General features: G+C 42.8%; 6 protein-coding genes across 14 annotated transcripts; 4 read left to right on the plus strand and 2 right to left on the minus strand.

The window, feature by feature from the left end:
* Positions 1 to 713: 713 nt before the first annotated feature.
* Positions 714 to 34955, plus strand: TRIM67 (tripartite motif containing 67; the record flags this gene model as incomplete). Of its 2 annotated transcripts, none has more annotated exons than XM_082047919.1 (10): positions 714 to 1613; positions 7541 to 7636; positions 12223 to 12345; positions 13656 to 13766; positions 15949 to 16108; positions 22677 to 22822; positions 25777 to 25915; positions 26991 to 27294; positions 33173 to 33335; positions 34890 to 34955. In XM_082047919.1, the coding sequence occupies 10 exons, from the start codon at positions 714 to 716 to the stop codon at positions 34953 to 34955; spliced, it is 2208 nt and encodes a 735-aa protein (XP_081904045.1). The 2 variants fall into 2 exon arrangements, with proteins under 2 accessions (XP_081904045.1, XP_081904044.1); XM_082047918.1 differs by having other exon boundaries at positions 15949 to 16102; positions 22665 to 22822.
* A 9187-nt stretch (positions 34956 to 44142) lies between these two features.
* Positions 44143 to 51377, minus strand: FSAF1 (40S small subunit processome assembly factor 1). Its single transcript, XM_082049193.1, has 7 exons — positions 51243 to 51377; positions 50765 to 51054; positions 48170 to 48226; positions 47018 to 47113; positions 46232 to 46318; positions 45153 to 45202; positions 44143 to 44486 (listed from the first exon to the last, which is right to left on the minus strand). The coding sequence occupies exons 1-7, from the start codon at positions 51301 to 51303 to the stop codon at positions 44357 to 44359; spliced, it is 771 nt and encodes a 256-aa protein (XP_081905319.1). The 5' UTR covers positions 51304 to 51377; the 3' UTR covers positions 44143 to 44356.
* Positions 51366 to 74209, plus strand: GNPAT (glyceronephosphate O-acyltransferase; the record flags this gene model as incomplete). 2 transcript variants are annotated; one of them, XM_082049182.1, is made up of 16 exons in its annotated part: positions 51366 to 51611; positions 55122 to 55313; positions 57740 to 57916; positions 58757 to 58886; positions 61322 to 61449; positions 61913 to 61988; positions 62588 to 62739; positions 62830 to 62960; positions 63636 to 63859; positions 66367 to 66612; positions 67349 to 67428; positions 69873 to 70013; positions 70904 to 71003; positions 71097 to 71190; positions 72496 to 72557; positions 73591 to 74209. In XM_082049182.1, 16 exons carry the CDS (start codon positions 51366 to 51368, stop codon positions 73632 to 73634), a joined length of 2223 nt encoding a protein of 740 aa, XP_081905308.1. In that variant the 3' UTR covers positions 73635 to 74209. The 2 variants fall into 2 exon arrangements, with proteins under 2 accessions (XP_081905308.1, XP_081905309.1); XM_082049183.1 differs by having other exon boundaries at positions 55125 to 55313.
* A 125-nt stretch (positions 74210 to 74334) lies between these two features.
* PDCD2 (programmed cell death 2) lies at positions 74335 to 80082 on the plus strand. 2 transcript variants are annotated; one of them, XM_082049185.1, is made up of 6 exons: positions 74335 to 74688; positions 74767 to 75024; positions 76370 to 76507; positions 77556 to 77671; positions 78914 to 79030; positions 79669 to 80082. In XM_082049185.1, the coding sequence occupies exons 1-6, from the start codon at positions 74391 to 74393 to the stop codon at positions 79828 to 79830; spliced, it is 1089 nt and encodes a 362-aa protein (XP_081905311.1). In that variant the 5' UTR covers positions 74335 to 74390; the 3' UTR covers positions 79831 to 80082. The 2 variants fall into 2 exon arrangements, with proteins under 2 accessions (XP_081905311.1, XP_081905310.1); XM_082049184.1 differs by having other exon boundaries at positions 74339 to 74688; positions 76322 to 76507.
* A 1901-nt stretch (positions 80083 to 81983) lies between these two features.
* Positions 81984 to 92668, minus strand: TBP (TATA-box binding protein). 6 transcript variants are annotated; one of them, XM_082049189.1, is made up of 8 exons: positions 92308 to 92668; positions 89784 to 89955; positions 88839 to 89173; positions 87341 to 87428; positions 85225 to 85316; positions 83978 to 84145; positions 83582 to 83676; positions 81984 to 82654 (listed from the first exon to the last, which is right to left on the minus strand). In XM_082049189.1, exons 2-8 carry the CDS (start codon positions 89835 to 89837, stop codon positions 82575 to 82577), a joined length of 912 nt encoding a protein of 303 aa, XP_081905315.1. In that variant the 5' UTR covers positions 89838 to 89955; positions 92308 to 92668; the 3' UTR covers positions 81984 to 82574. The 6 variants fall into 6 exon arrangements, with proteins under 6 accessions (XP_081905315.1, XP_081905312.1, XP_081905317.1 ...); XM_082049186.1 differs by having other exon boundaries at positions 89784 to 90018; XM_082049191.1 differs by lacking the exon at positions 92308 to 92668 and adding an exon at positions 91778 to 92171.
* Positions 92669 to 92779: 111 nt separating this feature from the next.
* Positions 92780 to 100149, plus strand: PSMB1 (proteasome 20S subunit beta 1). Its single transcript, XM_082049194.1, has 6 exons — positions 92780 to 92938; positions 93950 to 94057; positions 96361 to 96442; positions 96886 to 97015; positions 98597 to 98703; positions 99869 to 100149. Exons 1-6 carry the CDS (start codon positions 92838 to 92840, stop codon positions 100052 to 100054), a joined length of 714 nt encoding a protein of 237 aa, XP_081905320.1. The 5' UTR covers positions 92780 to 92837; the 3' UTR covers positions 100055 to 100149.
* The last annotated feature ends 42404 nt before the right edge of the window (positions 100150 to 142553 follow it).

Below are 142553 nucleotides of genomic sequence, written 5' to 3' on the forward strand. Positions count from 1 at the left end.
TTTTTCATTCTTCCCTCTAACAGACCCTGACGTTTAGGGCATATCAGTTGTGCTCCAGCATGGTGAGAGCCGTGTGAAGGAGAGGCACCCTCTTAGTTTGTTGGCAAGCGTCCTCCTTTCTCCTTTCCGCGGGGAGGGGAGAAAGGGCTACTAGGGACAACAAAACCCCGCCTGCGTTCAGCTCGCTACCCAAACAATGGCTTTATTTAAACATATAAAGATATCGTTGGATAGAGATCCTTTAAAAAATGTTTTCGCTGTCCCCAGCCGTGGAGAGAGCGATCACTTATTTGCTGGAAAGGGCTCCTCCCGCCTCTTCCTACTCCTGCCCTCCCTCCTCCCCCCGCCTCCCTTCCCCATATATTATTACTCTATGCCTCCAACGCCAGAAGAGCCTCACGGCGGTTCCCGCCCGAGCCGCGGCCGGGACTGAGCCCCTCGCCCGCCCCAAGCAGCTCCAGCGCCGGGAGGCTCCTCCGGCCGCGGCCCCGGCCCCGGTGCTGCCCGGCCCCGCCGCGCGGAGCTGTCTACCCCGGCGGGTGCTGAACCGCCCGGCGCGGCGGCCGCGGCCGGAGCCCTCCCGGCCCCGCCGCGGCGCCCGAGGGGAGGTAGGCTGCGAGGGGCGTCGCGGGGGATGGGGAGAGCCGGCGGCGACCCTGCGCCGCCCGCCTGAGCCCGCCCGCGCCCCGCACGCACAAAGCGGCGCCGCGGCCATGGAAGAGGAGCTGAAGTGCCCGGTGTGCGGCTCGCTCTTCCGGGAGCCCATCATCCTGCCCTGCTCGCACAATGTCTGCCTGCCCTGCGCCCGCACCATCGCCGTGCAGACCCCGGAGAGCGAGCAGCACCTGCCGCCCCTGCTCCACCCGCGAGGCCCCGCGCCCCCCGCAGCCGCCGCCGCCGCGCCGGGGCCGGGAGCGGCCGCGGGCCCCGCCGCCTGCCCGGACTCGGAGTGCGCGGCCGGCGGCGGGGACCACGCGGACAAGCTGAGCCTGCACAGCGAGACCGACAGCGGCTACGGCTCCTACACCCCCAGCCTGAAGTCCCCAAACGGCGTGCGGGTGCTGCCGCTGGTCCCGGCGCCCCCGGGAGCGGCGGCGGCTCCGCGGGGCGCCGGCCCCGCCAGCTCCTCCCTCACCTGCCCGCAGTGCCACCGGAGCGCCTCCCTGGACCAGCGGGGCCTCCGCGGCTTCCAGCGCAACCGGCTGCTGGAGGCCATCGTGCAGCGCTACCAGCAGGGCCGCGCCGCCGCCGCCGCCAAGTGCCAGCTCTGCGACCGCAGCCCGCCCGAGCCGGCCGCCGTGCTGTGCGAGCAGTGCGAGGTGCTGTACTGCTCCGCCTGCCAGCTCCGCTGCCACCCGGCCCGCGGGCCCTTCGCCAAGCACCGCCTGACGCCGCCGCCCGGACAGCCGGGCGCCCCCGGCGGCGACGGCAGCGGTGGCGGGAAGGGGGCGGGCGGCGGCCGCAAGGTGCCGACGTGCGCCGAGCACGACCTGGAGAACTACAGCATGTACTGCGTGAGCTGCCGCAGCCCCGTCTGCTACCAGTGCCTGGAGGAGGGCAAGCACAGCAAGCACGACGTGAAGGCCCTGGGCGCCATGTGGAAGCAGCACAAGGTGAGTCCCGTTGGCCGGCCAGGAGGAGCTGGGGCAATGCCGGGTCCTGGGATTTGTTCATCCCAGTCCCCTGACATCGGGTCGGAGTTTGTGAGACATAAGGCCACTTCACGTCCAGCATCCTCCCAGACTTTTTTCTCTTGGCTTGGTGCTCTTAGGTCTCTGGTCTTTCCTGACTACTCAGTGACGCTGCAGCCTCTGCTCAGGGTTAAAAAACCCACAGATTCCCTCCCATGTTGGACTCACCTTATCTCAGTCAGCAAGTCTCAGCCTCAACCAGGCCTCAGTTACTTGGGATTAGTGAGTCTGTGGCACTAACTTATTTACTTTCCACAGGATCCTTGGCCATCCTGTCCTCTCGCAGAAGGCAGCAACTGCCTGTGAGGAGACAGGATTATCATTCCTTCCTTTCACCTTGGACTCAGGGGGAGCTGCTACAGCCATTTCCTACCAAGTGTCAATGCGGGAGAGTGGCCTAGAGCCACCTGAATGTTTTAGAGAGGAAAGCATGATAAGGAGGATCACAGGACATGATGTTGTCTCCTAGGCCTCAAAGAGGTCTCTCCTCCTACACAGTTCCCAAAGAGGCCAGGAGGAATCACTGGCGGGACCTTCATGATGAGTAAGGAATTGTAGAATAGATGGGGTCTGGGGACAAGTAAAACTTTTTCTGATTCACATGATGTCATGGTCTGTCCAATTCATGCTTCCCTGCAAGTGATGATCCTTAGTCCTCCTTGGAGCCCCCATGGGAAGTCTTCAGAGCCAGCTGTTTTACAGCACAGGCGATTTGCAGAGTTCTAGTAGAGCTGCTGGGTCACTTGGCCACACTCTCCTTCTTAAAAATAAGACTTTGCAACCATTTGAATAAAGAGCAAGACACCACCTTAGAAGTAGAAAAAGTATATGAAGTTAGCTCATTCTTGCTAAGAAAGGTGAACCCTGGACAAATTATGAGTTTAAACGTATAAATGTACAGAGGGGACTTCCATTACCTGAGTACTGAGAGCAGTGCTTTGGAGCTTCCTGCTGTACTGGGGAGAAGGGACTTCCGCCACCGTGCAAAAAGTGCTTGGCCAGCTCTGCTGGCCACAGGATTCCCTTCTTCTCACACCATGCTACAGTTAGCAGTAAAGGGAGAGGACAAAATCAACATTGGCCTCTTCATCCCTGGAATGGATGAAGACATTTGGCAAGGTAAAAACCCCACTTTTGATATTAAGATTAAAAAGAGATGCCCCTCGGGGTCATCTGCATAGTTTGTCCATGTGAGAAAGACAAACTTCTTCAGTGCATGTTTCAGTTTGAATGATCCCTGCCAAGGGCTCAGCCGTTTCATTGCTAAGGTGACAGGTGTTTGTGCAGAGAAGTTCTCCTGGCCCAAAATGAGCAGATTACAAATTCACAGCTGTTGCTGCTTATGTCAATGGCAGAATCCACTTCTGAGCAGAATTATTTTAACAAGCAGGGGCTGAGTTCACTGTGTGAGTGTGGCTGATGTTTTGGCATGTGAGAGACCAGCTTGTGCTGTATTATAGAGTTCCTTGGGTTAAAACTATTTGATGCCTTTTTGAACAATGTGATAAACTCTGGTGTTATTGAGGTGCACAATTAGTCATTTTCTTTCTTTCCTACTGTCAAACATTGTCAAAAGAAAGAACAATACCCTGGTGGTTTGTATTTTACTGCATTTTTTTTCTGGGAATATCACCGAATGTGATTTTTCTCTTGATTTACAGACTCAATTAATATGAATGTTCTAGTGAAAGAAAAAAAATACTCAAAATCAACTAATTTGGGGACTCTAAGATTGTGCCCGTGTGAATATTATTTTTCCTAGAACAATGCGCTTGACAGAAGAAAAATATGATGGAACCATATAGCCAGAGAGCCTAAATCATCAGATCACATTCATTCAGCTAAATTGTTTTGGAATTAGATTATTTCTGCTTAGAAATAGTTCTCAGATACAGCAATTTCTACAAGTTTATTACCTATAGTTACTTTGGCCAAACCATAAATTACTTACATTGAGTAGTGTGCCAACTGTAATTCAAGCTTTGTGTGTTCTCTCCAGGTGCTCCAGGTGTAGCTGGTAGAGGCAGCTGGAAGGGCTTGTCCATAAGCGTCCTTAGCCCAGTAAATTTGACAGATTGACAGTTGTTTACCATCAGCTGATAAGCACTTGCTTAACTCCTTCTAAGGCCAGTGGCTGGTATTCTTCATCTAAGAAAGGCTGCCAGAGCTATTTCCCTGCCTCTCAAGACACAGTTTCATCCCACAACCACAAACTTCAAATGTTTTTTCTGCTGACTGTAGAGTTGCTTTTCCAGACCACTTCTGGATCAGCCTTTTGTTCAAACTGTTTGACTACTCCTTTGTCTGGGCCTTGTGTAGGGGTTTAGTGGCAAATTGCAGAATATATGAACTTGTCCATACAGTGCAATGTAAAGTGCATTTGCCCACAGCTGTGCTGCTGGCATGAAAGCTGTACTAGAGTGGTTGGCCTGTGTTAATGGTGCAGGTTTCCCCTTTACTCTGCTGTACATAACATCTACAGAGGAATTAAAATGGTGTAGAATAACATCAGGGCCCAAATGGCATAGATCAGTGTAAATGTATTGACTTTGTTGGACTTCATAGTATTCACTTGCGTGAACTGTGCATCTGGACTAGCAGTTCAAGGTTTTTAAGTAAAACCGTATTTTTAAAGTCTACTGCCAAAGTTAAGTCCTTGTAGGTCTCCATCGCGAGAACAGTGTCACTGTTGCCAGATTTAAGTTGGTAGGCCTTTTAACCTACCAATAGGAGGAATGAGAGTGGACACATTTCAACTCTGGCCATTTGCAATGGTTATATATATATACCAAAATACTGGAAAAAGCCACAGCTGGAGATGTCTGTAAAGGGCAGGCAGGCAGTTGAAAGCAAGTGTTGGATTCCAAAAGTCTGGCTAAAAGAGTTGTGTTCCCAAAAACATGAGGGCTGTTTCAGGATTCAGCACGAGGGTAAGCTTATCTAATCAATAGTTAATCTGCTGCTAAAGAGAGATGGAGAGAAAACAAGTTAAATGAGTGTGAATTGTTCAGTTGAAAAAGGATGTTGGCATTATCTGGTTCATTTTCTAAAATCAAAGGAAGCATTGGTTTTCCATGCCCATCTCGGTTTAATTACTCACCCTCATTATCCCTCTGTTCCTGTGTTTGATAGAAGTAGAAACTTGGTGTCCATCTCCAGCATCCACATTTTTGGTTGCAAGACCAGTGATTAAAGATTACACCAGGTAGAATACTGTTGGACATGAATTATAAACTGTTGCAGTCAACAGAGCTTGTAACATTTCAGTAAATATTTCTGCAGCACAAAAGATTGCTCTGAGTGTACAGGGCATTTTTTATAGCTTGGTTGGTCTACTGAGGGCTTAGTCATGTAACTCCATTTGATTTAGCATGACTAAATTCCACTGCTTTGTAAAGTATCTTTTACAAATGCTTGGAAAACCAAGGCTATTATCTCTAAGTGGGTTTCACAAATGGAGATCTGGTCTTCTCCTTGGCATCATGCTGCAGTTGTGTTAATGCAGCCACAGGTTTTAATAAACATGATGATTTGCCTATGAGCCCTTTGAACAATGACATCACTTAGTTTCTACTGCAGCTCTTTGCAATGGGAGCTGGTCGCCAGGTGTGACTGTGCTAATTGCAGTCGTAGGTATGCTGGTTACAATTTGTCTGCAAGTGATTCAGTTTTCTATAGCTGCTGTGATGCCCACATACAGCTTTTGGTTCTTCTTATCTGGTGAAATGCACTGTGAAATGGCTTGAGAGCTAAGTCAGATGTTGGAAAAGTGGAAGTTGTGCTTTTGTACTTTTGTTAGGACCAATCATTGATTTTCATTTGATAAAAAGGAGCCCTTGCCTCCCTGCTACAATTTGGTCAGGGCCGTGAAGAGCATACCATTCTTTTGCCACCTATGTCTTTCTCGCTTGCTGCCCAGCCACTTGGTCATATGCTGCTTCTACCTTGTCCTGTGTCAGCTTGACAAACCAAAGGCTCAAATGTGTCTTGTGGATGGAGAAGAAAGTGCAGTCAAAAAAGGATGAGGTTTTAACTCTGGCAACCACAGTCAGCCTGTGGAGAGCTGATCTGAAGTCCCGACAGGCTGTTCTGACAGAAAACAGGGACCCTTTCAAGGACTTAGAGCTTGGTTCTGTGACTTCAAATACCGTTCATATAAAATATAAATTTTTGTGAAGTGTCAGGAATTTGTGTAAGATAATTTTTGATATTCAAATATTAAGATACATACACAGCAATGTACCTTTGCTACAAATGAGTTTTAGTATTTTATATTATTTTATATTGTTTTATATTCTTTTATATTATTTTCCAATTTAGCACTAGTGCTGAAAGGGAAAGTTTGTGTGAATATGAGGGAAACACAGTAGGATTGCTTTGCAGTTCCGCCCCAGCTCCCAGTCAGGGTTTGTACGCACTCGGCACAGAGCTGCACGGGGCTGGGCAGTGCCTCTGCCTGGGCGCTGGGCTGTGGGGTGACCAGGGCAGCTGCCAGGCTCTGGTGGCTCCTGTCCTGCACCAGTGAGCCAGCACAAGGGGAGGATGAGTAGGAGACAGTCAGGCAGGAGGTAAGCTCCAAACTTTGATATCCTGAAGAAGGGAGCTGTGTGCCCTTTTCAGGGATGGAGTGATTTACTTTGCTCCAGGAACAAGAGTGAAGCAGAGAATGAGTGGTGACTTAATTTCAATTGGGTCTCCTCTCAGAGGCTTGTAACCTTTGTGCCTTCCTACATATGGGGCTCTGTCTCAAGACACATTCTAGTCCCAAGGAAACAGAAAGCAGCAACCTTCTGAAAGCCTGACGTTAGCGAAGATACTTCATCTTCCCTTTCCTGATGTCAGTTGCCATATCCATTTGGTGAGGATGGGCATTGGCAATCTGGTAGTTGCCCAGTCCGCCTGAGGAGTAGACCCATGAAGAGAGTGTCTGACCTGCAGGACACTCCCGATGAGACCTCTCTAGTCACTCTGCATTATGTCTGCATGGAGAAGTAGTGCTGGATCTGAGCTTGCCATGGGCTGACAAGCAGAGCAATATGTGTTCTGGAATCCCAGCTGGGCTTCCAGGGAAGCTGCACTGGGGCTGCTCCGGTCAGACTGTGGTCGTTCTGGGTCTGCTGGGGGCAGAACCACCATTTCCTTCCCATCCCGGAAGTGAGTTGACGAGCTTCTGTTTTGGTTTAGAAATCTCAGGTGCCAGCTGAAGAAAGGGGAGGTTAGATCTTCAGTGTGGACTTACCAAAGACGTGTTCCATATGTCTCACCAGTCAAAAGTTAGAGGAAAAGTTTGCTCCAACTTTTCCAGAAATATTCACCCTTTTTTTGGATTGGAGCATGGGAAACTGGAGCCCCAAAGGGACATTACTACGAAGTCTGAAAATGCGGATTTGTCTTTGAAGTCCTAGTGTATCTCAAGTTTGGTAGGATCTACCACACTTAAAAAGAATTCAGGCTTTGACGAAAAATAAAATTGCCATTTTGGAAAGCACTTTGGGATTTTTCAGCATGACAGATGCTACTGTCTAAGACTATTATCTCCTTATATATGTAGGTAGCTCTCTTATTAAAAGGTATTTGACTTACTGAGTCACTGCAATAAAGTGGAATGTGCAGACACAATACCTGACTGTCCCCACATGCGTATTTCACCTTTATTAAATCTTATTACAATTAAAATCTTAACTATTATTTTCTAGCACAAACACTTGGTGCATGTAAGAATACATGCAACAGCAAATAAGCCTTTCAGCACATTATTAATCATCAAACCCAAGGATTAGTAAGAAACACATTTGCATTTTATCTCTCATTTTTCCTTTTTTTTTTTTCCCTCCTTTTTTCTCTTTCAGGCACAGCTGTCTCAGGCTTTAAATGGTGTTTCAGATAAAGCAAAGGAAGCTAAAGAATTTTTGGTTCAGCTGAAAAATTTATTGCAGCAGATCCAGGTAACTGTAGAATATTAGCTGTTTTGATAATACAGTAATCAATAGAACTGAGTGAATAATTTATTTGATGACTTTGTCTCCTGTGCTGTTCTCCTCTTTCCCGGAATCATCTAACCTTTCTTGAATGGATTTGCTAGGCAAAATTATTCATCAAATAATGCCTGCAAGCCCCTCTTAGCTTCTAGATTGCTTGCTGTTTATTGCAAGAAGCTGATACTCAATACTGGACATCTGAGCTGTGTTGATTAGTATTTGATTGAATCCATCGGTCATGCTTCTGGGCTCCTTCCTGACTGTGATTGCTTAAATTGGGCATTTAGGATAAGTCCTCATTTTAACACATTCAAAATTTACTGCTTGTTTTTCATCTTACATTTTCTAAAAATGTACTTGTTTCTGCACAAAATCCAGTCAACCTGTTTATTAGAGTATTTTTAGGAAGTCAAAAAAAAGAAGAAAGAAATTCTGCTAAATCAATGTGGTCATTTATTGAAGCAGAAGATATTTTCATGCCTATAATTGCCCAGCTTTAATAGCCATAAAAGGGCTCAGAGTGAGTGCAGTAATTGAGGGCACAAACCCCAAACATAACAAGTCCCATTTTCGACCAAATTTAGACTGATCATTGCTGGAGGTCTGATGATCCTCAAGGTCCTTCTCACCCTGCAGAGTGTGGCCGTAGTTTGAGCTTCACAGCGCCCAGGAGGGGACACGGGTCCACAGCAGCAGTGCTATGTGGCATTGGGTTTTCTATGGGAGATACTTCATCTGCTCTGTGATACGCCCGCTCTGCTGCTTGCCCATCTTTCATCAACAAGCAAGTCCTGTTCCTGTTACTAACAGAAAGCCACAGCAGAAGTTAAAAAATCTGTATTTGGTTTAGAATTCAATCATTAAAATTCCACTTCACACTCCAAATGAATTTGTGCCCCAAATGCTGCCCAGGCTCTCAGGTTGCCACAGCGAAGCAGAGCTACCCACCCTCACAGTCCTTTGCGACCAGGTGGGGAAGGGAACAAACCAAGACTGGGAAACTGGTAAAAAACAAAAAAAAAAGAAAAAAAAGAAGGACATCTAACTGAAAGAAATCAGTGCGAAGCCACCAACTGGCACCTGTCACATGCCATGTTTTAGGCACAACGTGAGGTTTCTCTCAGCTGACTTAACCTATTTAAAAATTATGTAGCTCATCTAACCTAGTCATTTCAGCTTCTTTCATTGTCCAAGGAGAAGGACAGGTCCCTCTAGAGAGGAGTTCTTCCTGTGGGTATGAACAGCTATTTTAGGATGAGATAACTCATCCGAAACAGTAGACTATCACCAGTCTTTTCTTGAGTCACCTAGCTCCATTAAAAGTGTATTTTTCCCTCCTGAAACCTAAAGGTAGCCTATTATGACTATTATGACTATGCTGGAAGATCCTTTAATGTGTTTTATTAAAATAACTGCCAAATTGCTTTGCATAAGGGAACTGCTACAATTAGATCAAAAGACAGAGCCATTTCATTGATACTGCTCATTGCTTAAAATGCTAGAGGATAACTCAGAAGAGGAAATTGTACCCAGCAATCGCCCTCTAGCATTTAGGCATGTCTGGGCTCAAAGCTAAGTCTGGCCCCCACATGTTGAGCCAGTTTCCAGCATGAGTCTGAGTGAGAACACCAGATTTCAGCAAACCAAAACAGCAGGACTAATCAGCTGCATATGTATTCCTAAGTAAAACAAAGCTGGGGCACAGCTCTGAGATGATCACCCAAACACTTTAACCCTTAATGAGCTCCCTGGCATCATTTTCTCCCATGACAAATTACACTCTTCCCAGGTGATGCTCAAGCAGCATTTGATGATGGCACATACAAGGGAACACTCCTGGTAGGCAGGTTTGGTACAGCCACACTATTTGAGGGAAAAGGGTTTACATGTGTGTGTTGGGTTTGTGTGGCAAGGTTTTGGTAGCAATGGGACCACAGGGGTGGCTTCTGTGAGAAGCTGCTAGAAGCTTCCTCTGTGTCTGATAGAGCCAATGCCAGCTGGCTCCAAGTTGGATCTGCCTCTGGCCAAGGCTTGGCTCATCAGCGATGGTGGTAGCACCTCTGGGATAACATATTGAAAAAGGGGGAAAAAAGCCTGCACAGCTGCAGCTGGAGCAAGGAGTGAGAACATGTAAGAGAAACAACTCTGCTGACACCAAGGTCAGTGAAGAAGGAGCGCAGGAGCTGCTCCAGGCACCAGAGCAGATTCCTCTGCAGCTCATGGTGCAGACCATGGTGAGACCAGCTGTCCCCCTGCAGCCCATGGAGGTCCATGGTGGAGCAGAGATCCACCTGCAGCCCATGGGGGACCCCATGCTGGAGCAGGTGGATGCTGGAAGGAAGCTGTGACCCCCTGGGAAGCCCATGCTGGAGCAGGCTTCTGGCAGGACCTGTGACCCCATGGAGACAGCAGAGTGACAGAACAGCTTTGGTAGGCACCCAGCATCCAGCCAGAGTCAACCCACCACAGTGTGTTGTGAGCTGATGTGCACCTTTGGTGTCTGGAACAAAAAAAGAGTTCTTGGACTGTTATTTGGAGGGGAATAGATGTAGCCACTGTGCATAGATTTATAACCAGGACCATGCATCTCAGAGCAGGTTATTTCTAGTAGAAGTCTTATGATGATTGCCACACACAAACACACAGATATTTATCCCTCAGCAAAAATGTCTTTAAAATGTGTGTATACACAAAGGAGTGAGCAATATGTACATGCAAACCAGAGACCCATCTGCACTCTTCATCTCCTGTCTGAGTTTGCTGGAGCTACCAGGAGCTGTGCTTTTATCTTGCCTGGGGCAGTTTGCAAATTCATAATCTGCTTTTCCCTGCTTTGCAGATCTCGTTTCCCCCTCTTTTCTCCTTCTCTTCTCCTTTCTGAGGTTACTTTTAAATCTCTTGGTCTCTTCAGAAGCTGCCTTTTTCTCATTGCCCCTGTTGTTTCCTTGCTCCTCCTTGTTACTGTCATTATCTGATTTTCACATTTTCCCATCTGCTGTAACAATTTCATCCTTTCTCACTTGAAAGAGGCATATCGCCAAACACCCCATTTGATGTGTGAACAGAAAATGAGAAGATAAATGATGCACTACAGCCATTGACTGATTCAGGCTCTGTATGCAAAACAGCACTTCAAGAGTAGCTGGATGGAAGCAAGCTTAAGAGGGAGTTGGGTGTGATAGAAGCAGAGGAGGGAGAGATGCAAACAGGAAGAGGCTAAGACAAACCTGTGAACAGTAACTGAGCCGTCTGGTGTCTCTCCTCCCACCCATCTTGCTGGCAGGTCTAGGACTGTGGTGGGGTCCTCTCAGGGAAAAGTGACCCTGCATCCCTCAGCTGGAGAACAGGCTGCATGGGTCACAGTGGGAGAAGGGAATACAGTGCTGAAAATTTTGCTGTCAAAAGAGTGAAGATAAAGCAATGAACAGAAAAGCAGAGGAAAGCATAACCAAAAGAGCTAAGAGATAGTAATGAGTTAGGGGCATGTGTTGGCTTTCCATAGAGGTGCTTCTCCTTCAGCACATGTTTAAAATCTCTCACAGTTAATGCTTCTTTTTATCTTATTTGGGTATTTGGGAGGAAATCCGCTAGGACAACTGAACATCTCCTGGAAAGAGGAGCTTGAACACTTTCTTCTTCTTCTTCTAATCTCAAGAGCAGAAGAAACAAAGGAGAACCTCCCTTTGAAAGGGTGCCACAGTATCATTTCTATGGCCAGAGAAAACCATCCCCAGGAGGAGGGACAGCTCAGGACCTTGTAGTACCATCTACTCAGATTTCTACATCTGCAGTGGGATTGTGTGGTAGCATGGTTTGTTCATCATTGGTAGGACAGGGGTTTGTAATACCCAGGCCCAGTGCAAGGCTCAGTGGGGGCAAGTTTTTTATACCTCAGATACTGGACTTTTGCCTAGCAGATAGTTTTACTACAATGTGAATAAAAAACTGCAAGGCTAATGGTTGGACTTAATGTTCTTAGAGGACTTTTCCAACCAAAAAGATTCTATGATTCTATGTTTTTAGGTTTTAAAGCTTATCAAAGACATGTTTCCACTGCCAAGCACTAGCTATTTTTTAAAAAGTACTTGAAACAATACACAAAATCTCAGGGCTTTGTACCTGATTAATTTCCTTCTAATAAGCCTGTAGACTAGTTTCTGGTCAATAATTCTCATCTAATTCTCATGGTGTAGAGACAGTGATTTCCAAGTTGTTGAAGTGAGATAATTAAAAGAGGGAGGGCAGAACCATCTTTCATATATCTATGCAGTGTGTATGTTAGGTTTAGATTTTTACATTATGTTGTACTACATCTGTTGTCCAGAAAGTGCCGGTAAATCAGGATTTAAGTAAGCCCATTTTGTAGCATAGCACCTTACTGTTTTGTTTTATAGCATATAGCTATTGCAGCTATAATGAAATCAGAAAGGCAACAGAGATGCCCAAGTCTTGAAAGGAAATATTTTCTGAATGGAAACCCAGGTAAGAATGAACAATAGTTTAAGGTGTAATTTATGCTTTCTTTGATGAGTATGACTCTTGCCTTCTTCTAGGAGAACGGGTTGGACTATGAAGCCTGTCTTGTTGCTCAGTGTGATGCCTTGGTTGATGCATTAACGCGACAAAAGGCAAAACTGCTCACAAAGGTGACCAAAGAACGGGAGCACAAGCTGAAGGTGAGCACAACTCTCATCAGCTGAGCACGGCTGCTGATCCCTGGCGTTACTGTGCATTTTGTCCAGTCCCTGGCCCTTTACACTGTGAAAATCCCTAGTGACCAAATCCTGAAGTCCTTCACAAGGTTCCAGTTCAGCAGTTTGGTGGAAATATGCTTATGTGATTAAAATGAGGCATATACTTCAGCAGTTGGTTGACTCAGGCCATCAGTTTTTATTTATCTGATGGTTTTGGTCTCTCTTTTGAGAGCTGCTCACCAGTGAAACCTGTGTGTGGTTTGTGTTCTGGGACCTTCCAAATGCAAGAAAGCCTTTCTCCCCAAGTAATATTTTGGGTGTTGGTGTTTCTTGAAAGCTTTGAAATTCAGGCAAGCTACCTCCAGAGATCCATATGCTTACTCAAAGGATAGTAAAGAAATGCATTACGGGGGTGGGAGAGGAAAGCTATAAATGGTTGGACAAACTGGCAGTCAAGAAATGTTTAGATACATTTCTTGAAACGTTGAACTGCATGTGTGATTTTGAGGTATTACAGTGCCAGTAACATTAATAGTCTTTAAGACAGAAGGAAAAATTAAAGTGAAAAATCTAACATGACAAACAATGAATAAAATCTACCCAAGATCAGCATTTATAAACCCCCATGCTTAACAAGAACCAACACTTAGGTCATACTACTAACTGCACAGGTAGTCCTGCAGTTTACTTATTAGGCTGTTGTTCCTCAGGAGTTGTGCTATCAAACACAGTGCTGTTAGGCCTAGTCTACAGCCATGTGGCAGCAGAATCAAGTCCAAAATCGTGAGAGATGAGATGCAGCTTTTTAATTTCTTAATTCAAGCAATGCATTCTTAAGCCGAGAAGGAGCAATGGTGAGTTGTGAAGAGAATGATAGAGTATGATTTTTAAGAAACCACTCCTGCAGTTTTCCTCTGTAATACATGGCATTTAAGTCAAGGATTTTTTTAAAAGCTCAGACTTTGATGAAAGTGTGACTGTAAATGTGAATACTGTAAATGTAGAAACATGTTCTGTGCTTTTTCTGCCCTGAGCAAGCCTAATCTTTGAGCAATTAATCTGCTCTGAATATTGAGATTCCCTGTGCACAGTATTTTGCCAAGCTAATTATCGGTATTTACAATACAGAGCAAGTGAGTGGAGCTGATGGAGATACGGCAATGGCCATATGGCAGCTAAATTAAGCATAGCTTTAACACAGTCTTCCATTCGTTGTCTATTCTGAAATAATAATATACAATTCACTGTAAGTTGAGGCAGTTGTCAGAACTGTACTGATACTTGTTTTCCAGGTTGTTTGGGACCAGATAAATCACTGCACACTGAAGCTACGCCAGTCAACAGGGCTTATGGAGTACTGCCTAGAAGTTATCAAAGAAAATGATCCTTCTGGGTTTTTACAGGTATTTTCCTTTCCAATGCTGTGGGGTAGGGGGGAAAGAAAATAATTTAAAGCCGAATCTAAAATGTGACTGCTTTGCTAATTAGCCTCTTCCACCTCTGAGGCGGGTTCACCTTCACTCCTGTTAGTACTGTCTGAAAGCTCAGATAGCCTGGTGGTTGCCCAGGTGTCCCAGCAAAGGGATGCCTTCAAACAGCTGCACTCTGACTGAGGCATGGAGTTGGCTGTCACACCACTTCCCTGACTGGTGATGTTTTTCCTCTTGCCAGCCTTTTCTTCTGGGCCAAAAGAGAGACTCTATGCAGCTCATGGTAAACTTCTATTTTATTCTCACCTGAGAAAGCCAACACAGGGCCTCAGGGAGTGCTCTTCTCTCTTTGGAAAAGTTCATGACTCATCAGAGTAGCACTTCTCCCCTTTGCTTTACTCTTTCCCATGTGAAAAGGCTCTTTCAACATCTTCCATATGAGGAAATCCAGCCTTAAGGGCCAGTGTGTAGCTTTGCTTCACTGGGGTTGTTGCAATTCATAGGGCTACAAGACCTGTCATGTAGCTGGAGGATCCAGGTACCCCCTCTTTGCAAAATATGGCCTAGCTAAAAATTGCCTTAATTTCCTGGCCATTTTTCATAGCTGCTAGAGTAGTGAAAGTGTCTACTGATTAGATAAAACATAACAGCTTGATTATCAAATTAATTATTTTGCCTAATTAATTCTACTGTTCTATTAATTATTTTATTTTGGTCTATTAGTTTTGTTGCTTTATTAGTTGCCTGAGAAGAAAGGCACGTCAAACAAAGTGATCTGCACGTGTCTGTCAGCTGAACAGGGCCCACTGCACACATGAATGCATGAATGTCAGGCAGGCTGTCACAGCATCCCTAAAAAACAGGATGAGAATTAGCCAACTTAAACCTATTAGCACTCCAGATTGGTTGCTGCTGTCACGTCTGGTCTCAAGCAAGAGTGGGGAATGTGTGGTATATATTAATCGTGAGACTCCACAGTTTTTAGCAGGCTGGCAGTTGGATACTTCTGGACAAATGAAACCTTTAGGTCTTATCTACATGCAGGCTAGATACATGCTTCGTTTTCATTTCAGCTTATATTTCCTGTAACTTTTATGGCTTCATTCTTTGCAGTCACCTTTTCTAAAAAATACTTTTGTTTTTATGTTTTTCTGGTTTATCTAATGATGCCTTCAAGGCAACCAGTAGACACTGAGGCACTGCATTACTTAGAGCAACTACTCCTGCAGCCAGGATATTGAAACACAGCCAAGGAATCCAGCGTCCCAATAAGTGACTCAGAGGCTTTTGAAGGCTGTAAGATGCTCCTGCACTTATTGCACAGACTGATTAAGAGCTGTTTGTGCAGGGGCTCAGGCAGAAGTGTCTTCCAGTAACAGTAATGAGAAAAGGTATCTGAACTCTTTCGATAAAGAAAAACTATCTCTGCCCTATCCAGAAGAAAATTCTGCTTTCTGTGACTTACAGGAAGCTCACTGGGAGGGAGTCCAGATGTCCAGATGGCAGCTTTACTGAACTCAAGGGCAGTTGAGTTCATCAATTTCCGTAGAGCCAGGATTTTACTTCCACAAGAATCTGTTGGCGATCATCTTATTCTGACTTTGGGCCTAATGGTCTGTGGGCTGAGCTAGAGCAAAGCTTTAAAAATGAAATTCATTTTTTATGTAATGATAGAAAATACATCACTTTCCTCAGAAATCCAGCTGACAACTCATCACCCTGACTCTGGGAAATATACACTTTTCTTCCCATTTGTCTTTTTTATTCCTTTCAGCTTTCATCCACTGAATCATCTCTGCTGAATGGAGAGACTCTCTAACATTTAAGCCTCTGTACAACTGCTTTTTAAATGGGAGAGCAAAACTAGACCATGCAAATCAGAGAACAGAGTGGCATTCAGAAGCTTGATATGTAACATAATCTTAACAGGCTTAATAAATGTGATTTTTACTTTCGTACCCTAAGATGAGATTTGTTTTGAAAAGATGAGATGGAAGGATGCAACATAAATGGAACTCACCCCAAAATGACCAGATCCCATCTCAGCTGTCATGCTGTTGTATTCCTGCTTTCATTGTGCTGTATCTCACAGGCATTCTGTCACTTCTAATGTGTGCAGCTGCTGTCTTGTTATAAGCCTGATATTCTCTTTCAGATTTCAGATGCTTTAATCAAGCGTGTTCAGGTATCTCAGGAACAGTGGGTCAAAGGAGCCTTGGAGCCAAAAGTGTCTGCTGAGTTTGACTTGACTCTGGATAGTGAACCTTTACTGCAGTCGATTCACCAGCTGGATTTTATTCAGATGAAATGTAGGGGTGAGCTTTTGTGATTTCCTTTTTTCTGTTTTTCGTGCATGTGCTGAAACAGCGCTGGGAAGAAGGGGGACACAGAGGGAGGAAAGACGAATGGCTTGAAGTTGCTGGGTAGTCTTGAAAAGTTTTCAAGCAATTCAGGTTACTGGGCATTTTCTAGAATGGTGTGCTCACCTTGCATGCAGCAACCTGAGCAGGTTCAGACAGAGATACCAGGTGCAGTTAAAGATTTGAAAAGGTAAATTCTTCAGAGCAGCACTGTCATTTGCTTTGCAAATTAAAAAACCATTAGCTGCATGAAACTTTATGCCATTTTACAGCACTTCTAGATTTAACACAGTTAATTCAAAATACCAGTTACCCCTATTGTGTCAGGAACAACTGAAGTAGTAAATAAAGATTCCCCTCCTCACACACACGTTTGAATAGGGAAAGAACCCCTTTGGCTTATATTTGAACTGTGCTGCAAACAGTTCCTAGCTTGCAAAGAGGCAAAAGGAAGTAGAGATTCACACGGGGAAAGTAATTCAATGGCTGTACCCTCTCTTGATTCCAGGTATATGAATGGTCCTGAGGGACACAGAAAAAGGGAGTGAAGGTTAAGAAAAATATTTAAAAGCAGAAGCTGATGAACAGTAGATGCCATTAGCTAAAAAAAATATTAACAATCATGTGCTCATAATGTGCTTGGTTTATATGGAACAGGATGAGAACTGCATCAGAATTAGGTAGATCCATAGACCAGCTAGATTTGAAGGCCATTGTGGTCCCTGGGAATGATGCCATAAGCTTTCCTCAGTGCTGATTCAAGCCTTAATTATGCATGTGGGTGACAGGGTAGAGGCTGCCAGAAGTCAATGAATGAGTTAAGGGTAATTGTGCCGTGGCACCAGATGTGCTTTTTTTTGACTCCAAGCAAGCATAAAGATTTCTGTTCAGTTTATCTGTCCTCTCTGGGCCCAATTCTGAATTTAAGAGACTCAAGATGAAGTAATTAGGGTGGATAATTTGGCAGGTAAATATGTGGAGAAACAATGAATAAACAGCTAAAGGCCAAAGTCTGCTCCCCAAGGATGGTTTTGTCATGAATGGGCTATGTTAAAGTTACTCAAAAAAACTGTGAAATGCTCCTTTGAAATGTTAACAGCCAGGAAAGTGGAGTCGCGAGAAACAGTATCACTGATAAAACTTCTCCAAATACTGTCTGCACTTGGCTTTTAAAATCAATTTTTATTCAATGCAGGCCATATTTATTGTTAAATATATTTAGTATTAATCTTCCACCACTCTCCTTCCCAAACATATAAAGAATTCGGTTAAACTATCCACTCAGATTGCTAATTAACCACAGGCCACTTGAGGTGACAGCAGCTTAGGTATTTGGCTTTTGGACATTCATCTGCCTTTAAACTTGAAGACTTACCACACTTTAATTGAGCCAGATTCACTGGAGCTTTATGAAAGATTGTGCTGTCTGCCGATGCTCTCATCATATGATCTCAGTGAAGCTCTGGTACTGAGCTAGACATGGTCAGAGGAGCAGAGAAGAGGACAGGACTGCTTCTGCCCAAATCTGTGCAGAGCTTACAAACACCCTTGGGCTTCGCTCCCCAGAGGCACCTTACCAGCCCTCAGGAAGGGCTTTTGCTTGAGCTGTCTTGGCCTTGACTAGGGAGTATATGCTGTGTGTCCTCTCAGGTTGGTCAGCAAACTGTTGTGACCATGCACACACTATGCAAAGAATGATGGAAATGGCATTTACCTTGGTCACCATTCCTGAAGGTGCATACAAGATGGCATTACTCCCACTCGAACCTCTGTGTGCTCAAGCAGAACAAGCTGGTCCCAGGCTAACATACAGAGGTATTGAGGGTTGTTTAGTATATTGAGGTGTTTTGATATTTTTCAGTTTCTGACAGCAAATCTATCTGCATTTGAACTGCTCAGTCTGACACTTTGGCTTTTTTTTTCCTGAAATTTTACTTCTATGACCTCAGCCAGCTTTGCATTATCTTCTCATGCATACTGGTCTTGCATCTAGAAATATAGGTACTGCAGAGTAAGCAACTCAGTATTTCAGCAGTGAGCACCCAGACTTAGTGGGAACAATATTTTGCTGACTTTGAGGAGAAGCTGGTGTTGTAGGGTGATGTTTTGCTTTTTATCACCATCAGGACTTGTTTATTTCTGAGCTTCTAATTTCACAAAGAGAAGGCTACGTGTCTCTTCACATCTGCTCCTCTTTCTCCAATCCTACCTGTCCTAGCAGACCAACAAGTCATCAGTCTTTGCCAAATTTTGGTATTGAGGAGAATGTTGCTAACTCACTATACAGGTTGATCTGACAAGAGTTTTGAAGACATCAGAAATGATCTGTAAAGGGAGTTTTGGGGAAACCTAGGAGCACAGGGGCAGCATGGCCTTTCCAGCAGCAAGTTGTGTAGTTCCAAAAGCTTTGCAATGTAAAGTCTGTACTACTGTTATTGATGTTTAGTGCATGACTGAAATTCTAATTTTTCATTCAACCTCAGTGAGCTTGCATGGGTCATTTAGCGTGAAAGCTTGCTTGCAAGTAAACATTGATTCACTGTGTTAGACAAAGAAGAATTAAAATGAGAACAAATCACATTACATTTGCTTTGATGACTTGTTCATGTAACTTACTGGTGGACTCTGTATGAGCCCATATCTAAAGCTAATCTCAATAAATAAAGAACAGGGGGTGTTTTTTCTTTTTACAGAAAGAAAAAGCAATTTATACCAAATTAAATGTGCAGAAATGTGATAGGTGCAGAAGTAATGCTTGTGCAGTGATATTTGCCAGAGGGTCTCACTGATAGCCCTTTGGTGGGAGTCCCACACTCCCCAGGTTAGCTGACCTGCTGACACACATGCACAGTTCTAGTATTTGCTGGCATTTTGAAATTTCCTAGATCCATTACCTCTCTCAGTCTTTTCTTCTCTCTATTGCTTTTTCTGAGCACCTTGGCACAAAATTCCTGAACTCTTAGATGACCGACTCAATGTGTACATCATGTTTCCTCAGTTCAAGCTATGGACATAGGCAAATATGTGTTGCAGGTTTGTTTTGTTCAGTTAGCTGGAGCTGTCATGTGATCTTGGTTTGTTGTAAAATGGAGACTGGGACCAAAACAGGGAAAAATACAGCTACCCTCTACTTTTCTGTAGTACCTCTGAATATTCACTTACATGGTCCTTCTCTGTGTCAGGAGTGACTCCTTCCCTATTCTGCAGACCAGTCCATGAAGATGCCCCAGACACATATCCTGCCACAAATCTTCTCTGCTTCTCTAACCATGGCCTTCACAGCCCTGATAATGAAATAGTAACCTGTTTCATCATAGGCTTTATCCTTGGGTCAGTCTTTGCATCATGGACCCAGGTCTTTCCCTGTGGTCTTTCCTTTGCTCTCAGTAACACTGTAGTTCACTTGCTACAGCAGTCACTCAGGCTATTACAGGGCTGTCCTGCAGTTTTGGAGGAGGTCAAAGTTTTCATGCTTCTGAGGGGCCCATCCTTTCACTGCATTTAGTCCTATAAAAATTAATCCGGGGCAGTGGAGTCCATCATTGTAGAACTTGCTTGTCAAGAGGGCAAATAACAGACAACATCTTAAAGCAGTCCTGCTCTACCCTGAGAGGAGATCAGCTGTGAGATGCATTGCGTTATGTGTTTTTGAAACTGCTGAGTTCATATGAGACATCAGGATCACATTGTTTAGCTAAGTGTGACCTGCACTTTTAAAATAGCAGGACATCATTCAGGCTCATTAATAGATCTTGCTGTGCCAATGCAGTGTCATTCCTCCCTTTATATTTTTATTCTTTTCCTTCAAAAACTCTCTAGAGGACTTTAAGTTGATCAAGAAGTGGGACAGCACTGTAATTTAACATCTGAGTCTTCTTTTTTTTTGATAGTTAGCCTGTATTTTTCTTTTCTTAGTCCTGTCCCATTGCTCTTCACTATGAAGTATATCCCAGTGTCCCAATTATTCAACTCACTTTGCACTTTCCTATGACTTTGACAAGTGTTCACCTTTTCTCCTCCCAGAGAGAATCCGAGGTCAAGACAAATCTCTGCCCATCTGCATCCAGTGAGTGCCATCCAGCAAAGCTGCACAGGGGGCTTCTTACGTTTCCGGTAGCTACTGTAGGTTGTGCTGTTTAGGCCACAGGCTGGCCCAAAGGGAGTAGGAGGCTGGTAAGGATTACTCACAGAAACTTAAATGTCCAGTGACACAGTAAAGAAGCCCAATCACTTCCCCTTAATATGTGTGACTTTTATATGCAGGGCCAAAATTCACACTGCCCCTGTGAAGCAGGAACAAGAACTCCTTATCATATGAAAACATATTCTAATTCTAGACAGCATTCCTGTTTCTCTAATTAAAAGGGACTCATAAAACACTTACCTTCCCCCCAAAATTCTGCTCTTTTTTTCAGCGTTGTGCATTACATGAACAGTCCCTGAAAGCCTCCCATCAGTGTTCCTAAGAGATTTTTGCAGGGAGTTGGAAACATTAGTAGTTTATTCAGAGATGAGGGAGTGTTGTTTGTTTTGTAGTTCATAAACTTCAGGAATTAAGTTTTCATCCACCTTTGCCAGGGGAGGTCTCAGAAGTAGGAAGGACCTAGCAAATGACGCTTGAGAGGGTTAACAGGTTAGCTACAGTGTCAGGAGTGTGGACAGTTGGTGCAGCCCTGTCTTCTCCCAGACTCATCTCACTGAAAATACAGAGGCTAACAAACACAAACAAAACCCCAAACTTAAAATGGCTCACTTAAAAATCCTATTACCTCTGAATTCCTTGTTTTCAGGTTTTTGACTCTTGTAATATCACATTTCTCTTACTTTTCCAGACAGTGACTCCTAGAGAAAAGTCTGAACTTTCCATGTGAAAAAACAACCAGCTTTTTATTTATGACACCCTCTGAATCATCCTTAAATATCAAGCAAGAAGAACAAGCCTTTTTTTTTTCTCTTTTCACAGAAAAACCTTCAAGAGCTAATTTATAAAGCTCTTTTGTTTCAGACCACAGTCATTCTTCTGGGCTACCAACCATCTGCATTCACTGTGGTGATGGGTAATGCCAGCAGAAAACCATTGTAGCTTCTGCACTGTTTATCACAAGTATGATGCTGACTTTTGTGTCACTTCCAAAGTGGGGGTGAAGCCTTAGTCCTGTCACACAATAGCATCCGTTTTCCCGCAGACTGCTCGTTAAAAAAAACGTGAACAGTCCTCTTTTATCCAGAGAGGTAAAACAAGACAAAAGGAACAGCTCAAGGGCTAAGCTCTCACGCAGACAAAAGGAAGAAAATAAACTAGAGGCTGAAAGCAGAGTAGATAAAAGAAGAGCAAACTGACATTGTTAAGAGCTAGGTCAACAAATGCTCAGAGCACTCAGCTCCCTGCAAGACACGTTTGAGCTCTGCAGAAATGAACCTGAATGGTGAAATTTAGCCTTGGGCAGAAGACCGGGCAGGGTCTCTGCATCACTTACATCCCACTTAACCTGTGCCATTTCAGTGGTGCGTAAGATACACGTCAGATCTCTCCAGAAGACCTAATTTTCACTTTATAATTTCCAGCAGAGGGTGAATGTTGAGAGTTTAGTTGTGTTTGGAGAAGTTGTGGTGGAGGCCTCTTTCCTACAGAGGCATACCTGAATGTTTCACTCTGTTTATTTTTATTTTTAAGATGCTGCTCTGGTCAACAGTCTCTCGGTGTTTCTCCTGGGCAAGTCACTATACAGGCATGTTGGCAGATAACTTTGCACCCATAATTTCTGAAAGGAGAGGGGCACAAGCAGTCTCCTGTGGTACAGAAGTTCCTTTTGTTACCTGAAGCAAGGGATTTAGATAAAATTTGGAGATGGAACAATTTTCTTCAACAGTTTCTTTTAAGGTGGCTGCCATAAAGATAACATATCCAGGGTGGTTTTGATGAAAAACTGGGGGCGCAGAAGGAGTTTTGATTAGGTTAAAAAAACAAATATTCTGTTGTGAAGAATTGTTTTGCTGCTGTCTGTGGAGCTCAAACTCTATCTTGCTCCTGCGCTGGGAGGAGTGGCTCCTCTGCTGGTTAATAATCCAATTGTTGGTTTAATGAGCTGGGCCTCCTGGCAGCACTGTGTCTCCCATGCTGCTCCTGGCCCAAGACACCCCCTGTCACCGCTACTCCATCGCTCCTTTTGGGGACGGCGAGGGCGAAGTGCTCCAGGTTGAGAAAAAACTGTTCCAGCTAGCGACCCCTGGGAAGGAAATGAGTTGTGAGGTCCCCAGACTGTGGTTCTTGTGAGGCACCAGAAGCATGTCTAGATATGTTTCTGTTTATACATTTCAGCCAAATGATTTGTCTAACCAGGTAAAGACATTTTGTCATGTCATTTTTACTGCCCTTTGTTTCATAGAAGGGAACGGACTCTCTTCCTAGCGAATATTGCCTCCTCTGCCAGGGGAGAGGGGTGAGCGGCCGTCACGCTGCCGGCAGCGCAGGCTGACGGGGCAGGGCAGAGTTACACTAATCTGTACCCAGTTCCTGTTACAGTGCCACCCGTCCCATTACTGCAGCTGGAGAAGTGTTGCACCAGAAACAACAGTGTGACATTGGCCTGGAGGATGCCACCTTTGACCCACAACCCGGTGGAGGGTTATATCTTGGAACTTGATGATGGAGATGGTGGCCAATTCCGAGTGAGAATTTCATTCAGCATTTATTTATGTTTCTTTGTATATGAGTTTCCTCAGGATGTGGATTTGTGTCTGTCTGAGGTTGGGGAGAAGGGGTAGGGAAGATGGGGGTTGTCAAAACATTCCTGCTTCCGCCTTGTGGATGTAGAAAGCCCCAGGTTCAGATACTGCTTATTAGAAGGACCCCCAGCTTGGGTAGGAAGTTTGGTTGATGTTATTTCTGGGCCTCTGGCAAAGAGTCCCTTGCTGAGATGAAACATAGAATTTCAAGTCACTACTACATATCCTGGGTGGTCCTCCTGGTGCATTCCACAGTAGAAAATCCCATACTAGCCTACAGCAGCTGAAAGTGGTTCTTTCCACAAACCAGAGATTTCTTTGAAGCTCTGACTCTCATCTGTCCATAGCACGCCGTTTCAACAGCTGAGATTCTTGGTCTGAAATGCAACACAAGTTTTCCTGTTTTGCTCTGTAAAAATGGGATCCTGCATAAAAATACGGGATTTATAAATCTTTTCTCTGAGAGTAGATGGGACCAGGCTGGTGGAAGCTTTCCACAGACACGCTGCAAATGGGTTGGTAAGTACGGGAAAGCATCCTGAGTGCTGTCTTTCCAGATCTTCAGGGTGATGGTACAACTGCCTGCAGGTGCAGGGTACTTACAGGCTCCCATCACTTTTTGCCACATCCCAATAACAAACTAGAGAAATTCAATCAGCTTTCTGCCAGCCATACCCTGCTGGAAGCTGTGGCCCCTCCTTCTCTGGTGAGCTTCCTGCTCCTGTTGCCCCAGGACTGGGTTGGACCAGTGCATCCCTGGGTGGGCTAGTGCCTTGAAAGCATCTGGAGATGATTGTGGAGTACAGCTGCTGCCTTCACAAATGGGAAATTTTGCCAAAAACATGTGATGGTATTTCTTCAGGAGCTGCAAATTGCCTTCTCCCTGGAAACCTAAAGGTTTCTCAAGCTGAAAATGGCCTGGCATAGGTCCACCAAAGGAACTGCCTCCCTGTGTCAAACCTCTACACACATAGACAGCAAAGGCACCTGATTTGGACATCCCTCTTTAGAAGAGGCAGAAGTATTGGCAGGGCATTTTGAAGGGGGCACCGTGTCTCTGAAAAGTCTCCTCAGTTCCTTGGTCCGAGTATCACTTCACATGGGTTTGAAGAGGTTGGTCTCCCTACTGAAAGTGTGAAAAGGTGCCTTTGTGAATGACTGATAGAGTTAATATTAGTAGGTAAGAGTGTTATCAGTGCATGATGAATGAAGAGTTAGGAACAACGTGTTATGAATTCCAGTGTCTTGGATAAACATTTTCAAGTGTTATTCTCATGTAAATAAATACTTGTGAATAACCAAGATTTCAGGCTGGTACATATCCAAGCACATTTGTATGTGGGCTTTTGTAACTGGCAAAGGTTTTAGGACTGCCAGTGCTGCCACATCAAGATTTTGGATTGAAAAAGATACAAAACCATCTCAACCTTTAGAAATCTAAAGTGACAGCTTCTCAGGGAACACTTTTCTTGCTGTGGTAGAAACACCCTCAGTTTTACCCACTAAAAGATAAACTGCAGGCTTCTCAGCAATGCCATTTCGATGAGAGTTTGCTGACCCTTTTCATGAAGGATTACATATCTGAAAGCAGTGACACTGCACTTTATAAGTATTCGATTAGTGGATTTAAAGAACAGTTTTTGTCTCACATCATAGCAGAGTGCATCAATCTCAGTAAACACAAGCAGTGAACAGGGGTAAAATATGGAATGGGTTAGAAAATGTAGGAGTTGTCCTACAAGTACAGATTTTTGCACAGACAGTGTGTGTTATAACATGGAGATAAATTAAAACTCTTCTTTCTCTCCATGAAAGACCATCAGCTAACTCAGGACCCAAGAGATATTGCTGTTTGTAGCAGCTGCCACGGTAGCAAAGTGGACAAACACATGGACCGCTGTAAACTTAAGTAACCCCTTTCTTATTCATCATGTGCTTAATTCACTTTCAGTTCATATCAAAGAGCCTTAACCAACAGGACTACTCTTATGCATATACTTAAGTGTCTTAACTGAACTGGGACCTGAAGTGTCTCCTTAGTCACGGCCTTAAGCTCTTTCTGGCCTTTGCTACTATAGATCTATGGATTTCACAGAATTGGAGAAATCGGAGGTGCAAAGGAATCGTGGCTTTCAACCCACTGCCAAGGCAGGGGTTTTTTTCATTTTCTGTTGCTTTGTTCAGTTTTCCAACAAACATGAGGTTTCTAGGCTTCTTTCAGATAGACAGACTGTGTAATCTGACTGATCATCTTCATTAGTCTGTCTAGATATTTCTACTCCTGAAATATTTCACATTACACAAGTACTTGCTGCTAAATAAATCTTTACAGACTTTTGTGATGTCTCTGTTGTCTAGTTGCTGTTTCCTCATGTGATGCATGTGATCCTAATTTTTAGGCAATCAGTTTCTTCTGGCTCTGTGTTTGCAGTTTTCAAAATTATATTATAATACAGACATGAGACAACCTTTCCAACAGAATAAAACTATGCTTGTCTTTTTTATGCTCCCATGCCCCCCTTTTTTGGTCCTACATAAATATAAGAATGCCCACAGTGGGTCAGACACTGGGACTGTTATGTAAAACAATGTTTTGGAGTAGGTGTTTAGGAAAAGAGGATTAAAAAAAAACCAAAAAACACCTTTCTGTGTTGCCTTTTATTGCCGTACCCTTCCAGCTTCATCTTCACCTTAGTGTCTCCGTTGCTAACCATCCTTGATGTCTCTACTGATGTGGCTGCCCATGTTATAACAGCATAACTTCTACATCCTGGGAAGCAATGAGAAGCTGTTCACTTGTGGCTTATATTTAGAAGTCTTAACATGTGCTCACAAGGCACAGAGATACAGTTAAACTATGTCCCTCTTTCTCTCTCCCTTTTTTTTGGAATGTTTAGGAAGTGTATGTTGGCAAGGAGACTCTCTGCACCATCGATGGCCTTCATTTCAACAGTACCTACAATGCAAGAGTCAAAGCTTTCAACTCCTCAGGAGTTGGCCCTTACAGCAAGACAGTTATTTTACAGACATCCGATGGTGAGTTGTTTCTTTCCCGGTTTCTAAGTGAAAAACTGTAGGTCTCAGTGGCACAACACTTGCATCCCTTTATACCTGCTAATAACTTTGGCACTTACTGGCATGGAGATTTTGGATCATCTGAGCAGAGAGTACATAGACTGAGTGTGCACAGGGACTGAGTGCTCCTTCTATCACTTTTGGGGATTTTCCATTGTCAGTAACATTTCAGGTTTCAAATCATGCAATTTTATTTGGCTGTAGAAGTCTGGGCTCTAACTAAAATTCTTATTTGCTTTAGTATACAGAAGCAGTTATGTAACACACGGGATATTTTTGTGCCATTCTGTCTCCACTTCTCCATATACCTTTGGAATTTGCCTGTTTCTTCACTACAGCTTCAATTTCACAGCAAGGTTTAGTAAAACAGAGATGGGAATTCATGCTTGTTCCTCTATAATTATACTTGACATCCATACAGGCATTACAAGAAGTTCATCTTCGTTAATGATATTGTAATGAAGCAGGAAGTGGATGCTGTTATCACTTCCACTTTTATGCTGTATTGCCAAAATAGGCCAATATAAAATATTTACACTTTAAGAGCTTTTTCTGTGTGGTGGTTTTGCTTTTTTTTTTCTTTTTTTTTTTTTTTTTCTTTCTTTTCCCACTTTGATAAACTAGTGAAGTCAGTCCTAACCAGCACGGACACAGTGGAACTCCATTTCCATTAAAGGCCATCCTGAACCAATTCATGGATGTGAGCAGTTTCCATATCATGGAGAAGCCTTTGTGTCCTCAATGACTTTCTTGTTACTGTGTGAGAGCAGAAAGTCACTGCCCTTAGCAGCGTACATTCAGAGGAACAAGCACAGATAGTATGAGGCACTTCTGAGCTGAAAAACAGCAGGGTACTGGTGCAAAGTAATCTTGTGTAGCTGCCTACGGTAATGAGGAAAGATTGTCTTTATTACCTGGAAGTGCAGTGGGGTCTTCAGGAAGGCAGAATCTCATTCTCCCAATTGTAGTAAAGCAGACGACACTTGAACACAGCCTGTTCTGCCATAGTCCTGCCTTTCTTTTTTCCTTTCCACAGTGGCGTGGTTCACCTTTGACCCCTCCTCAGCTCACAGAGACATAGTGCTGTCGAATGACAACCAGACTGCCACCTGCAACAGCTATGATGACCGGGTTGTTCTTGGCACAGCAGCCTTCTCCAAGGGTGTGCATTACTGGGAACTGCACGTGGACCGGTATGACAACCATCCGGATCCAGCCTTCGGCATTGCCAGGATTAACGTTGTCAAGGACATGATGCTAGGCAAGGATGACAAGGCCTGGGCCATGTACGTGGACAACAACCGCAGCTGGTTCATGCATTGCAATTCTCACACCAATCGGTAAGCACCGCCTGCATGCTTTTCTCATTACTGCTGGCTTTTTCTGTGTTGCAGCACCTGAAGGGGTCTCAGGAAGCCTTCTAGCCCACCTCCCTGCTAAATATAGTTCTCTTATTCCTTGTTAAAAATCACTAGTGACAGCAATTGCACCTTAGCAATCTGTGTTGGTGTTTGTTATCCTCACTGTTAGCAGTTTTTTCCAGAGATCTAGCCTAAATCCCCTCTGCTGTGGTGTAAGCCCATTATTGCACATCCCACCCACAGTGCCAGCAGACAGGAGTGCAGTGCACTGGGATGCAGGATTTCTCTCTCATTGCCGGAGGAGTGCAGGGAGAAAGGTGGTTGATTCTCTTCCTTGGGAGGAATCTGGGCTGCAGGGTTGCACAATAATTAGGCAAAGCACTGGTGATCGCCTGTTCAAAATGCGGCTGTTTACTGCCAGTCCTAAAAGCTGATTAAAGGTAATGCTGGAGGTCACACCTAGGGTGATCTGGATGCAAGGGACTGTTTGGCAGTGAGGGCTAAGTGACAGATGCCATCCAACTGAGCCATTGTACTGAAGAGCTTTGAAAAGTGTCTCAATCAGTACAACCAGCTTACACAAAGGAGGATTTCAGGGAGCCCCTGAGCCATCGTCACCAAATTCCTCTTGCTCCCACTACTCAGAGGCTCTTTGTGCTCTATGCAATAGAGTGGTGGGGAGATATCTTCTAACTGAAGCTACCTCCAGGGCCAGATCACACAGAGACATCGTGCGTCAGCCGAGATCCAGTGTTGCACTGACACGGTTGCACGGCTTCTAGCGCTCATGGTATTTACCTCTGCCTAGTGCTGCCTGTGTTTCCTTGACGTGTAGAGGAGACAAGGTCAGCTTCGCTTGAAGCTTCTTGGGGTTTTGCCAGAGCAGAACTGCATTGCTCTCTCTCCGTGTCCCATGGAGAAGGTCAGCCCTAGCTGAAGGTCAGCTGGGTACTACAGGAACCGGGACCTGTGAGAAGGTCTCTGCTGAGGAGTGTGATTCAGGATCCTAAGTCCCTTGCTTATTTTGGAAAATGGTATATTTGTATACCTATTCTATCATGACAACAGATTGATGTATGAATAAAGCGACTGACCAAGGATAGATAGCAGGTCTGAGGCAGAGCAAGAATCGATTTTGGTTTAGGTTTCTACTGACTGTCCTAGCAGGTCTTCCACACTCACTAACTCAGATATTGTTTCTGTTATACCAAATGATTAAAAGAAAGGCTTGCAGTGATTTTTAAAATGCTGAAATGCCCTATTATGTCCTCAAAGAGATAAGTTCATGCCAACATTCACTGTACTCTAAAACTGGTTGTAATGTCTCCTGTTGAATAGTCATTTATACTCTAAAGCATACTTGTACTTTAAGTATACTACAATTACTGGGATTTTTGTTTGAAGCATAGTTTGATTTTGCAGTTCATTACAGACAGGGGAAAGAACCTTGTAGCTGGATCCAAAGCTATCTGAACTCAACTGCAATATTTTCTTTAGCTCCAGAGGCCTTAAATGATGTCCTAAGTCAGTATAGAGTAAAATAACACCAGTATAATAAATATATCAAAAGTTTCTCTGTCCCTTTAATATCTTGATTTGATTTAGGGTGGAAGTAATGTTAAGCTGTATTAATTTTAATGCTCTGTGAAACAGCTTATGTTTTCTGGAAAAAAGCTGGCAACGGTTCTGTGCGCTACTGTCCCAGAAACCTATTTTAAGGATTTGGTCCTCAGCAAGCAATAGAAGAGCGAAGCAAACCCTTTCTTTCTGGGAAGCCAAATGGAAAACACTTCAGATTTCCAATCATCTTGTTTAAGCAGGAGGACAAGGTGATTTCTGTTGGTGATAGTTTCCTGGGTTTTAGCAGATAAAACACAAAGGCTTTGCAGGCACATCCAAGGCATGGATAGACCCATTGAGTATCTCTTCAAATGAAGCACACTCGCGAAGGGCATGTAATCTCATGAAATCATATGCGCTTCAATGAAATTAGGTCTAGGCATTATATTTTTAACCGTGACAGTCAAGTAGGTCAGTTTTTTAACTCATTAGCTGTAATAGTCTTGTGGAAACAGTTATTGCTCCCTAGTTGTTTTTTCTCACTGGAGACATGGGGATGATAGCATAGTGTCAAAGTCCAAAGGAAATTTATGGTCACCTTTTAGCCTCTCAGATGTTATTGTGGTGGAGGCTATGTCTTAGTAATCATTTTATCCTTCATAATCTTAAAGAGAAGAAATTAGGGCAATAAATAAATGACTAGCTTCAGGGGTGAGCTGAGGTAGAGCTTGGAAGACTTGTTCATGGGACCTGTCATGTTTGGAGTACTTTCCTGTTCTTTTCACTCACAGCATGCAAAATTGGACCTGTCTACATCCTTAAAAACTAGCATCACTTCTGTAATGCTGGGAGAAGAGGCACGAACAGAAGACTCTCATGCTATCAAAAACAGAGAGGATCTTTGAGAACAGGTTGAACAAACATCAGTTAAGAAAACACTTTAGGGCAGAGATATAGCTTTGTAAGGTACCTTTCAGCTTCGTTGCTCCTGGAAACAATCACTTCACACTAGAGATGCTGTGTGCCCATTGCTAAGAGTCACTGGCATTCATTGCAATAGATCCGTTCCTTGGCAAAGTTCCCAAGAGCAGGAGTGCCTGGTGGTATAAGCGATACTCTAGTCACTACATGGTTGTGTAAAGAGACAGAAATCACACTGACAAGTTTTATACTGAAAGACAGTGGGAAGTCAAGAGAATTTAGAGTGTAGTCTTAAAGCCCCTTGCGATCAGGAGAGTCTCTTCACTGACTTCAGAGATCTCTAGACCACGTTTTCATCATACAAAAATGTTATCATTGACTGCAAAATACTGTCCTTGACAATGGACATGGTAAAGTTGTTAAATTACTGTAGAGTTCATGATTAAACAACTGTTGACAGATAGTTAAACTAATTATTTATTTTATTAAAGTGTTCATAAATTGTTAAGCTTTACTTTTCAATAATAGTGAAACTTATTACTGTATTAAATTCCTTTAGCCAATCCATGTAGTCTTTCTGTGCACATTGTCCAAGCTGCTGCTGAACTCATCTTAGAATAACAGGCTCCACTGTCACAGGCAACAGCATTTTTCATGGTAGCCAAATTCTCCTATCTGTACTCTGACCTTCTGGGCTTCCGCACAGCACTTCCACAATCAGGACTTAACTGTTGTGCCCAGAAATAAAAATATGCAGGACTGTGAGAGAAGAGGTGTGAAGATTGGGATTTACTTGAAATAATGAAAGAGTGGCACATATCTTCAATAATGGATTATCATTTAATGAATCCTAAGTATATATTGAAGAAGTCTTGTAAAAAACAGTTGTATTTTCCTTTTACGTGGCCTGCAGATTATTAGGGACTTATGGCATAACTGTCATTAAGTGGTTCAGAAAAGGCACTACAGTAAAGCAGCAGCTCTTTTACATGCTGCCGCAGAAGTGTAGCAGGAGAGAGCACCATCAATTTGAGTCCCTTGAGCTAGATGGTGTTTTTATTGCAAGGAAGGATTTCATTAGAAAAATTATCTTGTAATACTGCCTAAATGATGTACGGAAGAGCAAGGAAATACCTTGCTTAAGTTTGATCATGAAACTTTGACTCTCCCACCTCTCCTGCTAAAGGAAGTGGCCAGGACAGAAAACACTGGGTTCTTCAAAGTACAGTTCCCAAGGAAATCACAGGATGCTCTGGAAGAGCAGCTGTTCGGCCTCAGAAGAAGTCCAGCTCCCTGGTGGCATCATGGCAAAGTGTCCTCTGCTCACCTCTGCCCTGCCTTGGCCCTGCCAGAGCTGGTTGTCACTGAGGTGGGTGGTGGCTGAGGAAGGAGGCAACCCACCTGCTGAAGTCCTGCCAGACTTGTGGCAGCAAGGATAGGAGAGGGTCCCCATCCCTCTGCTCTGGCTCCGAGCCCCTGTTCTCCTGGAGAGGCCACAGCTGGGTCTGGCACTTGCCTGGGCTGGGCTCTGTAAGCGGCACCCATCCCCTCTTCAGCCCGGCTGTCCCCGGGGGCTGCAGAGGAGTCACTCAAGGTCACTGTGCAGCACACAGCTAATTAGCTCACAAGAAACAAATTAGCTTATCGTATAGGAAAGGGCAGAATAATCTCAAAAAGGCAATGTTGCTGTTTCTGTTTCCCTGGGAGAATCAAGGTCATTTAAAAGGACGTCATAGAAATCTATTTTAAAACACTGCAGGATATAAACCGTGGTGTCCTACAATCAAAGCTGTTCCTAAACAGAGAAAAAGATAATATATTTGTAAATAGCTCTAGATCATAGTACTGTTGCTTCCCACAGTCACATCATAAGTTTTATGATGGGGTGCTTTTAATAAAAACAGGCTAGATTCTGAGATACTGAAAACAGGTAAGCATATTTTTGTTGGAAAAGAATTTACTTTATGGTTTTGGAGAGGAGTTCAAAGAGAAACCTCTTAATGCCTACAGGACCAGAAAGCAAATAAAGGGAACCTGAGAACTGTGTAGTTTGAAATCTAATACATCTGAGAGCCCAATTCATGATTCTCAGCTATACTGTTATTGCTTGAAGAGTTTTAAATGGAGAAGTCAGAATAATATTCTATACTATTATGCCACAGATAGAATTTCCTTTACCTTCAGAGCAAATACCATGCGCCACAGTTAGTCTAAAGGAAACAAGTTTATGACATCTAGTGGACAAGGTGAAAATTTCTTACCCTGCACAATATTCTTCCTAATCATATTTTGATCCCTCCCCCTTTATTTTTAATGTTTTGCCTACCTATTGTGATAAATTCTATGTTAAAATTGCATTAATCTTGTGAATGTTGTGTGCCTGAGGGTAGTGCGTGGGACAAAAGACAGCTGCTTCCTTTCCTACTGCAAACAATTCAAAATCTGATTTACGCTGAACAAATTGTGTCAGGCTGTAAATCCATCACAGAGGCCTGCGATAGTAGCAGAGTAGCAGTGCCTGTGGCCAATCTGCATATCCAGTAGATTTTTTTCTCAGTGCTTTTTAAAGTAATACTGGGTTTGACTAACCCCCAAATCAAAGTGCATTAATGTCAAATCACTCAAGCATGTAATGGCTGGCTGGGTCTGTCCTAGCAAGCTCTGATACCACGGTAGCTCTCAGCAGCTGCTCCTGACACAACCAATTGTCACTGGTAGTAATAACTGTGCCTGCACACTTGAAACAGCTCCCAGGCCTGTAGCTGATCACCTTGTCAGTCAGGGAGCTACATTTATCCCTAACCACCCCCACTTTCTCTTCCTCCCCAAACCCAGTATCTGTTGTACCTGTGCTGGCTCCCTGGTCTCTGGAAAGCTGAGTCCCCTTAGGGGATGTCAAGGTGACTACTTGAACTGGAAATCTGAGTCTCGAACTGTTAGCAGGTGTAATGATTAGCAAGGAATACCTAGGTAAACAGCTTTCTGCTTTTTCATTCCCTGCTGCGCATCCCTGCACCATAGCAGGGATGCTCTGAGGAGCCGAGTCTCCAGGACTCTTGTTCCACACGTTGAGTACTGACCTGACGTGCTCACCTCCCCGTCCCTCATCAGCTGCAGGAACCTATTAGCTCTGGACCCTATTTTCAGCTCTTAGATTGCAGCTGGAGGAGAGATGGACCTAATTTCTCTTTAGGATCCACCCATTAAGCTCCCATGAATCTGGTACGTATGGTTCAGATAAAGGTGTGGATCAGTCATTGCCAGATGCTGTGGGGATAACAATTTCACTGTGCTGCTCCACTCTCCTGTTGCTCAGTAGGGCTGCCATGTCTTAGAGAGAGCAGCGGCAACAGCATGCGATCCCTTTGTACCTTAGGACTGAAGGAGGAGTTTCTAAAGGTGCCACTGTTGGTGTTCTCCTGGACCTGAACAAGCACAACCTGACCTTTTACATAAATGGGCAGCAGCAAGGGCCTCCAGCATTTGAAAACATCGAGGGTGTCTTCATGCCTGCATTGAGTCTCAATCGAAATGTCCAGGTAAGTCTTCTGCAGTTCAGTCCAACTTACCCTGCTTATCTGAAGGAGAATGTGTGCTACCAGCCATTGCTGCTGGGCCTGGTAATGTCACCTGTAGGTGATCAGTAGGGACAGGGGCTCTTTCCTTCTCAGACTGACACCTAAGATATTAAGACTTTTTTGAAAACTGCATTATACCTTCTGCCTTCCCTCACAGATGTGAGGAATAATGCTGTGTAAATAAGTAAAAGTACCTATACTATATTCCTATACTATATACCTATACTAATTCCTGCAATTATTTTACTGGAGCGCTCCACTTAGAAAGCAGCGGTGCTAAGGCTTCCTCTGGCAGTTTGACTAAAATAATGAGAATCCTAACTCCTTTTAGATCTTGTGTTTGGATATCATTAACAGTGGCAAGAGACAGAAATGTGAGCAGCACAGCCGTAAGTACAGCAAAGACAACATAGGTCAGAGAATTAGTGCAACAGAGAAGACGCAGTCAGTACAGCATTCCTGCTCTTTCTGAATTTTGGAGATTGCTCTCTGTTCTCGAGAGGCTCTCCTCTTGGGGGAACCCTCTTTAAATATAATGCTTTTTTACTTCAAGACCACTGCATATGGCTAGAAACAGGACATAGTGTAAGAGAGAACCCATGGAAACACCCAGGAACCTGAGGACTTCCAATCCCTAACATTCTGTGATTCTGTGATTCTGTGTGTGACTAAAGGAGGTCAGCTTAGGTCAGGCAGCACCAATGCAGCCAGGGTGGAACATTCATAATCTAAAACACCCAAACTGAAACCAGAAGCCTTGCATGGACTTAATAGTACACGAATATTTAGCATTAGTTACTGGTGGCATCCAAATCTTTCAAGTTTCATAGCTTTATTGTATTTGATTCACCAACATAGAAGAGACAGGTACTTCTCTGGGCACCTCACTGCTATATTCAACAGATTTTTACTCACAACCTACCTTCAATTTTAGCTACCTACATCCCTTAAGTACCTGGCTTACATTTCTTAAGACAGAGCGTTACCAACAAGTGGGCAGGGGGAACTCAGAAATTATGCTTGTGTTTGCTGTTGAATTTTGGTCTGGTACATCTGTGCAGGGATCCTGACTTTGTGGAGAAGTCAGGTTACAGAAGGAGCAATAAAATGTCTTGTGCTCTGTCCTGCCAGGACAGCAAAAATAAAAGGTTTTTCTTACATTTAGTACCTGGACTTCACTGTGTGATCCCTGTCCTGAACTGCTCGGGCTTCCTCACACAAAGGCACCATCCACCTTGTGTATAGCAAGCAGCACTGCTGGACACCTACAGCTGGTGGCTGGATTTGGGAAGAGATGTAGACACCTGGCTTCTAGACCCCAAGATATTCAGGGAGAAGGAGACTTGTTCATTTCAGGGTCTCAGTATCCTCTCTGTTAATACTCTTGATGACTTAGACCTGGACCTGAAGTCTCACAGCCCTTCCTCTGTCATTTACTTGCTCTTGGCCTTCAGTAATTATTTCTGCTGAGGATGTCCCAGTTTTGACTCTACATGTTGTTTCTTCTTTGTGCAGGTGACCCTGCAGACAGGACTGGAGGTGCCACAATGTGTAAAACAGCCCAAGTTGCCCAACAACTAAGGAAGCCCCTGCCTGTCCCTGCGCTGGATTCTGTAAGCTTTCTCGGCGTGATTTGGCACTTTTTAGTAAGTCAGTAAAAAAACATTCTCTTCCATGACTTAAAACACTGTACAACATGTTGCTCACCAAGTAATCTGCTAGTCACAGCTAACCCACTCCATTTTTAATTTTACAGCCATAGCAAGCATACCCACTGAACTGGACTTGATTGCAGATGGGTACCTGAACATATCTACACTGCACTGCATACATATGTACACACACGTGCACACACTCACACACGTACATTTATAAAACAAAAGGTTAAATGAGTGTATTTTTTTTCTCTCATGGCTGGATTTGTGCTTGAAAGATATTAGGGATGCTAGAAAAAATGAGTAAAACATGGCTGTTGGAGCAATTTACCAGGAGGTGAACTGGATTTCCTTGTCACCTGAAGTCCTTCAATTGAGACAGCATATGTGTTGACAACTGAAATGGAGGCTGTGTGCTCAGTTAAAGAATTCTTGGTTGTTCATTACATTCAGGGGCTCAAATGACCATTAATTATTCCTTCTGGTTCTAGACTGCAGTAAGCTATGGGATAACATTCCCCTAGAATTCAGTGGCAGAACTTACCTTGTTATCTTCAATGAGAATAACGTTGGTTTCTAACACTGCCACATTTATTATTCATTTAAGCTAGAATCATGATATGTGCAGAACTCAGATATGAAAAGCAGAGAGAAAAACAACCTTGGCACATTTTAGTAGTTCTTATTTAGGTGTGGTTGTGGAGGCTATCACATACGGAAGACCTGATTGTAGTTATGAGCACAATTCTTGCAAAACAGTGCAGGGGAGATCCCTTTTAATTGAATATTTAAGTACAGTACATGCAAAGCAACCCATTTAGAAAAATGCTGCTTTCCAGCCTTGAGCCTGGTAAGTCCTGGGCAGCTGTAGTTCCAATGTAGCTTTGAGATCAGAAGCCTTAATTTTCTATCAGACTACTGTGAGCTAACTAATGTCTTGATCCTAATGAAGCACTTGAGTGAGAAATTCATAGCATTAACATGAAATCCATCCTTAAGAATTTTTCTGGATTGGGACATAAATCTTTTGTGAGACTTACGCGTGTCTGGCACCTCCCATGAAAACAAGCAGCCGTTTCAGGTGCTGTCCATGACAACTGGAGTCTGGCTGACGGGGAACTTCCCATAGCTGTGGCACAGTCACCTGTGTGCTGTTGTCGGGAAACACCTTGATTTGTGTGTGTGCTTCTTTTCCTCTGAACCCAGTTAATGTATGCTAGTGTGTGTGTGTATAACAGTAATGCAGTAAGAACACAATGCAGCAGACTGCGTGAGCTCATGACATCTCAGACTCTGCCACTCTAAACCTACCTAAGTGTGGTGCTATCAAATAAGAAAAGCCTAAACTCCTACATCCCATCGATGTACTACTTCCTTTTTATGAATCCTGCTGCTTATACAAATTTTCCTCTCGAAGCACACACATACACACGCACACATTGTTACAAGACATGTAATTATTAAACCTGAAAACAAATATTCTAACTAAAATTCAGCTTACTGCCTTGCATTAAACCACAGCCACAGGACAGACAGCTCAGACCTGCTCTCGGGCAGCCTCCTGGCCCCTCAAGCATCCTGCTGCTGCTCCACTTCTGCTCTCTGGCTGGAGCCCATCGCTCAGGTAGTGCTGAGGGATGGCAAGGCTTCCCCATGACAGAGCAGCCAGGATCCTCCCTGGGGTCATCCCACCTCACAGCCATTGTGGGGAGCTGCCGAAATAGTCCTGGGCTCTTGCAAAGACAAAAAGCAGTCTGCCATCATGCTGCCTGTAACCAACCAAGCATCCTGTAGCTCACCTCTCCTGCAGAACAGCACTGCACCTTGAGTGATGTCAAGACTGAAACAGGAAGCAAAACCGACGACGGGAAAAATTAATGTAAGTGGGAAAGCAACAGTACTTTCTTCAAAGTCTGGAATGGATTGTGTTAGTAAGCTTGTAGACATTGGAATAACTGTGCTATGCTCATCGTGGTTTCTTAAAGAATAGCAGAGACCAGCTGTGTTATAATTTTGGTTTAACTTAATACCATATGAACTCATGCAGGATTTTCTAATTAGTGGGTCTGTTTTAACCTACCTCAGCTAGAATGCTACTGGACCCCAAATTTCCTCTTGAGTGTGCTCATTGTAAAGTTGTCTCCTATGAAGCTAACAGCTGTAATCATAGCATTGGCTTTGAGTATCACCAGTCAGAGCAGTGTATGGAAATACTGTACATAAGTTGCACATAGTTTTTTTATATTGGGAAACATCTCATTATAGTTTTAATACAGAAGGCACTCCATGTTCACTTTAAAAGGACATTGTTTGTTTTGAGACTGAACCTTTGTCTTTACTCCCAGCTTCTGTGAAGGAAACTCAAATGAATTTACATCTTTCCAATCTTCAGCCATTGCCAGATGCTTAAAGTTAATTTTGAATGGGTTTTAGAAGTGTTTGAGGTACCTGGTTTTGGTTTTCATAGTTGCTTTGGTATCGGTTCCTGATGTGTTATACCTTGGGGAGAACGCAGTGAGTGGTACAGGTTACTAAGTTCTCATGGAAATAAGGACAGGAGCTAGGGACATAATTCAGAACTGTAGAGAAGCTTGTTTGTTATCCTCTACACATTCTAATATTCATAAATGTGGGGTACAGACTACCTACCACTACAGTCTCCTTTTAACCTAGTGGAAATGCAAATTAAAAAAAGGGAATATAGTTAGAAGTAGGTATCTGGCTTTAGTAAGACTAATTTAGCCTAGGTCAAAAACTAAACAAAGTGGTTGTATGTGTTAGTTGTGTACACATTCAAGGACTTGGATTTGGCATGGCCTTTAGCAATAAACCAATTACTCCAATAGAGTGTAGTCTCATGTCTTCAACTGGATACCTTTCGGTAGTTTGATTAACAGAAATAATGATTAAGTAGTTAGAATTATTCTAGGAAACTATTTACTGCACACATGACTATTTATGTGGAGCATCCAGATGGCCATGGGAGCCACCTGAACATAGGCAGAGCAGAATTTTCCCTTTGCAGAACAGCATCACATGGGGACAAGTGGGGCACTTCTACCTCTCTGCTCAGTCTGGAGGTAGCTTGCCTCTCTCCAGCTAACTTCCCTGAGGTCTGGCTAGTTATAAACCCAGCAGTTCACATGTTCTTCACCTGCAGCATCTCTTGCGCCAGTTTGCATTTCCTCCAAATCCTTTGTTTAGGAGGAAGCCAGCCTTTAGTAGTTCAGTCCTTGCAGAAACTGTATTGCTGACTGTCCAGGGAGAACCCAGGGGGCTGAAAAGTAGCATAGAGACTGCTTTGGATGTCTCTTGATGCCTTTGATTCCTCAATTCCTGGACCCACACAGCTCTGCCTTTCATAGGGCTCTTTGCTCTTAGATGCCAGGCTGTTCCTCATCAGGACAAGAGCAGAGGCTTTTGCACTGGGATGAATCTCATCCACTGTGGTGCAGAGTCCACACAAGGTAGCTATAAATTGACTTGGCGTTTAAAAAAACTCAAACCCTCCTTTATTAAATGTAACAAAGCTTGACTTCTGCATATGCCAGTTTGTAACCTCTGCACTGCTGCTAAATAAATACAGCAGGCAAACTTTCTGTCTTGCAGAACAACAAAGGACTCCTAGCTTTTATCTACCCCTGTAAAGACCAACCTTAGCCTTTGTCTTCCTGGCTCTTTCCTCTGCTATTTCCCTGTTTAGTGGGACCAAACAGAAGCAGCGTGCCATCAGGAGCACCGTCAGACTTCCCATGGCCAAGGCATGCAACACTACACAATTTCCACTCCCTTCTTTTCCCTCATCAACTCAAAAAGAACACACAGGAAGACCTCTAAGACCCAATGTCAATATGAGCACAGGCCTAGCTGACAGTCTCTTACTACTTCTGCTGTGGAAAGGTATGTGCTATACAATAAATGTCAGTGAGGACAGCAGCATACCGTGGTGCAACATGAATTTGGAAAGCAATTTGGCTTCTAAAACAGAAAAGGCAGGCAAACAGCACTGTGACCTCCCACACTTGCCTATACATTTAAGATACATAGAGGAAAATCTATTGGACTGAACAAAATAATAATATAAAAGCATGAGCTTACATATATCAGAGTTTATGAGGAAAAGTGTTAAATGTAATTTATTATATGCATAATGTTTCATCACATTGTAAATAATGTCATTATAGCGTATTGCTGTAGTTTGTTCTTGGCTGGTGATAGAGTTCCGTCATAGTGCTGTGTAAGCTTGTTTTTTATTTTTGTTTTTTCGAAGTGTAGTTAGTAAAGATGGCAGAGAGCACCCCATACTCTTGTTTCCTAGTCGTTCTAGGGAAAGTAGAAGTGAGATGCAGATCTTCTTTCTTACATAATAGTATTTCTTAAACAAGGAAAGAGAGAGAAGATATCAAGGCTAAACTGCCACTACCACTGTATGAAAAACCCTGTGTTCGTGATTGCTAACTAGAGGTGGTGCATTTTGGATCACAATTCAGATAAACCATTCCTGCAAGAAGGGATGCACAGTACCAGCAAGCTGGTAGCTGCAGCTTTCTGGTGTTACCTAGTACATCCTTTGCTTGCAAACAGAAAGAGTTGTTAGACCTAGTCTCAGGCCTTACCAGCTTTGCAGCATTCTGTTTGAACAGCAAAGTTAACAATTCAACTTTGAACCAGGCAAGATAATATGCAAACCCCAAGCATCTTGGCTAGATCAACTTTGGAAGGGAGATTATAGTTTCAAGTCCTTCCACAGGTTACGGTAACAAATCAAACACATTGCAAATGTAAAGGGAACTTGTCACTGAAAATTATCAAACAAAAATGGAGAGTCTTTTTATTTTATTTTTAAAAAGTGAGCTGCTTCTAGTTTTTACTGACAACATTTCTGGTGATTCCTCTGCCCAACACTACTTGAACACTGCACACACACAACGGCTGGAGCGGCAGCCTGAAGCACAAATCCATCACAAATAAGACGCACTTGGTCTCCTTACACGCAGAAGCCCACGTGCAAGGCACACAGACTGATACGCGGGGCTCCTGCACCTTTGCACAATATAGGAGATAGATGTGCGTTTCACTGAGAGAGGTACTCAGCAACATTTCCCTTCTGTTAAAAGACCTTTTGTTACATTTGTTATTGCAAACAAATCCAAGAAGAATTAATCACAAAATTATTTTTTATGCCAATTGGAGAATTTATAATGTTTTCTTGTGAAGCAAGATTCCTGGATCATGATTGCATTCCTTCATCATCCACCTCCCTTAAATGTTGTCAATAAAAACACTAACCTTTCTAGGTAGCATGGTGAGAAGACATTATGTGATGAATATTAAAATAAATGCATGAGGTAAACCTGCTGTTATTTCTGATTGTTATATGAAGCATGAATAACACTAATTAAAATGTTGGCAACAAAAAAGTGCAAAGGAATATGAAAACAGTGTTCACTTCTGGTTAAATGAAAGACAAGAAGTTGTTTCTGTGTTTTCTTAACCACAACATCTGTTTCTTTATCATCATTTCCCATAGCTTATATGAATTTGGAGCTGGTGAAATATACATCTCTGCTGTATGTGTCTATCACCAGACCAAGAGGAAAATATAAACTTTTTATAATTTTGTACCTGTAGCAAAAGTTTGTATTTTTTGAATTAGAAACAAACTGCTTTTTGTCTTTTGGTCCAACTAAAACTTTGTGTATTATTACTACTATTATTATTACCCTTTTGGAAAACCTGACACGAGTTTATTCTGGTTTACAGTTTCTAAATAAATTCTTAAAACATTGCCAACAAATTCAGCTTCAGTACCCTATTTGTTCTTACAAATTATTACAAAAAATATTATGTCATAATGTAGATGAGGCGCTTGTGCAGGACACACACCTGTTGGTACCTGCCTGCGCTGTTACCATAATCAAGAATAATGCGGTAGCTGGAGAAAGCCAAGAGTCCTCCCTCAGAGTGACCATCTGTGCTGCAACTACAGCCATGCCCTGGATTCCGTGACATGGAACACCTCTCTTAGTGCCGCTCTGTCAGCTCTGCCATGTGTTGGTTTATAGAGTACCTGGGGATGTGCTATCTGGCTCCAACCCATCTTAGACACTTGGGGTGACTTCTTAGTCTCCAGAAAATTTTGACACTGGAGTGAGCAGAGCCTGAAAATAACTATGACACTAGTAGGATGCCATTGGAAAGGCCGTTGGGTAAGTGTAGAAGTCCAACTGGGCAGAAAAGACAAAATTTTGTGAGATGGTTTAAAATGACATACTGTCTCAGAGCTGCACACTGCTACCAAGCAGATGCCTTGAAAGGCACCAAGCAATGCTGAAAAGGTAGCACACACAGCTCCTGTAAAAAGGCACCCTTTGAAGTTCTGTGACCTTCATAAATGCCTGTTAATAAAGCAGAATAAAGCATGGAGACACAATGACAGCAGCACCAGGGTAAGAAACAAAAACTTGACCTAAAGGAACAGTCAGGAGACAGTACAGACACGAGTGTGGAGGCACCATCCATCAGGGTTTTTTTTCCAGCTCCGTTCCCCCCCGCCAAGAGACAACAACTTGGCATCAGCTCCTTCATGGCAAAGGGTTTGACTGAGAGGAAGGATAATAACAATGGCTTTAGCATATGGGGTGACAGGAATAAAGCTTATTGTCACAGGCAAAAGGCATGAGAGAGAACAGATAAGGAAAAATCCTTCCATTCTTCCTTTCTCCCTCATTCCTCTAATAGACTGCAGGCAAAGGGCAAAATAAGATGGTCCCTGCTCTCCCTCACCCACAACCAACCAACCACTGTATTATTCAGTCAACACTGGCTTTCATGTACCAGGACATGCTCCAAAAGCAACACAGCCTGCTGCCTGAACATACATTTACATACTCTGTTAACTAAAAACACATTCCAGTTCAGAGAAACACTGGGTGCATAAAAGGATCTCAAGAGTTGTTTACCAAATATCAGTTGTTACCATTTTTGTTAATGCATATAGTAAGAAAATGGGACGAAAGGTACAATGTTTATCTGAGAACAGCTTCCCATAAGCATGTAGTATGGCCAAATTATATCACCTTGGGGATTGCTGTTAAAAAGCAGCCTATCATCATATAACAGAAACATTTTGCAATGCCCACACAGCACTGTTAAATGTGTGAGAAAATCCAAAATTCTGTATGACTTTTACTTCCCCCACCCCGAAGTTTTCACGTTCCACTGTCAGCTTGGCCTTTCAATTTTCAACTTTTCATTTTAAGAACTGAATTTCTTTAATGTCTTCTTTAACAGAACTTACACAGTTTGAGACCAGGACTGCAAAAATTAGACACTCCATTCTGACCAGGTTTCACTCCTAAATAGCTTTTGGTAGCTGTGGACGTGGAAAGTGAACCCTTTGAATTACCTAAGTTGATTCAGGACGTAAACTCACACGACATCTTATACTGAAAGCCAGATGAACTAGAACTGAGCTCAAGGATTAATTAGGAATTAAAAAGTACAGGTTATCCCACAACATCCAAAGCCTATGTGTCGTCTCAGCAAGTCGATATTCTGTACTCAATCTTGCTTAAGTAATTACACATTCACATGTAATTATGATTTGTTGTTTCTCTATATTCAGTAACCAGAAAGGGTTGTTAATTCTGGTTTGAATCTGCAAACAATACTCAATAAGAAGAAATCCAATTATGCAATGACAAATTGTGATAGCAGTATTTAGCAACCGAGCTCTGTGTGCCCCTCCCCGTCCCACACGGCTCCAGAAACACTCCCTTCAGCTTCTCACCTGCCTCTCGTTCCCTCTTCTTGGGCCCCTCTGTGCTGGCACAGCACTTCTCCAGGACCTGAAAGTATGGTGGAAAGTATGGGGGAAGGAGTGCATGATAAATCATCCTTTCCTATGGTGTGGCTCTCCCCACCCCAGAATGTGTCATCCTGAGAAGGGGGCAGCCTCCAATGCTGTTTGGGAGCGGACAGTGCTGTTGTTTTCTTGCCAGCTGCCAGGTGACGTGGACCCTGTCACTTGCTCGGGGTTAGAGATGACCTTAGTGAGGCTGCTGGGTGACAGCCAGGAAGCGTGATTCCCCGCTGCAGGGGTATGCCAAATTTCACCAATATATCCAGAAGAAGTTTCTCCAGGAAGGGCTGTTTGCCTTCTCGTATGCCCCTGCTTCACCGCCAGAGCTGTTCAAACAAGTTCCAGATAACCTTACATATAAACACCACCACACTGAACTTCTTCCTCTGTTGTTCAACAGTTAACCTATTTTTGTCCCCCCCTCCCAAATATTCAAGTTTCTTCAGTTTGAGGTAGAACAGAGAGAACATTTTGAAAGGTTACTAACAATTACCATTTCTAATGTAAAGACACAACCTTAAAAATAAACAAACAAAAGTTTTAGCTACAGAGAACAAATCTGTTATTTGAGAAACATCAAATTGCTGAAATCTAAGTAGCACTAAAATTTCTGTTTTGACAAAGATTTCCTAAGAAAAGTCTTATGAGGCAGGGGAACACTGATCAAAACCAACATGAGCTAACCATGAACAACTAGTAGCTCTAGGGTGCCTATGCCTCATTAGGCTCAGGTCTCAAGTCTTAAATATTTTTGGCTTTGGTGTTGGGTATTTCTAAAAAAACAAAAACAAACAAAAGACACACACACAAAACAAGCACACAAAACTAAATCAACCAACCCACCAAACCACCATTTGAAACAGTGCTTAAAATACTTTTGAGTTCTCTGCAGAGATACAACAATTCTTACCTGCAACAAAACTTTAGAAAATCTCATTTTCATTCCAAAGTAGGTAATTTTGAAACCTTATGATGTTTTGCTGGACAGGTAAACTGTTGTGCAGTTCCACTGTTCACTAACAATTCATACAGATCCTGGGCATGCATCTGTTTCTGTAAGCATTGAAGAATATTTACGTCAGGTTCAGTGCAAGTAGCATACTGCTTTTTTGATATTCCTTCCAGATGAAAGAGCAATATATTTTAATCCATTAATGGATTAAATTAACATTTTACTCATAGCCAATAAGCTGATTCCAGAAAGTGAAATGCTTTCTTAGTACTTATTGACTAATAAAAATAGCCTATGTAACCTTCTTAATAAAAAGTCTTAGTTTTATTTATAAAATGGTAAATTCTCATATTCTTCCCAAGGGAGAACGGAAGATACGAAATCCTGCAACAAAAAAATAAGGTAAAAGAATTAGGACATGGTGGGAGGGTGAGAGGCTCTGTAAGCCTGTTTTGGTGGCAATGTGAATTCTATCTTATGCATCTTGTCCATTTCACTGTGTATCAAAAGTTCATTTGATAACTTTAGATGCTTTAATTTTCTTTATGTCATGGCTTTGCAGAATCAAGGTCCCATCTCTGAACTTTCCGACTTGTCCTGCAGGCCAAATGCTAGGCACCAATTTCTTCCTTTTGGTCTTCCTGAAATAGGAAAAAAAAAAAAAAAAAAATAAGAGAAACACCATAAACTCACGAAAATACTCAATATGGTGAAAAAGTCACCTATTTATGCAATCAGTATTTGGTATTATAGAATATCAAATCATAGCGAGTAATGACCCCAGAACATTTGTTACCTGCAGAGTCATTCAAAATTGACAGCGCATTACAGAATTAATTAATTTAAAACAAAACCCAAAGACTTTCAGATAGAGAACAAAGATAAAGAATACGTTTCAGTGAACCTGCTACACTATAATTAAGAATGCCACTTCACCCTTCAAGCGTCTGTATACTGTAGCTTGTGTTTTGCAAAAAAAAAAAAAATGTATCTCAAGGCTCTGAGTGACATATCCCAGATCCACACACAGGATTTCCATCTATCTCACCTCCACCTGCAGTCTTAGACACGTCGGGGCAGAACTGATCCATTTTCAGTTAAGTTGTGCAACTAAAATCTCTAAAACTGCTAAACACAGCACAAGGTCACCCTTTTGTGACCAACAGTTCTTCTGCAGTTGAAGAAGTTCCTTCCACTGTGACCTGCAATGTTTTCTGGTATAGGACTGTGCACAGTTATGTTGGGGCAATATGCTGGGTACACTATACAAAAGCAAGTTAACTTTAACGATGTTGAAAACAGCTCACCTCTCCTTCTGGTCTTTCTTCTTCTTCTTAAGAGAATCACCTTTGTGTTCCTGTTTTTAAAGATACACATTTAAATGGAAAAGGAACAGAGCATCTTGGCTAAACCATCTGCACAGGAAACACAGGGCAGCATTTGCTCCATGGAGCAACAGGCATGTGAAGCAGGTTGGGAGAACTTCTGACAAGCCACAAGATGCAACATGTTAGGGAGGCACTGCAGAGCACGGTGCCCAGAGCCCTTCCTGTCACCTCACGGGACGTATAGCCCTCTTGTCACCAACACGCTGCCCCCGCTACGCAAGGAGGCACAAATCCAGCTGCACAAAGAGACAGGCTTGTCTCTCGGGCACGTGACAGATCCTTGGGTCAACAGATAAGACTTAGGACCAGGCAGGTGTGCCTGGTCTGCTGACTGAGTGCACCTGTCGAATGACAGGGTTTGCCCGTGTCTGGTCATGCACTGGATGCGCTCTGAGCCACCTGACAGAGGAGGAGAAGCACATCCCCTGGGACAGAGGGTGGCAGGGAACAGGCTGACAGTGCAATTTACCCGCCCTGCAACTTGCTCCCACCTACATGAGATGGTTCCATGGCGAAGCACGGAATAGGCTTGGAGCCAGGTGGGCTGTGCTAGAGGATGCATGCAACAGAAACCTCACCCTAGCTTTAAACAATGAGCAAGATCCTAGATGGAATCGTGCTGATATAAATCCAGCAGAAGATCCAGCCCTCTGTGGTCAGACAACATGCAACAAACTTTAATTGAACGCTACTTTTTTTCCCTTAAGAGGCAAGGGAAAAAAAACAAACAAACCCTACTGATTTTGTGTCATCTGTCTATCAGCCTCAAAGCATGAGGCAGTGAAACCCACCACTACACAAACCTAAGTCTGTGCACTTCATACTGCACACAAACAGTTTTTACTGATGACATTAGTCCTACTGGAGCCAAGAACCCACTCCATGGGGAGCAGCATGCGTCAAGCTCGGGCATTCCTCCTGCACCCGAGGCATCATCTGTCAGGCTCTCGGGCTAGTTCTCATGTGCTGCCTTTTTATATGGAAAATGTCACACAAACCTTTCCCTTATCTTCATCCTTCGCTTTTTTTTTCTCTTTCATTTTCTCTTGGTAAGTCTTGTAGTTCACGTGTTCCTTCTTGGGGGGCTGCAATAGATTGGGAGGGATACCACTGATGAAATTTTCAAATAGGTTCAAAAAAACATTCACAGACCTGCAAGGAAAATATTTTTCAGGTGGCGGTGGGGAAACATTAGGAATGTTTAATTTCTTTTGAGTGAGAGGAAGAGACTTAAGGGATGTAAGGTAGACACACAGAAACCATATTGGACAGCAGAGAGGGATGTTTATGCTCTATATCAGTCCTACAAGGCTTCCACATACCCAATGATCTAGAAAAAAAACCCATACCCCTCCCCACCTCCTAAAACAAGACTAGATTTTTTTTTTACACCACTGATGATAAACAAAAGTGAAAAGTTTTCTCCATCTTTAACTCACTGGGAGACTTAAGCTTTAATAAGCAAGACTCCCTCTCCAACTATTTAGTTTTGAATGGCCTGATTAAAAATTAGTAAATGTTGTTTTCTACCCCAAGCAGTCATATTTCATCTAGACAACATCTCTGTTAACACAAATATACTATTTTTCCAAACATATACAGAAAAAAAAAGAGAAGATAGAACAGACATTGTAAAAGTAAGGATGAAGTGGGAGAAGGATCAGGGTGGGGGATCTTGTATTTTAAGAGAGTAGTGCAACCCCCCCCACACCACAGTGTTTTTTACCACCTTCCTGTGCTATAAAATCAGAGTGACCACTAAGCACAAAACAAGTGACAATCACCTTGGCTCCCAGCATGATAGCACGCTCCTGTTCCCATATGCGTTGCTCCTGCTTCTTGTAGCCAGTGATTCCGAACTTGTGCACTTCCAAACGAGCCTAAAACATTACAGAAAATTGCAAGCATTTCATAATTTGTTCAACCTGTTGTAAAATAACACTTGACAGACCACAACATAGTGGTCATACTCCCAAAGAAACCCTGAGTATTACCCAAAATCAAAGTGCCATAAAATAAAACTGAGTTTGGAGCTATACTGCAGAACAGTTAACATCTAACCTCTGGATAGTGAGGACCATCATGGGGGCAGTTTTTTATTCTCATTTTATATAAAACAACACATGGAATGGATCTCCTCTATATAAAAATGAATCGCATTGTCCTGCACAAAGAAGAACAATGAAATGTGCTATCTTCAGTGCCCAACATTTACAACCCCATTCCTTGGCTACAGAACACTTAAATGGGGAGAAACACAGATGGGCAGATAGTGAAACGGCCTGGCTACCTACATATGTATAGTTGACACTATACAAGAATACCTTGGCAAAACCAGTAGTGAATTTATAATATTTTTTAAAGGCAGCATCTCCAGTGAGAGATTTCACTGGATCGCAGCACATCCCTGAGAAGAGATCAGGCATATGAAACAACTTGGACAGATCTGTAAATGAATCAGTATTTAAGAAGGCCAGTGCTACTTATGCTTATATAAGAACAGACGAGAACAAAAAGACAAATGCAAAAAGCTCATCTGCTGTTTCAAAACCGGATGTCAGTATGCTTTTTTCCCCCTCCCACATAAAATCACAAATTCAAGATAAATACTATGTGTCTGAAAGAGCTATGCTGTGCACTACAGGTACTCCCATAGCTTTGCACAGCTGATATACAGCGATGCTCCTCAAATTCTCATTAAAAGGTCAGAAAAAGAAAGGTCACAGAGTGTAGCATGCCTCCCTTGAAACAGAGCAGCTGACAACAGCCAGTACGCTCATCATTTAGCCAAAAATACCTATTAGGAAATGCTCACCTACAACAGATAACCTTTTCTAGAAGTATTTCTCACCGCTTCCACTGTAGCTTTCCCAAGCATATAAATACACACACCTGCACACTAAAATATTGAGATTCAATAGGTCCTGCTGACTTACTTTTTCAAAGTTAAATTCTTGTTTGTTTGCACTTTTCTCTTCATCCACTGTTTTGGTCTATAAACAAAACAAAACATTTTAAATTAATATAACAAGTAATACCGGTTTAAATGCTGATTCTGATAGTTTTTTGGAAAGTAAGAAAACGCAAAATGGATTGTAGGGAAGAGCATACAGATTTACACCAGTATCTTCCAGCTTTATTACCTGGATTCATTAAAACACATGGTATCAATGGCATTTTTAATATGTAGATAGGACAGGGTCTTACTGCAACAACCTTGCACAATTTATAGGGTACCATCATAGGACAGAGCCTTTAGCTTTGGCATTTTCTTTGGATCATCTGCTACATCTTGAAAAAAGTTTCGTAACTCAGAAAAATATTAATAGCTGCAATTAATTTTTATACCTTCAAGTATAATTAAATTTTATAGGAGAAAAATTGCCACATGTGAGATATGCATCATCCATATTTCCATTTCCAAGTCAGTACCAAACTGCTAATGCAGGATAGGACATGAACTTTAAGTCGTTTTGTTTGAGACAAAGAGCAGAGTGGTAATAATGCACATACTGATATCTTGTGGCAACACACAGAACAAGCTTAATTCATATCTGCATGGACACGTATCAATGCACATATCCAGCTTAATAATGCAAGCTCCAAAGGAAGCACTGCCAGCAAATGGCAGGCCCCACTTAAACGCTCTTAAAGCTGTTTAAAGAAACTGCTTGTTCAAAATGCAATCAGTGAAAAGTACATCTTTTCTACTCTGCAAGTGATAGAGACCTTCCATCAGCAGTTCTCAATTTGGAGGGGAACTCTCCAGGGGACACAGACTGTATCCTAGGAAGAAAAACAAGCATAAAATCCCCAGGGAGAACTCCATGTCTGCTTGCTACAACAATGTCCCAAATGGGACGCTTCAGAGCAGTAACAACTCCCAGGACTGTTTTAGTTTGTGTCCATTTCCCGAATTGGGGGAGTGGGTGCTGAAGCACCTCTCTGAGCAGACGCTCTGCCCGCTCCCAAGCACGGGCAGGGAAGCTGCAATCATGCTCAAGAGTAGCATCCACTCGTCTTTCCCCATCTGCTCTCCAGGGCACGATCCTCTCTGAGGAACCAGGAGTCACACATTTGCACTAAAGTTGAACCTAAATGCTTTTAACACATTTTCTTTTCACTCTCCAGGATGTTAAGTCACAGGTTCAGGTCCCAGGGTTACATCAGGGCTACCCTCTGCATCCACCAGAAACAAATGCAAACTTGTCTCGACGCTGCAAAAGCTTCTATAAAACATTGTCCATTTCAACCACAAAAAAGTCAGTTATTGTCAGAGCATTTACTAACAAGACTAACACTGGTCTTTTTGGGCAGAAAAATTTAAGTTGTAAAAAGCATATGAAAATAAATATCTAAGGCAATTTTTCAGAGGAAAACATGCCAGAAAAAAGCACAAAAGTTTATGGATTCAGCCAACTGCTTGGTCAGTTTCTTGAACTTCCCAATTCCAAGCACTCAAACCCCAAATACCAGTACGTGTGTACCAGACGTGTTGGCCCATCGAAACTTATTTTAGAATTGGACTTCTGATGTTATGGCCATAAACATGACTCAAAACAACCAGAGAAGCTATAAAATCTATAGACCAGTCAACCAGCAAGGGACCTTCTGCTCGACAGGGAAGGCAGCTCAGCTTCCAGCCGAGCCTGCCCAGGCCTCTGTGTTGAAGCAACTCAGCTGCAGTTTTTGGTAGCAGGAGAGAATTTAGCACCAGCAGACCAAACCATTGGACTGAAATCTAATGCCTTACCCCATCAACCACCCAACAATGACCCTCCAAGATGCATGTTGCTTGTGAACAGCCAAATGTTGCCATGATGCCAGAGAAGCTTTGGCACCTCACATTCACACCTACTGCCATGAATAGAGCAGCACACTGAAGGCTCAGACAAAATAGCTGAGGCTTTGCTTCTTGATTCATTCACTTCTTGCTGTCGCAGCAGGCCTATCTGCAGATCAGTTTATTTCATTGGGATACATCTATTTCAAATATATGACCCATATCAAGAGGTCTTCTGAAATTAAAAAAAAAAAAAGTCTTCAAGGCCTGCCCCTGGCAGCAGCCCTGTTGGGAATCAGCAGGACTAGACGCCATCAAGCTGAGCACGCGAGATCACCGAAGAATCCTGAATTTATGGGCAGCTGTATTAGCAAGAGGGAAGAACCTGGGCACGGGAGGGGGAGAATTACAGGAGGTATCTCACAGTTTATGGTGGCAGACCCGGGACCCAGAAAGAAAACCCCAACAATGCAGAGGGGTTTGTTTGGTTTTAACTGTCACCAGAAAGGGGCATCCCAATCCAGTACCTGCTCAACGTCAGGTCTCTGGTGTGGCTTTGAAATATGCCTGTGCTTTAAAGAGCCAATAAGATGTTCATCGTTATTGATGCCGCGCCGAGGGAGCGCACCAAGCTACAGGAAAGTCCCTGCTGGGTGCCCGCAGCACCCACGCCTGAAGGAGAGAGCGAGACTGGGGCAGAGGGACCCCCGGCAGCCCTCCCACCGACCCAACCACCGCCCGGCCCTACCTGGGCACCGCCGGGGGGCGCTGTCGAGAGGCTGGACCGCCCCTTGCTCTTCCTCCCGCGAAACACCACGACCTCCACGGCCGGCGGCGCGGCGGGGGGCGGTGGAAGGGCGGCGGCGGAGCCCAGCTCGGCCCGCAGCTCCCCGAAGAAGTCGCGGGCTCCACGCCGCCCGCCCGCTGCCCCGCCGGCACTGCCCTCCGCCGGCTGCGCTGCCCGGCTCTGCTCCTGCTCTGCCGCCCCGGTGCTCGCCTTGCTGTCCTTCGCGGCGCGCCGAGGGCTGTGCTCCTCACCTGCGTGCCGGAACATATGTCCCGGGTCAGCTGTGCGCGACCGCCACCGCTCCGCTTCAGAGTGAACACCCCCGGCACCCTCCCCTCCCGGGGAAGCCCACGGTGCCGCCGGGCTCGGCTCGGCGCAGCGGCCGGCCCAGCCTCACTCCGCCCCGCCGGCAGCCCGCGGCGCGGCCCCGCTCACCCACCCAGGTCGTAGAGGGTGCCGAGCACCGCCTCCAGCCGGCGGCACGGCTCCCGCGACCCCATGGCTGTCGCGGGCCGGCGGGCAGAAGGACGTTTGACCCCGAGCGGCTTCCGTCACTACCAAGATGGCGCCGCCCATCGCGCGGTCCCCCCGCCCTCCGCCGCGCCCGCTGCAGCGCGCTGGGCAGACAAGCCGGGGCCGTGCGGGGCCATGGGCGCCGCGGGAGGCGGCTGCGGGCGTGCGGCCACCGCGGCGGGGTAGGCCGGGCGAGCGCGGCGCGGGGCGGCGCGGCGGAGCTCGCAGGACCATGGCAGCGGCGGCGGCGGCAGCGGCGCCCGGGCGGGCGCGGCGAGGGGCGCCCATGTACTCGGTAGGCAGCGGTGGCGGGGGGGAGCGGAGTGCGGTGCCGCGGGGGAAAGGGGGTTTGCCCGCCTCGCTGCCCTTCACTTAGAAGCGAAGTGATGGCGCTTGGTGCAACCCCTTTTCTCCTCGGTTTGGGGGCCGCACTCCGGAGGGGTTTCCGGGGCTTCAGTTGGGCGCGGTGCGTCGCGCACAAGCGCCCCGGACCTGCACCCGGTCTGCGAGGCTCGGGTGGGGACGCGGCCTCTCCCGGGTCCCAGCGGGGGCGGTCGCGGCCAAACGGGAACAGGGCGACTCTCCTCACAAGTTCACCTTCCCCAACCGCCGCGGGCCCCCCACCCGCTTCTCCTACCCGGCTGCTTCCCCTGTACCTGCCGCGTCAGTCACGACAATCAGAGGTCCCGGGTGACGCTTCTCCCCTCACACCTTCGGAAGGGAGGGAAGCGGACGGTACTCCTCTTCGGAGAGGTTTTTTGTCCGACAGCCCGGCACCCGGGCCTGTCGGAGAGGCTGGCGGGGGCGGCAGGTGTCTGAGTGCGGGGCGCTTCGCCGGGCGGCCCCGGGCTGCCGTGCGGGACAGAAACCTGCCAGTGACCATGAATTCAGTGCGGGAAAATTGTCATCGAGATGGAGTGACTGATGAGGGTTTCTCCGTGGTATGTGTTGAAAATGACTTCGCTGACCTTGTTCTTTCCCTGTAGCTTCTATGCCAGCCTCTGACAAGGAAATTTGGTGTGGGGTGCTAAAGCCCCCTCTCTACTTACACTTGGAAGAGGGGGCTGGGGAGAGAGGGAAACAGCTCCTGTTTTTTGCAGAGATTCCCAAACTTCTCTTCTGTGTCTCCTTGGCTGTGCACTGATATCCCAAGAGTATCATGAGCACCCTCGTTTTATTGCTTTCAGAGATTGTCTGGAAGCAGAGGAGTTCCAGGCTCCCACTGTTTTGCTTTTGTACTTCACCAGTGTCAGAGTAACAACGCACATAACTGAATTTTCTCATGTCAAGATTACCAACAGCATGTTTTCTAAACGTGCTCTCTACCAATCGGCAGTTGAAGGTGGAACAACAGCTTGGCTGTAATGTATAAAATCAACACTATTCTTCTCTAGTGCTTGGTAAAGTGTGTGTATTGGCTCCCTTCATGCTATTCCAGAACAGGGCACGAAAATAACTATTGCCATGGAGAGAAATCAGTTGCGCATCAAATCTGGTGAAGTCAGCTGAGCAGCGGTGGCAGAGAGGTGACTTTTCAGTTGGCTGTGCCCTTTGCAAGACTCTGCTGCCCAGAGCTGTGCTGGTGAATGGCTGTAGCAGTGTGGTGACTGCTCACCAGGCAAATGACACCCAAGCTGGGTGCTGGGTTTCTTTGGGTTTTGTGTAGTCGCACATTGCAGGATTTAAACTTTGGTCGTTGACGTAAACGTTGCTTAGATTTTCTGAGCAATGACTTGGCACATACTGATCTAAGTAGGTATATACTTAGAGCCAACTAATATATTCTGATGCTATTCTCAGGTATCTTTTTTGCTATTACAGAGCATAAGGGATTTTTTTCTGTTTTATTTTTAATCAAGGGCATTGATATATGGTGTTAATGGCAACAGATGGCTAATGCAAACTATTTCCAGTCTTCTTAAAAGTTCCTAGCTTACTTGGCTCTTGCAAAACACCAACTAGTTGAAAGCTGTGGAACAAGAAAGACTGAAAACTGTAATACTAAATCATACAGGAAAAAAAAACCCAAACAACTTAAAAATTTTGCATTAATACAGGTCTGGGTTTAATACCTTTTATGGGTTTGTTTTAAACGTCCCTGGAGAATTTTTTCTGCAGTTACTGTGGGACAACTCTCTAAACTGCAGTAGTGGAAGGAAAAGTTAGATGAGCTACCAAATGCTACTGTAGTAGAAGGATGGTATCCAAATTTGACTATACTGTGTGGGGAAAAGAATATGAGAGGGTCAAACATTACAGTAGGATTTGTGTTCTCTGATAAAAAGAAATTGGCTCTTGATGCAGTTGAGGCTTTGAAGGATATTTTGTGGTTCTTAAGTGGAGATATTATTGATTTGAGTTGTTTTTTGTTTGTTTTGCCAAATTATCTTGTCTTGATGAATGGACACGAACTAAATGTTTGCTCTCTACTTCCTTTAAATGTCAACTGCTTTGATAGCATCGGATGTGGCTGTGGTCAGCTGGCAGTGAAACATGACTCCCTCTCCCAAGGTTGAAAACCCAGCTGCCACTGCTGGGCATTTTGCTTATCTGTTGCTGGTGCTCTCCTGCCTGTTTGCTGGCCCAGCTCTCCTTTCAGTGACAGAAAAGTTCACTGTAAGAGCCCATGAAACAACGTGGTTTATCTTTCATTATCAAACTGGTTCTGCACAGGTTGTATTTAGGGAGAGGCAGCAGAATGAATGACAGGGATGCCTGTGCTACCATTCAAGTGGTGCTGTAGAGGAAAACATAGCCATTTCTATTTTTAGCATCTTCTTCTAATCAATATGCTTGATCATAGTCAATACTTTTATATCCGTGTTTTGCAGAGACTTGCTCCAGTTGCCGTGCTTGTCTAGTGGCTATGTCTGCTGTTTTGAAGTTTAGAGAAATACAGTTTGAGTTTTGGAGGAGCTGAGAGGTCGTTCATACTAACCGTGGTATTATAGGAGATGATAGGAGACATCTCTCTCCAGCACAAGAGATGCCCACTGACTCAAGAGCAAGAATTTTGTCACTGACATTTCTGCAGCAGGACAGATCCACAACTAGTTCTTGATGTGCTGTTTGTTTTCCTGCTTAGCAGTGGTGTTGGTTACTCAGAGGCTGTGCCCTCTCTTTACCTATGTGTGCACCATATTGCATTTTGATCTTCCCATGGCTGATAATGTTTTTATTTGTTTGTTTGTTCCTGCCTGGCTGTGTTTGTGTGCTTTCTGTCCAAGTTTGGTGAAAGCACAAATCACCAAGGTCCCAGATGCAATTTAAAGTAACAGGGATTATATTTTTTTTTGTGTTGATGACCGTGTCTTGTAATGTCAGTCATGGCATTGTCTTCATGCAGCTGTGAAAGTTGGAATCAAAGGTGTTTTAGTTAATACCTATTTAATCACGGAGATGCTGGAGGCAAAGCACTTTAGCTTTCAAAGCCCAGGTGTTCTCTCAGCTTCTTCCTGTTGAGCAGAATTAAGTAACATATGGCATAGGGTGATTTGGGGATGTTTGCAGTTGGAAAGGTGTTTTGTGTGGTTTGTTTTCTTGTTGTTGTTTTTTTTGTTTTAATTTTTTGTTTGGGTTTTTTGTTGTGTTTGTTTTGTTTTCTTTTTAGTTTCCTTCTGCAGCATTGTTCCAGGCAGGTCATATTTGTTCATGCACTCAGAGTGTGGAATGCAGGCACTATAGAAAGCTAAAAAGAAACCCCAAACATTGCAGAAGTATTGCATGCGATTATTTTGGTACTGTAGCCAAGCAGACCACTGAATGGCTTGAGACAGTGTCTCATTCTTTATTTGTATGTTCCCAGCAGAAAGAGCTCACGTCAAAGAAAAGAGATGAGTTTGAAGATATCCTGGAGGAAAGGCGATTATCCAGCGACTTGAGATACGCAATGAAATGTTATACTCCTGTGATCTACAAGGGGCTTTCACCTTGCAAACCAAATGCTATTAAAAGTGCTGTTCTCCATTCAGAGCAAGTTCAATATGTTATCAAGCAGGTGAGCCTGGACACTGGACTGTAAGATGAGGTGGACCGAACACAGCCAGGCTTTGTGTGGCAGCAGGGAAAAAAAGATGATTGCTGACCTTGTCAAACACGATAGCTGTAGTTTGAAAGATGATAGATCTAATAAATCAGTAACTTGAGAGCTGTACTCTTGTGGCAGGGAAAACAAATACTGATTTACCATGGAGTTGCCACTAAAGCTGTTAGCTCATTCATGAAATGGTATTTTGATTTTGCATATACAAGACTTCACCATCTAACTTGTCCAATGTATTTGACTTTTTTTTTTTTTCTCCTCCTCCAGTAGTGTCCTCACCACAGAGCAGCATTGTGAAAGGCATAAGCACTCTCCTTCTTAGTAGATGCTTTTGTAGTTTGAGCATGCCTTGTAGGAATTGTACCAGGTAGTGATGTATTTATGAATGCTACTTTCCCTAAAATAATAGTTAAATTTTACAGAGAATTCTTTGAATTAGAAACACTGTCTAAGCTGTAACCATATTTTTTGTTTTTAAGGCAGCTCCTACTTTGTAATGAATAATATATTTTATAGTCCAACTGGCTCATATTTTACATTGTGTTGAAGTGGCTGAAATACGAGTGTGTGTTAGTTAGGATAGTAACTATTTTCAGTATTCATGAAAAGTAACTCCAGGCCAGTAGAAGTATCTAAGTGTTTTGGTTAGTCCTGAGTGAGTGGCTACCATAAAATGTTTCTATTTTTTTTTTTTTTAATGGCCAGTGTTACCTATGATATATCAAAACCTGTTATGATGTGACAAACTAAACCATGTCCTACAAAGTAGTCCTGTTGCTATCATGAATTGCTAAGTAGTATGTAATCCAAAAAAACGTATCTTTCAACTTTAGAAACACTAAAACATTTACTGAAAGAAAATACGGAGTATTTGACAGAAATACATTGTGTGATGTTTTCTTCTCAAGTTCTGCTTTTTTGATGGAAAATTATTTTGATGGGTATTGTCCTGGCTGGTGTCAAATGGTTGCAGGGGGTTAACAGAACTGCAGTTGCAGACAGGTTCTCAGTCTCAGGTGAGACTACCTTGGGCAATATGCCCAGCCATCTGCGATTAGTGTGCCTCCTGCCTGCGCAGAGTTTACTCAGCTTTACGCAGGCATACTAGAATTTGTTCTTGTGACAAGGTGTTGAGGTTAGTAGTGTTCAGGATGTGAAATTAAGTCCATTTGTTTGTTTTATCTTGCTATATGTGGTAGGTCTGGTTTTTTGATTCCTGATTTTGGGGAGTAAGTGCTTAGCTCTGTAGTAGACATGCACTTAATTTACACAGAATCAGCTGTGTGGTAAGCCTTTTACTGGTGAACGAGAACAGTATCTCTTCCCCTAGTGAATAATGAGAATAATTTTTTGGCTTCCTAAGAGAGATCAATTTTTTTTTGTCAGGCTCAAATGGAAGCAGTTTTTGACTTCTCTAAGTGGTTAAAAGAATCAGTTATAGCTACATGTAGAAACAGGCAGGACGAAGGATAATGCCTTTATTAAAACAAGATGGAACCAGTAGATGTGACAGTAAGATGGTATGTGGAGGAAGACTGGAGGAGATGTTTTTTCTCATATCTCACAAAACAGAAATAATAGTAAGTGGTACTGGCCTCTAACCAAGTTGTGCTTTTTCTTCTGCTGTTCCTGCTCTTTACTCCTTCAGGTTCAGTAAAAGGCATGTTCCTCATTCCATAACAGTAAAAGACTAACTTTTCAATTAAATGTTTCTAGATTCAAAGTATCAAATAGGAGGGACGACCATTATTTAAGTCTGGTTTTAGAAGCTTTGAAAGGGAATGAGCATAGCAACAGAAGATCATTGATATGCAGAGTCTGTAGAAACAGTGCTTTGTATGCATTTCAGCTAGCCATTGCCAAAGTAATACATTACAAAGAAATTCAAGTGTGATAGGGCTGAGGTTCTTCAGCCAAGTCTTAAAATTTAACCCAAATACACTTCAAAAATTTACGTTGTGAATATTTCTGCAAACATAGGTTGCATTTTACTAGTCAAAGAAAATTGCACACAGCTTTCTTCAGACCAATAATACAAGAGATGTTCCTAGAACTTGAATCTCCCCTGAAGATATAACAGGTTAAAACATTCACATGGTGTGTTTTGGGGGAGCGGGAAGTTGTGGCACACCTCTTCCCCTGCCTTTGACATCTAAGCTCATTCTTGATTTCGAACAGCTGTAACTTGGCTTTCTATTGTTGGCTGACACAGAACAGATTCTGTATGATTAGATGCATGCCTATCGCATAAAATAAAATCTTGCTGACTGTTGTGGTAGTTTTGCCATAATTTAATTGTTGTAGCGCATAGAATGGTGTGCATGGGAAAGGGGAAGGGAACAACATCTGACTGCTGTTTTGTTTGTTTTGTTTCTCTCTAGTTAGCAAAAGAGACGGGCGAATCACCTGATATTATTCAAGAAGAAGCCATGGAAATCCTGGATGAGATGGGTCACAGTATGCAATTAGGAGCTATCAGATTTTTTGCCTTTACTCTGAGCAAAATATTTAAACGACTTTTCCAGAGAGTTTGTGTGAATGAAGAAGGAATACAGAGAGTGAGTACTGGCGAGGGGAAAAGAAAAGGTGTAATATTTTCATACCAGTCACTTGGACAAATACTCTAATCTTTGCTCCAAGTAACAAATACGAAAAATACCCTTTGAAAAAAAAGTCTGCACTTGTGTTTATTACTGCATTTCTCAATAAGGGGGAGAAAAGACAGATGATATGTGTTTGAGAGGCAGTCAGCAGGACTTTTTGTACATTTTCCAGATGCTTCTTATGGTAAGGAATACTTGCAGTTATGTGTCAATGGTTCTGTTCGATCAGCCACTGAGAGACTTCTTCTATCTGATATCATAAATTTAATAATTGATTTAGCTGAATTGGGGCTGCAAACCTAATGTTATGTGGCTGAGTGGGCTGGCTTTGCTGCAAAACCTTCATACATCTAAGAATGGTGAAACATTGTGCTCCTCTGAGGGAGGAGATGCTTTAAGTTTGCCCCAGTTCCCTGGGGAGCTGTTGTCCCTGTTTCATTGCAGGGTGATGCTGTTCTGGAGGGTACAGTGCATTCCCTGGAAGACAGCAATGTCAGCCCTTACAGCCTCTGTTGGGTTTCCCATCAAAAGGGATTCGAATTAGACTGTCATGTAATGAGGTGACCCTGGCTTTTGAGTCCTGTTATGCTTGTGAAACAAAGGTTGCTAGTCTGAAAACCACTCCTCCACATTTTCTGTGGTTCCATGCTGAAAAAGGTATGGAGTATGTGGACAGAGAAACCACCCTCAAATCAGCCTTTGTTTGCTGTAAGCCTTGTGAAGGTCTGTATTTGCAAATTTCAACAGCCAGTCTGTAAATATTTGAACAATATTGTTTGTACTGTTTTTTCTTAGTTGCAACACACCATTCAGGAGCATCCAGTTGTACTGCTGCCCAGTCACCGAAGCTACATAGACTTTTTGATGCTGTCTTATTTGCTATATACGTATGACTTGGCTTTGCCTGTCATTGCTGCAGGAATAGGCAAGTATGTTCTTTTAACGATGTTTTCAGGATTCAGAGAGTCGGTAGCAAGAGGTCTTGTAGCTGCTACTATAAGTAGTTGTGTTTAACTTCTGTTGCAAATATGTATTGTTAAAACCTCCTCAGGTGAGATGCTCAGAGTTTCTGAAAGCTTCTCACTGGTGCTGAGTCCAATCAGAGGTGAATTTTTTCATAGCAAGTTTGCCTAGAAGTACCTCCTCTATAGACCCAAGGTTAGGGCAAAGACACGTGTTGTGAAGAAGGCCTCTCTGTTGCTTTTTTTATGCTTCGAAACAGGTGGAAACTTGAGAAAGAGCTACTGTGTTTGTAGAACGTTTTGTGATACTTTATAGTATACAGTTTTAAATGCGGTCATAGTAGCCAGATATGAAGTGCAAGACACCTTGCTGTTGTTGCTGGTGTGACTGATTCCCTTGAAGCTTTGGCAAAACTCTGTTATGTGAAGTGCTGGGAGCAGAGCTGGCTGGGAAATTTCACATCAGAGGTCACGATTTTGGACATGCTTCATTTTAAAGCAGATGAAGCCAGTATATTTATGGGAAACAGTTCTTGAAGACTTTAACAGTAAATATCTTCTGAGTTAATGTGCTTTTTGAAAATACAGATTCTGGCAGCGCTTAACTGAGAAACCTGATCTTGGAAGCCTTGGGTATCCACCAGGTCTTCTAAGGAGGCAGACAACCACCTCATGTCTGATGCAGTGTGGCACTGCGCACTGGCAAGCTACTGCTCTGCTCTTGTCTGCTTTTCCAATCAAGAGATTAGGAAGACCAGTAGAAAATGAGCAGAAGCTGGGAAAATATGCTTGCTAGGGAAAATGAGGTTCTCCTGGTCTTTGAGTTAGTATTATCTTGCCTCTGGGTGATGCAGGTTAGATTCTGGTGAATTCAGAAGTTGATGTCTCGTAGCTGCTCTGATCAAGGTGTTGCAGCTACTTACCTGTCGTGTATTGTTCAGAATCCGCTCACGTGCTGTCTTAGGTGTTGGTGTCATCCTTTGCTGAATTTTTGAATAGAGCTTTTTTTGAGTTTTGGGCCTCAAACCAGTATCTTAAGATACTATTAGATTAGCTTAGAGGGATTTTTTTTTAGTGATTAACATTTTTGGAAGTGTTTTGGGGTCAAAGTTCTTCAGAATTAGTGGCTTGCAGCTTGATAATACTGCTGCATGTGTGTATTATTTTAAGTTCCTCTGGAGAAAGCAGGGTTCTCTATGGTTGCATTTACTGCATATTGTGTTAGATGTTCACAAGATGCGGTTTACAAACTCACTTTCAAAGTGATACTTGTACCTAGTGGAGCGATACTGTCCTGATATAGGTGGTGCCTCTGCTTTGTTAGTTGTTGCTTGGCTTCAAGCAGCATATGGATAGATCTGAGGGGATTAGGTAAGGGAACCAGTAACACCAGAGTACCTGCTCATACAGAACATTAGAGGGAATCGGGCTGGTGCTGGGATCACGTTTCTGTCTCAGGTCTTGGGAGCAAGTCAGAGGCATGGAGCTGGTGAGGCGGTGTGGGCTTGAGGGACATGAAAGGAGGTGTTTCAGTCCCAGTTTGTGAGGTGGCAGCGTGGGGTGGGGAGAGGCTGAGAGTGTGGCAGGAGGGTGCAAGTAGGGGAGGGGCCAGTCTGTGACTTGGTGAGAGGGAGTGCAGTAGGAGAGTAAGGGAAAAAGATGGACCTCCACACTTGGGAAGCTCTGACAGCTGCTGTTGATACCCAGAGTCCTGTAGCCAGTTTCCTTTTATGTATTTTTCTATTTTATATATATCTCACATATATGTATGTGTGTGATGTATGACATTTTCAAGGCAGTCATTGTCAGCGTTGCAGCTGGAAATGTGAATTTATTTTATTCAGTGAATATCTGTTTTCAGACGTTTCATGGATTTGAGGTGTCAAGGAGGTTGAAGTGGCACATGGCCAGCTGCCGTGTAGATTAGTTTTAAATGCTACCTTAAGAAAATTGTTAACGTTAAGTGTTTCCTGGTTTTGATAAGTTAAGTGTTGACCATCATTGCTTAAAACTAGAAAACTATAGCCGGTTGATCAGTTAATTTCTGTGTCTTTTAGGATACATTCAGTAGTAACATCTTTCTGAAGATGAGTGAGAAAATGTACTTCAAAAACTTAGTCTTTATTATGGTTGAAATTTGGTCATCTAAATTATGAAAACAAATTGCTCTAACTGAATGCTGACTACAAAAAAAAATTGAAAACATATTATAATATGCCATTCATGTCTACATAAGTCTCGCTAGAGGAGGAATTTGCAACAACAGAATCCTTGAAAGAGGTCTTCTTTATTCTGCTAATTCAATCAGTGTATTAGAGAAAGTGATTGATTCTGCTGACTGATATTAATCAACAAGTTTTGTGTGTGTGGTTTTGTTTTTTGTTTGATTGTTTTTCAGATTTCCTAGGAATGAAAATAGTGGGTGAGCTGCTACGAAGGTCAGGTGCCTTTTTTATGCGACGTTCCTTCGGTGGAAACAAACTCTACTGGGCAGTGTTTGCGGAATATGTAAAAACAATGTTAAGGGTAAATAAATTGCTGAACTCTCAAAATGTATGCTTAAGAAATACTTTGTTGGAACAATTCATGTGAAATATGCACAGTTATAGTTATGTGATTGCAAGTCTTCACTGTGATCTGATTAAATGTCTTTTACCTCAGGATTGCTGTAGGTGAAGATCATGTGTGCACTCTGTTGTTATTATAGTCCAGCAGTAGGTGGCACACAAATTGCCGCTCATCACTTGCCCAGTTGCTCATCATCTGCCCATATCTCATGACAGACACAATATTTTCATTAATTTAATTATATGGTGTGGCAAATATGATGGATGAATACAGGCTTAGAGATGACTGCAGTTAAGGCATGCATGGCATCCATTTAAAAAAATTACTTACATTTTAAGTACTTAGAACTATTTGCAGGCAGTAAAGAAGAAATGTTTTTATTTTTCTGACCAGTTTGTTTTTGTTTGTTTTACATTCAAAGAGTGGCTATGCCCCAATTGAATTTTTCCTTGAAGGGACAAGAAGTCGCACTGCCAAGACTCTGACTCCAAAGTTTGGTAGGTTTGTTGAAAACTTGTAACTTTTAATGATTATTAATGTTTTCATTAGCGGCTATGTGCCTCTGAAGTTCTTCAGACAGCAATGGAAGTTAAAGTGATGGGAAATTGGTGAGGTCTGTCATGGTGGAAAACACTATGGTTAGGTTTCCAAGGCCATACAAAGAATGGCAAAACACGTGTCTTGCACTCTGCTGCTTTTTCTCCCTTTACCCCACTGTGTACTTAATTGTGTAACTCTTCCCCATTTTCTTTCTAGAAAATAGGTGTCCCCTTATCAGCAGAGAAATATTGTGAGTTAACTGAAAAAGTAATGGGGAATCTTTAGAAGGAAGATGTTGTGCCAGTGCATAGCAGTGCTGCTGAAAGAGCACAAATAGTTGTCCAGATGCATTGCTTACATTTATGTTCTGTTTTAGGGCTTGGACAACATCTTGTGCTTCTGCTTGCTTGAAGAACAAGCACAGTGCACATGTTTTTTCTAAAATACGACGTTTCTAAAATTTGAAGATACCTTTTTCAAAATTAAATTTCAGATGCTTCTCGCTCCTTGAAAGACAGATGATTCACTTTTTAAATTTTTTTTTTTCAATGTTCAGGTCTTCTCAGCATTGTGATGGAACCATTTTTTAAACGTGAAGTCTTTGACACATACCTTGTTCCCATCAGCATCAGCTACGAGAGGATATTAGAAGAATCTCTCTATGCCTATGAACTCCTAGGAGTCCCAAAGCCCAAAGAATCTACATCTGTATGTAAATTCCTTCAGAACAGAACACAGGGGGATGTCCATGTATCCTGTAGCACTAAAATTTGGGTTTTGCTCTTCCTGTTTTCTTAGGGGTTGTTAAAAGCCAGAAGAATCCTCAGTGACAATTTTGGTACCATACACATCTATGTTGGCCAGCCAGTATCACTTAGAACCTTGGCATCTGGAAGAATCAATCGGTGTCCATACAATTTGGTCCCCAGGTACCACATCTTTCCATGGTGTATGCACAGGAAATGTGTTTGCTTACTCCTCACCTATATAAAATAATTAAGATGTTTTCTTGTACTTGTTTTCGACTTCTCTCATCTCCCCTCCATCTGAATATTTAGACTGCTGAACCCATTTTGTCTGAGCAGAGGCTTATCATGCTTGTGGTTGGGTGTTTCAAAAACATGTTGTTACTTGCATGGCTTTGTACTTTGTTGGGAAGTTTCCATTAATGATGATGTATGAACCATGCAAAGCTCTCTTTTCTGAGAATTCAGTGGTTTTGCCATTTAAAAGATCTTCCTGTCTCCTTGCTTTAGTACTGCAAACTGTTATGTGACCATGTGCCAGGGAGCTGTAGCTATGACTGGATTGGGTGGCTTTTGCAATTTGTTACATAAAACATAATGCTTTTGATTGTTTTTTTTTAAGATAGCAAGTGTACAGCACCAATAGAAAGATCTGTGTTTCAAATACCATTGTGAAACTACTGATGTTTTGCTCTGTACTTCTATTCTACATAGCACATATATATAGAATCACCCTCCAGATGTTAGGTGCTATGAAGTAGTTATGGATCTGGAAGCAAGACAGAAGAAATAAGGAAGAATGTGATATATATTCCAGGTTTTGGAGCTCTTTACTTTGAACTGCCTTTTTTGTTTCAGGCACCTTCCCCAAAAGCCATCTGAGGATATCCAAGAATTTGTCAGCGACGTAGCTTATAAAATGGAGCTCCTGCAAATAGAGAACATGGTTTTGAGCCCATGGGTGCTAGCTGCTGCTGTCCTACTCCAGAATTTGCCAGCCATGGATTTTGAACTTCTAATAGAGAAGACCCTGTGGCTTAAAGGCTTAACACAGACTTTTGGAGGATTTCTTGAATGGCCTGGTATGCAGATAAAGTGTTATTTCTATTTCTTTTGCTGTTTATGAAAGATAAATTATATTTTCTTGGAAGCAGTGTATGGTGACAACTTTACAGAGTGTTTTCCTCAGAGTTGTAAATGGATTTTAGGATATGCCAAAAAGTGATGCTAAAACCTGACAGGTGATGACTTAGCCTGTAGAAGAGAATACTTTGAAAAACAACAGGGTGGAAGAAGAATGGATATTTTACTGTTATATCCTGAAGTGTGGAATGACGGGGGAATTATAAGTTACCTGTATTAGACTACTGAGATTTGCCTAGTGTCTCTTTCCAAACCATGTGTAAGGCACAGGCAGTTACGGATGTGCAGCAGTTAACTTGGTGTAATGCTGTTTATTGCTTGATATTGACTACAGTACAAGTTGTTACTGTGACAAAGAAGTAGTGAAAACAAATGGGTAAGAAAAAATCAAAACTTAAAGTTGTCTGGTTTTAGGTTTCACTTTATCCCCAGAAACAGTGATGACTTTGGGGAGAAGGCTCTTAGGTGGTTTTATTTATAGATTTATATGCACACACTCTTTTTAATATATATAATATATATACTGGCTGAAGAAAGGTTGATTCTCCTTTCAAACTTTCTTAACAATTGTTTTAAACTTCCCTCTGTGAGCCAAGGTGGCATAGATAATTAATTTTAAAGCCTCAGGATGTAAGTGGCAAAGCTAGCAAAGAAAAATAATGTGTAATGCAAGTACATTTACTGTTTCACTGTAGGTAGACTTAAACCATTGATATTTGCTTTTGTAGTCATGTAGATAATCCAGGATCCCTCTCAGTACTGCAATAAAGAGCTAGCAACAGGCTACGGTTACAACAGACTCTGTCATTTCTGGAAGAAAACCACTTCTCCTTTCAGGGATCTGCACTGCAGTGAATGCAGACAAGGTCTGCTCCTGTCAGGCTGGTAAAAAGAAGAATTTCATGGCAATATTTAAACATCATTTAGGACCTTACTGCACAGTAAGCTGAAAAACATACTACATTTGGATTTGCTTATTTATTTTGCGTATTTTCTTAGCAACAATGAATAAGCTTTTGCTTTAATAGAGTTGTAATGTAGTCAGGGAATAGCAAATAGGCAGGGTAATGAAAAAAAGGAGTGACAACAGCTGAGCAGATTTTGTTGGAGTGTGCTGGCCCCGCTCTAGGCATCAGTTGCATAGAAACAGGGTTTGTTGTTTTGTTTTTCATTGTCAATAATTTGAAAGAATAAATACATTTTAAGGCTAATTTGGTGACATTACCAACTCAGCAACTACCTGTACCCTGTCTGTTCTTCTGTCTCCAAGCAGCTAGTTGTTTCTGCCTTTGTTATGCTGGTCGGTTGTTACAAGCAGAAAATCTGCTTGGCTGTTAGAAATTTTCTATTAAAAACAGGAACTGCAAAATGACTTGCTCAGAGTTCTGCTTCTTACTGTATTGAGAAACTTGGGAGCTCTATCAAAACTGGAACAAAGTAGGCTGAAGGAGCAAATAAGATGCATGGAGATACTACATGAAATCTAAGGGGAAAGAATATTAAATTTATTTATTTTCTGTTTGGGGCTATATTGATTTGATATACTTGTATTGTGAACACGCAAGTTGTATTTTAGCATTCAATAGGAAGTTTTTATTGCTTCTTTCCTTGCTTGATGAAGAGTTCACATTTGATGCAGGGAATGTTTTTGTAGTGTTTAAAGCACAAGGTATTCTAAAAACATTAGTATATTTTCAAGACTTGAGATGCTGTTCTTTATCCGAATAAAGTTTGTGGTGTGTTACGCTGGCCATAGCCCACAGATCTGTAAAACTCATGTCTGCCTTCGAAGAACTTTTTGTTATTTGAAAAAACAAAACCAAACCCACAAAAATACCACACAAAACTAAAAACAAATCACACACTTCCTTGCTTTAGGTGTTTTAAAAAGATTGTTGTACAAAACAAGAAGGTATTTCGGTTTAAGTTCAGTCTGATTTCTCCTTGAGCAGGTATGTTATGTAACAATACTTGTTAGATTTTCTTTCACCTACATTTGAGATGAGGCCTTCCTTGTATATGAGAGTTGAGGAACAACATTATGCATCTGATGTACAACTTGTAGTGTCAGAAACACCTACACAAAAGTATGGTCTCCATTTCCTTACTGATTAATGTGTCCATCAAACAGATCTATCCTCTTTTGTTTGGAGACTCAGCATACTTATTCTAGAGACAAAGGAAGTATTTCTCGTTGTTAGCAAGTAGAAGAATTTAAAGTGCTTTAATTACAGAAATGTTTGAAATTTGTTCTCGCCATCTCATACTGTGTCTAGCCTTCCAATTCTTGGTATGGATTATTTTAGAACATCTCTTTAACTGAATATTTGGTGTAATAATTGGTCTTCAGTGATAACACATAATGAAATACTGGTGCATTTTAGGCTGTTTTCAATAGAGTTATGTTCCCTTTTGCATCTTGCCAAGTGTTGCGTTTTCCTGCTAGATAACCTGTGTGCCAAAAAAGCAATCATGTCTGGCCTCACCCTGCATTCCAATGTTGCTCGACTTGTCAATGGCCATGTGGTCCTAAACGACAAAGGGGTGGAAGATGGAGCTGTAGGAGAAATCGTCTTTAAGCGTGCCCTGGCTATCCTCATGTGTGCCACCTACAGAAACCAGCTGCTGAACGTGTTTGTGCGCCCATCTCTGGTGGCAGTTGCCTTGCAGATGACACGCAGCTTCAGAAAAGGTACGTTGGGATGGCTCTGAGAGCCCTCTGTCTTTGCTCCTTGCACTTTCAGCTGAGAGGAGCATAAGGTTCTTGAAACTGCTAGTGGGAGCCGAGACACATTCGGGATAAGGTCCTGTGGCATAAGGTGGATGTGTTGTGAGGGGATGGGGATATTTTGTTTGCCTTTTTTGTTTATTTACCCTTTGTTACCTTTGAAAGTAGGTGTATTTTGCTGAGAGGGCAGGGTTAAGATGAGCTGATCTCAATTCTTAAGTGTCTTGCTGGTGTTTAGCAGACCAGCATTTTTAGGTTACTGGTTATACACGGCTCACACTTGCATACACTGCAGCCAGTTCTCAATCTTTCTTCTTTTCTCGCTATTACTTCTGAAGTACTTTAGTGTTTTCCAATACTTGGCTCTTCAAGAAACTTTTCAGAATATGTGCCTTAATTTTGTGCAGCATTTGACTATGTGGTATTTAATGCATGTTCTGAGAAGCTACAACCCCCTGCTCTTTCCTTTTGGTAACTATTCAATCAAGTGCTTTGAGTACTTGATGTTCTCTTGTGGTGGTTTCTGCTGTATATGTATGTATATGTATGTATATGTATGTATATGTATGTATGCTTTTAATGTCAAGTTCAAATTTTATTTGAAGTAGGTACTCTCTCTAAAATAAGGAGTAAATGGCTTTCACTTGAATGTTTTAGGTTATGTTTTTAAACAACATTACTTTACAATATTTTTTTTCAGAGGAAGTCTATAGCTACTTCAGTTTCTTGAGAGATGTTTTTTCTGACGAGTTCATCTTCTTTCCTGGCATTTCATTGAAGGTAAAAACATCCTTTATACAAAAATACTGGTAGTCAGTAATGCAGCCAACTACAGTAGCATCTGATTTCAGGGCTCTGCCAAACAAGTGCTGTGTGATAAACACCTACAGTGGTATCAGCTTGATCTGTAAGTGGGAGGGAGAATTTAAAAAGAGGTCATTTGTTTAGTTGCAAAACATTGTCTGAATCCACAAGATTGCATATGCAATCTTCCCAAATCCAAAAATCCTGAAATTGCCCAATTCTGAACTATTAAAATTAACTGTAGCAGAAGTTTGGGGTTTTTTTTTGTATAAAACTACCAATCTTCCAGCACGGATATAAAAATATAAGTAAAGTAGTCTTTTAACTGCAGAGCAAGAGGACAGTATTTACACTTCATTTATGAAAGAGACCTTAGGCTGTGAAGAAAAAAGTGTTAATGTAGACTTAATTGAATATTGTCACAAAGTGTGTTCTTTCAGCACAGAAACAAAACAGGAATTCTCATTGAGGGTATGCCAGGAAAATTTTTCCTAAAAGCTCTTGCAGATTGTAGCAGAGAGGCACTGCTGCTCTTTGAGAAAGACAAACTGTAGGTATTATACCAATTAATGATCAACCATTGTATGCTCTTGTTATCTTTGACAAATTGAGTATGCAGTTCTAAATTTAAGAACCTATTGTCCTCTGGTTGATTATACTTCTTTTAGTGCAGCTGTGGTCAGTATGGCTCCATGTGTGGGATCTGTGCTGGCTGGGGTGCTAGGAGACTGGGCCAGCCTCCAGTGTCTCATCTGCTAATGTGCCCTCTGTACCCACCTCTGCATCACTGCACAGCATGGCAGCATCTACCCTGTAGCGTTTATACAATGGCTCTTATCCCCTGAACTCTGAAGGTTTCAATGTGCCTGTGCATTAGCAAACGTTTTTTAATGTGTCGATGGTTCATGGTTGAGTCCTTTTACCTTTTTATTACTGGCATTATCTCATGGAGATTCAGACAATACATCGTGAGCACTATGAGGGAAGTACTTATAGTAAAGCCTGATTTAAATTTCAGCAGCCAAACTCTTCTGCAGAGTGTGAAGGTTCTCGAAGTGAGAACTTTCATAATGGTGTAACAGTGTTCCTCATAGACTCTTACGGAAGCTTTAGTTGCATCCTATTTGCTTGAAAAGTTTCCCTTCTTTTCTCCCCCCCACCCTATACAACCACTTCTTGCACAAAGCCACGGTTGTTCCCGCATGCTGCCTGATGACAGGGCTCAGCATGTCTGTGCACTCTCTCCACCCAGCTGGGTGCAGGCGAGCTGTGGGAGCTGTGCGAGCTGCACAAGCTGCTGGCAGCGCTTTGCTCTCTGCAGGACTCTCTGTGTGGGTTTGCGCCCATCCTGCTGGGTCAGAGCTGGCTCTGGGCCAGCCAGCTTGAAATGCAGGTGAGCACAAGTTTGTGAGATAAAAAAAAAACCCACTTGGTTCAGTGTCACGCCCAAAATAAACTGGTAAGTCCAGGTGTAGTTTTTATTTGGATTTGAAAGTGATTAAGTGTGATTTTTATCAATGCTAAGGTCAAATATCTGAGAGTGATATTTGTGATCTTCACAGCGTTAAGAGATAGTGTAATTTTCGTAAGAATATTCAAGACTTGCAGCTATATTAAAATCTCATAGACTCTTATGCAGAAGAGAACTGGGCCTTTTTTAAAGGTTGATTGGCACCGCTTGTTCAGTTTTCATTCTTAGCCTCTTCTTGCCTCTTGCAGCTTTTTTTTTTAAGTACCAAATCCAAGCAGGGAACAGGAAGGTGACTGGCTATGCCTGACTTCACTGCAGACAAATGAAAGAGTTGCTATAACGTTAAGGGCTTTCTTCACAACCCACCCCTCTACTCATCTATGTGTCTGTCATGTCTGTGCCCCATCCTCTTGTGTTCTCTGTGTGTCCTGTGTCCCCTCCCCCTTACACTGATATTGCCAGTAAAATGATTTTGTCATTGACGTTTCCATAATTTTAAACTTTTGGCGATTGTGTTGGCTCTTTTGTAGAGGGTAGGTCAGTGAACTGTGTTATCGTTTATTGCAAACAGTGGATGTGAGATAAAGGCAAACCCTGACTTTAAAAATAAATAAATACCACCCACAGACAAAACCTTAAACCACACAACCTGACCTTGTTCTGACAAAATCCTGAGGCAGCTCAGGCTGGCTGTTACAGCAGCAGCCACAGCTGCTTTCTTTGCTCCTAGGCCTCATGCATGGAGATGCTACTGTGTTTAAGAACACCTTCCTGCTGCCTTTTTATGAGGGTATATCTGTTATACAGGAAAAATTGGGTTTGAGTCTCTTGAGAACTAAGTTCAGAAACAGTAGTGTGCTGTTGTGTGGTTTTTGCTGTTGATTTTGTGAGGAAAGCTGGCTGCGCTTATTGTAGATGTTAAAATTTCAGTTACGCTTCTCCCTTACAGGATTTTGAAGAAGGATGTTTTCTACTCACAAAATGTGATGCCATTCAAACAGATCAACAGGAAATCTACCCTACCGACAAAGGAAGTGTTATAGTATCTTTCTTATCAGCTCTGTTGAGACCTTTTGTGGAAGGTTATCAGGTATGTTGTTCTTTGGAAAATTATCTTTTTTTCTCCTCTGTTTTATAGGGAAACTATAGGGAGAGCTGTGATGCTTTTACAGTATAAACAGTGACTGTTTTCATGGCTGGGGAGTGCAGTAGTTGAGAAATAGCAGTATCTTAAACATCACCAAGATGCCGATTTCAGCTTTTGGCTCAGACTCTTCCAATTGACTAAAGCAATAACTACCTTGTAATGTGATGGCCCATTGTGGGTTTATAATTTAATGGGGAGTGTGGTGCTGCTGGTTTCATTATTCTTTCTTACAAGGAGCTCTTGCTTAATTCATTTTATGTGGGCTGTCCTGCCAGATGTGGAAATGAGTTTGCATCTTGTATCTGATAGCTTTCTTTTGGAGTTATTAATTTGATCTGTATCTCTTTAAATTACTTTGTTTTCCAAGGTTTTAATAAGACTACACACTTATGCTCCTGTAATAAGCAATGTATACAAAAATAGGAGGCTAAAATCTCTGATATGTCAGCATAACACTGGTAGGAATGTAGATGTTTGAATCTAATGGAATCTGTTAGTGATCTGGTGTATGACTTGGGCTGAACTGTACTGATTTGCCCAGTTTTTCCCACCTGTAAAACAGGTATTGCCTTAAAATATAATACTGTTTTTGATTGTGAGAACAGGAATATTAAATTGATATCTAAGGTATCTATTATAGTAATACTGAATCTTTTAATATTAGGGTTCTACGCCCATTAAACAGTAATAAAAATTTCACATGCTTTGGAGTTCCTCTCCTACACTTTTCAAAGTGTAATAATGTTGCTTCCTTATGATGGCTTGTTTGTTTGTAATTAATAATAAACCGATAACCAAAAGGAAAGAAGTGCTAACTTTTTGGTAAATGTTAGTTAATTTTCAGATACCTCTCAAAGGAAACAAAAGAAGCTTTTACTGAGAAGCAGTTTGTACCTGGAGTCCGCAACTTTGTTTTTCAGCTACTCGAGAAGGGTGTGTACAGCCATTGCACAGTATGATTTTAAGTGTAGCCTGTTGATGGATGGTAATAGAACTTTTAATTGTGTTTCTGCTTTTTCTTTGTAGGGAATACACAGTGTTATGAAGCACTGTCTTCTGACATGCAGAAAAATGCCTTAGCAGCTCTTGTGCAACTAGGGGCAGTGAAGAAGAAGAAAATGTAAGTAACATCACCTTTTTGGTGTATAGAAGTCAGTGCGTGGCCTTACTGGCAATTCTTAATGGCTGAGCTTTTAGTATGAAGCAGAGCAGTAGAACCCCGACTGCCTGAGCACCACTCAACTGGAGGTTGATTGGCTTTACCTGAGTCATGGTGAAGACCCAGGTATTTCCTTTCTGTACACGTTGTAGAAGCAGAATGGCAGCCCCTCATAGTGAAGATGCTCCTGTGGGACCCAGCAACAAAATCCATTAATTCACTAGGAGACTGCTTCTGACTCCTTTTAGCTTTTGGTTTTCAAAGTTTCTCCAAAGGCTTTGATAAGCAAAGAGAACATTCCTGCTTATTTTTAATAAGTTACTCTGTGTTTTAATAAGTTTTAATAAGAGTTACTCTGTGTGTTACAGTAAGGCACATTAGGCAATGTAAGCAATAATTAGGAATACTACTAATTTTTTGAGGGTTTTGGCACTGACATATTAAAGTAATTTGACTGAAAGCACAGACATTGAAGTGTTTTGACACAATTCATAGTTTATAGGCCTAAGATTAAAAACAAGCTATTGTAATGGCGTTCCTGCTCTGGCAGGAGGATTGGGCTAGATGATCTTCTGAGGTCCCTTCCAATCCCAAACATACTGTGATACTGTGATATGGTTACATGCATTTCCTGTTATCAAATTAATTTGTGTTGTGGTGCTTCTTACTGTATTTAAAAGTATAGCCATGGAAGTCCCTGATACCACAAGTCCCCACAATGGCTTGAGTGTTTGACAGGACGTAGTTGCCAGCTGATGACCCTGAGCTGTTCTCTTATTCATTTCCTGAATCTCTCAGATTCAGGAAATGAATTGGTTAAGGTCTGTAGTGCTCTTGAAAAGTGCACCAAGTACTGTTGTTGTTATGTCTCCTTCCATGTCACTGTGCTAAATAGATGTCTGTAGCTAAAGTCCCCTTTCAAGTAAAATGAATAAATCAAGTGCCACAGAGTTTGACATCAGCTGTAGATTTGGTTCAGAGATAGTCTAGAAAATTATATGATTCACAACAAACAACTGTTCTCTTCCTGCAGTTGTCCCTAATAAAAATCAAGGGAAGAAAGAGACATAAGGACTGTGAACAAGAGGAAGGATAAAGAAACCATAATTGAAGCCTGCCATGTCCTTAAAATTAATATGTATGCTGGTGGGATGAAAACTATGATGTAGTTATGAAAATGTTTAATTCAGGTTATTTGTATAGAAATGACTGGAATAAGAAATATTAATTGAATAAACCTTTTTTTATTTTTTCTTTTAACTGCAGGTCCAATGGGTTCACTTATGATGTAAATCAAGAGGCTGTTAATAAAATCCTGGACATATTTGGTAAGTGTTCTCTAATTAATCTGAAGAGAGTTTCTGGAGTTGTGTACGTTGTCCAAAGTAATTTATGTTAGCTGTAGTGTTTTTCCCTAGTATAGAATCATAGGATAATTTCAGATGGGAGAGACTCTCAGGATCATTGAGTCCAACCATAACCTAACTCTAGCACTAAACCATGTCCCTAAGAACCTCGTCTAAATGCCTTTTAAACACCTCCAGAGATGGTGACTCCACCACTTCCCTGGGCAGCCTGTTCCAGTGCCTGACAACCCTTTCCGTGAAGAATTTTTCTCTAATATCCAATCTAAATCCGCCCTGGCACAACCGAAGGCCATTTCCTCTGGTCCTGTCACTTGCTACTTGGAGGAAGAGCAGTAGTTCCATAGATCTATCTGTATAAAAATCCTAACAATATTTTTTTTTTTTTTACAACACTTTTTCTGGAGTCATTGACTTCAGCTTTGAATCGCCCTTTTTTATTTGAAATACTGTGCAACCCAATGGACCAAGGGAAATAAAGCAAAAAGTAGTTTAATGGAGTGGTATTTACAGCACTTTCATGAAATGAAATTTTCATGAAACCTCAATACAAATGGGAATGGGTCTCAGTCATCACCATCATCTCAGTCACCATCTTACACAAGGCTGAAATCCAGAAAGGTGAAAACAATATAGCAGTTGGTATAGACCTTACGCTTAGCTGTTCAAAGTCTCAAGCTAATGAAGTCCATACAGTTAAAAGTATGGAGCTCGATCCCTGCTGTGTGGAAAGGAAAGCACCTTCATTAGGAATCAGCTCAGCAGCAGCAGAGGAAAAGGATCTGAGAGAGTTTGTGGACTCTTCATTACTACCAGCTATAGACAAGACCTGTCAAGAAACACAGACAATCAATCAGATGAATTTGAAATGAAATTTAAAATACTTTTATATATATTTATTTTATATTTATATATATAAAGTGCCTATCACCATATTGATAAACATTCTTTGGAACCACTCTGACGGCGGTTTACCTTTTTTGTTTGTTTTTGTTAGAGGCTAGGATACCTGTACAGAAACCTGTGGCTGCACGACTGTGAGTGGTTCGTGATGCTGTGACTGGATGTAAGCGCTGGCTGTGAGCACCGAGCACCCCCAGCCGAGCAGGGAGGGGGCAGGCGAGGGTGCCCCCTCACCTGGCTGCCTGGGGAACAGAACGGACAGAGAAGGTTTTCCAGCAGGGCAGCTCTCCATTGCCACTGACAAACTGCTGCCACCCAGGGTTAGATTTGTATTTGTATCCCCACTGTGTTTTGTTTTTTTTTTTTAAACGGATTAATTTTTTTTTGGTAAATCTTTAAAGAGACGTACATAGTAATGGCTACTTAAATACATTTTTCTAGACTTGTAACAAGGAATGTGAATTGTTTCCAATATTTAATGGATGTGAAAATGTAACAGGGAATTAAAAGACTTGCTGTTCAAATTAATATTTAGAAAAATACGTTGCTGGCTGGCTATATGTAAGATAAGGCCCTCATAAGCGAAGAGCACAAATCAAATCTCGGGCAATAACCAGAAATGCTAATTGTTCCTTAAGCAACTTGGCATTATTTTAATTACTTCATGAATGTTATATTTAAAAATTGAATTAAAGCGGCGTGGTTAACGTGTCTGTCCTGTCTCCCCCCGCACGCCTGGGTCGCAGGCGGCGGAGCGCGGGCCCCGCCTTCTCGGGCAGCTCCTCCCCTGGGGAGCCCCTGCAGCAGACAAGCGGCCGTTGGGCGGTGCCAGGCGGCCGTTGGGGGCGGGCGCTTCCGGCGCGCGGGGCGGCCCGTGGCGGTTGCGGCGGCAGCATGGCGGCCGGCGTGGAGCTGGGCTTCGCGGCGCCGGTGGGGCCGGCGGGCGCCTGGCGGCTGCGCCGCGCCTACTTCCCCAGCAAGGTCGGGGGGCGGCCGGCGTGGCTGGGCGAGGCCGGGCTGCCGGGCCCCGCCGCCCTGCGCTGTGGGCGCTGCCAGCAGCCCTGCGCCTTCCTGTTGCAGCTGTACGCGCCGCTGCCCGACCGCCCCGACGCCTTCCACCGCACGCTCTTCGTCTTCGCCTGCCGCGGCGCCGCCTGCTACCGCCAGCCGGGCCCGCGGGGGCCCCTCTGCGGTGAGGCGGGGGGCTGCGAGTGAGGAGCGGGCGAGGACCTCTGGGCGCCTCCCCGCTGACTGCCCCTCTCGCCCGCAGTGTTCCGGAACCAACTGCCGCGGCAGAACGACACCTACTCGGCCGAGCCGCCCCCCGAGGAGCCGCCGCCGGACCCTGCCGCCGCCGCCGCCCCTCCCTGCCGGCTCCGCGGCGGCGCCGCTCTCTGCCGCGTTTGCGGCTGCCTGGGGCCCCGCGCCTGCGGGCGCTGCCGCCGCGCTGCCTACTGCGGCCCCGAGCACCAGGCGCTGGACTGGCGGCGGGGGCACCGGCGGGCCTGCGGGCTGCTCGCTGCCGGAGGTGCGTGTCGGGGCGGGGGGCCCGTTTGCCGCTGGCTTGGTTGGTTCTCAGCTGTGGTCGCACGGTGCGCCGATGGCACGCTGCTGGGCAAGGAACGTTGCCGTTGCGAAGCCGGCACTCCTTGTAGCCTGTCCTGCCTGCTCGTTGGCGGGGTCAGGTCCTGCGGGGAGAGAAGAAAAGGAGGTCGTGTCTTTTTGCCTTGTTTTAGGATTCGTAAGGCAACTATCAGTGATTCTTTCAGATGCTTTTCTTTTTCGTAGATATTTACTTAGTGTGTCATAAGAAGGTGGGATCTGGAAGGCTAATATATTTAAGGTGTACCTTTAGTCTCTTTAAAAGACCTTTCTGTCTTATGTTATAAAAAAATGAAAGGGTGTAGACTTTTTTTTTTTTTTTTTTTCCCTTTGCAGGCTACTTTTAAGATGGCTTATTCATAACCTGTAAAGGAACACAGGTGACACTTTCAGAGGATACTGTGATGATCAGTAGATAAAAAGAGGAGTTTCCTGGAGTGTGCTATTTTAGAGACCTTTTCTTAAACCATCCCCTATCCTGCTCTTTTATCTCATTCATTGGCTTGTTTGCTGGTTGTTAAAGGGACAAGTATAGAGTATTTTAAATATTTTTTAAGTCTTCAGAAGTATAAGATTAATAATGAAACACAGTGCAATGAAACACAGTGTGCATGATGTATGCCCTGTCATGCAGTGTGGGGTGCTAGTCCCAAAAACTTTGAATGTAGGAAGTGGAAATAAGCTGAACATTAAAAGTTGACTTGTGCAAAGCAAGTTACAGGTCAGACATTTGCAACATTTAACTGAAGTACTGAAAACCTGAAACTTACTAGCACATAGTTAATACAGTTATTACAGCAGGTATAGTTGATGCATTTGTGGAAACTTTGCCTACTTGCAATATGAAAAGGAAAAATAAAAAATGGTATGGCCTCAGGATACCTGATGCATGCTTATGTTCATATGCTGGTCAGAATGAGATGTACATGGAGCTGTCAAACTGCAGGTTTGGGAGTTTAAAATGCAGCTGCAAACACTGTTTAGTGTGTCTTTGTGTTTCTTGGATTTACAGACATTCAAAGCAACATGTCACCTATTGTAGTTTTCTACTGTCCTTAATGTAAAATCTTCCCTATCTTTAAATCAGGTCCTTCAGTGATGTAAACAGTTTTTGATCATGGAATGTTTGTTTTATATTTTTGCCATGTCGTTTATGTTTAGCTTTTGGGAAGGATGTGCGATGTGAGATGATGTAATGAAATGGTGTCTGTTTTGTTTTGTAGATAGCTCGGCAAATGCAATTCCAGAGCATAACGACTTCCTTTTTCCAGAATATGAAATTTTGATAGAACCTGAGGAACCAGAATTTCCTGCTGACAACAGTGTAGATCCCAATGATGAGCAAGGAGCTGTAGATACATCAAAGGACCCAAAAGAACAAGAGGAACTCAGAGCTACGGGCAGTGCAGGTAAGACATAAGATGCTGCCTGTAATTCTTCCTAATGAAGACATTGTTACATCTTAAAAAATCACAGTATTTTATATTTTAAAGTGTTCATTGTTAACTACTGGTGACAAAAGGCTATATTTGTGATGCAAGTTATTTGTATACATCCCGTAATAGAAGTTGCTCTTAGAGGAGACACTTACTAAGCACCAACCCCAAGAGCTGTGGCTGCTGTGAAACTGCAGGTAGCTGGGAGTTGTACTGTGTCCCTGTGTGCTCCCCACAGGTAAGGAACAACTCCAGTGTGGAAGCCAGGGCCCTGAGCACCTGCTGCTGGACACTATTGGATTTGGGAGATTGAGTTACATGGTCTTGGCTTGACTTGGTTCAGTTTGTATTAACTTACAGAAAATATTTAACAAATCTCCTGTCTGTGCTAGAAGAAAACTCTTTGGAGGCTGTTTTAATTGACCTTAGATTAAGCAGTTGACGCGTGGGCACCTCCTTCTGCACTGCCCCCCCCCATCCCCCAATTCAGGATGTGTTTGCAGCTCACCACACCGGCTGTGCACACACACAGGGTGGAGAGTTTGTGGTGTTACAGGGGAGGGCTGTTGGTTCCCAGCTGTCCCTTACTGTGGTATAAAGGTGTCTCCAGGCTGCTTGGTGCTCCACTTCAATATGAACGTGGGAGTATGACAAATACACGTGTCAGTGCTAGAAACTGAGGTCTGGCACACACATGGCACGGCTGGCCTTTTCCAGGTGTCACATTCTGAAGGTTCAGCAGCCTCAGCAATCCCTCTTGTGAGCCATAAACTTAGATTGACTTCTTCCCTTTCCAGTGTTCCAGTACTGACATCTATATTTAAAATGCAATTAAAATTAGTAAATGAGTGTGACTGCATCTTAAGATGTCACAGAAAGAAAAAAAAAAAAACAATCCTCTTAGTGATTTACATGGAAAGTTATTCTTGAGAGCAAAATGCACTTAAAGGTACAATATTGTTTTTAATTTTTGGCTGTCTTGCATTATCCTGTAACCTGTGGTGGTTTTTAACTTGCTTAGGTGAAGCATTTCAGCCCTTAGATGAGGAGACATTGGAAGCAATGGCAAAACATGAGACTGAAGAAGACAAGATCTTCCAGATGTTTAAAGAGCGAGTAGCTGCTGAACCAGAGCAGGTCAGAAGATGGGATAGCATTAGACCTTAGAGGTTCTGGCACAGCACCTTGCCGTGCCTGCATAATGTTTCACTGCCTGTCATACCTACGGTTAGAAATGGCAATGGGGATGCCTCCTCATCCTCCACACACCTTAACCAACATAGCCTTAGTCTTCCTCATAAGCAGAATTCATGCTGAAGAAAGAATTAGGCACCTGCATATCTAAAACAGAAATTGGGTGGTGGGAAGGCAAGGGGGGGCTGAATCTAAGGAGGACCTGCCGTTCTGTGAAGTGGCTCTAACCAAAGTGAACCATCACTCTCTTCCCCAGCCTTTGGCCCTGTTGGCTTTCCTCAGCAGAACCAAAACTGTAGTGAGGAGGTCTGTCACTGTCACCAGCTGCATGGGGGGGTTGGTTTGGCTTTTTCAGAGATAATTTGCTTGAACAAATTAGTGATGACTTTAAAATTTCAACTATTTAAAACAGAATTCTTCCTCCCCACTATTTCTTGCTAATACAAGAGGCTGAAAAAAGCCACATTGTCAAACAGAAACAAGGTTTGTGGTTCCATTCAAAGGAAACATGGGCCTAAATCCATGAAAGCGGTGGAGGAAGAAAATCTATGTTTTACCTGGTAGCTGAGGAATGAGGATGCATATGCAGAAAGTAGGAGACTTAGTCTGTTCCCTTCTCTCCTTGGAGTAGGTGCATCACCTCCCTCTCTGACCATCCCCATACTGACTGATCTCTGTAAGTGCCCCTTTGTTGATAATGCCCAATTTGCTATATAAATATTTAGATAAAGTAACAGAACAACAAAGGATGTCTGAAAATGCCACTGCCTTGGACATTAGGACAGTCCCCTTGCATTTAGGTGCAGAACTGCGAACAGAGTTGGGTTGCATTCCTGACTTCTGTACACTTCTATCTGCTGATCTGTCTGTCTGCTCTTCATCTCAAGGCTATAAAATACCTGATGTAGTATTTCTGGGTCTCTTAATTAGAGAAATACAAATTGTTGCAGTTTATCATTGGATCATTGAAAAATGCTGTATGAATACTTTTACAATTTAAATAGTTAAGGACCTGTCTCATTTAGAATACCACATGTGCAGCTGATAAGACTTTGCCATGGGTATTACTCAAAGGAAGTGACCTTTTTCTGCACCATCTTACTTCTTTGTCTATGTCAGTAAATACCAATTTTATACCAAGATGAAAAGACATTCTTAAGAACTAGAACTTCTGCTCTATTTCAGATCATTAGATACTGCAGAGGAGGAAAAGGCCCAATCTGGGTATCAGGTGAAAATATTCCTGAAGAAAAAGATATCCCAAGCTGTTCATGTGGTGCCAAAAGGATTTTTGAATTCCAGGTATGTACATTAATTTAAATATAATTAATGTAGTTTAGACTTAACAGGTTTTAATTTTATAGGTGTTGGCTTATAATTAGAGCAAGGTAGTTGAAGTTGTAGAGAGTCCTTATTTACTATTGTAACTGCTTTTTCCTTTAAGACTTTCATATACAGAAGTTAGGTTCCCATCTGATAATTTGCACCATCCGTAAAATGGTGCACTTGTGAATATGGAACGATCCCTTAATAGGAGTCTGGTATTGTATATTTTAAAAAGAAGGCCTTCACAATGTGCACTGGAAATATGTCTGGCTGGAAATATTCAGCTGTAGGATTTTGAGTGCCAGAAACATATGTATAGTGAATACACTTAATGTCATGCAAAGACAAAACATAGTTATAATTTCAAATGGGAGAAGGTTTACAAGTCAGGGAATGCTTAGTGAAGTAAAAGTTCTATAGATACATAGGGCTATGCCTTTCATTGCCTGTGGATCTGCTACACTATTTTGGGAATTCCAAATGGGTTTGAGCTGCTTGGATTGGGATTTTGGCGTAAGAGAACATAAATGAAAGCAGGGCTCTTCTTGGGGAAGAGACACAGCGAGACGGTAGAGAGCTGTGGCTTGCCTCTAAACCTTTGTTTTTCCTTGAAGATTATGCCACAGCTCCTGAACCACCTTCAGGTTGACAGCCTTGGAGAGAGCATTGACTGGGGCACGCTGGTGGTGTACACTTGCGCTGACAATTGCGGTGCGGGAAATGAATACCTGGAAGAGTTCATATGGAAACAAGACTTCTCTGCAGGCTCTGTTTAACTTCCAACAATCATCTAAATAGAATACTTGCCTTGTTTCAGTATATCTCTGCACTTGGTAAATGAGTAATTGAACTAAAGTCACTGGTATCTGTGTATCTTTTAACGATAGAACTTCTCAAAGTAGACCTTGGCAGCCTCTCTCTTGTGCTCCACAGGAGCTTTTACTTCAACCTGGTAATAAAGCCAAATGCCTTTGTTTAGTGAATTTCATTCACTTCAAATAAAGATTAAATATTTTTTGATTCAAGTATCATTTTTTGGTTCAAGTATCATTTGTTGGCAACTGAACTTCAAGAACTTACATTGTTGTCTGACAGGATTTTCTTCCTGCTACTCAAAAATTACCATTAATTCACAGAGAAAAGCAGATTACTGCAAGGGCATTCGAGTGCTTATGGTCAGGAGGTGTACAGATGTCATAGCTAAGAGAAAGTTGGGAGGCCTTCCACTCTGGAACTTAAATCTGCTTCTCTTTCTCAAAAGGTACACTGAATCTAACTTGGCAGTTGTTGCATGTTGCACAAAAATTGTTTTATCTGACTTTAATGGGTTAAACTTTTTCTGCATGGGACTCTCGAGTGCAGAAGTTTAAACAATGCCAGCCATACCAGAACTGTCTGTCTCGTTACTTACTGCCTGTAGCAGCAGATTTTCAGACTGAATTGTACCTTAAATCTGCTGTCTTTGGTGAAGTTTAAAAGTAAGTACCCTCTGCAGGGATTAATCTGATATTTTACTGCCATGTAGCTGAGGCAAGAGAAAAAAAAACCATAATGCTGAAGTCACTGTACTTGTATAAGTACTTCTGTGGATATACCTACATTTGTAGAAAAGGTAAGGCTTTCTTTTTTCTCTCTCATATGGGATTTACTTCAGTTACCTACTCCCTTAGCGTCCTCAAGCCATTCATGTCTGCTTACCAGTGACTGTGAAAGTTATTTTATGTAAACTGTAGGCCCACTGTTGGGTTTTTTGTATTATTTTAGATGTTGGAAATACTCAAATGAGCAGGCAGGGAATGCTTCAAGTTGCTTGGTCATCACAGAACTTAAAAGGGTAGTTTTAAGCCTTGGTACATGTCATAGAACAGCAAACAGTATCTTAAGCACAGCTTGACTGATTTTATTGAAAATCATCCCACAGTTACTTAAGGCTCCAAGCTTTCCTGCAGACTTAAGAGTTTTGGATTAAGCTGGTAATAGTTTGGGGTCCTGCAAAAGCACTGACAGAGTTACATTCAAGAGCGCTCAGGAATGTTCACTCGCTCACACCACTGAGTGGTGTGGCAGTAAAGGGGATGCAGTATTTGGATATCTTGAACTTATCCTGGCAAAGCTACATTATTGAACAGCAGCTTTCTGATAAGAGACATGAAACTAATTATTGAAATGCCTGGAGAAACACCAGTGTACACTATGGGGGAAGGAGAGAAGACTAAGGAGTAAGGTCACTCAGGACTTGCAAATGGAGCAGCAGCAAATCGAGCCAAAACTTTTGTCTGGTATGAAACGTCAACTTAGTAAATAAAAGAGACCATAGTTAACATTTGGGTTAGTTTTAGATAAAAGCTGTTTGAAAGAACGTGCAAGTCATAGAAAGGAGGTTACTATTATTGGGAATTTACTGAAGAAAAAAAACGTTTATTTTTAGTTCTCAGCCCATAAAGCTTCAAGCACAGTTCGGAGATAAGATTATATACATACTGACTCTAGTCGGAAGGGCTTTGACATTTTTACAGGAACACTAATATAGTGAGACTGTCATAGTTGGTAAAATACAAAAGTAGTAATTGAAAGAAATTTCAGATGCTAAGCAGGGATCTTTTGTTCCAATTCAGTCAAGTGTAGCTAGTGAAGACCTGCATAAATCCCATCTGTTGAACATGAGACAACACATACTTGAACACAAACTTCTTTAACCAGTCCTCTCTTCGCTTTAACATACTAGCAATATTCAAGCTAGACGTTGCCAAGGATGTAAGTGCTGATAAGCAAGCCAGAGCATTGTTAAGATTCTCCCCAAAAGACAAGTCACTTACAGTTGTGCATATGCCATTGGAAAATCCAGATTAAATTAAAAAAAAAAAAGTTTTAAATGTATTTTACTCTACCAGCTGGGTAATTTTAAAATTCATAAAGACAGTTTCCATAATTGTATAAACAGGGTTTATTGTACATGTGGAGCTGAAGGAGGAAAGAGAAGGAAGGTATATATTATATATATATGTACAGTGAGCCATTTTCATTAATAAATTTATTTTGTCTTGCTTAATACCAGAAAGAGGGAATGTGTCTGGCAATAAAGAAATTTAAAATTGAAAAAATTTAAAAGCTTAAGTTCTGGAAACTATAAAAACCATGGTCTTATGGAAGGAAGTTAAAAACTTATATACATGGCAACTTAAGTGGTTTATACACTTGAGTGACACAGTTGCATTTGTCTTTTAAACCAACTTATGGATTTTCTATCAATAGAACTGGCATTAAAACTATTTAAAAGCTAGAATATAAATAAAACTTGGAGGGACTGCTCCAGGAACAGCCCAGTAAAGCAACTCACAGTAACTCAGTAGACATAATCAAGAATACAGTTCCCCTTGAGCATCAGGGAAGTAGGCACTAACTGGGAAATAGTCCAAGTCCTGGTGTTGCAGTTTCACTGGAAGTCCGTCTCGTTACTGCTGTGCCATACGCAATACCTTTTAAAATATATCCCTGATTTCTCTGAAATATGTAGAAACTGTTACGTTGTTTTTCTGAATCCCTTTAAAATAGGATAGATGTTTTCAAATGCTTCATAGATTTCTGCTCGTACTTTAGCACCTAGAAAAAAAAAGAGAGAATTAAGTTAGTTTATACCTTTTGCCAAATACTTAATTTTAGCTTTCAGAATGCATATTAGAATGCAACTCTACATAAAATCCATGTGTATCCACAAATACCTATTTTTACAATTTTTTTTTCAAATACACATTTCATATAGAACACACACTATCAGCCTTCTCACTGCTTATTCTGATAAAAGTAAAACTTTCCTTAGCATCTTTGCACTTATGCTATACTTGTAAATGGGATTTTTCTATCCATAATTTATGCAGACCCAACTACACAGCACAGCCCTATAGGATGTTTCTGCAGAAAGGCCTTACTGGTGGAGCTTTTTGTGAGAGTGTGAACATCTGGGGAGCCAGATCTGGCAACGGAGAGTGCTGCAGAGGCCTGCCACTTGCCATAAAGCAGGGCTATGCTGCTTCTGTTGTCTGCAAGCCTTGTGTTTTTCTTTATCCATAGTAAGACTCAGCATGAGGGGTGCAGGAAGGGTGCAGGTGGAGTGGCTGAGGAGGTCCTAGAGCTTGAACATCTCCCCTTCTTTGGCCGCTATATCAAAGGAGAATGGCAGCAGCCCGCAGCCAAGCTGTCAAAGAACAGTTAGCTCCATCACTCACACCCAGCACACAGAAACAAGCTTTCAGATTTTGCTAAAAACACTGCCTGTGTTCTTACACCTTCTTATGCACCTGCACACTTGATTAGGATTCACAGTCATTGCCTATGTGGATTTAGCCAAACATGTGGTTTGCTTTGTGCATTTTTATCCACAGAATACTGAACTATCTGTTCTTTCTCAGTACGGTCTCTTGCCTAAAGGAAAGTACCCAGCAGCTTACATACTTCTGGTATCACTGTGTGTTCTCAGTCATACAGTCTAAACCTAACCTATTGGAGTAAGATGATACTGTCTTCACTTACCAGTTAAAACCACTTTTCCAGAAACAAAAATAAGCAGAACAATTCTTGGCTTGATCATTCTGTAGATTAAGCCAGGAAACAATTCGGGTTCGTAGCTGTAAGAGAAGAGTGTGACAGTGTTTAAATAACATGCTTGCAGACATATGCTCCAGTCTTTCATCTGCAGCACTGCAGCAACAGGCAGAGCAGATGTAGAGTTCCCTGAAACTTGGAGAGACCAGCAGGGGAGATCACTATGATGGGTTCATATTGGGCAACATCAGTTACACCCGAGGCAAAGCAGCGATGGGAACAAAGATGTGGGTTTCCCTCTGGTGCAAGGGAATAATCTAAACACATCTGTCACTAAGCTAGTCCATATGCAGCAAGAATGAGATATAAGCAAGCATTTTTTACCTGCTGAACTGCTGGTGTGTGAGTACCAGTCCTTCTAATCTGATGGGAAACTTCACATCACAGCTGCCCACCATGTTCTGAATTTTAAAATCCAAAAATTTTGCAGGAAAACCCAGTTTCTGAACAACTCGTGCATACTTCCTTGCTGCCAGTCTGGATTGCTCCTCACTGAAGTGAGAAAAGGATATGTATATTATTTCCTCAGTTAATATTACTTGAAGCAAATAGCATTAAACCACAAATATATAACTGGAAAAAAAAAAAAAAATCTGTGTTGAGGGGGAGGAGAAGGTCACATGCAAAATTTTTATATCCACAATTAACAACTAGCACTGGTTTGCATGCTAATTTTAGCACTAGACCACAATTAATGTTGTATTCACTGCTCATGAGGCAGAAAACAGTAAATTATCAATCCACATATTTCACACTCTTCAAATAGTGACCCGAGTCCCTCTAATGAGACGTGAAAACTGTTACTTAGGTTTTCAGTGTACAACTTTGAACTACTACTACTACTACTAGAAAACGCTTATTTCTATCAAAATGTGTAAACTGCCAAAATCCTCTGCTTGATCCAGCCCAGGCATTCAAACCTGGGTTTAACACAACTGCATGGCCTTACATGCTGCTGCAGAACTTGGTTTGCTTTGGTTTTGTAAACAGCTGAGGATCTGTTTGCTCCTAATGCAAAGTAACAACTTGAACTTTAAGCGTCACAAGGCAAAGAAAGCACTTCCTGAACAGCTTTATTCATTCATTTCTGCCCATTAACTTCCTTCTGGATTCCTAACAGACCTTTTCAGAGCTGAACTTCTCTCCTGCCCACTGGAGTTAAGCTTATGTTTAGTTTTCAATTCTTATGCTTCGGTGATCATGTTAAGAACAGATCAGACTACAGCAACCAGAGAGTTGGAGCTCTCAGCCTGTGACGAACGAAACTATTCAAATATAAAATCACTCTTCCTGAGCCACCACCTCTGCAGTTTCAGCAGTTCTAGTGCACAGTCATCGAAATTTTCAGAAACAGAACCACCATTTTTCCTTCCATAGGGAAGTCCTTTTAGTCATTACAAGACATTTTGTGAAGAAAAGTATATCAGTCTATTTGAAATAATTGGGAAGCAAGCTTAGTTGCACCTGTGCAACTTTTTTGTATATATACAACTACTTTAATAGTATTTTTAAAGCATCATGCTACAAGAGGAATTAGCCTGAATTAGTTTGCTTGTAATGCCTAAACATACCTTTTCGCTCCTGTGCACACCATTTTTCCAGAGCTGAATATAAGTGCAGTAGTACGTGGTTCTCTTATTCTCATAATAACAGCAGCAAAACGCTGAAATGTGAACGTGGAAACTATTAGTGATATAGTGCTGTAATCATAATATTAAATCCAAATTTGTATTATCAAAGTAGCAATTTACACTGTATTGCAAAGAAATACTAGGTTCAAACACTTACGGATCACTCAAAATTTACTTGAAATGCTTAAATTGTAAGTAGCTTCAAACACATGCTGAGAGGTAGAGTCAGATAGCAAGGATATTTGCCATTGCATTCCTATTTTACTAAGCTCGTCTCTCATTATTGTATAAGCAACATATAAATAATGCCAACATTTGCGACAGAGCAATACAGACCATCTTAAAAATAATTTTAAAAATTTTCCATACGTCTTGAAATTTAGTTTGTTATAAGGACGGAAGACTATCTATCTGCAAGTATTTTATGATCTGTTTTGTTTCTGTGTCTTAAAAACTTGGCCAGTGTTAGAATACCAGCAACTAGAACAGCTGGAGATCAAAGTTCTGTGTAAACAGAAGTCACCTCAGCTACCACAGCAGAACACAGCAGCCTGGTTAGCCTGAGGTTTTCTTTCTGAGTACTATAGCAACTCTGCCTGCATTTCCAAGTACTTTTAAACACTTTGAAGCAAGATACTAGAAACTGATGTGGGCGCACACACACACACACACAAACCCCTGTTTGCCTGTTATATTTAACTTGGCCCAGCTCACCGTGCACTCCCCTAAGTTGTCCTGCTGACATAACCAAGGCGGTAGTGTGGGTTACCTAACAGCACATTTGTCAAACTATGGCTTAAGTAATACAGCCAAGCAACATCTCTCGTTGATAGATGAATGTAATGATGAAAAGTCAGGGGCGTTACATAACCCTTCTTTCTCTCCACTGGTGCAAACAGCATTTCGTATTGATTTTTCTAGCCTACAAGTTATACTCAGCCACCTACCCCTAACAGTTACCATTACATGCTCTAATTTTTGTTGCTCTAATATCTTACTCACATGCAATTATGTAACAGCATCACCAATATAAAATTAGAGTAACAGTTACTCATCATCTGCATTCCTGCTTTAATCTTTGAGAACAGGGTTCAGGTAAACTATAGCAAAATCCCAAATACTAAAACAAAAAACCCCCACACCCTAGGAAGACTAAAGCCTTCCCGAGGCAAGTCAATTCAAGTACACAACACCTCAACTTCTACTAGAAATAGCGCCCAACTACTGTGGTTGCAAAGAACATTTCCAAGAGGAGCTAGCTGAAAGAAAAATGAAGCAACATAATTTTCTTGATTCAACACAAAAGGTTCTCTGCTGTTGTTCGAAGTTTCCTGAGTGAAAAAATCATACACTTGAACACACTGCTATTTAGAAGCAGCAAGCAAATTAGAAACTGACATGCAAAAAAAAATCAATTTTGTTTTGCTATTCCATCAAACCTAGCTATCAGGAGCAAGGAGATGGCAGGAGTATTGGGGAACACCATGAAGGAACAGAGCTCAGAGGGCAAGTGACACTGTAAAAAACTAGTGCTGCAACCACAAGAATTGCAGGGGAGCAGCCAGGTGGAGGAAGCCACAGTGTATACAGAACAACTCTGGCTCTGGCAGGAGCCCAGGAGTTGAATTCTTCCTTCCTTTCGCCTTGTTGGGAGACGGGGAACAAGACTTCACCAGCAGATGTTTCACAGTCATATGAAAAAGGAACTTTCGGAGGCTACAAACAAGCAAGCCCATACGAATAGCAGCAGAAGCCAGCTCTACAACAACCAACTTCGACAGTGTATTACACTGTTGGTTAGGTCCTTCCTAAATATGCTGTGCTCTAAGTCCACATAATTACAATCTGATGTAAAACACAGCTATGTCAGTACAAAAGTGCTTTTTACTAGTTTGACAGAAAGTTCCAAAGTTTATTGAAGAATTTTTTTTTCTATCTGTAGTATAAAACTGCATCTACAGTAGGAAGGTTTTTCAATCTGTTACAGCAAACTACACTCACAACCTGTGCATTCGACATACCTGTTATTGGATGAGCTCTAATACATTTCTCTTACCTTGGGATTATATTCAGCATTTCGGGCACGAAGCGCAATAGTTTTTAGGTCAAGTTTGCAACCAAGATTCACCGTGGATACAATATTCCTGAAGATAGTTCAAAGGAATACATTAAAAAGACAATAAACAATTCATGTGTCTTCCTCATTTTTAAGCAAGCTTGATTAATTTCATTTTTTTAATTTGTTTTTCCAAGTGAGTTTAACTGACATCTTTCCTGCTGACAGAAGCACTGAACAGTGTTTTGGCTGAGGAACCTCCTTTTGTAGGGCAGTAACTTCTCAGGCATAATTGCTGATTCTTCCTTATCTGCCAGCTATTATGAAAAATGTCTCATGAGAGGAATCTCTGTTTCAGTTTGGCAAGAAAAATTCTTGATGCTGAGAGCCCGCTCCCCCACCATCACGGAAGCTGCTGAACATAGGAGAAAATGAGGTAGCAACAGTACCATCTGCAACTTTCCTTGGTATGCCCTTCAAGGAGAAGGAAGAGGTACAGGACTAAGGGGAAAGACCAGGAGGTAAACTTCTTGCCAGGTGATAGGAAAGCAGGTCTCTCTAGAAGTTTAAGAGAAGTTCCTAAATGCAAAGTTGCGTTGGAAACTTGTTTTCTGGGAAAACCCTGAAATCTAAAGGTACTCAATGAGGAAAACAAAACAAAACACAACACTAAACCCAAACCAAGCAACAATAAAAACAAAACCACACAAAAATCCACACGAAATACAGGGAACTACTCTTTCAGTGCAAAATTCATGCTATCAACCACTTCTCTTTGGACCTTCCATACATAGTTGTAAAACTCCTTAAAAATGACAGTTTGGTGAAAATAGTTTCATACCTAATCCTAGAACCAGTTCTAGTTTTTTTTCCCCCCCTTATCACAAACTCTGCTGCAGCCACGAACTAGAAAAGGGAATATGGAATATTAAGTACCACTCAGGTCTAGCTCCTATTTTCTTCCCCTCTACCCTTCTAATTCCCCTTCAGTGGTGAGAGTTCCTGTATTCTGCTTTAATACCTCACAAACAAAATTTTATGCAGAGTGAAGTGGAGCTGTTTGCAAAGTGGAGCCATTTGCCTTTCTGTAAACAGGCCACAAGTATCTGATGAATTACAAATGAGAATATGTTTCAAGGTATACATATTTTGAAATACCAGATTATCAACCCAGACTACTTTATAGCTAAAGCACCATCAACTCCTAAAGTGCACAGAGTTAAAAGCTACAATGGTGCTAAATGAAGACATATATAACATCCTCCGCTGGCATTCTTAAAAGACTTATCGTTGACAAATCACTAAGAAACTGTTTATATTACTAAGTGGTTTAGTAATGAAGCTAAGCTAAAAATAAAAGCAAAATTTACTCATATCGCTTCTCAGGACCTCCCATCCCACCAAAATGCAGTATGCAATTCCTAATGTGGCTTTGGCTCTAAGCCTTTAAAGGGCTCTCTGAAAAAGGACACACTGCACTCATGTGTGGGACACTCACTGTAGCTGCGGCACTATCCCAGAGCTCTCGGACGCCGGCGTTGCAGGAGTTATTGGAGTCATCGGAGTCATGGGAGAGGGGTACAGAGGTGTGGTTCCTGGTAAATGGGCTGTGGTAAGAGTCTGTGAGTGGAAGAGCTGGGGAGTTTGACCAGATGTTCCCTGTGTTGCTTGCTGTGATGTAGATTGCTGTGCTGCTTGCTGCTGCTGCTGTTGCTGCCGCTGCTGTTCCTCTAGGATGGATAGACTGTTGGTGCTCTGGACAGGCTGTGGTGTCAGTCCTGTGCCATACGGCATCATTGGGCTAAAAATTGGAATTCCTGGAGTCATTGCACCCTACAGAAGAAAGCATGAAACAGAAAGCACAGATCCTGTTGACTCAATTTTGTTCTTAAGATAAAAAGTTCTCAGAAGGAGTCTAAAAAGAAATCAACATTAAGTTCATCACATCAAATCTGAGGCTTATAGTAGTAACTCACTAAAAACCAGAAAGACCTGGGCAGTGCAATTCTTCTATAGAATAAAAGTTTACCTCCAGCTAGTGATGCTGATACTCTTCTGACACTACCTTGCAAGCACCTCTCAACTTTGACCCACAAATTATCTTGCAATTGTTTGAACAGACTGTGCCCATCATACCAAACACATTCATAGTGCAGCAACAGTCCATGATGTATGTTCATTTAAAGGGTAACCACCAGAATTAAATTAGTATTTCCAACTTGTCAGTCATGTTTCAACTTAAAGGAACCCTAAGTATCTCCATGTTTCTTATACCTCTGTATATACAGATTGATGGTTTTAAAATTCTGCTTCATACTATTATTACACCCAGCAGAATTTTTCAGATCTGCAAACAAAAAACTTGAAGTTACATGCAAGAAACACAAAACACTTTCACAAATAAATTCAGATCACAGTTGCATATTAAATAATTTGGTTTTACCTGAGGGGAGGCTAAGCCTTGAGCATAGGCTGGCAAGCTGTTGTTCTGATCCATGATTCCAGTTCTTTTTTTTGGTGAGGCCGATGTATTTCCTTCAATTTAAATTAACTTCAAATCCTAAAGGGTTTTTAACCCTTTAAAACATTCCAGCAAAGTAGCTTTCTAAGCCAAGCTGAAAGTGACAGTAAAACATCAGCTCCATAGAACTGTATAAGTCTAAAATACTAATCAAAGCCTGGAAAGAGAAAAAGCGATACCTTGAGAATAACATCTAAACACAAAAACAAAAGCAAACCTATCAGCTGCTGTTAGATAAGAGACACCCACACACAAATATATATAAGAACATCCACACAGGCACGCACAATCCATAAAAATAACTTTTTGAGCACACTCTGTAGAACCTTTGCAGCTGCTTCTGTTGAAGGCCCTGGCAGGCAGCCTGACTCACAGGAGCAGGCCTGTCTAACTGAACCCTCCTGCATAAACAACTCAAGCTGTTAATGCTCATTATACTCCAAGCTTTGCTTTACCTGCAAAAGCACTGATTTTTTTTTTACAATTGAATTCCACTGACTACTAACTGACAAGCTTACCAGCACATCGCTTGCAAGTCTCTTCCTGGCCATTTTAAGGCTTGGGCTTCCAAAAATATTTTTTCTTCTATGAGAAAAGCATCGCTGGTCAAATCAGAACTAGGAAACCCTCTTCCATCCATGTCCATAAAAAAAAGCACTAACACATTTCAAACAACGACATACATTTTATGAGAAAAAAAAGAAATATGTGAAAGCAAATTTCAGGTACATGAGTGAAATTTATGCATGATTACTTTTTTTTTAACTACTGTTGCTGTATTATGGAAATAAATGACACAAGTGGGGAATATAAAGTTACACCTTGATATCAAATATTTTTACATTGATTGATAGCTTTCTGAACTAGATACCTATTGCCCAAAAATATTAGAGGTCATTTTCAGGCCAGAGATAAACCACCTTGAAAACTGAAGAAAGTCTATTCAGGCCTTTTTTTGTTTGTTTGTTTTGTTTTTGTTAAGGTACGAGCTTAAATGACAGCTGAAAAAGCATGTTTTTTTTTTCCCTACGACCATAAGATATGATCATATTTACCCTCACCAAACACATCAGACAGAGCATCCAGGTTTTACAACCTCGAGTTGGAGGTAAATTGCAAGCCTAAACACTGCCCTAGAAGAAACAAAGTAAACTCCTCGACAGCCCAGCTGTTTGCTAGTAAGTCTAGATACCAGGCATGCCAGAACCCGCAGTATGGACACCACCTACGCAGAGATCCATCTTGTAACCATCTAACTGTGGCTTGCTCACATCCCCACCACAAACGCTGGGGAACGTTTTTGTCGATGGGACAGAGTCCAGAGGCAAGAGATACCCTGGAGAAGACCTCAACCCATCCCCAAACACCCTCGCAGGATTTCTCCCCTCACACACAGCTGGACTCGCAAAGAGCCAGTTTCGGCATGAGGCGACCCCTCCTGCTTCTTTGCGACGTCCGGACCCTCACCCGCCCAAAGACCGGCCCCGGCAGGCCGCAACCGCCACCGCCGCGCCCCCCTTCCCGCCCGCCCTCACACGGGGACAACGATTCCCGCCGCAGCCAGGCCGCTGCCCGCGGCCATCCCGCCCCCGGCTCCAACTGCCGCCGCTCGCCCCCGAGACGCGCCGGAGCCCCGCGAGGGTGGCGCGGCCGCCACCTCCCCGCCGCGGGAGCCCTCCCCGCTTCCCTCGCCATCCCCCGAGGCTCAGGCCGGCCTAGAGGGCCTCGACCCTGCGGCGGCGCCGGCGGGGAGATGCGGAGCGTCCCCGCCCTCCAGGCCCGGTCCGGTCCGGCCCGGCCCACGCCATCGCGGCCCCGCTGGCGCTGGCACCCGTCGTCCCCCGCTCCTCCCCGGGGCCGCCACATGCACCGCTGCTCGGGGAGCGGGGGAAAGGCGGGCACGGCGCAGACGGTACCTGCTGCTCCCGGCGCCACCCCGCCGCCGCACAGCGCCCGCTGGAGCCGAGCTGCGCCCCGCGCCGCCGGCGCGCCCCATTCGCGTCACTTCCGCCTCGTGCCTGCACCGCCTTCCCCGCCACCATCTTCAGTGAGGGCGTGGGGCCGGCCTGTGCTATGTCTCGGCGGGCACGGGGCCGTTGTTCCCTAGCGGTGCTACGGGTGGCTCCTGCGCTGGGCCTGCCCACACGGTCATGTGCGGGAAGGTTGTTACTCGTTTTTGAGCTGCACAACTCGCTGCCCCGTGCTCGTTGCTGGAGTCGCGCAGCCGGCAGTGCCAGCGCCTCACGGTCCCCGCTGCCGCCTGTGCGCAGGTCCCGCGGAGACTACAGCAACAGCGGCGCTGCCCGGGTAGAGGGACGCGCTCCTCCTCTAGAGGAGCACACACCTCCCTGGCACGTTCCTGCTCCTCCGCCCTCCCTGCACCTCTTCGCGCCTCTACCCCGGCCCTTCCCGCTTGTGGCGCCCGGCCTCGCACGCCGTGACCCACCTCGACGGCCTTGGTGCTTCCCGACCCTTACTGGTCACACTGTTTATCGAGGGAGTCCCCTTTTTCCCAGAGCTGCAGCCGCTCTGCTCCCCGCCTGCTCAAACACCAGCGGCTCTTCGATCACCTCACTGCAGCCGCTGACAACGCGCCTGCTTCCATCACCGGGCACTCGGCAGGCGGGGGATGGCACCGCTTGGACCGGGCGAGAACCGGTGCCGCCGCTGCTGCTGCGCGCCGTGCCCGGGGGGCCCTGCCAAGCCCAGGCTGGGAAGGGCCCTGCGCGGACCGGCACCGGCAGAGCCCGCGGCGGGATGCGCACCGCCCGCTGACAGGCGGGCACCGGCCAGCGCCTCTCCCAACGGCCGCGGGCACCCGCGCGCCAGCGCCCCCACCGCCCGCCCGCGCGGGGCGCGATGTCTTCCAGAGCAGACGAGATGAAGGCGCCGCCGATCTCCTAGAGCGGTGGATCGCCACTTCCGGCTCCGGTGCCGCCATTTTGCCGTGAGACAGCAGAGGGTTCGTCCGCAGCGATGTTGTCCACCGTTGCTTACGTTGACTTCGGGCCCGAGATGGGTTACGGGCTCGGCGCGCCCGTCCAGAACCGCTTTTCTCCCTACACCTTTAACGGAGGGTGAGGAGTCGCAGGCCGGGGGTGGGACGGGTTGAGACATCACCTTCCACGGGGGAGCGGGCCCCGAGGAGAGCGGCGGTAGCGCTGAGTTTTTCGTGTTGTATTCTTGCAGACCCCTGGCTCTCTGTGAGGGCTTGTCTCTGCTTGCGGGTACCTCTTTGTAGGGAAAGGGGGGCAGCAAGAGGAGAGCGGGGATCGGCCTTGCTCTGGGCTGAGCGTCCCGCGGGATCTTGCAGCTCCTGGGGTATTCTGGCACGTCCCTGTGGCTTTTGGCCATTTCGGCCAGTTCGGGGCTCCCTGAACTTTCACGGGTCAAAATAAGAACCTGCCGTGCCCTGCAGGGTTGCTTATTTAGAGTGGCTCAGGGAACCCGTGTAATGGTCATATTACCAGCTTCTAAACCTGTAAGTGAGTTGAAAGTTGTCTTGTCGTAACTGTGAAGTCATAACTTCCTCGTGAGTTGGTGACAGAATCTGGCCACGACAGTGTTAATTACTTTTTAAAGGGTGGCTGTTTGTTACTTAATGGTAGCACACCTATGGCAATCACAAAGCCAGTTACTTGGAAATAAATAACAAAGGATAACGTCAGATTAAAGAAGTGATGTTCATTTAAGTATAACAATACTGATGCTTAGTACTTGGTTGGAGTGTTTTTACTTGGAGAGACAAACTATTTTAGAAGGGTGAGTCCTTCATTATAGCAGGCATCTAAAATCGCTAGTCTGTTGAGTCTGGTTCTTGCATTGTATAGAAACTATGTTTTACCAAGTTTCCATACAGTTTGTAGTCAAAGTAGAGAATCATATACGTATATTTTCTTCAGTGTGTCTAGTATCTTCTTTCAATCTTGAGACACATGTAGGGATGTGCATAGGGGGAAACAGCAAGGAATATAAGATGCTTGTCAAAACATGAGTCTGGATATAGAACTGCTATCTAGCCTGTTCCTCTGTTGCCTAAGAAGATATTTGTGCTAAAAATCATGGTTGTATGAATACTCTTCTTTAAGGACTGTGTTGGCCATTGCTGGAGAAGACTTTTCTCTTGTTGCCTCTGACACACGTCTGAGTGAAGGTTATGCAATTCACTGCCGGGACAGTCCAAAATGCTACAAACTGTAAGTCCAGATTTTGTAAGAATTGATGTAGATGAAATTTCTTTTTTAATTGATGAGCATGTCACATGCCTGGAATGATCTATCGCTTTCTTTAAGCAGAGTTCTCAGAAAAAGAGGAGAATAACAAAATTGATTTTGGAGTCATGGTGACTCTTGCTATAATGCAAGATGTGATGTGGTGGTGTAGATACAGCAAGATTTTGTGTTGCATGCTCTTGATGTTAGCTAATAACAGAATGTTTTTAGCATGATACAAGGCCTAATGTAAGCTAAGTGTTTTCTTGGCTGGTGTCATGGAGGCACCTCGAGGTTAGTTTAAGGGACAACAGGGTCCAAAACAACTTTTATTAAACCGGTGAGAAACAGGGTTTTAGCACTCCAAAAGTGACTTAAATACAGGTTCGGATATCAGTTGAGGAAAATTATTAAGGGGCAGCAACTAATACAACAGGCGGTCCACAGAGTGCATGCACGTGGCTTCACCCAAAACAATGCTGGAGCCATCCGTGAGTCCTGGAGAAGTACACACTTGCCTAAGCACGGTGTGGGATTATTTTAAAAAGATACACGTACTCATAGTGAGTATGGAAAGTGTACACTCACGATTGTGCAAGGGTAAATTTACAATACACTCGCAATCCTGCAAGGGTTAGTTTACTTACATGTGCAAATGTGCACGGAACATTACATGTGCTTATGTGGAAGCACGGGAGGAAAATACACTCATGATTGTGCGAGGAAATAATTTATACATGTGCTTGTATTGAGCACGGAAAGTATAAATATACTCGCAATCTTGCGAGAAATTTTACTCACACTCGTGGCGGCAAGGCAAGTGGAGTCTCCATCCCGGGGAGGGGGGCTCTTGGCAGCAGCATCTTGCTCATGCTCCGAGCAAGGCTCGGAGCGACCATGGGCGGAGTCTCGACGAGAATCCCGTTTTTATATTGGCTGATCAGATCTGACTGTAGGCATTCCAGAAGCTTCTCTGCACCCCCACACTGGCTGTGGGTGCCCCTGAAGCCTCCAAACATCCCCCACACTGGCCGCAGGTGCCCAGCGGCTCACTGGCGCCTCGGCACTCCCTTCTCGTAATGGCCCTGGCCAGAGTACTCTGGGGCCAAACAAAAGAAGCTGTTAGCCTCAAGTAGCAGAGAGAGAGGGAGATGTGCCTACTCCTTCCATACTGAAGGAGGGAGGGGGAGAGAGGGGGGTTTGCATTCTGCCACAGCTGGATAATCAAAAGAACCTAATCCTGTGGTAAGTCATTCTGCTTCATCAGGACACCTGGGGTTGGTACACAGGTGTGCCCACTGCTGCCAATTGTACTGTGTCTCTGTAGTCAACCATCTGGCGCTTTGAAGACGTTTGTTTTAGGAGAGGTAAACCTGTCAGTAGTTCAGTTATTGAACTTTTAATGCTCATTGCATGCTTATCTTGACTTCCCTTAGATAGCATCCCCTTGGTTTAAAAAATACATATCATTTACGTTCTTTTTACTGTAGCAGGTGCTCACCTAGTAGGCTGCCATCAGCTATGTAAACATTTTTTTTAATTGATGACTCAAGATTGTATGAACTTACGTTTCTCCTCACTAGCTCCTTATCGTATCTTTGACTCTCTGATACTGTCCAAATGGAAATTACTGTGGTACAATCTTCATACTCCACATGATGCTTTTCTGTAGTTGTAGTGACAGTCTGAGAGAAGATTTCAATTTAAATTGTTTTCTGAAAGACTGCTTTGTGTTAGTCTAGAAGTATGTGTGAATGGTTGTAGACTCTAGTTTACTAGAATTTAAATTTCAAGTGTGCGTACTTGTAGTCGGTGTTCATGAAATGTTTTGAACCTGAGCAAAGAGCCAACCCTCTACAGTGCACCTGCAGCTGGATACCTTCTGTTGTGCTGACACAGAAACCCACCTACGGAATAAATGTTGCACAACTGTTCTACAGTCTGAACGCAGTCCTCTGCCCAAATGGAGTAAAACTGGGCTGAGTGATGGGATGTAACAGGCTCCCCATGGCCAAACAGAGCCTCTAGCAAGACTGAATGGCAATAGCTTGAGTTAGAGCTGCATGAGAATATTAAGAATTTCTTTTAGTCAGTCTTGCTGTGGAAGCCAGTGGATTGAAGACAGACATCTGTGCGGTCCTGCACGTAATGAGTCCTCTCCAAGATGCAGGTTGCGGTTGCTGAAAAGACATTCAGTGTTTTCATCATAATCTACTGTGTAAGAAAGTGGTATAGTTCACAGTAAATCTAAAATTGCAACAAAACAACTACTCTTTTATGTTTTACAGAACAGAACGAACAGTCATTGGATGCAGTGGTTTCCATGGTGACTGCCTTACTCTCACTAAAATTATTGAAGCAAGATTAAAGGTAGCTAACTGTCTTATTGTATTTAGAAACTTGTATTTGTAACATCACATTTGAGACCAATAATATGTTTTAAATACAATTTTTGCTGGTTTTCTTCAAGTGTTTGTATCCTAACTATGGCTGTATTGCTAGTGAAAGATCAGGCAGGGGAAATGGATGCTGTGTTCTTACTAAATGTAAAATCATAAATTTAAATAATGGAAGAGCTGGAGAGGATAATGTTAATGAGGTGACATCTATTCTTTGCAAAACTTTGGGGAAGTATTACTTTTTGGCTTGTGAGAAGTAATTACTCTTAAGCCAGTGTGTTTTCAGTAATCATGATAGCTAATAATCTTGCTTAGTGTCAGATTCTTCTGTAGTGAGGTTACAGAAATGTAATTCTGATTGAATGTAAAATTTAGTGTTTGACTTTCTTCTCGGACATGTGGTACCGTTTGCAGATGTACAAGCATTCCAACAACAAGACCATGACTACTGGGGCTATTGCAGCGATGCTGTCTACAATTCTGTATTCTCGACGTTTCTTTCCTTACTATGTTTACAACATAATTGGCGGACTTGATGAAGAAGGTAAGACTTTAAACAAAAAGGAAAAAACAAGAGGCTAAATTTCTGTAGGTGAATAGCTATCCTTTTACATCTCAGGTGTACTGATGGAATAAAAAAGTTTGTGTTCCTATTCCTAACATCTACCTTTAGGTATTATGGTTCTTACACAGGTCAAATGTATAGTATGCATCTTGGTAGTTTCCTAGTTTCCATTCTTAACTTTTTTCCATTTCTGAAGGTCTGAAAGCCTAAAACCGTTGTTATAATTATTTAATTACAAGTGAAATCTGCTAACATTGACTGCTTCTCATACTTTACTCTAGACTGGAATACTTTATAACAGCTTTGCTGGAATTCTTGATTGTGTCTTTAAAGGAAATGTTAGTAGTACTGTTACTCCAGCCTATGAGTGTGATAGAGGTTATTAAATATGACAGTTTACTCCAGAGGCAGGTTTTACAAAGAGATTTTTAATTGTTAGCTAGTCTCTAATGAAAATAATGACTTCTACAGGGAATCTGTTGTTTAACATATAGCCCTTCCAGTGCTCTTGTCCAATTGTTTCATTTGGTTGGGTTGATAAAATACTGTATTCTCTGGCTTTGAGCAGGAGTTCAAAGGTGGTCTTGTTTAGATAATTTCAACTATTCCCCACAGTTTGTTGTTACCACTAATTATACTGCTTTCCCAGTCTTGCAAAGACATGTCTATGATGTGTGGAGCCTGGAAAGGGATTAATGTGCCCTGTGTAATGGTAAATCTTAAATTATGAGAGTGCTGTAGTAGTTGATAAGAATAAGAGTGCAGGTTTGTGTGCCTGGGCTCAATTTGGGTGCAGCAAGATTGATTTGTTCTGATGTTGTGTTACTTTTGGGATCTCTGCTGGCTTTCTGAGGGCTGCTCAGCTACCTGTGGTGTGCTGCCATGTGTCCTGGACACTTTGTTAAATTAGGTACAGCCTGTCTGAACAGAAAGGATGAGTTTGGCCAGGTGCTGTGTTTTGACCAGTGTATCCTCATCAAATGCTGATGCATCAGAGCTACAGTGCATCTGCATCTCTGATGCCGACACAAGCTAATAAGCTTTGTGCAACCTGACCTGACTGCAGAGGGGAGTGTGTAAGAGACCAGAGCATCATCCCTGGTTCCAGGAAAGCGATGCAAAGACATCCAAGCACACTCTGGAGGTAATTCAAGAACCATATTGTTTAAGAACGATGGCTGAACTGCTGATTTTTGCTAGCTTTAGAACCAGCAGAGCTCTTTGTGTGGCACTGCGCTCTAACACATTTCTCCTCCTTTGATTATTCTGCATCAGCACTTTTTTCTGTGGTAAGTACTGTAGAAAACATCTGTTAGAGCACATTTACAGCTTAAATATTGAAAACAACCTTGCATATAGTACCAGGTCACAACTGTAGTGAGCCTGCTGTAGAAAGCATGGTCTGAACATCCTGCAGTATTATTTGGTAAAGGTTTGCTGAGTTCTGTGGTACTCCAGAGACTACTTATGGAGAGGGCTGGTGTCTGATGTAAATGCTTATCTGTATTGAGAATCTTTCTGCATTGTGATTACATACTTTTTTTTCTTTTTTTCCTTCAGGGAAGGGAGCAGTGTATAGCTTTGATCCAGTGGGCTCATACCAGAGAGATTCTTTCAAAGCAGCTGGATCAGCAAGTGCCATGCTGCAACCCTTGCTTGATAACCAGGTAAAATAGTTGTGTGGGGTGTTTTTTTTTTTTTTTTTTTTTTTTTTTTTTAATGATCTCAGTAAACATTGTGACGTTCAAATTAATGTAGCTTGACTTTTGGGGAATGTTACTTTTGCCAGAAATTTTAAATGTATTACAGGTAGGACTGTTAATCTATATATTTATAAATTGTCTGGCTCTACCTTTTCAGGAGAAATCAAAGTTTTGCTTTAGAATCTGTTCAGGTTTTTAATATGATACAAACAGCAAACTGCCTGTTTAAAATACAGGTAAATGTTTTAATCAGGGAATTATGTTGTTTTGATGTTGTGTTTGTTTGGGTTTTTTTCCCCTAGCTGATAGCATAAATATGCCTGTTTTACTCATTATATTCTCCAGTATTGGTATTATTTAGTCAGTTGAGCCTGATGTCAACTTTTGTGTTTAAAAAAGCCATAGGCATTTGTAGTTCTTATCAAGTGAGGAGGGAGTAGCGACTTTTCACTAAAAAAAAACAAAACAAAACAACCTCTAAACTTTGACTTAGTTTTGAACTCTATTAACTGCAGAAAATAAAATATCTTCTGTGGAAACATAGTTGTTATCAGTTACTTTTAATTGCTTATGAGTTTGAGGCATAGTAAGTGACTCTTTCTCTCCTTTTCCAGTTCTGATGCTTAAGTGGACACTTAGGTTTATCACCTAAAATACAATATTTAGTAGGACCAGTTATGTCCTGATAAAAACTGTTATTTTTTAGTTTGAGATATGTTTAGGAATATTTGCTTTTAATAAATGTTCCTAACTACAAAATGGCTAGAGAAAAAGCTTGTGTGCAGTTTTGATAGTGCTACCCCAGTGAGAAATTTCTAAAGAGTGAGATCAGTTCAGATCTGCATGTTCATTGGGATCTCAAGTGTGCTGAATGGGTGGGAAGAGCTGTGCTGGCCGTCTGCTGGGTCTGCTTCCAGTCACTTTTGTAAGAGGATCAGCACTGGCAAAATTCTGATCATGCAGCTGTAAACTGTGGAGGAATACTTTTGCCAGCTTTGGTTTCTAAAACAGATCAACCATTTCTTCTTTCTAAGTTGCCTACATCTGTTCATTCTAGTGCAGAGACTGAAACACCTTTTGTGCTAGATGGATCATTCTTCCTTTAAAATGCATTTTCGTCTTTTCTTAGATTGGCTTCAAGAACATGCAAAATGTGGAACATTTACCTCTGACCCTGGAGAAGGCTTTGCAGCTGGTTAAAGATGTCTTTATTTCTGCTGCTGAGAGAGATGTGTACACTGGGGATGCACTTAAGATTTGCATTGTGACAAAAGATGGAATCAAAGAGGAAACTGTCCAATTACGAAAAGACTAATTCAGTTCACTTATAAACATGTAATCTGTGATGTACAATTTATCTGTATTATGAAGCCATTTGTCCTATTAAATTTTTTCAAGAAGTTCAAATACTTTAATGCTGAGTATTTTCAACCTTGTTAGAAGTGCCAGTGTTTTTTGAAAACCAGAGTGGTTCATGGTAAGGAAGCGGCTAAAAGTTGCAAGTCAGTTTCATTCATTTCATCTTAATCTGTTGATCAATTTAATTACAATGTCAGTTTAATCCCCTTTTTGCAATCCCTTATGCTACAACGTGGAGGAGTTTAAACTTACTAAAATGTAGGTTCATAGACTTTTCTGATCATGATTTCAGTTTAGCCTTGGTTTAGTGAGAAAAGCATTTGTTGTGTTTATGCTGCCTTCTCTGCACTTCACAGCTTGCTTTTCCTATCTTCTCCTTTATCTCTCCGACATGCTGTCCTGGCATTTGACCTCTCTGTACTTATTTGCAGAGACTATAAATATGAGTCACCTGAAACCAATTTCTTTGTGTAAGAGGGAAGAATGTTAAATGGGATCTTCCAAAGTTAAGTCATGGACTCTGCATCTGGGTTCACCTCTATGTGTTTCTATTTGGTTAATGGCCAGAATCTGAAGCATCATCCTTTTCTTACTGCTGATGAAAAATAACTTAGTATGGAGATTTCTGAATGCCTGTTAATGTCTGAGGGCTTTGATAGCCCTACTGCTGCTTTTGATTCTTGGGAAATTGCATGAAGTGTAGACTGATGTGCTGTATAGCACTCCTGGAAACTGGCTTGAGTACTAGGACCTTCAGAAAAGCAGAGCTGCATCATCAAGGGCAAAATAATCTCTTGCCCAGGCATCTTTTACAGTCTGTAGCTATTTAGAAAAGTACACGTAAAATATCTTGTTGCTTGATGTGGCACACTTCTTTTTTGAAAGAACAGTTTTGCTGATGCATTTGACTGTACAGTAACCTTCTCTCCTGTTTGGACGTGGCTGACTGCTTCCTGCACAGCATTTCAGGTGCTCTATGTTTTCCCTCGCTCTGGCTCGTCTTCACCAGTGGTGGTGGTCTCAGGCTTTCTGTCCTGTTGGAGTAGTGGGCAGTGTTTTGAAATTCGATAGTCAAAAGCTGGTGCATGTAAACTGATGGTAGCTCCAACAGGCGCCAGTTCCCGAAGTGTCCCCTGGGTGCCACTGTTGGGCAGAGTAAGGAGGGAACGCCCCAGCCCTGGATAGCTGGGCAGTAAGGAAAGAGCCTAGCGTCCCGGTCTGAATGACACTTGTCACACCTGTCAGCACTTCCAGATGGGTTCAGGTTACTTAACGCGATGTTTGACGTTATTTTCAAAAGTCATCTGAAGTGGACAAGGTTTTTATGAATGACTGTGTAGCTGTTCACTGTTTTGTACTGAGCAAACCACACATGGTGCAATCATTCTAAGAACAGAAAGCTTATCTATATTTGAAGTAAAATCAACAATAGCAAATTAAATTCAGGCTCTATTACTTCTATAAGATTCAATTAAAGCACTTTAAGCACGGCTATCTTTGAGAACAGATTTATGTTCAATCGCTCAAGTGTTTTGCAACAGATTTTTACAGCTTTAGGCAAAGTTGGTGAAGTCTTGTGAAACTGAACAGTACTTAAACTGCAAAGAAAAGCAGCTGAGGGTAACAAGTTGACATGCCTGTGCTTGGGAAAGGTTTGTTTGCAGTATGCGAGATCTCCACAGTGAAGGGAAGGGCAAGTAACAAAGGGAACTATAATTCGTACCTGAATGAATTTAATGCTCTTGCAGGATGCCAAATGTGTAGAAGAGTTGCACTGATACAATTAAAAAAAAATGGATGCTTTTATATGTAAGGGTAAATTAACATCCAAAATAAATGCACTGATTCAATTAAAAAAAAATTGGATGCTTTTTTATTTAAGAGTAAATTTCGTGTCCAAAATAAATGCACTGCAAACAGATTTTAGGAATTACTTTTTTACATTTGAGGCATCTAGGCCTGTCCTTACGTTGTTTTAGGAGAAATAAGAGCTGAGTGTTTAGGCTTCATTTGCAGTCTCAGGAGAGATACAACAGCAGGTACCAGTGATGCAAGTGTTCTGCTGCCGTGCACCAGTGCTATCCTGTTGGAGCACTTGTGCAGGCGAGGTGGTTGTTTTATATCCTTTTGAGCTTACTTTGTCCCTGCAGAGTACATCTGGCTGAAGAAACAGGAGGGGATGAAAGCTTTTTCACAGGGCCAATGGGCTGAAAATACCATATTTCTTTTACAGGAGGTAGCACTACATTCACTCCCTCTGTAGATGGGTTTTAGAACCAGTGATGTGGGAAGGTTTGTTTCCCAATTTGTTTATGCCCTTCCCTGATGTCATCACTGCTGATGCTCAGAGTCGGGAGCTGCAGGAGCGACACAGGATGTGTGAATATGAAAACGTTCATGGGCTGCTCAGCTAGAAGTTGCTTGCTTGCTCATTAGTATTAAAACACATTCAAAAATTACAGTTGTCAGATATGTCTTACAGATAAAAGGCACCATGAGATGGGGTTTTTTGTTTGTTTTTAATCCACCAAGTTACTCAGCTTTGTGAAGATCATTGTCAGCTATGGCTGGAAGGTAGCAATGCCCTGGCTGTCTGCAACCCTCCTCAGTTCTGTGCCTGTACTTCCTCTGTGTAAATCAGGTCAGTAGTCATCTCATACCATGCCTACAATTTAAATTAATGGAGCACTTTGAGCACTATCTGGTTACAGAACTGTCTAGGCAAGTGGGCTATAGCAGTACAGCTTGGCAAAACAAATGCAACAATAAATACCACTTTGGGTTGCTAGAAGCCGAAGTTGGGGTTTGGCAGATCTACTTGGCCTGGGATTAGATGTCTTTAATACAATTTTATGTCAGAGAAGGGAGGGAGAGGGAAGATTTTAATCTTGCAATACTTTTTCTTAATATGAAACACGTTATGTGTGTCTTTCAAAAAAGAGCTGTACTGCAGGATTTGACTGAGCTTGGAGGGAGCACTTCTAACTTGATGGTGATGGGGTGTATAACAAGCTCAGTAGCATCACCAGCCAGCTCGATGTCACCTGCAGCGATTCTGAGGGCCCCCACAAGATGGCAATAGTTAGTTGCCCGCACAGGCTTCAACAGAGTTACACACGGTGTGGGTAAAAATAGCCATACATACTTTACAAGTTTTTCTCTACAATATACTTTGTGGTACTGTTTATTGAGGAGATGGGAGGCTTCATTTTGATCTCAGCCAAATAGGAGAATTGGCCTTAAAAACTAGGTTTGTAGTAAAGTAGACCTAACTTTATTTTTGGATGGGTTTTCAGCAATATTATTTGTGCATCAATTCTATTTTGAGAGCAGTGGAGTGAGCTTGTTACTATGGAAAGCGAAAGTGCATGACGGGACAAATATGTTGCATATTTGCTTTTCAAAGTTCAGTTCACTATATCAGTCAAGGATAAGTTTAATTTTCCTTTAACTAAAAACAAGACTTTCGTAAGGTTGAATCATAAAATGTTTTATAAACCAAATACTGAGCTTTCTCACTCTAGGATGGCATTTTTGCTTTTACAGTGAGATATGCCTGTAATGCTACATATACCTCAGTGTGCTGGGAGGCAGGAGCAGGCTGCTTCTGTTTTATTGCCATTTCCCAGACAAAACCATTTAAAGGGAAATTATAAAACACTATTTTAAGTACAGCAGTTTGAAGTGGTCTTACTGTAACTTACTCCTTTGCATTATTGATTTACTTAGGGAACAAAGTTGTAATTTCCCACACTTGAAAAACTCTTTTTTGATACCCTAGAATCATCTGTCCTGGAAACTAGGGGAGAGCTGCCTTGGTGAGTCATGTCAGTTGAGTGACTCACAATTCTACAAACCTAAGCTTGGGGAGAAGCGGCAGGAGCAAGTGGGGAATGATTAAAGCAACATTCATGAGATTCTGAGCAAAATAAAGTAGTCCTGTTTCTCCCCAGTCTAGTAGAAGATAGTTTTAGGATCATAAAATAATTGCTGCCTTGTTCAAAGTTCCTGATCCGGAGTCACGAAACAACTGTTGAACTCTTTCTTTCAGCCTTTGCTTTTGTTTAGTATGACTGTCCTTTGCTTTTAGGCCATTTGGGGCAGTGGTAAACCAGACACATAGTAAACCAGGCACATGGGCCTGAAGTTGACTGAGATCTGCCTTCTCAATCCAAATTCCTTTTGATAAGGGGTTTTGTCTGTGTGAGTGCAGCAGAGTGAGACCAGCCTTATATTCTTTCAACTCTAATATGTAGTTAGTTTAATTGTATGGACCATTTTATGTGTACTTCCTTTTCTAAGCAATTTCAACAAAGTATTCGTAATTACAAAAACATGGTTTAGCAGAAAAACAAACAAATCCTCAGTATCTTTCCTGTTAGACTGTTCTTGGCCATTTTCCTAACAGTTGCTGGAAAAGTTCAACTTCACTGTTCATTTCAGAGGTTCAAGTGGGGCTTGTAGTGTTGTAGATACTTCACAGTTGGGGTAAAGTGCTTTTAGCTTACCTGAGACCTGGCTTCTCTGAAATTTAGATATTTCTGTTGCTCAGCTTTCTCCAGCCGCACAAGTTTGTTGGTCTCCTTGGTGGTTCTACAGGAAGTTGCTGATGTGCTGGTTCACCTAAGTGCCCGCCCAGGTGTGAGTCCATGGCATCTGCAGTGCCTGATCCACTAAGGTCGCTTAGCTGGACAGGAGTACAACCCCACTGGACCAGTGCTCTGTTTAACCAGGCCGTAATCAGCTTGGCAGTCAGGCCTGGTGGGTGATCAAGCTGTTCATTGGTCTCTCAGCGCTGTGCTCTCGTACTGGAGACCTTGGGTGCTCAGCTGGGTGCCTCTTTGCTTCTCCACAACCAACCTGGGCTGCTGATGGAGCCATACCGGCTGGGGGGTCCTGGGAGGCAAGGGATGCTGTAGAGTGACTTGGCGGTCTGTGCCCTACCAGGAGCCCATCCTCAAATGTCCCAGTAAGAAAACGTACATATTTCCCTTTGTAGCTTGTTAATGCAGCCTTTGCAAAGAACCTCATGCATGGAGATGCCAGAAAGTTATAAGGCCTGATGAGGGAAAAAGAAAAAAAAAGAAGAAGGGAGAGGCTTTTTCTCAGGTTTTATATTAGCAAAGATTTTGGAGAAAGCTGCATTCCGGTGTCACTGCCTTGTGCTTGATCTGAACTTTTCTTGACATGTACCCTTGAATGCAGAACTTTTAACACAATCTCCATTAAGTCTCACGGCAAACAAACATTTTGGTGCGGCTGGTATTTGTTTGCTAGTTGCAGACAAGTCGATCTCATTAGAACTGCATTTACAACTTTTGCCAAGCGTTTTGAAACTGGTTGACATGTGCAACAGCTGCTTGAGCTGGAATGGCATTCCATTCCCCGCCTCCATCTTATTAGCACAGAGGATGGCTTGATTAATGACAATTAGATGGGATTTTTAAAAATGAAAGATAATTTGTCTTTGGAAGAGCCGTGCAGTGTGTTTTCATTCTCTGATTTAAGCTAAGCCACAAAGTCTGGGGTTTTATGGCTTTTCACGAAAGCCAAGACAAGTGCTCATCCTGAGCTAACCCACAAAATCTGAAGTAAAAACATTTTAAAGGGTAATGCAAAGTGTTTTCAGCTGGTACTTAGTGGGGCTTTTACATTAAACTGGTCTTTAAAAAACCATCAACAACCAAGAAAATTTCAATGGTGACATTTCAGAATTTTCTCATACAACACTGACATGGGGATTGCTGTCCAAACTCTATGGCATGTTAAGTGATGCTGAACAGGATTCACACGAGCTCCTGTGAAGACCAGTATGATATGTGGCTCAGCTTGGGCTACACATTTGTTAGACTGGTGTACAACAGAGTTTGTCTTCACTCCTAACCCTCTGAAGATGTCACCTGGGCAGCCAGTGTCTCCTGGCCAGCTGTCTTGTTTCAGCCAGAGCACACACTTGGTCACAGGCAAAAACATTTCTGCAAGAAAACAAAGACCTATTTTTCCCGTCATTTCTCCAGGCCTTCAGTGCAGAGCTGTTGAGCTTACAGCCTTGAATATACAGGCTCTTCATTCAGTGCAGTCTATTACATCTAAACCATCAAATATATTTTGTTTGGCTCCACAGCCTTTAAAGTCAGGGCTGCAGTGCCCTTCACTTCTGTTAAGCTGCTCCTCTATCAAAGGGACACTCTCCGTCAAACTCAGTGAAGCACCAAACAGCCAAGATGCTCTTCTATGAGCAGCTGAGTAGTCACGGTGGCCAAAGCAGCATCTACATGTAGGCACTCACATGCCTAATTTAACCCATGAAACTCCTGCACAAACATTTGAGAGGTTTCTGACAGTTTAGTTTAAGCCCAGTGTTGGCAGAAAAGCTGCACACATTTTCACTCTCTGCACAAACCTGTACCTCTGAGCTCCAGTTCATCCTCCCAGATAAATTTAACTATGGTGCTAGAAGTCATCATTGCAGTTAAAATTTTAAAAAAAGGACAGTGAATCAATCTCCTGAAATAAGTGAGGTCCTTTTGCCTAGTTGCCTCAGATTAAAACAAAATAAAAATTAGACCTGTCATAAAAGAATGCACTTGCAGTGGTTTAACTAATATTTTGACCCCCACAGATATAGGGTTTTTTCATAAACGGTTTCCATTCAAAGCCAAAATGGATTTCGGAACTACTCCAAGAATTTAGTTTCTATTACAGCCTACGCACATCTGCCCTTTCCTCACACCATTTCTTTCTCACACTCTTCCTAACAAAAAGAACATCGAGGCTAAGCTATCCAACAGAGACTAGTGGATGGTCCTTGAGTGTTTGGTTTGTGATCCCAAAAGTAGTCTTGACTCTGAACTGGAGGCCAAAAGCCACCTATTCGTTGATATTAAGTGAATTGTTCCAGTTAGTCTCACTACATAGGAGGTAAAGTGGTGTGATACATTGAAGCCTCATCTTAGAAGCTGTGGGCTAAGTTCACAAGAGACACAGTTTCCCATCAACCTCTGCATCCACATCCCAACTCACAATCAGGCACTTGGTCAGCCAGTGTGGGTCTAGCTACAGTGTTGGACTACAGGATTGCTGCCTTGTAAGCATTGACTGTAAGTTTTAATGAGTCAAACCAATTAGGTGGCTTGACAGACCATCACAACAGTGACGCAACCACGCTCAAACCCCATTACAGAAGCAGCAGAATTTCAAAGAACTGTTTTAAAAGAAAAGTCACAGAATAGCTCGCACACAGCCCTGCAAACAACAACATCACCCACAGGCTGTGTGGAGTGAGGGAAAGGGCTCTAAGAGTAAAGGCGGAAACAAGACAAGTCAAAGGAATTAATTCAAATACTGATTTTCCCTTTCTAACACTCAGCATGGGCGCAGCTTGGGTTTCAGGTACCATCTATGGAGTATAACTGCTTTACATAACTCGCACTGTAGTGGTCTGACAGTGCCTACAGAGAGTTATAACATGGCCTTTGCAAAAAATACATGTGTACAAAATCACTTGTGCCAGGCAGTGCATTATATTGTCCTGCAGATACTGACTGATGCACAGGGCTGTACTCACTGCACCTGCACAGCTAGAGGAAGTTTTTATCACCCCACACCCTGACTTCAGAGGAACAATGGATCTGGATTTTGGAATTTTCTCTCCTCTTCATCTTCCAGTCAGGAATCATTCATACCTCATCTGCTGTCGCACCTGGTTTGAGCCAGGAGGCTGGCCATCCCCATGGCTTGCTACAGGCAAGCTCTGTGAATGCTTAGGCACAAGCCACTTGTTTTCAGCAGGTCAAGCCCAGCACCTTAAATGCCACCAAGCCACAAGTCAGCTAGTGGAGCGTTTGGGTGGCACTTCCAGGACAAAATTCACTTTGCAGGGTGTGTATTGAGTGATTCTCAGCAGTTATAGTCCTCTCCTGTTGACCAAAAGAGAGGACAAAGAGAAAGTCCAGCAGGCTCGGCAAGGTCCCACTTCTCAAACCAGAGAGGATTTTACAAAGCCCTTTTCCTTTCAAAATGAGCCTCTGTTCCTCATTTTTATGTATGTATCAAAGAGGTCTTAAGACTAACAAAGACTAATGAAAATTGCTGACTGCTGATACCACTGTGCCTTGCCAGTGTTATTTTCCCTAAATTAAAGACCCATAGACACACCCTCCTTGAACTGCATGACAGGTGCATCAAAGAAGGAACTCTCAAGACCGGAGCTGATACTGAGAGGAGCATTTGTTCTTCTTACTCAAGAGAGTGAAGGAGACCCCTATGGTGCTGCCATAGTACTCAGAGAGAGACGCAGGCAGCAGGGGCTCACGTGGCTGTGTGGAACATCTGCTCTGCCTTACAGATGCTGTTCAAGTCTCTCTTCCCAGCCTACTGCTAGTCATTATTCAAAGAAGTATTACACAGAGACACATCCTTTGCCATCAGCTCTGACTGAGCCCCATCCCAGTAAGCTGTTGGTGGGAAGAATCCACTGAGGACTGGGAGGCACCACACTGTGGTTTCAGTCTCCGATCCAGTAATGGTAACACAGCTGGAGATGCAACGTGGGCCACCACAGGCTGCAAACTCAGTTTCCCTCCCTGCCTGCTTTTCATGTTAGTATAAATCATTTGACAGCATGTGAAGCTGCCAGCTCTGACAGCCTTTTAGGAAGATCCAACAGACTACAACATGTCAGTGGGAGTTTACCTTAACAAGTCCACACCAAGCTACCTCAACCCTTGCAAGCAAAGAACAACACTTCCGGAGGAGAACAGATGAACTCTGTAGCGCTACAAACATGCCCGTATTTGTTTCTGTGGGGTAAAATATCCTGTCAAGCAACAAGTCATTAACACATAGCTAGCTAAGTTTTCAATAAACTCGTGCCTGACTACTGTGGTATTAAATGACAACATAGTGCCTAGCAGCATCAGTGAAATCAAAGGTTGTCCGTCTCGTAATCACTACACGGTCGTATCTCTGGAGTTGACAGCAGTTGACAGCATGCACAGCGACACGTGATACGCTTTAGGAAAAGGGGAGATAAGGCAGGGCAACGTGGTACAGAGCAGAAAAGCTGGTCTGCAGATAGCACTGTAGGTGCAAGGCATATAATGGGTTGTCAGGGCGGGACACACATGCCTCAGAGATGCCCGTATAGCCCTTATCCCAGCTCCAGCAAAAGGGATGCACATTGAGAGTTTGTCCGTGGCACATGTGTAGCAGAGACACCAGTGAAGAGCTGTCATCACATTGTGTGTGTTGCCCACCATGTCCCCGACTGCTTCCAAGGGGCACGAGCTCAATAGAGAGAAGACAGCTGAGTGTGGTGAAACAACAGCCTTGTTTTCCACATTCCATCCAGAGCATTAGAGCCAGTAGTGGGTCAGACATCTGTAGATATATGTCAGGGGTTAAAGAAAAGCTGAACTGCTGTCAACAGCAAAGGGAGCCTACAACTGTATGACAAAATGCGGATGCAGGTCTGCAGCGTGTCTCTCTCACAGAGCACCCTAGCACCTTTCTGCTGACAGCGTCTTTGCACCACCACTCAGAAAGCATAAAATCAGGCCAAAACAAGATGCAAAAGCAAGATCCAAGAAAACATTACGAGTCATTTACAAGGCCATTAATTGTAAGATGTCTTGGATGAAATGACTGCGTGGTTAGGCCAGTCAGTGAAACTCGGAGCAGCAGACAGCACTGCCATGGAGGAGTGGGGCAAGTGCTGCAGTTTACAAGGCTGGCAACAGTCAACTGCCTGAAATATGAACTTGAGACAACACAGAGGCACAGCACAAGGCTCCAAGACCTTTCTGCCCACAGCCTCTTCCTTCCCATTTACTCAGGCACCTGTGCAATAGTGTGTCATGACACGTCAAAATGCAGCATCTCTGCTCCGTGCTTGACATGCATCTTCCCTCTGCCCCCCAAACCCGCCCGAATTTGTCACAAGGGCTCAAGAGGGAGCAAGGCTCGCTCTCCTCTGCAGACCCCTTCACAATAGATGATGGCCCTATTTGTGTGCAAAGGAGAGGGGCTGCCGCCCGGCTGCAGCCCTCGCATCTGTAAGGGCTGCTGGACACAAGCCGCACAGATAGGCAGAAATCAATAAGCTGGCGGATCAGAGGGCCCGGCGGAGGAGCCGCTCCCTGCACACGCACAGGGGCCGAACATCTGTCAGGCAAACAAAAAGCAACCCAAGCGGAACAAAAGAGAGGATTATTTTCACTCAAGTTCTTCTTCAGTCTCAGCAGGCAACGTTCAAGCCGTCCTCGTATTCAGACACTGAGGCCTTATGGAGTACGGGCTGTCCGGGAAATGCCAAACACTGTTACCAGAAGACAAAAGAGTGGGGGAAAAGAAAAAAAAAAAAAAAAAGTAGATATGGAAAATTCAGACTGTCTTGTTGAGTACGATCAAGCAGGGGGAAGGTGGAGGGGGGCACCGACAAGGGGACGAAGGACAGGGAAGGGAGGAGGACAGCGTGACAACGTGATGAAGAGTTGATGACAAATCTCCACAACAGAACTCAAAAAACCAAAACCGATAACATCAGATATCCCACAGAAGCACAAAATACTGGTGCACAGCTTTGGATTCACAAGCACTGAGGATCCCTTGGTCGTGTGGAAGAGCAGAGTCACTGCAGACCTTTTGCTTACTCAGGCAAATACTGAGGAGCTGGCAGAGCTGGCTCCCGCACCCCAACACCCTCCTCACCTGGAGGGGTCCCAGCTTCCCTTGCAAGCCCCTGGCACTTCTGGGGCAGTGAAGGATTTAGGATAAGCTCAGGAACAAGCTGCCATGCCCCCCTTGTGCTCAGTTAGACAGCAGACACGGTTACTTTGCAGCTTGGTTTCTCCAGCACAGCTGTCTCTTCTAATCAGCATGAAATTTCTACATGCTAGAAATATGTGCAAAAAAGTGAATTAACGATGGAACAGATTAAGAAAGATCAAGTTTGGGCTTAAAAGGACAGAAACCTTCACCCTTTCTAGAAAGAGAAGACTTTCATTCTCCAAATCATTTGAGAACTCCCTGTATTGCATTCACACATGCTCTGTGCCTTTATGCCACTGTTGACTTGGTGCGTTTTCAAACTTACGTTTTATTAGGGAAAAAAACCCTCTAGGTTTTGGGTTTTCTTCAACAGTTTCACAGTATGTAAGCTACCTTGATTGCCAAAAGCAGGAGCTGTTCTGGATAAAGGTGAACTTGCTTAGTTAAAGATTCACACTCTGACCTTGCAGCTCTGTGCCCATGGATTCACACACCCACAAAATATTAGCCCACAGCATCCTGCAAAATAGATGTAGGTCTCAGCTCTGAAAGTGGCTTGCCATAGAAGACATGGGGTCTTAATGGCATTTTAGGGGGTATTACAGAGGTATTTTGAGCCAGCTTCATTTTATTACATTGTATTGGGGAGAAAGAGATATGAACTGGAAGAGGTTGTGACTTAGGGGAAACAGCAACCCATGTTAAAAGAAATCCCAATGTAATGACTGAAAGATGAAAAACAAAACCAAACAACAAAACCACATGTACATGGCTGCTGCCTTATCTTAGAAGCTCCCACCTTTGCCTAATTTACAGTGTCAGATGCAGCTGGCTTGGCTGTCTCAGTAAGAGCTCCAGAATGACCCTCAAAAAGAGTAAGCCCAGTTTTTTGTTTTGCTTGAGAGAAAAAACAAGAGGGAAGGACTGCCTTTCCCCATCCCTGGGAAGGGCCCAGGGTCTCCGTCCCAGCTGGACACAGGCAGCTTCCTGCACCTCCTGAACTCAGCCTCTACACATCAGGGAGGAGTAAACAAGGCTTCAAGAGACTTACACCACCTGTGTATTTTGCTCACATGTACCACCCACCCGAGAGGAACCAGAGGCAGCAGACAAAGGGCTCTGTCAGCAGCCAGGGACAGGCAGAGCAGCCTGGTGCCAGCAGCATGTTCCTCCATCACATTCCTCCATAAACAAAGGCATCTGCCATAGACAGGACAAATCTTTTTCCCAGGAGCTTTGCTCAGGTGGACCGTGAGCCTTTCATAGCTTGTAGGCAGGACGGTAACTTCCACCAGCCACTGCAGATGCTGCAGACCTAGATACCTTCACCAAATGCACCCCTGGAGACTCCCCAGCATTTGTGGAGAAGACAAACAGAGGTTCAAGCTGCTAAAGACACAGTCTGCATGCTACACCATGGGTCTGTGCATGGAGAGCACATGTCCTGTACAGATCATGCACCCAGACTGTCTGTCCTAATACTGGAAAGGCTCATGAAGCCAGGAAGATCAAACTCTCTTCCTAAAACAAAGTAACTCATACACCAACCTTTGACATCTCCTTACCCAAGCTGCACCAGTCCCAAGTTGCCACCTCTTCTGCAGGGCTATGGGGAGTCTGGCCCAGCTTCCCCCGGGAAGAGACCCAAACTCCGGAGCAGGGTCTGCATCCCACTGCTGCTCTTCACCTGCCTGGGTTTCCGCTGACTTCCCTTGCTCGGTGGTTGCTCAGCTCACCGGCAGCCTCTCCTGGATGCCTCCCCTCTGCCTGGGCTGCAGTGGTTGGTAGGAAGTATTCCTAACCATCTGCTTGGTCATGTCTCAGGAATTTCAGGGGTCCCCTATTTACCTTTTGCAAGCAGTTCTCATATAAACCGTCAACGCCAATTCAATACGTTCTTATCTCATGGTTAGGGTATTACTAATATTTGTCCATAGTCAAGGTTTTTCCTTCAAACCAAAGCACTCAAGTTTCTTTTGCTTTTTTTTTTTTTTTTTTTTTTTTTTTTTTGTTATTTTTTGCAAGCTTTGAGCCATATGCAAGTGCTATCCTAAGCCATACCAGCAAATACTTCTGTAAAGCTGGGCTTTAGTGGGAGGGTGTTCAAATGAGGGATTTGATGATATGTTGATAAATAATTAAGAAATACAAAGCTGCTCATTTACAGGAGAGAAAACTGGTTTTATGAGGATACTGTTCCTCATACAAAAATTTTATAGTAAGAGAACAGTATACTAAATTGTACAACAAAACAGAGAAGGTTTTGTCCTTTACTTCCTAACACAGAAATCTGCTGTTGATTCTCCCTGCACAATGGCTCCTCCAAAAGCTGGGTAAGGACAAGAGAAAAATACAAGAAAGGAAGGCAGTAAAAGTAATGCATATATGTATATCCTCTGTGTGACATTTTGCAACTTTGCCTTTTGAAACTGAGCATGTCTGATGTGTTTAATTTTGTCCTTGTCTACCAGCAATGAAAGAGAATCTACCTCATCAATAGGATTTTTTTTTTTTTTTTCAGAGGTTTTGAGTTAATCTGGCTATGAGAGGCTCTTGGATTAGGAGTATTTGGAGGGCTCTTTTTTGAGTGCAAAGTCCGACATGGCTGGTTACTTAGAAAAGCAGACTTTGGGGTTACTTTGATGCTTCTGAGATTGCTTCACAAGGAAAGGATTGACCTAGAAGACACAAGCCAGGGACAGGGAGCTTGGCCAGCAGAAGGGACTGGTCACCTGGGAGTGGAGACTGGCAGATGTGTGCTCCAAGAGCAAACCTGGCCTGTCATTTTAATGGTCCCCTGTTTCCTCTGGAGCAACAGAGCACCCTGGTGTTTCCTGCAGCCTGTTTCAATCCTTCTCAAAGTGCTTTCAACTCAAGCATCAGAGAAACAACACCAACGTGCAACTTTAGTACAGCTTTGCGAACTACTTGACACGGTCCATTAGACTGTGGCTTGGGAGCTCCTGCTCCAAGTGTCTAAAAGAGAGACAGGATTAACCAGTAACTCTCAAACAGGTAGCTGTGACACGTGCCATCACAGTAAATTAATGTTGGCCACAGTTTTGACAGTTTAAGTCAAAACAGAACTGAACAATCAGAGCAAGTTTTTTGTCTTGTGTGGCTGCAATGAATTCCCTGGTGGCTGCATGCGGCCACTGTTATTGTCTTTGAGAGTCACTGCCCTAAGAGATGAGTTCTTTAACAAGTGAACAAAATAACTCAAGCAGAAATTAAACCAGTACATTCCTGAGAGAAGCCCAGCAGCAGCATCTCCCATTAGCAGCAGTGGGACCTGCCATGCTCTGCACCTCACCAAGCAATAGCTGTTCTCCCTCCCTTTGGCAGATGACTCTGCTGTAACCAATAGTTTCACAATGTCATTCTGGTTTGCCTCTTTCAGGTACCATTCGCTGATATGTAGGAACGAGCTGATATTTGGTTGTTTCAGCCTAGGAAAAAAAAAAACCCCAAAAACGAAAAAACAAGAACCAACCAACCAAACAATTACACAAAACAAAATGGAATGGACAGGCCAGAGGAGGCCGGATTTATGAGCTGATGAGTGAACTTTGTGTTGAAAAGTAATTATTGAGTACTCACTTCGTGGGTGAGCTTGCTCCACTATGAAGAGAAGAAGATCAGTTGTCACAGGATCTAAAAGCAGTCAAGAAATTGAACTCAGGCAATTTGAAGATGACAGATTGGCCAATCTGAATTATGTAAGGAGTGCAGATACAATAACTTTCCTCTAAGACAGGAAAGAGGGAGAAAAGTATTCTTAATTAAATGTATTCAACGGGAATGGGAAGCCGCCTGCAAGGAGGAAAATGCCCTTTGAGTGTATGTCATGGTAGTGTGGTACTGAAAAATAGAAGGGATGAAGGAATTGTGAACAGCTGGTGAATGGCAGCCCTATGCCAAAAGCATGAAGTGTGGAGGAGGAGAGAAAGCAATTAGAACAACAACAACAAAGCTAAAATGGAAAATCCTAACTTCACAGCAGAATAAAAACTCAAACACAAAAAAACAAAACAGAAGTGTTGGGAGTGTACTCTCAAACACCAGCTTCCCATGGACTGTAAGAGCAACAGAAGCCATTGTCCTCTCTTGGGGATGGGAACCATAAAAAACAACAAGCTGGGCTGGGAACACAACTGCTGTGTGTTCTCACTCGCGTTTCTCAACTAAACGCAGCACAACTTATGCTTTCTGTTGAACATGAGGGATGTTTCACAGGGGATGAGAGCATCCCTGCCTAGCTGAGGAGATCAGCTGTGAGCACCCATCTCCCTTAAAAAAAATCCAAACAGTTGGAATGTTATCAGTTCACTAAGCCTCTTGGGTGAGGAATAAATACTGGCCCCAGAGCGGGGTGGTGGGCACATGGGACAGGGACCTGCAGCCAAACACACAGCACAGCCTGCTGCTGCTGCCAGCACCCCCGGGAGAGGTTTGGGCTGCGGGGTGCAGGGGCAGCACACCACACTCCTGGGCACAGAGCCCTGCTCCGGTGCTGCTGTCCTCTCCCAGCCGCACTCCTGACAGGAGGAAGAGAGAGGTGGGTGCTCGGCCTCAGGTGGGGGCACACTGACTTTCCTGGCAAGTTGGTCGAGCAGTGCACCATCACACAAAGTTTGTCCCTGCCTGCTTTCCCCTGGCATAGCGGTGTGTCAGAAGCTTGGGCACCTCTGCAGCAGGGCCTGGGAGGAGCTGCTGGCTTCCCTCCAGATGCTGGGGACCTGGCTGAGAACAGATGATGCATGGTGCAGCACGGCCCTTGGTCCACACTTGCTCCCCTGGCTGCACTGGAAGTTGAGTGAGATGCTGCTCAAAGATGCTTAAAAGCAGATCATTTTTGAGGAAAGAGAGATAAAGCAGGCAAAGAGTCTAATTGAGGAACAACAGGGATACGTAACGTTGTGATGGATCTGGAGAGGCAACAAGGGAGCAGTTCTTCACCATTTCTCACAACACAAGTATTAATGGGATTCACCTGAACTGATCTGATGACGAGTTGAAAATAAACAGAGGAGGTACCTCTTCCTGTAAAGTATCTATTATGAAACTTTGGATTGATTAACTACAACAACAAAAAAACCAAAACCAACCAACCAAACAAACAAAAGCAAACCAGAAACCAAACCAAACGAAAACAACAAAACAAAAAAGACAAATCTGTTCAGAACAGTCCATAAATAAAACTCATCACAAAGACATCGATACAACCTCAACTCAAAACATTTTAAACCACAGACTACCAGGTATTAGAAGGATACACAAAAAAAAATTGTATCTCTTTGTTAGCCCTGTTCTTACACACCACTGTTGATCACTGTTAGAGGCTGGATACCAGGCTGGAAAGACCTTTACTGAACCCATAAGAATAGTCTTGTTTTCGTCCTTTGAAACCTGGCATATTCAGTGACTAAAAATTAACCTGGCTTTGAAACAAATACATTCAAATTACAGGTATGCAAAGTGCTATGTTAACCTGACCACAGCATGTTTTGACATTCAGACTATTTAAACTTCTATATAACATTCTGCTTGTCTTTTTCAGGGCATGACAGACAGGGGTCTATTTCAAAATACCTCCTATTAGAAACAAACAAACAAAACCCAACTACCTTAATGGTGAAGCAGGGACTGACAGCAGCAGACAAAAGGTCGTTGCTTTTTTGTTCTTCAAATCTGAAAAAAATACAGAGAACTCCATTGTATGACTTTTTCAGGCACAACCATTGTCTCCCTTGACCCCATGCACATCTGCAGCCTGAAGTCCTCTGTTATCTCTGGATAACAGCTGTTCCATTACTGATTATTCATCAACTCTACTTTAGTCTGCCTAAGGTGCTGTAAAAAGCCCCCAGGTTGCTGAGTTTGCTAACATAACTTCAAGATAAAGCATAAAATTGCTGAAAAAGTAGGATAAATTATGGATTACTCTTACTGGACATTTTATTTGTAACACATAAGCCTATAGTTTAATGTATTGGAATTGCAGGATCTTTTAAAAATCTCATAGAATCCTCTAGTTATCTCATCTAACTCCTTGATGCTTTTTATTTGGCTTTGGACAGCAAAATTCAAGGGCAAAGAACACATGCAGTCAGCACTGGAGAAACAAGCAAGCCCTTCAAACATATGATGTGCGGGAGCAGAATTTGCAGAACAATTAATTAGTGAGGATTTCCAGTTAAAAGAAAGTGACTGAAGAGATATGTGCAAAACCAAACCCCTTTGAATGCAAATACTCCTTGATCTTTTTTTGAGGCAGAGGAAGTAATTTCTCTTCTGTTTTCTCACACTTGCTGTGGAGATCACAATTCAGTATGCACCTCCTCCCCAGGTAATTATCTTTTGGGGTCTTTCACCCCCTCCCCCCTCCAACCATTTTCCACCCATACCACTCCCCAGTTACCAGTGCTCATATTCCCACATGGGTGCTAAATCCCATCAGTCTCTCTGCCAGAAGGATAAGGATGGAAGAGGATTTCTTTGATCTCCAGGACTCTTTCATGGGTCGTTTGAGAGGTGAGGATGGAAGAAGGTGAAGATTTCCAGTTTATCAGCAAGGTGTTGATGGCCACCAGATTGCTGGGAACATAACAGAGGACATTCCTGAAGAAGAAATAAAAAAAAAAAAAAAAAAGGTGTTTTGCAGCCCACCACTAAATCGTTAATGAGCTCCTGGTGTAAAATAATAGGGTGCAGGGGCTGTACCTAAGCAGGTGGCTATGCAGCGACAAGCAGCCCCCAGTTATCTATATATGATTAAGCTGTACAGCTCCTGTCCCTGAAAGCCCTGTAGGCTCAGTATGTGACTTTAGATTAGTGTTAGAGTCCACAATGTGCTTGGCCTATTTCCAGAAATGTGGACTCACAGACTGTAAACCAGAGAAAACTGTTTCTGTAAGAGCCCCAGAGGAGACACAGGCTATTTTATGGAGTGGTCCTGAGACCTGGTACTGGTGGCTCGTTTGCCTTGTGGCCTCCTCTAAAATGGGCTGATCAGAAGTCACCACTCTTCACTCTCTCCAAATGTGAAGGTGCTACACATGCACAAGCATTGCAGGTAGCTGCATTTTCCTGTTGCAGTAAAGAGTACTATAGCTCATGTATAGGATGCTGGCATATAAGTCTACTGAAGCGAGACAGAGGGAGAGAGTTAAAGGTACATATTCAACCTTTGTTCTAAATTTCCCAATTTGATTGCAAAACTGACTTCCTTTCCATGCTCTCAACTTGCCTTTTGTCTCTTCCAGTCCATCTACATCACATCCCTTGCAATTATATCACACTCCCTTTGTCTGTATGCCAAGAATTTGCCAAGGACGTGCAAAATCCTCATTCCCGATTGTTTACCTGTTTTGTACAGCATCTCCGCCTTTCTTCAGAAAGCAATTCTGCTGTAGCCTCCTTCTGTTAGACAAAATTATGCAAATTGCACAGATTAAATTGCTGTATAATGGTTGATCAGCTTTTCCTTATTGTTTGCCATTTGTTACACAGGATTTGCGTGCATTTAAGAGTTTTATGTGTTTAATAGTTATTTAAGAGGCTTAGCATAGCTAATACCTTCAAGCAGTTCTGTCCCTGCAGACTGCAGGGAAGTAAAGGCTACCTCTGACAGCAGTGGTTTTGCCTCTAAGAGTTTTAAAAATTCTAAAAGCCTGAGTGGCAAAGGAGCTGCAAAAGCAGGCAGCAACTACTGAAGTTATTTAGAGAGCGTGCTTCTGTTTACCAAAACGACCCCTGTCTGTTGCCTGATAGAAGGAGCTACAAAGCAGACCCAGCTCCCACTGGTGGAAGAGGCCCTGCAGGATGCAGGTCTCCAAATTCCATGTTGTTCAGCTACTGCCTCTTTCCACTCATGTCCATGCAAAAGCCTGGATACCAGCATAGGCTCCTATTCTGGCTCGAGGCTGACTGCAAGCAAACACATCGGCATTTCCTCTCAGCTGCCAGATCCTGTTCTCCTTAACGTGTTGCCAAAGCATTAATCATATCTCAAATCCCGCGTGCCCCTAAGCAGCCTTTCCCTCCCAACTGCCTCATCCCCATTCCTTGATAGACAAGACTTTCATCTCTCTCCCACTCCTTATGCATCCTTGATCTTTTCCAAGAGCTGCAGCCCTGCCAGAACGAGCAGGCGGGGAACAATGAGGGGTTTGCTGCCATCAAGTTGGCTTTTCTGCTCCCTCTCCGGTCGCATAACAGAGGCCACTCCAGTGCACTCAGCAAAGCACACAGAATCCATGCAATACCTACAGCTTTTCTGTAAGCAATTAACTGAAGAAGTCAGGTTTGGTTTTCTTAAACAAATTAGCCTGTTAGTATTGAGTAATACACACCGTTGAGAAAACAGAGAGTAAAGTAAATACATTCTTGAAAAGCAACCCTTCTTCCATGCAGCCCCAGAGAGTCGTACTCACACATTTGCCCACTGCAAACAGATGGGCCATTTTCTTGTGTCTCTATTAGGTAATAGGCTCAAGCTGTGAACAAATAAAGCAGAAAACACCCAATATGCCAATGTGTTAATTTTGTCTTCCTGTAGGTGTCCCTGTCGATTGCAAAAACAAGTCAAGCCCAACTTTTTTGTTTCTTATTTTTCACTAACAGAAAAAAAAGACTTGTTATAACCTTTTTCCTGCGCAAAATCAACTCTGAACATTTTTTCACAGTAACACATCTGTAGAAGCTGTTGATTAAGCCACATGCAAGAAACAACAAAACTGTCCCTAACAACTTGATAGGCTGTTTGTATATGTGTTATCTTCTTAGCTAGCTGGATACTCCTTTAAAACATATATTTATATACATGTTCCTTATCAACCCCAAGTTTTAATGATACACCCAGAACTAGTCTCCCTAATGCGCATATGAATATGCATGGTATGTACAATTATTTGTCATTTGCATGGCCTTTCCAGCCTGTGGTACTTGATGTACTTCACTGGTATATAGCTTGGGACAGAATCTGGCTCAGGCTGCACAGAGCTTATAAACTAGAAACATGTGTGAACGGTTCATCATCACTTTTATACACAAGACTTTCCATACTTGCACTGGAACTGCCAAGAGGTTTCCACAGGGAACAAAATGGAAGAGAACAAGCTCTGAAAAGGTCTAAATATTACCTAAAACCAACTAAGATTCAGTATTATTTTTCCAAGGTGCTTGGTCCAAATCTGCAGTTTTACTTATTTTGCCCAGACCGTCTTTGTCCTTGCAGGTCTGGATTCTTCAGGCCAAGGAGGAGCGAGTGCTGAGTGCCACAGGGATTAATTTGTGTACTCCCAACAGTTCTTAATGCACTCAGGCCTATACCCAGGAGATACAAAGGTGCTTCCCTTTCTTTAAAGTCTAACCTGATTAGAATCACTCCTATGACTCTTAATTTACCGCTATCAAACTACCTCTCCTATTGTTATAACCTTTCTTTCTTTCTTTCATGAAGGCTCTTTGGAAGCTTTTCACGTACTTGTTAAATGCTCTTGGTCACAAAGCCTGCTCAAAGTTCCCTTGATCATGTCATTGCTATGGTGTAAAATTGAATTACTTTTACAATGCATGCTGTACCCTGGCAAAGTGAAGCCTTTTCCCACAGTTAACAGAGGCAGAAGGCCTCAAAAATAAATGAATAAAGCGGGACCAAAAAAAAAAAAAGTGACTTTTTATTAAAAAGAGAAAAAGGCCTTTTTCTTGAAATGCAGGAAAGGCAAGCTCAAATGGCTCTCTGGTTAGTGTCAGCCAGGCAGACTATCTCACTGTTTCAAGAGAGAAAAGGATTGACTTGCTGGAGATGGGTCAATAATAATGAAAAATAGAGTATTTGCAGCTTACTCGATTTTTTGGTGGTGGTTATAGAAAACTGACCAGAGTCTTGTCTCACACAAAGAATCAAGAACGTGAACAGCTTCTTCCTTGCTGAGAATGGCTGTGGGATATTATAGGGTTGCAGATCACAAAGTTGGTTCTCATCCTTACTTGTGTCCTTTCTGTAGGACTGGACATCAAATGAATGAGTTTATCCAAACCAGAAATAAGTATTGAAACCAGACAAGCATATCCTCAGAGCATACTTCCCCTGCCCTCAAAAGAAACCCTCCTACATATCCCTTCCTGGAAAATAAGCCAGGCTTTGTTATTCCTGTTGTATTGTCTAAACAAAGGACCTTGATTAGCCCTGCTTTTCCCAGGTTCTTGTTACGTGTTTGCAACTCAGTACAATAAGGAGCCTGCACTGACAATCCGTTGCCTCATGTTGCAGATAGCAGAATGCCCCTTGGAAGCCTGAGGCTTTCTTGGAAGAGCTCAGTCATGCTACACCTTCTACAAAGAATGAAACTCATGCAGCAAAACACATGGACATGCCTAACATCTTTCCTGAGTTCAGCATGGTCCTCCTGTGACTATCAACCTGTTGACAAACCATTTCACCCAGTGTCAAAAACCTGGGCTAATTTTTCTTTCTCCTCAGCTTCTGGTGCATGTCCTATTCATTGCTATTACACTTTTTCTGTGAAGCTTCCACTCCTTCCTGTCACAGCTACAGTGGCTTCCCTCAGCTTCAAGTCTTCATGTGCTTGACAGCACATTCAGTCCAGTGGCCAGTGGGCCAAGGCCAGTGGGAGCTCATGCTCAGGGAGGTGCAATGGTCATCCCCAAGGTCCTAGCTGGAGAAGGTCTAGATGCACCCATTTTTGTCTGTGGTAACTCAGACCAAGTCTTAAGTGCCCACAAAGTCCTAGCTCAGTTCAAGACAGTCCTGAGTGGTTTCAGTCCTGCCTCTTCTGTAAAAGTGACTGTGTTGCAGTGTCATAGGGTAATCATCTTCCACTGGTGGTTGTGCTTGCAGGTATATATTCTGCTAAAACCATGCTTTCATGGTGAGAGCTTGTGTCCTGCCTCGCAGGGTGATTTCCTTGTGCTTTTACCATGAAAAGGTGTTTGTGAAGGGCCGCTTCCACACTGGCAGCACTGCCCTGCCCTAGGATACAAGCAGGGCACATCTGGGGAGATGTGACCTCTCTGTGGCTCAAAGGGATTCCCAGTTAGCCAAGCAGCAAGAAGAACAATGGGAGCAGAAGCCTTTTGACTTGCATGGTTTTCATCTTCCCTTTGCTTGCCTTGGATTTTCTAAGGCAGGCTGTGAATACTGAAGTGTCACCACTTGCACTTAAGGACTTTGCAGGTGATAGTGCGGTGCTTGTTCACACCAATATGAGAGGAACCCCACAGCAGGAAGTCAGCTCTTTCAGACCTCCTTAGAAATGTGTGATAATCTTATAGTGCATCAACACTTTCTCCCGCCCCACTCTCCCAGCCTCTAATTTCTCTTAAACAAGGCTGTGTTAGTCTCTACGTTTTGATGCTGCTGCTGACATAGCTCTCCTTTCTCTAAATTTGCCCTATTTCACACCTCACTGTCCCATGTTGTCACACTATTCAGTGTTTTGGGGATAGGTTTATGTATTCAGTTTACACCTAGCCTGCTGTGTTGCACTCTCCATGATGCTTTTTTCCACATGCTTTGGAAAAGACACATTTGGTGATAGATATGCAGTCCTTTTTATATTCTCTTTTCTTCTCTCCCCTCATGTCTTGCCTTCTCTATAAGGATTGGTCCATATTTATATTTTGCACTTATGCATCACATTCCTTCTCTTCTTACTGTGGCAGAGCCAGCCAGATTAATATTTTTTTTAAAACACAAACAGCTTGTTTTGTTTTGTTTTTTAACCAAGCACCCCAGTTCTGAACAGTTTTCCAGGAAAGAAAAGCCACAGGTCCAAGTTCCTCTATGAAATTAGTTATTGCTAATTTCAGTGTGAATTCATGTCCTATACGAGCATGCTTATCACCAAAATTATGTAAGTTCTATGCATGTGTTTGTTTCAATTACCAATCCACCAAACAACCTTTGAAAGACTGGTTTATCTTGATATGCAATAATGTTGAAGGATCTGAGAAGAGTTTCCTGGCCAGCTCTATTTACACCACTGTAGTATCTGAGTGCATCTCAGAGGCTGATTAATTTGCTTATGCAATCCTGCAAACAAGGCAATAACATATCAACTTGGATTTAGTACTGGACGATAAAAACACAGAGGACAGGTTAAGCAATTTTCCCAAGGTCACATTCAAAATAGGAATGCACTCTCCCACAAGACTCCCTCTCATGCCAGACTAATACTTTATCCCCAAACTCATCATTTTTAGTTAAGTACCTAGCAATATTTGTGCCATCACCTGATACCAGAGCACTGAGACTTATTGAACCTTTCATTAAAGCCGTGTACAAACATTAAATTCTCACAGCGTCTGCCTGGAGTAGTGCTCACTATTTTGTCTCATCTGCAGGTTGTGACACCAGAGGACATACGGGAAAGATGACATGACCAAAACTGTGCTGAGAATCAGCAGGGGAAGTCCTGTCATTGTCCCTGTCTCCCCATGTGCACACACTGGGTTCCCTGTAGTGAACACCAGGTTCCCAGGCTGCTTTTCATTTGGTTTAAATATTGGATGCTAATATTTTTGTGTACCTTATTAATCCTGGAGAAGATCAGCATTTCTCTCTTTAATGCAACTGAGGTGTGTTAAAACCCACCAGGATTTACACACCACATGTGGGCCTCTCTTAAGAAGCTCAGCTGTAAAAATAATTCTCATCACACATTACAAAGTTGACCATGGTGTTAAACACAGCAGACATTTGGTGATGTGTACACCTGGAAAGGACCAAGTAGTTGTTAAGCATGCCAAGAAATGGTTCTCTCATTCAAACAGGGGCCACCAAAATGGTTTTTGAATAAGGACTCACTGGGTTTTCTTCACACTTTCATCTTGCTGGGAAATCTCTGTGAACTTCTCTCCTCTCCATTTGCTTTCCTTCCCCTTTCTGTGCTGTCACTTACCAGCCGGGCTATTTTCTTCAAAGTACCCTCTAAATGTCACAACCACCAAACAACCACAGCAAATAATGGAAATGCCCTAGTAACCCTTCCCAAAGCACTTATATACCAATGCTGAATAATTTGACCTGCTCTTATTCTTGGGTGCATATTTCACAGTAGTGGCAGAGGAAAGAGAATGGTTTTAAGATTTTGTTCTCTTTTCTCTTGGTTCTCTTTTGATGTGAGACAGCTCTACAAACGCGAACTAGAAAAACCATACAGCCCAAACCAGACGCCCCTCAGAAGGGGTGTGCCACATAATACAAAATGAGGAACATTCCCACTTTGAGTGCTGTTGCACATGCTTCACTGTGTCCCCCTGATTATAAGAAACTTACTTAAAAGTCCTCAGGGACCTCTAAAACAAATAATCCATAACAATAAAGGGCTTGGGTACAGCAAAGGTGTGCACGTGCTTATCTTTGAACATAGGGCTTCAGCTGGGAGACACAGCCTGTGATACAGGATTTCAGGCAGAAATCCAACTCTTACTTCAGTTTTAGAAAAACAGGAGCCGTGAGAACTGTTCTTTTGCTGATTTTTTTCCAATGTATCAAAAGACACTTGCTGTAAAGGCCCACACTAATAGGCATTTAACCATGTTAGAACATGTTTAGATACCGTACTTGGCTAGGATTGGGAGTTGGACTCGATGATCCTTGTGAGTCCCTTCCAATGCAGGACATTCTATGATTCTGTGATTTCTGTATAATTTATTTCTGTGTTGGCTAAAGCTCTTATCTCACAAATAGGTTATATCTATCTGTCTCTTTGATCATTGACAAATATGAATTTCATGGTATTTTGTACTCAAGATGTACCTGAAGCAATATCCTCAAACCAGCTCCTACCCAAAATCAGAAAACAAATATTTAAGTCAGCTTTGAAGATGATCTTATTGCAGTCTCAACAAGACCTCTGGATCTAATCTAGATCAGGGCTTTGGTCGCTGCCCTCTTTCACAGGCTATTCTCACAATAGCCTTCCCTCCTTCTCTTCAGGCCTTTCACTGTACCTAATTTGCCCTACCCTACACAAGCAACACTGACCTTATCTACTGTCACCAGAGAGACATTTCAAACCCAGCTGAGTTACTCACTCTGGTTTACAGGTCAGGAGTGAACAGAGTGTTCAGTTAGGCTCTCAGAGGTGTGGGTTTAGCAATACACTTATCTGTTCACACATAAGCTCCCTCTGAACTGCTTCACATCTACAGAAAACAAAACAGTGGCACTGAGAGTGCAACCCAGCCAGAGTCTAGGTGCTTCCCTGGACATGGTTGGAGTACACAAGTGAAGGAAATTCAAAGGAAAGAAGCAAGATCCCCTCCACAAATTAAGCTACCTATGCAATTAGATAATGAAGAAAAAAATTGTTTATGGATTCCAGCTATGAAATTTGGGGACTAATATAACTCTCCTGCCTGTATGCCTGTTTCCAGGTCTGCACTGGAAACTCCTCTCAGACCAGTTGTAGCAGCCAGGATTTGGAGCATATTCTTTCTCTTACCACCACCATTTTGCCAGGAAAAGACCTTATGTAGGTACAACTAAACCAGCAGAAATGTTCATCTGTAATTCTGTTCAGAAAACAAGCAGGATCAATACTGGACAGAGAAGGTGATGTCCGCTAGCTGGAGGACTTGCCTACATGTTTCAGGGACTAACTACACCAAGATCCCCTCTGAAGCAGAGACAAAGCCTTGTTCTCCTTGCTGTGCAATTGCAGGAGTTATCCTCTGCCTCCCTGACACCACGTGGCTGCAAGTTCCTCTGGTTAATTTGAAGCAGTGCAAGCAGGAGATGTTTCTACACCCAGTCAGCCCCCTCTGTGTCTTACACAACTACTAAGGAGACAAGCTGGTCTTGTGGTTGATGGTACTGGCCCATCTTGCCAGAAATGTGTTGCTGCAATACCCATGCTACTCATATGCTGTAGCCTTTTGTCTCTTGCCTGTCGTTTGTGGCAAGGATGATCTGGGCATGTGTGGTACCTGGTATGACATGGCTCCCCTATCAGCTGTGGTTTCTGAAACCTTACACAAGTAGTTGCTGATGATAAGAGATCCTTTGTCCTCAGTGTGTAAAAATAGGCAAACAGGTAAAAGTTTTAAATGCTCAGCTCTTGCTTTTGCTGAAACAATGCCAAAATGGTCAGCAGAGTTTGAAGGAAGGAGGCCCATGCGATTCAACTGTGCCCTCACCCACCTACCAACCCTGTGTCCTCCATTTTCACTGCAGCCTCTTTGCGTGCATGGAGCTCTTCACTCAACTGTTAATATACTGAAGGTCATAATCTCCTGTGCTGCCCTGTTGGCTTCACGGTGGGATTTACAAGCTTGCTCCTTCTGGTGATCTGATTTCCATGTGTATGAGATGAGGTGAGAGCATGGCCATTTCAAAGCCTCGGAAATGGACATCCAGCACTGGGATGCCAAAGGAGGGCAGAGGAATCAGCATGAGAATGTTATCCTAACACCTTGGCAAGAATGGGAACCCTCACATAAATGTTTATTCAGAGGCAGAGGGATGGCCTAGCTGGGCAGCATTTTATTTTTCACTCCTAGGAGTGTGAAAGGAGGACACGTAAAGAAATTTACAACTTGTAATTCCCCTCCTGAGCCCTAGGAAAAACAAAAGGCTTTTAAGATGAGGGAGGGTATTTGCTGCCCACAGTGAGCTTAAACCTGCAGCTTGTTCCTCTGTGTTCAGACAAAAAATTGATGTTGGTAGGAGTGGTATCAGAAAAGAGCAATGGGATTTTACCCAGGCCACAGCTTTCAAAATCAAACAAGATCCATTTTTTTTGTGGCTGACAATGCTCAGCAGCATGACACGGTATGGAGTGAGCACAGAGCTGTGCAAGGGGTGAGATATCTAACAGGAGATCAGAAAATCTGGTCAGGTAATGAAGGTTACCATCTGCCTAGCAAAAGCTGTGAGTACTTATCTGGTGCTCTTGAAAGAGCACATGGCATATTAATTAGTGTCAGACTCTAATGAAAGACTAACTCAGTGATTACTGCTGAACCCAAGCCTTGGCTGCTCCTGCTGCTGCTCAGCGCACGGTGCAGGAGAATGCAGAGAAGGGTCTTGTGTTTGGGTCCAGCCTGAGCTGGTCCCAGCTGTGCCCCAGGAGCTGCCTTCAGCTTCCAATGGCCCCTCTCTCTCATGTATTCCCTCCACAGCGAGAGGGAACATGGCTTTTCACATTAGCATATCACACCTTTCTCCTGGATGAGTACACACATGGGATATTTCTAAAGATTTCGTCCAGCTTTAGGAGAGTTTTGCAAAAAGACAAGCCTCTTCTGCCACACAACATCCTTTAGAAGACCATCCTGTAAGAATATTTCACATATGTAGAACAATGACCAAATATAATTAGAACAAACTATATCTAGACAAGCGTATTTCAAACCCAGAAAGCCCATTGTATTTTTCTGACCTGAACACTCCTGCATCCTAAGCATCCTCAGCCATGGAACTTCAGCCCATTCCTCTGCACTGAGCAGGGCTTTCACTTTGGAAAGATGAAAAATTGCTGTGCTCTGGTGGAGATTAAAAGTAAGTAAACAGACAGCATGGCATTGACCTATTTCTTGTACATTTCACACAGGTGAGTTCAGCCAGTTTCTAAAGTTTACCTACCTGTCAATGATAAGCAATTTACATTAGTTTCCTGTTTTAACCACCAGCCTCTGGCTAACTTGTGTTACAGGGTCATGCTTTTCTACTCCAGATCAGTGAGTCTGTCCCATGAGCGTGCTTCTGACCCAAGCCGAAGCAGCTGAGGAGGAACTGGAATAACAGGCCTAGCACAGAAGCTTGATCTTATTGCCCAGCCTTTTAGGACAACTGAATGAGATGAGCACATTCATCTGTACATCAGAAAACGGTGGCACATAATTCTAACTTGTCCTAATGTGACTAGGACTAACATGAGCAAGGCCAGTTTTCTGGAGCAATGTGTTGGCACGTGAAAATTTATTGTTATATTTAGTTTTCCAAATAAAAGCAGCCCACTTTGTTAAGTCTATGGGCATGAGTGTCTGTGTTCAGATGTCATAGCAGACTATTTTCCAATCAATATGGCACGTATCTTCGCTTCATGAAGAAAACCAGCTTGGTAAGTCAAAATGCTTTTGGTAAAGCATTTGTATCCCACAGACGGTAACACTTACAGACTTCCTTATACAGAAGAACAACGGGTCCCAGAGAGAGATTTCCAGTGACCTGGCAGCGCTCTGGGGCTCTGCAACAAGTCCTCTTTCCCTTTCCTCCAGAATTAGACCGCAGGAAGACAACCTGGTTTCATCTGGACACTGTCTCTCTGAGCTGCCCATTTGTAATAGTCAAAGGGAAAACAGCACTTCCCAAGGGTAGATTCAGTTCCCAAGTGAACTGAACAACCTCCTGGAAGAGACTGTCTTTCCTTTATCGTGAGTGAAGGGAACAATGAGGTTAACTGAGGTAACACTCACCCCAGGTAACCAAGCCACCAAAAATCAGGTTTCCAGCTCATGTCAGCACTTTAGGCTCCCTTTACAGTCAAATAAAAAACACGAATCTGTGGGAGACAATTCTCCTGCCTACTTTAGGAGGGGCTGAACTGCCCTCTGAAAATACCTGTTGTGTCCTGACTGGCAAGTGAAGGAAGACAGACTAGATCAGTTTGGATCTGCAGCAGCCTGGCCTTCTGACAGCTGATGCTGGGTCAGAGCCTTAGGCATGGTCGGTTAGATGCCTCCAGCTAGCTGACGGAAATCTGGACCAAACCCCTTTGTCAACTTCAGAGAGGAGTTTCACATTTTCAGTACTTAAACCCTTCTAAAAAGAATCAGAAAAAAAAAAAAAACAAACAGCAGAAGAGATTAGATCATATTGCAGGCTATTTATCAGACATTTATATTTTAAAATTGCATCTTCTTCAGCCCTCTGAGGGCAAAACAAGAGCAATCAGAAACAGCTGCATTTATTTTAGTTGAAGGAATAAACCTTCCAGCCTGGGCTAAGATTTTGCATGCACACTGGCCACTCTGGCTAGTGCTACACTCGACAGCATCTTGGAAAATCAGATGATAAGCTTGCACATCCACATGGAATTTTCCGCAACAGCCACAGGCAAAACTTATTCCAGTGATCCAACCTCAAACTTCCTATCAAGGCATTTCAATTCCCGTATTACTGAAGACAGAGCATAGCTGGCTACTGCTTCGGAGGGCAGTAAAACTGCATGGAAAATTCAGGTTGTAGAATTAAAATAGTAAAATAATTATAAGCAGAAGCACGAAAACCCTCAGAGTTCCATGCCTGACAAGCAAGAATAATGTGTAAACAACTGACAGTGAACCTAAGAAGCACTATACATTCTTTGCAATGTTATAAAGAAGCATTCCTGGTTTCTTTGTAACTTGGCAAGCTCAGGCCATATCTGAAGATAGTGTCAGGCAACCTGACACTGATCTGGTGCAGCAAATCCCACTTTGTTCTGATTTCAGCCTCTTTTTTTTTTTTTTTCCACCATGTTAATGTTAATGTTTGATATGCAAGGCACTGGGATAATTATCACTGCATCTGTTTTCTCTATTACGGACTGCATTTTTAGCCATATAATCACTTACAATTGGATGGAGGATTCTCAGAATGTGTTTACCAAAGAAGTGTACTGAGAGGCATCTGTTTCATTTAGTCTGGAATGAAAAAAAAAAAAAAAAAGTCAAAATTGAATACTTACCCTGCAGCAATGCTGAAATTATGCCACAAACTTAAGTCCAGACTACTACTCTATTAAATTAATTTTTAATGCCTCCTTGTTAAATCCACTAAATTTTCCTGCACCAGACATGCCCAGATTTCATGAGCATCCTTGCCAATACTAGGAAGCAACTGATGCTAACCCAGAATAGAATGCAGCAAAATTTAATTCTCAGAGCAAAAGCAGCTTGTATTTTGCGCTGTTATAATAAGCAAACTCTAATCAAGTGTGCTAAGCAAAGTCCTGGCTTGCAGAAGATATGCACAGACTGCAAAAGCTCTGAAGGACAGGAGGTGCTTTATTTGACAGCTTCTGCTAAAGAAAATAAAAATAAATACTTATATGGAATATTCAGATAACCCTTTGTTCATTTCACAGTCTGTGGTTTGCAGATCACTGCAGCCGAACTAAAATTGCAACACTTGGCTACGTGAACTCCCACGTATCTGTCTCAAAGTCTTGTTCTTTGAAGATGGAGGAAGTTTTGAGTATTAAAACCATCTTTAAAATCTTTATGAGAGTTTGTGACAAGGTATTTTGTGCTTGTAGGGAGATGGAAAGCCAAAGACTTGTAATTTTTTCCAGCTTTTCTTATGCTACTAATAAAACATGCTTGTACAGGGAGATACTCTCCTCTCATACTGTCCTCTCAAGTCCTTCCCAGCTCCAGGCAGAGTAGGACCTTGAGCTGTAGAGCAGATATATCTACTGTTTGAGAGATGACACTTCACAGGTCTTGGGCATGTCTCAGCTGTGCCACACGCTACACCCTTTCGCTTGCTTGTAGAGGTGTAGAGTCCCCACATTCAAAACCTGAAGAGTAAGGTGGACTAAGTTAAAACCATCTCTTTCACTGGGGACACGCAGCCCTTACATACCTGCATATTTCTGCTGCATTTTGGCACTGTGATAAATTACTTCTTTCTATAGCTGCCTCCCAGAAGTAAACTACCAAATAGGTTTCTGATCACTCACATTTAATTATTCGTACCACAGGTTTTGCTTTCACATCAAAGCTCTGGGATGTGTGGCAACTTCCAACAGGATCTGGATCGATCTGTCTATAATATCTCTCTATCTTTCTGTCTACCCAGAGCTAGCAGCGTTAAATGGTGTTAATGAAACACTGCATAATATTTCAACATTTAGAAAACTCAACAGCATGAGGTGAGATTTAAATAAAAGCACATTTTAAAGTCATAAAAATGACCATCAAAAATTGACTTCCTGTTACTCTCTCAGCTGGCTGTTGTCAGTGTGAAGAACTAAGTTATTCCATTTTTTAATGCCATGCAAATTATACCACTGTGTTGTGATACATCAATTAAGTTCTTTGAATAAATTAATCAGAAAATTCTGTAAAGATGCTTCTTTGCTTTCTAAAGGGGAGAAATAATAAACCCAAACACAAATCCAGGCTTTGTGTTTATCTGGTGGTTTGTTTTCCTCTGGAGTTAATTCGTGGGTTGAAATCTCCTTGCATATATATTCACACATGTAAATAAGGAATGAAAAGCTTCACATTCTGTGTGAAAGGCCTCAAAACACTTCTCATAATTTAACTTAATAGATGTTAGCAACATGCCAACTAAATAAAGTGCCTTACACACATTCAGATGAAGCATCAGTTTTGCAGCTGACTACTGCTCCATTATTTCTACTAATTACATATTTATCTGCCTTAAGGAGCAGTTTTACTATTGATTCAACTAGAAACAGCTTGCACAAAGCCAAAAATAAAGCAGCATTATGAAGTCAGACTTTTACATGCAAATACAGGACCCCGTTAGCGGGGTATAGAGCAGCAGAGTCATGTAACTTCACTAGGAGCTGCACCACCTCATCATACAACGAAATTTGTTTCATCTCACGTTTTAACATGAAAGCAGACAAGTGGGTTGAAATCAGATGAACTTATGAATGACCTGTGAACATCCTCTGGTTAGTGCAAACACATCAGTGCTACACAAAAGAACGAGAGTCAGAATCACAAATGCTGAGTATCATCAAAGCTCTCATCATGGTATCAAGAGCTTGGGTCCTTTGTGAGTGTGTAATGCTGTGTTTTGAGCAGAACCTAATTTCTCAAAAACTAATAGACTTTTCTGTCTGCCACACAGAATGAACTGAGATCAAACCTTGTTATGCTTGAGTTTTGGTGTAGCGTCAACACCTTTCTCTTGATTGCTGCATCACACTTAAATCTTCATTAATAATTTAAATTCTGAATTTTATTTATTTAAATTAAATAATGATTTTTAATGCTTACAACTTCTCAGGAGAGGCTCTGGCTATCTGGGTAAATGAGTGCAATATTTATGTGTTGCACAAAAATCTCAGTTGCTGGTTTTGCTTAGCCATCTCCAGATACAAAGTGCTTTCATTAACTAATAAAAGGTGCATCCTATCCCCTCTCTCCCACAGAAAACATAAAAAAAAATAGGAAAAAGGAAACGTAATCAAATGCCAGGGATCCAAATCTCAGCTGGCATGGGCCAAAACACTGGTGCTAAAAGACTATGAAGTTGAACTGATTCATGCAAACAGAGCCAAGATGCTGAGCTGTTGCAACGGCATATGCATTCTCAGAGTATTCCCTGTATTGCTCTCCAAAACTCAGAGCCCACAAGGGAACATTACAGCCAGGCCATGAAGCAAAAGTCAAGGTCTTGCTGATGACAAGGCATTGGGAGGCTACTTTATAGTGTGTTTTCTTTCTTTTTTTGTTTAAAAATTAGTCTATGTGTTTAGGGATTTTGGTGTCTAGCATATGCAAAAGGAGACAGGGTATATTTTGTACACTTCCATTATGTGTGAAAGTGCTGAAAGAACATGCACACATGAGGAAATGTCCAATACATGTTATATATTTTCAAGGGAACACACGAGTCTTTCTTTTGGAATAATGAAGAGAGCAGTAGTTGACAGAGGGGACAGAAAAGTTCCCCCATCCCCTTGCAAAATCAAGCATCCTCTGTACTGCATTCTGGCAAATAATAAGCATAAAAGCCCTTAAACAATGTGTGCTTGAAGAAAAAGGATAGATGGATTGAGGGAGGGGAGGTTTGTAAATATTGCCCACAAATCATTCAGTACTTCTTTCACAGTGCAGTATTAAAGCCAGACTAAATTAGCAGTCCACTTCCCCCGCTCTCCTTCCCACTCAAGTCATGTCTGTTTACCCTCAGTAATGACAAAACGTAGACAACTGTCTGCTAGGACTGTGGTGACATTGGCACACACATACCAGACAAGCAGAATGTTGTGGGAAACAGAGATTGAAGCATCTTGATATACGAGAAACAATTATCATGGGAATTGTTGTTTCTCAATGCAACAGCTATAATAAATAGTTGCCATATGCTAAGCACAGATGCCTCCTTGAAAAGCAGCCCTGTGATGGCACAGCCCATTTTCTCCAGAGTCTGGGCCTCTGATGAGATGATTGGCTTTTTGCAAGCAGAACTGCTGCCCCAAGGAAAGGCATCTCAGGCCACTGAAGAGCTTGGGGGGAAAAAAAGGCTCAGTAACAGCTTTGTGGTTTGCTGGTGGGTTTTGCAGGGGAATCCGAAACCGATCCCTTTGGTCAGGTGAGAGAAACTGGGATGCCTCTTGGTAACATGGGTTTCACCTCTGCTTGATTCTCAAAAACCAGATAAATGGAGAGGCACAGAAAAGCTTTTTGGAGAAGACATACTAGTTGCCTGCTTTATGCATGTATCAGAACCGCAAGAGGATTTTGTGCACTGCAGGGGGCTCAGCCTTTGTTTGATTTCAGGACTTAGGGGTGGAATGCTTCTTATACATATATGCACACACACACATGCATCTTTACCCATATATCACAAGATAGTTCTGTCAATCTAGACAGGAAAAACACATTTTTGTAGCAGAGGAAGATAAAGAAGCAAACAGAAGACTTACACCTGTTTCACTGATACATCACAGAAGGCTGGTGCTGCTCAACACAGAAAGCAAAACAAAAACCTGAAGGGTCAAAATAAACCAGGCAGACCAACTGATACAGCATCCCATCAAGGCTGGCAGGACTGATGCTGTTTTATCACCACTCCTGATTTTACATCTGCCTAGATCCCAAGTTCTCTAAAACCCTATCTTACTTGCATTCACAAAACCCTACAGGCACACCTTCAGCCTTTCCCCCTGCACAATGCAGAGGCTAGATTGTAAAAGATAAGTGCTAAAAAGGCAGAGAGAGCCAGACCCCAGACCATTAAATGTCTGAAGACAGTCGACTACCAGACTTCTGTGAGACCTAGAAGGGTAGATTCTGAAGGGAAAAAAAACCCCAAAACCAAAACCTTATCTGTATCATTAGGCATCAAAAACTCATTTTAAAATATCTGTCTCTGTATTCTTCAAGGTTTTACAACAGTTTCAACCCTTGCACTATGATAGAAGCAACTATTAATAATTTCTGCTTCTTCACTTGTACTAAAATGGGATTACAGTCTCAGTCTGGACATCAATGTGTTATTGTAACAAAAACATCTGTTTAACACTCAGGACGTCACCTCCAGGACACATGAGAACTGGCACTGCAACAAGCTTCCCCAGATGAGAAAATTGGGTGAAAACCTAAACCTGCACGCGATCTCTGTGTGTGTGTGTGTGTGTCACTTTAAGAACGTGGCAGGGCATATATTTGGAAAGCCAGCTGTAAACCCCTTAGACAGGCTTTGGAAAAGCGAACCCATCATGCACAGCAGATGCTGGCTTCATAAATGTCACAGAAGGCAATGATGTAACCTGCTGTACTCTTTGGCTGACATAATTTACGTGTGCTATAATATAGAATGCTAATAGGTTTTAAAATACATTTTTTTAAAGTGTTAACCGAATTAATATAACATGCTACAAAAATCTTGGCTGGTTTTTCATTTCTCATATGATTAACATATGACAATGATTAACAACTATGAGAAATTTCCAATAACTTTTCAAATTTTTCATCATACAGTTCCTTTTAATCAGAAACTTTCTTTTATCTGAATTCAGCTGTATGCTTTATTAAGAACTGTAACACCAACAATACCAGGAACTTCCTTATTGTTATCCCATTTATGCCAAAGATTCTGATTGCTACCCCCCACTCCCACCCCAAATTTAAAGGAATATGGAAAACTGTTAAGGAAAATTAAACCCTGCCGAGTGGTTGCTATGCATTTTGAATAGCCCTTTTGTGCATGTATTATACATAGATACATACTACATGAACCTTTTATTGGCTAAATTTGTATCTAGTGTATGTTTATTAAACAGCCAAAAAAAAAGCTGCTGTTAAAAGACTACCTATTTTCAGCTCCTGCTGCATTTGCAGTAACACTTACCAGATAGCTGAATAAAAGACAAATGCTGAAGTGTTAAAGAATCTTTTTTTAGCATATGAAGACTTTCACGGCTTCACACTTGGAGTTCTCAGAAGTTGCCTTGTTTCCATGATCTTTTTGGGCTCTGACTGAAACCTTTGAAACTATTTTTTTAGAGCTAACCTACTGGTCATTAAAAACAAACAAACAAATGCCCAAAACACTAAAAAGACCCAACAACGGGATTTTTGTCACCAACCTTGCTATGAGCCTGTTAAAAATATTGTACAACGATGACAATATCTATATGCAATCTGTTTTAACTCTGTGAATTCCACAGCAGTGTTTTATCTGAGGGATGTTTAGACTCAGAACCATTGCTGCACCTGGCTGCTGACAGAGCAGCCTTTTCAGGCTCACAGAGCTGAAGAGAAGGAATGAAAGTGCACCAGAGTCCACTTTAATTTAGACCTAGGATTGGAGGCATTTCACAGCCCTCACTTAAACCTTCTCCTCACAACATTTGCACTGAAATCAAGGGAAGTGCCAGCTGGAGTACAGACTGAAGGATTCAGCTTGTAGGTAACGCTGCGAAAAACAAACTCACTTCTGAAATTAGGCTGCCCTTTGCTAGTGTGGTACAAGGAATTGGTTTAGCCTCACAAGTGCCACCCAACCATTCAGATCAATATATGAACGCGAGAACTGAAATCATGTAAAGAAGGCAGAGAAGTAAAGTCCAGTTACTCCAATGTGGAATTTAGTTGCAATGTACAAGTTGGCATTGGACAGCTGTGAAAAGTACCAGGAGATGTTCTGTAATAAGAGTCAGGGCCCTGGTTTACGGTATACTTGAAGGAGAAGTTCAGGCACATCAAACAGCATCTATCATGGACCTGAACTGTGTTCACGGAGGGCAGGAAGTTCTCCTCCTCTTTTAGACCAGATCATTAAGGAGGGCAATTTCCTTCTCCTTCCTCTAGATGAGAAGGTTTGTTCAGGAGATATTTGCAAGTGAAAAATCTGACACTCAGATGAAGGGAAGGGTTAGAAAACCAGTAGCTGATGGCGTTCATGACAGGAGCTATATGCTCCTGAATGTTTATCGTGGTGTGCCTAAGAGGAGTGGCACAAAGCACTCTACAGAATAGATCAAGCTAGACAGAATGGTGTTAATCTCCTGAGTCATACATTTTGTCAACCCTTTCTACCAGCAACCCTGCCCCAGGCTCCCTGTGTAGATCCTCCCACCTGAACACACTGCTGAACTACCAGTACATCAGAGTACACTTTTGGAACTAAGAGAAAAAGCTTTCAGAAAAAAATGCAGTTCCGTACAATTAATTTATTCTCACAAGCTAAAGTTAAAGCACTTTTACAAGCACCATTATGATACACTACCTGTAAGGAGTTCTCCAGAAACCCTTGTGCTTGGGGTCTAAAAGAGTGTCTCCACCATTCCTCAGTGTCAGCAATGACAGGCATGCTTGGAGCATTGCTTCATGTGTCCTCCGGCTGCAGTAGCGGGGACACAAAGCAGCTGTCACACCGGGGTCTCACCAGCCTTTGGCTGCCATGAAAGGGACAAGTATGTGTGGCACCAACATGTCCCATTGGAGCTATGGCTCCAAATGCCACCACAATGGAAATACTGAGGGACCAAAGGGCCAAAAAAAGACAAGAGAAATGCAAAATTGCTAGGAATGTTACTCTTCACAGTTGCCATAGTGGTCCTCTACAGCCAAACAATTTGGACATTTATTTCCTCATCTGTAAGCACCTCAGACAATTTATTTCAGGTGCTACATCTGTATTTTCTTGTGGCAGATAAGAACTTATATATTGTTGCACACCTAATTGGCAGCAGACACCTTACAGCACTGCTCTGAATGGGAGTTATCACAGCCATCCACGAGCAGCATCTCCCAAGGCCCGTGTTGCTCACTTGGCCTCCAGGGCCCGAGGAGGGGATGGTGGTTGCTTCTGACTCTCCCTTTCTCCCACCTCTGCTGCCCCAAGGATTAATTTCTGATGGACAGTGCTGGGCTCAGAGGCTGTTGTTACCTCTGCTTTCTGACATGTCTAATTCAGGACAGTCTCTTAAGATTTCCTCTGGAGCATCAAGAGTTCCTGCAGAGAGATCTTTATCTAATCTCCCCTGGGATAGTCTTAAGTGTCTTGTTTTCCCTTTTCCTCCTGCTTGGGCTTTGTCCCTTTCAGTTTGCATAGCAGTTAAATTCTCAAGATGACAGCAGTTACTGAGCATCTGGGGGTAACTTAAGTATCTCTTTCACCAGAAGAAAATATTTCTATTTTCCTCAGTTCTATTTTGCATAGACTGAGTAGTTGCCTTGGTTAATTCCTTAATTTTTGTGCTCAAAGACATATGGTTTCTGCGCTTGACTCTCAAGTTTTTCAAGGCATTAAAAAACACAAAGGTAATAATAACCAATTGTTTCAAGCATGCAGGGCATGTTTGGAATAGGACAAAGCCTCACGTTTGAAGAGCTATGCCCATGTTCCTCTGGAGATGGACACAGGAAGTTTGCACCTCACTACATTTTCAAAGGAGATAAGCTGTTAGAAAAAGTGAGCTTCACATCAGATTCCTAAATGCACACATAAGCAGATAAGAAAGCTCCCAAAGCATCAAGGATTCACAACTGCAATATAGTCACTAGGAGCTGACAGAGTATTACCACACAGAGGAAAGAGCCTGGTGTTCAACGACCATTTTGAGCCGAGTTTACTGGAAAAAAAGTTTGTCCAAGAATTTTCTGCAAACTTGCCTATCTGCATGTATGCTTGGCTCTCTTAATGGCCTTAGAGTTAAATAACCAGTTTCCATCACGTTTGATGGAGGTGGAAATTACACTACAAGATTCCTGAAAGTCTCATGAAAATGGACGCCTGGGTTGGAGAAGGTGGTTCTGTTTGTGCCCTTATTGAAGAAAAGTCTTCAGCAGAAGCTAAACTTTACTAGGTGCGGTGTCTCCCATATGGGAGACATTAATGTCTCACTCATGGGGAAAACCCTTGACTAGAGCCAACGCTTTCTTCAGCAGCAGAGTATACAAGCACAAAGCAGAATTCCCACAGAGATCATGCTCCTCCAGTTCCTCTACCCTTGCCATGGAACTTCTCGTCTTACATTTTTAAGAAATATTTATAGGTGGATTATCCTCAGGTTTCCCTGTCTTGGTCATTATGGGCCATTTAAAACATCTGAATCAAAGCAGAAATACCAAGTATTATACAGGCAGTCAACCTACCTTATTCATAGCTTATTTAGTCTGTTACTACTAGTTTGTCTGCTCCTTCCACTCACCATCTAAATGCAGATAATAAAAAAGATGAATGGGAGAACTGTGCTAACAGTGTTCTGCATGGCAATTGCTTTCTGAGGGTAATATCTATTTCATTTATGGCACTACCAAATACTGCTGGCCAGGGCTGATGGGGGTATTTGCAACCACATGAAATTTAGCCAAATATGTTGTTTTGCTAAGGATTAAATGCTTCCCAGAAACATATCCATTGCAACAATTTTCTGGTCCAGATCCCTCTAGTCACTTCTTATTACAGAGAGAGTGAAGAGTGAACTGAAAGGTTTTTTGAGTTTTCAAGGCTTTACATATGAAAATCCAGTGACAAAGTAGTTACCCATCTTGTTCTGAAGGGCAGCCAGAAAAATATTAGTAATATCAGAAATTTATGTGAGTTGAGTAACACAAAGCATTGAATGACAGCAATTGTTCTGAGAGGAACCTGTCTTTGCATTATTTTGCTGTTGTGTCTTACCCAGCTGTTGAATTCTGCCCTTTTGCTAAAATGTCACATGCTTTACTTGGTTAAGGAAAGTCAGGGATAGCATAAAGAATATCTGTCTTACTCCTCCTATTACTGTTCAAGTGCTTGCTGAGCTGGAGATAACAGCAGTTTTCCCCTTATTCAATGGCTCTGGGTAGTTCAGTGGTATCATCTGAAGTGGTAAATTTTGAGTTAGGATGGATTTATCTGTATGAATCAGCAGACTTTTCATTATCTCTGTGGTTTGGCTGTTGTTACAGAACTTATCTATGTGGTTTAGCAGTTTGAGGACAAATTACAACAGTCAATCTGGTTAGCTTTTCCAAGAAGGTCACCAAATGAAAATGGAATGCCACAATATCAGTTTTTATTATACATAAGCTTATTTTCTTTATGTTTACACGATGTTGAACTTCACTGCTGCCTCCAATACATGTATCTTTTATTGCAGATTTGAAATATTAAGTGCCACATCAATAAAAGTAAGCAGGAAAGAGAAGAGGAGTGAACATCTTTGAAACAGCACAGAAAACACACACACTTCACACAATTTCAGAAGTCCAATCTCCAACCTAAAGCCACATCTGAACGTTCATTTGCAAATACCCTTTTGAAAGCTGCCTAAATCTGCAACCACATTATGTTTCAGGATATTGCCAAAGGCTTGAACAGAAATGAAGCAACACAGACTCAGGATTATGAGAAGTATGAACAACCATGGCCAAAAATAGGTCTTTTGGGATGCCATTGGGTCAAAGGAGTAAGGCAATAACGGCTGAGAAAGAAGAAACTTCTAGGAAAAAAAAAAGAAAGAGGACCCAAGGATTATGAACATGTCTTCCACCTGAAAAAAAGCCAAAAACTTAAAAAACTGGCCCCCAAAACAATGCCCTCCCATCCCCCCGCAATACTTGAAAAGACAAAGGACTAGTAACCGCCTGTAAAACGTAATACACCATGTGCTAGTGTGCGAGTAAGGAATATTGCAAAGAACCAGGCACCTTGCCATTTTCAATAGAAAAACTGTGTCTACAGCAGTTCATTAATTACTGGTAGTCTTGCTACTTGTACTTTAAAGCAAAGGCAGACAAAATAACAGTGCTGAAGAATACCAGATGGATAATCTAAATTCTGAATATTCTGCAGGAAAAAGGCCCTTTGTATACCAAGTGATCTTTGCATTTATCATAAAGTGTCTTTGTTAACCCATATATGACAGCAACTTTTACTCAAAGCGAGGGAGGTTCTATTGAAAAAAAAAAATGTAAAGCAACAAATAATATTTCAACTGAGAAACAAAACATTTGGAGCCTGAAAGACCAAATTTGAAGGAGACACTAGGTATGTATCAGCCAGGGTGACAAAGGGAAAACAGATCACGTATCCAGACAACTTGTTGATGGATATGCTTGCCAAAGATAATTTAGTGCTGAACACAGAGCTGAAAGCAACCAAGTAAAAAATCAATAGGCATCCAAGTGGTGCTGTGTAGAGCAGTTTTACAGGGGACAGCAGACATCAAAGTCTGCAGTGAGAGTGAGCTGTGGCCTTTTCAGCCCTCAGAACTGAATTAAGTGAAATGCACATGGCTTCTTCATACAATGCTAACAGGATAGAAGGAAGACTTAAGCCCATCAGCAAGAACAGAGCAACAGATAAACCTCTTTGACTAAGACTTAGTTTATTTAGTCAGATGGGGAAAAAAAAAGCCGCCCTGAAACCATCACTATCCCATCTGTCTGTGTTATTAACAAAGACTTGTCCAAAGGCTGAGTGGTGTTAACAAGGCATCTCTGCTCATTTGAACCACACGAAGGTGCAGAAAGTCATAAAGTTAATACACTGTTAAACATTCACCAGACAACAACAACAAAGGTGGTGAGAAATCCAAGAGGATCTGCTACCAGCATTTATTTCACAGACACTACTGCAGGCCACAAAATCCAAATAAGAGACAAATTTTTCTCTTGCCTTATCGGCAAGTCAAACCTCATCAAATTCCTGCTTAAAAGATTGTGTGTGTGTAATCAGAAAGGTAAAGTACATCACATCTCTAATCTACTGTGATCCTCTCTTTCACACTAACCGAAGACTGCCACAAGAAAACAGAACTTCCCAAAGCGTCATTAAAGAAGGAAGATGTGTGTTATACTGCATGCTCAAACAATGGGTAAAATCCCACAGTAATATAGATCTTGGCTAATGCATGAGAAAGTCAGAAAACAGACACAAAACATCACTCACTGACAGCAATATAATAGGGTGTTCCCCTGGGACCGACACACGCAGAGTACTGATTGGCCTGCATGTCTTTTTGGGATGCAGTGCTGTTCGTGCTTTTTCAGACAAAGGAAACCTGGGAGCCCTAGAACTCATGCAAAGAAAATGCCATTATCAATATAACTTTTCAGTGTTTGGACAACCCTGGGAGCTTTCATCAGGCTTCTTTCAGAAATTACAAGAATTCACATGCCATCTGTTTGTCCCTAAAAGTGCAACAACTGATGCCATTATCTACCCTTCTCTGCCAAAAGGGGTGAAATCAACTCCAGCCAGCTTCCCCCATGCAAAGAGTGCTTATTCCAATATGAACTGCAAGCAAACTGTTAAGCAGGAATTTGGAGATGATTCCTGCAATGTGAACCAACTCTGCTAGATCCAACAAGTTATGGCTGGACAACAGATGCCAAAGGGAATTTGGACATTCAGTGGATGCCTGAATCATCATCACCCAAAATTGTCTTGAAGCTTATGAATTACAGATGTGTAATGTCCATTCCTGCCAAATTGATGAATGCTTATGCATTAGTAATGGATTCAAATGCACAAAGATATGCAAGTTCCAAGTCATACCAACTAAGCGACTGATAGTGGAAAGGAACAGAGTTTTCAAGGTCACTTCAGTGAAAATTTGGCAGTGAAAGATGAAAAAGAGATTAATCATGTTATCTGAAATAACATGTTCAAGAAGTGTAGTGTTATACAAGACCTGTGAAACAATTATCTGACGTGCTTCCACAGCATTTATTGATGGTATATTTAAACTTATCAGTTCCCTACTTGTGATCAGAGTCTCCTTTTACCCACAAACTATGTAATCAGATAAAGTGATGGTCATGATCAAAAACATGATTAGCACCATTGGGCTATGCCACTGAGAAAGCTACCACATCCAAACAAAGTCTAGAAGTAGAAACACCTGTAAAGAGCTTCATAAGAATTTTGACCACAGGAACCATGAGTAAGAGGAACACCTGGCCTTGGCTCACCAGCTGTTGGCTGGACAAGACTCTCACTTGTACGTTGAAGGATCTCCTCAAGTGGCTTATTTGGGCAGATGATCCAGCTGCTTAAAACGGGAAAACTGTCCTTACTAAATGGGAAAACAGACTTCAATGGACACAATAAGCTAGTGCTAACACAAAACAAACAAAAAAAAATTGGTCCTGCTTGCTCTCTGCCCTGGCTGCTCAATTCCATCCTTGGAGGTACCATGTGTTGTCTACTGTCACAAGGATTTGTGTAGTCTTGCAGTGAACTGGACTGGGGAATATGGGTCCACCTACATCCCCTCAACTGCCTCACCCCAAGCTCTGAAGTAATCTCAAAAGGTTATTTCCAGCTGAATTGGCTTGAGTTCACCATTAGGCTGCAGAAATAAAAGCCTGGTTAAAGGAAGAGAATAGTACAACGGTGAGAACAAGCAGCCAGAAGCAGAGGAATTGTGGAACTACTGCTTTTATCAACACTGACAACTTATGCCAGCTTAGAATATGTGTCTGACTACAACCCTGGGATCTTCCAAAGAGCATCTCATTTCAGC

This window comes from Streptopelia decaocto, assembly GCF_964273445.1.
Source record: "Streptopelia decaocto genome assembly, chromosome: 3".
Classification (NCBI taxonomy): Eukaryota; Metazoa; Chordata; class Aves; order Columbiformes; family Columbidae; genus Streptopelia; species Streptopelia decaocto.

What these genes read in the sequence shown, in the direction of transcription:
- FSAF1 (XM_082049193.1), bottom strand. Translation starts at nt 51,303, where the DNA reads ATGGGGTCGCGGGAGCCGTGCCGCCGGCTGGAGGCGGTGCTCGGCACC. An exon ending in CGCCCCCCGGCGGTGCCCAG is followed by an intron (nt 48,227 to 50,764) that starts GTAGGGCCGGGC and finishes TTTTGTTTATAG; the next exon opens with ACCAAAACAGTGGATGAAGA. An exon ending in AGGATGAAGATAAGGGAAAG is followed by an intron (nt 45,203 to 46,231) that starts GTTTGTGTGACA and finishes CTTTAAAAACAG; the next exon opens with GAACACAAAGGTGATTCTCT.
- PDCD2 (XM_082049184.1), top strand. Translation starts at nt 74,391, where the DNA reads ATGGCGGCCGGCGTGGAGCTGGGCTTCGCGGCGCCGGTGGGGCCGGCG. An exon ending in CAGAGCTACGGGCAGTGCAG is followed by an intron (nt 76,508 to 77,555) that starts GTAAGACATAAG and finishes TAACTTGCTTAG; the next exon opens with GTGAAGCATTTCAGCCCTTA. An exon ending in TAGCTGCTGAACCAGAGCAG is followed by an intron (nt 77,672 to 78,913) that starts GTCAGAAGATGG and finishes GCTCTATTTCAG; the next exon opens with ATCATTAGATACTGCAGAGG.
- TBP (XM_082049189.1), bottom strand. Translation starts at nt 89,837, where the DNA reads ATGGATCAGAACAACAGCTTGCCAGCCTATGCTCAAGGCTTAGCCTCC. An exon ending in AAGGCTTAGCCTCCCCTCAG is followed by an intron (nt 89,174 to 89,783) that starts GTAAAACCAAAT and finishes TTTCTTCTGTAG; the next exon opens with GGTGCAATGACTCCAGGAAT. An exon ending in ATGCTGAATATAATCCCAAG is followed by an intron (nt 85,317 to 87,340) that starts GTAAGAGAAATG and finishes TTCACATTTCAG; the next exon opens with CGTTTTGCTGCTGTTATTAT.
- PSMB1 (XM_082049194.1), top strand. Translation starts at nt 92,838, where the DNA reads ATGTTGTCCACCGTTGCTTACGTTGACTTCGGGCCCGAGATGGGTTAC. An exon ending in CCCTACACCTTTAACGGAGG is followed by an intron (nt 92,939 to 93,949) that starts GTGAGGAGTCGC and finishes CTCTTCTTTAAG; the next exon opens with GACTGTGTTGGCCATTGCTG. An exon ending in TTATTGAAGCAAGATTAAAG is followed by an intron (nt 96,443 to 96,885) that starts GTAGCTAACTGT and finishes TACCGTTTGCAG; the next exon opens with ATGTACAAGCATTCCAACAA.